The sequence below is a fragment of the Atractosteus spatula genome, chromosome 1 (assembly GCF_055471065.1).
Source record: "Atractosteus spatula isolate fAtrSpa1 chromosome 1, fAtrSpa1.hap1, whole genome shotgun sequence".
Classification (NCBI taxonomy): domain Eukaryota; kingdom Metazoa; phylum Chordata; class Actinopteri; order Semionotiformes; family Lepisosteidae; genus Atractosteus; species Atractosteus spatula.
The window spans coordinates 13995039-14119182 of record NC_142706.1 but is presented as its reverse complement, the minus strand read 5'-3'; the positions used below and the strand labels follow the sequence as shown (position 1 = coordinate 14119182).

Sequence of the window (124144 nt, the reverse complement as noted above, 5' to 3'; positions counted from 1 at the left end):
GTCCATCTCTCTTGGGAAATCTGCTTCGGTGGTTTTAACCTCCTCAGCTGAGTACATGAGTATGCATCACAAAAACTACCTGGAATTGGCTCCGCTCAGTTGCTTTTGTTTCTGGCTGTAATGCTTTAAGTTCTGTCATTTTAGTTTTTTTTTCTTTTGTAAGTTGAGAAGTAATTGATGCCCACCATTCTATATGTAAGAATAGCTAATATTTAGTCTATGGAAGGTTAAGGAAGGAATAAGGTTAAGAATTGAAAGAGTGTTCAAGCCTCTGTCATGCAGATATATGTTTTAAAAATAGCTGATTTGAGACCAGTGTGTTTCCAGACACTATGTCCTTGGTTTTATTTCACTTATATACAGTAGTTTAAACCCAGAAATGAATCAATTAAATTATACTGTATTTTACAGAAGACTGTGATACATTTTCAAACTGAGAGCCATTTCAAATTGCTTTGCATGAATCATTTTGTAATATAGCATTGTAATATTGTAAAAAAATACAGTACAAAGTTTAAAGTTACAAGGAGAGTAAAATTAAACAATCATCAAGTTTTATGTGTACTGTAAATCACAGGAAACAGACAAAGGCTAAGTGAATCAAAACTTCAACCCATCTCTCTAATCACAAATTGTGGAGCCAAAAAAATAGCTGTCTTTAGTAACAGTTTTGTGATGTGCACCTAGTGCATACAGTAGATTGAATTTAATTCACCCCAAATAAAGATCCACATATAGGACAGTTTCAAGTTCAGTTCTCTCCACAAAACTTTTAGGAATTATAAAACATCAACTGCCACAGCAAACTGAATATCTTTGCAATAATTACTTTTCTATTTCTCTTTCATATTATTTACTTTCCATGTTTGGTTTTGAATGTGCAAAGTGGGTGGTGTATATAATATATATAAATCTGATGACTGCAAGCTTTAAAACAACAAAATAGGGATAGAATGGTTTTGCAAGGCAGTTGTGACAGGCCCCAATCTATATTAAGAGGCTCAAATGGTCTGAGCACAGTAAAACTCAAAATGGACTTTAAAATCTCTACCATAATACACATAGCCTACTAATACAAACACCCAATCACTAACAACCCCCGTGAGACCCTTTATAAACCACACAGTCCTTTAATCACACACATGTGAGAATGTGCCCTCTAAATCCTCTACCAATTACCTAATTAGGTAACCAATATTCACCCTGTGTATCTATTTACATTGATAAGAGGCTTTGAATGGCCTCTAGTGGTACGTTGTCTTGTCATATCAGTCTTTCCTGACAGGAATTGCTGCATCACTCTCGGTTAAAGAAGTGAAGCTCCTGAGATACAGAAATAAAATGTGCAAAGGCGGGAATTCGTAAATAATACTTTGTTTCGACAACATTCCCTGGAGTCAAATTTGTGTTGCCACAATGTTGCAGTGTTCTGTTGTTACAATTAAAGTGTGGCATTGTTGCAATGTTACCTGCATTTTTTATTTGACTAGATGGGCTATCTCAATAAATCAGTCAATATAATGTTACTGGTCGACTTTAAATCGGTAGGTATCCCATTCTGCTCAGTAAAAAAAACTTTAAAATTCTAGTTGTCATCTGTATTTATATACAGTATTTAATTTATTATTATTAATAATAATAATTGCTTACACTTATACAGTATAGTGCTTTTCTGGACACTCCACTCAAAGCGCTTTACAGGTAATGGGGATCCCCTCCACCACTACCAATGTGCAGCCCCTCCTGGATGATGCTACGGTAGCCAGAACGATCACCACACATCAGCTATCAGTGGGGAGGAGTGCAGAGTAATGAAGCCAGTTCAGAGATGGGGATTATAAGGAGGACATGATTGGTAAGGGCCAATGGGAAATTTGGCCAGGACGCCGGGGTTACACCCCTACTGTTTTCGAGAAACGCCATGGGATTTTTAGTGACCACAGAGAGTCAGGACCTCTGTTTTACGTCTCATCCGAAGGACGAGACCTAATGGAAGGAAGGAAGGAATGGAAGGAATAGGGCAATGTTTGGGTTTTTAGGACGTTATGAGCAAGAATATTAAGATTAATTGCAATAGGAGTCCTGAGTGGCTTCACTAGAAAAGGTGTTTGCCTAAGTGCAGCCTGAGTTCGGTGATCTACTGTAGGTAGCCCAACTTCAAGCTTCTGCAATGCAACCTCCATGTGCCTCAGTCATACTGCCCAATACACTTGTTCTCTTGAGCATAAGGAACAGTACATGCTTTGGATCTTCAGTAAGGAATGATCAGGACTCTAATATGGTGCAGCTCAACAGCTGATGACCCCCCAAAGAGCTTGTAGTATTTATTAAAAGTTTCATGGTGTAAACAATACAATGGAACTGGATTGCTTTAACAAACCACAGCACTAATGTGTTGAGACTCATGCCAGTGTTCAGTCATAGGTCTTGCAGGAGATGTGTTCATATCAGCAGAGGAAAATGATCACCAAACGAAAGAGGCCAAAACAAGAAAACGCCAGGAATTAAAAAATACATCAATACTTTTGAGTGCTTCAAACACCATTTTCTCTATACCTGTTGCAAGGCAACTATTTGATATTTTTATATCAAGCAAACATTTTTAGAAATAGATGTGCAAAGAAAAGGCTGTAGATCCCAACAGGTAAACACTGTTAAGACATGATAGTACATTACAAACTAATGTCAATAGGAATGTACATTTTTAGGCAAATATGTGATTCATTTATTGTTATTTTATAGTATGATGTGTTTTGTGGCTTAGGGTTATTTTTGTTTTCCATCCATCCATTTTCTAACCACTTCTTCCAATTCAAGGTCGCAAGATTGTCAGTATGCCAGTAGCCTTCGGTTTAATAAAGGACACTACAGTGGAAAGTGGTGGATTAGCTTTTTGTGGATTCTTTTGTAGCTGTCCCCCAACTTGTGGAGGTCAATGAAAGCATTGAAGTCTTCAGAGATTTCTTGGTCCTTGATCATGCATGCTACTATTGAATATCTTCTAATAATCAGGAGCATGTTAGTGCATGACACTTTTGACTCTCCACTCATCGGGATGCTGACAATTCCCTCTGTGACTGCATTCTCTACAAAATGCTTTCTGTGTATGTAGGAGGGGGTTCTTCAATTAAAATAATTATTTTTGTATGGTGTTTGTCACCATTAAACCTTGGTCAAAATTAGTCAAAATTAAAACCTCCACTAATAATGAAAATGGCAAAAGAATTATATGAATTGTGTCTAGACTGTTTTCAGTTGAAACTGGACAAAGGCCATACAGTTACAGAGCCTTATAAAAGCTCTGAGATATTGTATCACACCTACAGTGTGATGTAGCATATGTTAACAAGGGCTGCGTTATTGAAAATGTACAAACCTATGAGGAAATTTTGATCAGATCTCTGGAGGTGTTTTTCATACATTTGAAGTTCTTCTTATCCTGACGTTTTTAAACAGACATGCAGTATGTTCTATCAACAGCAGTCTGCTCTGTATTGCAGCACTTTGCTCTGGCATGTATTGCACTAGTCTGGGAAGAACCATAATACAGTATATTAGTTGACTATGTCATCCAAATGAACTCAGTGTGGTTCGTGTTTTTTGGTTGGCAGTATGAGCTAAGAACACAATGACACAGACTAGCAGAAATCTAAGTAATAGTGTAGAAAGTGGGCATCTCTGGCAAGAGCCTCTAGAAGCAGCAAATTGGGAAGAACATGTATTACCTGTATAATTGTGGAAGGATTAGTGTATAACATTCTGACTACTGTATATTGTCAGTTAGAAAATACTTGGTACTGTACCTTTACAAGTGGTTTTCATTTTGCTCATCCTTTTCTTTGAAACTTAGCTTCTCTTTAAGATGGACCACATATCTCCCTCCTGTAGACATTGGAAAGCCATAGACCAGCTTGCAAGAACATGCTGTGAGTAGCAATGAATCTATACTGTGAACTACCACAGTTGTGTATTTATCCTTTCTTATTGCATCTAAGTAACACAAGTTCTTGTATTTAGGAGAAATAGATTTACCAAGTCAGACAACTAAGGCGTTACGCTTGGCGGGTTTATCACACGTATAAACTTGTTTTCTGTGAAAGCTGCAATTTATGGGGATCTTCTATTTTGCTGGCAGAAAAACAATGAAAATGGCAAAAGAGGATTTTGGAACCATTCTCGTGCAGGAAAACAGAGCCTCTACCTTCCTCTAACAGACTAATTTATGAGTGACTGGGGTATCTTATCTATACCAAAATCTCCTCTAAAACCTCTTCCCCTTGTTACCTCCTATGAGGGACATCTCTTTTTCAAACATTATCAGACAAACACATTACGAATCTTCCCCACCAGCAAGTCTTTTTGTGTTTTTGCAGAAGTACAGTATCATGAAGACAGGTGACCAACTCTCGTCCAGTGTTGTTGGAAGCAGGCATTAGGCTGTCCATTTCTTGCTTCCAGCTCACACATCGAGGCTGGTTTTGGCCTTTAATGTAAGTGGGTCAAATATAACTGCAGCTGAAATATACCATATAACAGTGAAATCTATTTACAAGTGTTTTCTTCCTTTTGGATGATGTCATGCATATGGTTGATGTATTAAATGAATATTTCACTCAAGTGTTTATCTAAGAAGGAACAGACAATATGCATCAGTCAGTGACTATCTCTCCTTCATAATAATTCTTATGTTCTTATAAGACAGTGTTATGTAAACATTCCAAAATGTCATCAGTTGTTAAGCAACACACCATAAAGCATCACCCCAGCTCAAGACCCTTATAAGTACAGGCAGAGATAACTTTCCAGAGGCTTAGATATGTAGTGAACACTATGGCTTCTATTGAGGAAATTATACATGACAATATTAATTAGCCTTCGGAAAGATCGCAGCTCATCTTTGGTTAAAATTTTATGAGTGTGTACTGTTCAATTCTGTTATTTTTTGTTTTAAACTCTTATGTAAATGGTTTGAATAAAATGTATTTCATTCTGCTACAAATATTAATAGATCTTACAATTGCTGCAAATTACTGATGTTATTTGTTGTCTGTACCATGACATCGTTTTCAATAAAACAGATCAAACTCATTTACAACATCGGTGAGTTCCACCAACAGGCTCTGCTTGCATTCTGTTTCAGTTGTGTATGAAATGTTAGTTATGAGACCATAGTTGTTCTATAAAATAAGGTGCAGGGAAGGTGATATGGTGACAGTCTCGATATGTTCATCAGCTACCACTCTGGACAAAGCTGTGTAGTTGTGTTGCACACTGACACTAAATAAGCAGAGCAGTACAACAAAGCAACTCATGCAATGTGCCATTCTGTCTGACATTGCTCATTGTGCATTAAAGAACAAATTGCAGAGCCTGCACAGTATACTGTATTTTCCCAATTTTATATTTGTATTTATAAAAATCGATTGTATAATGTCACCTACTCTACCATGAACTCTTTTTCCCAGCAAAAATCTCTATTTTGATGAGCTAATTTAAGGTGCCGATAGTGAACACCTATTTCTGCTACTCTGGTTTAAAGTCTTTGGAACTATTAAAATGAGCTGTGCCTTAAATTAATTAATTTACAAGAGAATGTAATTAGAAAATGTCAGATATTTTAACCTAAGTATAGTTTAATAGATGTTTATTAAATTTAATACATTGAAGAATAAAGTTGGACATGAAGGGTGCTACAGCTGGTGGATGGATGAAGGGAAAGTTAGGCAGGTAGATAATTCCAGTGGAAGGCTGACAGCAGTCACACGTTTTGGAATGGCTACCATTGAAACCATTGTTTCTTTTTTGGGGCAATTTTTGTTCTGTTTGTTCTTCAATACACACACAATCAGTTAAATCAAAATAAATGTCACAGTCTCTGCAATAACTTGGTTCTGACTTTTTTCTCTTTAAAGTATCTGATTTTACTGGAAGATGTATAAAATATTTTAATTTGCCCTGATATGCTTAAGCTTACAAATTTATTTAAAACAACACACAAAAAAGTAAAAAAAAAAACAATCCAAAAGAAGAAAACCACCAAGCCAAAGCTGAATTTATGTTTCCTTACATTTTTAATATTTAACTGTATATAAGCTGGAGAAACTGATTTAATACCAAAGAATGTTAATATGTCCTGCAAGATATTAGGAAAGAATTCTAAATGTTGTAACAGAGCAGTGGGTGAAAACAAGGCATGGATTTTGCCCCTTCTAAATTCCTCAGAAGCTCAATTCTGTGAGAAGGATTGTTCATGTCTCTGTTAAACCAGAGAACCAGCAATCTGCTGCCTAGAGAAGGTGACAGGTTCTCCATCAATATACAATTGGGGAAGACCAAGCTAAAGAACAACTTTGTGACCGATGATGGGTCAAGATTTGTTTTTGTAAAGGATTCAAGGATTCAGGCGTAGTACTGTATATGACTATATAGTACTGTATAGTACTGTAAAGTACGGGATTTTTTGAATTTTAAAGCAGGTAAGCAGCTTAGCTGCCTAGCTATATTTAGCCAGGAAATGACGAGTCAGTTAGAGCTCCATGGAGTGTTTTATGTTGTTTCCCTCCACAGTGTGAATAAAAAAAAATGCTGTTTCGGTGCAAAAAAACTGTCTTTGTGTGTTTATTTCATGAGGACCTGCCTACCTCAGAGACCTGACACCACTTCCCCCAAAATGGAGTTACAATCTGAAGTACCCTGGAAGGTGACAACAAGTGTCTGCCCAAGCAGGTGCAGGTTTGCCATCCATTAAGCTCAGTGTTTTCAAAAGAAAAACAAACCTATTTGTTTAATGAAACACAAAAATTCACAAAAACTCCACTTTGGCCTTTTTTGCTTGAAGGTTCTATTGCTCTTTACAACTACACCCTCATGGAAGTTATTGATAGTGTTTGCAAAAAGCTGTGCATTTGCTTATACTCTTTATTTCCCCTGGTACACAAATACCCTGTGTTCTATGAAGGCAGCAGGATGATGTCTTGTGGAAAGAGATCAGGGTAACTGCTCATCAACAGGCTTATAAACAACATCATCAGGCCTACAGGGATGCCCTTAACATGGCCATATTTGCTCTTGAAGGAGTCATTGTGGTTCTACAGTTCATTTCTCTACCAATTGATACAAATCTTCCAAACGAAAGACATACAGTATTGATAACTATTTAATGACTTTACCTCAACTGCAATCTTTCCTGTTTGTCATACATTTCACATGTGCTGTACCTGTGTCTTGGACCACATTCCAGTGTTCCTACTCACCACCAGTTTGTCTCCTATTGTTTGTTTGCTGCTAACCTCATAACCGAGTTCCTGAAATAATCTGGGCTCGCTCCTTCTAGACTGAAAGAATTCTGATCAATAAGACCCAAATACTTAACTGTTGCTGCCCACTTTCCAATTTACCTTTACTTGAAAAAATGCTGCAAAAAATACATTAGCTCTCGTCTTGCATCTAATGAGCTCTTTAATTCTTTTCAGTTTGGGTCTAGACACAAATACTAAAACTGCCTTTTTAGAGGTAGTTATGGGTTTACTGATGGCTTTTGACTCTGGGTCTTTTAATCTTCCTCTCTTTCTGGAATAAGTGCATCTTTTACAATAAACAATATGAAATATTAAATAGTCAATTATGGCATACATATAATCTTAATTACTAGTTATTCGTTTCATTGGGGTCACTCCTATTTTGTTACCAGCTGCTTATATAGAACTTTCTACCTGGGACCTTCACGTTCATATTTCCAATCTGAATCTCAGATCTCACTGCTATGCTCCTATCTAATGTTGTTGTAATTTTTGCACTTTACAAGTGAACTGTTAAGACTTTTGTTTTGCCTATTTGATGCTAAAACATATGCTTGATAGATGATGTAATAAATACTTTTACTTCATCCTAATTAGACAAATGCAATATCTTAATTACTGGGGTATCTTCGAAAGTATTAGATAAGTCAATTTTAGCCTGAAATCTGCAGCTTGTGAAAATAATGTGTCTGTTCTCTATTAAATGCACTGGGTGTTTGTAGAACGTAGATTGGATCATAAGGTTTTTCAGCTCATATACTGTATAAGATACTATATGGGCTAGCATCAGGTTATTTTAAGATGTTTTCCATGGGTGTAGAATTACACTCAATCTGAAATACAGTATACTGATTTAAGCTTCCCTACACTACTGAAGATCAGGCTCAACACTATAAGTGAAAAAGCAGCAACATATCTGGATAAACTGCTTAAAGGCTCTATGGCTGTAAAAAGTTTTAAAAGACAGAGCAAGCATTATATGGTACAAAGTGACACATCAGCAAAAAAAAATTTCCAACCAACATATGATGATAAACATCCTTCACTGGTTTCACGGTAAACATATTGTGACTTCCTGCCTTTAAATTGTGTCAGTTTAGAGCAAATATTAAAATTTTTGCCATTTCATATCTGTAAAGAGACCTCATGTATTAAATGTAGAAAGGAACAAATATGTTTTTAAACTTAGATGTTAAATTTAAACTTTTTAATTTTTTTAAAAGAATGACAAGCAAAAGGCAGATTGTTGCACAGCTCTGGAGCTTTAATTCACAATTATTATAGTCCCAGTGTTGATATTGTACTGTTCTAGAATTATACTGTACTATACTATGCTATATGTTTAGTGATACAGAACTATGCAGTATTTGTACTGATGTAGAACTACACTGTATTATGCTATATCTGCAATCTCTCGGCTTCGGTTTCAGAGAGTTACATTACAAAGACTCTGCGAAGACTCAGACAAAAATTCAGGTTCTTATTTCTTATTTCATCTTAGATTACAGATGACAAATCTCGAGCTCTTGTGAACTCATATTCTGTTGGCCATGTAGAGCCATAGAGCATTGCTCCTGTTTAATATGGACACTTCTACATCCATGGCCTTCTTACTGTTCGAGTAAATAAATGTGAATCATTGGATGACTCCAGCCATTTCGCTGCTAAATTATGGAATTATGTTCCCAAAGAGATACGAGATATTAGTTCTCTCGCTGGATTTATGGTACCGTTTTTTTTTTTCTGCATGTGTTGCTTAGTTTATTTATTCATCTCAGTTTAGCTTGATTTGATAACATTTTATTGCATTTCCACTTGCGATCGTTCCACCCATGCCAACTTTAACAATAATCCTTTATTTTACCAGATTAGTCAATTGAGAACAGAATCTGAATGTCTTTGCATTTTAATGCCTTGCATGTATTGTGAGCTGACAGCAAGACAACCAGATTAAATATTGTATGTTGTAGAATATGCTGAAGTGGCTGAATTGTTTTACACTCACTATACCTTGACATATATGGTTAGCCATTATTGGTAAAAAAAAGGAAATCCATCCCTTGATGAAGGGTAGCAGGATGCATACAGAAAGTGACAAGCCAGAATTAAATGCAGAATATATACAGTATATGAGAGGGGGAGAGGTTAGAGTGGGGAACTGACTCGGTGTGCGAGCTGTAAAGGAACAAGCAGTGGTTAATTCCGTGCTGAATAGTAACAAGAAAGAAGAGAAACAGAAGGCTCTGCATCTGAAATTATGTGCTTTTAATTTTTATTGATACTTTGCAGCATAGAATAAGCCTCTGTGCCTTGTACATTTATAACATACACACACACATATTGTATAAATTCAACGAGGCTGAGGAGGGATTCACAAAAATTGTGTGGTCGAAACTGTCAAATGCAGCCCTTCAGCCTAGAAAGGAAATTAGTATTGAAGGAGAGTCTGAATCAGAGCTCAGGAACGGGTCATTATCAGCTTTAACAAGGGCTGTCTAAGTGCTGTGAGTGGAGTAAAATGCAGATTTCTCATAAACACCATGAAAGACAAGAAGGGAAGTATGGCTGTCATGTTAGTACACTTTTTGTCTTGCAAACTGTGTTGCAATATTTTAGGACTCGTTGAAATCGTTAATTTATTCAAATACCATTTTTGTGGTGTGGGGAGAAAACAAATTATTCCTCCACGTATGTAGAAAGATCACAGAGCCCACCAAAACATGAAGAGATAAGTCCTCAGAGATTAAGTTCACTCAGAGTAAGAAGTGTTCATTTGGCTTTAATTTATTTATTAATAACATAATATTAAGGCTTTATAAAAAAAATGTTATAGAGGTTTGGAAAATGACATGTTCCAGCCTCCATATTAGTATTAGCAGTGTTAATATTCTTTTCACCTTGACCAGAAGAGACACTTGATCAGTTACTCAGACCTATCGATCAGCCCAGCAGGTGCAAACAGAAGACTCCAGGCCATCACTCTAATTCTATGTGCTATCGCTTGTCCATACTGACTGATAGCTGATAGACTTTTGTGACAGTTTCTACAGGTAAACTTACATGGTACTTTTTCCATTGCCCCATGCTTTTACCAAAATTTTTCAATTGCACCATGCCATCCTTTATTGTTTTTTTTTTGTCATAACTTCACTGTGTTTATTCTATAGTGGTACCAAGATTTGTTTTTATAAGCAATAGAGTACGTCCTCAGACTAAGGGTGTTGTTTAATGCCATTGTGCTACATTATAATTGTTAAAGAAACCCAGCATGATCAGAGAGAACTTTAAATATATCTGAAGGAATAACATTGGCATACCAGTGATCACTGGTGCCAGATTTAATTGCTTTTTCTTTTTTAGTTTTTACGTTGACATTAAATGAAGTCTGCCAATAACAAATGCAAACCATAAATAATATCATGCCTGTTGGCAGCTTACATCAACGTCTACTTCATTTTCGTCTTCGTAGACTCCTCATAAATCAGAACACTGACCTGGGCTAAAATAAAGTAATTACGTTTAGATTAGCTTTAGTTTGTGGTGTTTTGAATATTGAAGGTAACCTCAATCTATACACAGAAAATGTTATTTCATAAATGATACAATGTAGTACTTTCATTATAATAACTGTTGCAATCCAAACTAGAAGGACGATTAACATTTAGATTTTAGATGCCGTGCGTTGCGATCAGTTTTTAACTAATAACATTACGATGTTTTCATTCACATAATATTACAGATTAACTGATTGTGGGTGTTGTTGTGGATATATTAAAATTCGCTGTTTTTGCGGAACATTTTCCGTGCACGCAAACGAAGAAATCATATAGTATGCTTTGAAATTAGTGCGAGCTGTGGTTATAAACACCCTGCTCAACCATATGAGGAGTCATATGACTAATTAATACATTGAAAATACTGCCCTCTGCTGGTACACTTTCATATCGGAAATTATTAAGATTTCTCAAATTCGTGGACAGGGTAATTTCTATAAACATTTAACACATATTTATGTATAAAAATACAATTGGACTGATACTGGAGAGGTAAGCATTCATTTTCCCATTCATTCTTTCCCGCTTAAAAGAAGCAAAGCACCAAAGAAGAGGCCACCTGTTTGGCAGTTAATGTCTTTCTGAGGTGAGGAACTAAACCTCTGACAAAGCTGGTTTCATTTTAAATATTTCTTTCATTATTAATGATGTTGCTAGTGATTTGTGTGAAATGCATTTACTTACTTAACTTTGCAAAATTACTTACTTTACACCTGGCATATCAAGTGTGACAACTAAGTTGAGCCTGAGAGAGAGACTTCTGTGAAATCTGGGATGATACTGTACCTATTGGAAGAACGTGTAATGTGTTTATAAATCAGTGACAAAGGCAAGATGTTTTTTTCTTGTTTTTAGGAATATGCCTTTGTGAATAAGGGCTGCAAGGAAAAAACAGAATCCTAATATGACACCAAATGTATTTATCTGAAAAGCAGTAAGTGTAAGGCCCTACTTTTACAAAAACACATTTTAAAAAACATAAAAAACAAGATGTATGATCAGATCCAGAGGTCAGGAACATGTTTTCAAGTCACTGAAAACAGGCCCCAGGATACTCTAGAATATGTATAATTTATCATGAGTGTACACTGATTCTTTTTTGGTTTCTTATCATATCATCATCAGGACCTGAACAAAATAAAACGTGCAGTGAAGGACGTTTAGTAAAATCCATGTCTTAATTAAAAATATTTTTTTTGAATGTAGTAACTATCACACCAAAGTGTCTGCTCTTTAGACTGGATACTATTCTAAGGTTTTGATTGTGGTCTGCATTTTCAGAAAAAGCTATATTATATTTACTTTGGACTATAGAAGCAGCAAATAAGACTTATTGAGAGCATTCCAGTTCTGAATGTGCATGAGACACTTACAGTACATGCATTAATGGGTTCTTCAGGAGTAAATGCAATTTTTGTTCAAGAATCAACAGTGAGTTGCTATGCCCTCAAGGGGGAGTAATACCCTGTTTATTGCAGAACACAGCAATGCCAAGAGCAGGTAACACTACTTGCACACACTCAAATTACCCATTCACTTGCTGCCAACCTCCTCTGAATTAAAACCACCAGGTCTAGGCAGCTGGAAGCCACACTCTCACACTCATGGCAGGATTTCAAACACAGTTGAAAAGAACAAAACCGATGGCAAGTACAGAATCACAAAACAACAAACTTACAAGAATGACTAAAAAATGATTTAGCTGTCGGCTGTCCCATCAGCCTTCATTGTGAATGGCTGCATTAATTACAGTCTGCTCCGATAGTAGCAATCCAGAGACCTCCTCCTGTTAGCTTTAATGAAGAGGCTTGCAGTCAGTTGGGAGGACTTCAGATTCACTCTAGGTGAAACTGACTAGGAGGTGTCTCTGAGATCCTGGGAAGTCCATTCATCAAGATGCTTGGTTATGACATTGACATAGATGTGAGCTGCTGGGGGTGATTCCAACATCTCTGCTGGCTTTAGAGGGTCCCTGTGGCCTCACACACTTCCTGTAGGGAGCAAACCACTTACACTGCCACGGGTCCATAGCTCTTGAGTCACAACTCAAGAGGTTTGGTGACCTCTTAAGTGGCATGCCCCGCAGTCCGTTACATTCCCAAACCCACTGTTTCACGATCTCATTCCTACTGAACCCATCACATTCTCATATGCACCAGATTCCACAGATTCTCACTCCCAAACGAATTATCCAACCATGTCCCTCTCCCTTCAGTATTTAAGTTCCCTAACTCACCAACCGATGCTCACTATTGAGAGTCCTCCTTTAGACTTCTCTGGTGCGCGTCTTTTTGTCTCGTTGGATTTCCCGTTTTTTTGGACCTAACTTTTCCCTCTTCGATCTCATCTCTCGGATTACGCCTTTTGGATTGTCTTCTCAGTTTGTCTCGGATCTATCTGGTTACCTGATCTATAGCTTCTCCTATCGACCTTGCTTCTGGATTACAATTTTGGATTGAGTGCCTCTGCATCCCGCAGAATTCACAGCTACGCACAGGATCCTTGGAAACAACCTGCCGGTTCCTGACATGAAGTCAATAAAAGTCGATAATAGTCAATAATAGGACAATTTTGGGGAGATCTACTTCTTCCACTGGGAGAGGGAGGGAAACAGAGAAGGTAGAAGGAGGTACTAGCATGTCATCTTTGCAAACAACACACTCTACATATGGCACAGTAGTCAGTATTCCACTAACAGATTAAAGGTAGCCCAAACAGTCTGTTGTCTGGCCTTCAGGGCCATCTCATTCAACAGCTCTGTCTATGGGCACTAATGAAAATGAGTCTTGCATGAATTGCATTGCTTAATAGCAGTAGTCTACTCTCTTTCCGTCTGTCACGCCCTCTACATCTAGAGGGAGCTCCTTCTCTGTCCTGTCCCTGTGCTTTTCTTGTCCTTCCGGTGTGTCTTTGTGTGGGGTTATATATTTCCTGGTCTCCATTTACTCCTCGCTCAGCATTGAGGGTTTGGATGTCTTGAGACCTGCCTAGCACCAGGTCGTCTCTTCCGCGGCCCGACATCATCTGACCCCCTGAGCCCAGGCTAACCACCGTGTTGCCCCTTTTGCCGCTATGCGTAGGGTCTCTACTGCTCTCTTTGTCATTCCACGGCATGCCCCTTCCAACATCCGTGATACCATCCTTCTCCCAAATCAAGAATGTTTGGGGTATAGAAAATGTTGTCTGACAATTCAATCGTGCCAGCAGCCGCTGTACTCTGCGTTACCTCCAACAGCTCTGGATCTGGATAGGCTGGGAATTACCTGTCCCCCCCCACCCCACCCACAGTGGCACAAAAATGTCTGCATATTCGAGTGAAGGTGTCTGATTCAGCCCCACTTTGTCTTGCTTGTCCCCATGGCTATATTGAAGACCCATCATCTTTGTGGTTCAAGTTGTCTTGTGCAGGATTTGGCCATTTGCTGTCATCTTCTTCAGGTGAAAGAAACCTACAGTACATACGTACTGTCCTGCTGTGTGCAATAGAAGGAAAATCCGCAGTTTTGTCCAGGCTCAACAGAGCAGATCAATATCCAGTACTGTGTGATCAGTAATGTCTCATAGCCAGAAGAAATGATAAAAGATAAGGTTGCTGCTGAAAGAGGTGTAAGTGGAACCAATAAGAACCACTCACCCTGTGGTCTATGTGGGTCCTAATGCCCCAGTAGAATGAAGGGGGCACTATACTATAAAAAGGGCTGCATCCTTCAGATGGAAACTCAGGTCCTGACTCTCCATGTCATTGAAATCCCAGGGCATTTCTTGAAAAGAGTAGGGGTATTAACTCCGGTGTCCTGGCTAAATTTCCCTCTGGCTTTTACCAATAATGCCCCCTTAATAGTCTCCATCTATGAATTGGCTTCATCATTCTGTTCTCCTCCCCAATGATAGCTGGTGTGTAGTGAGTGTACATCATCTGGGTGGCTGTCACATGATCCAGGTGGATGCCACACATTGGTGGTGGTGGAGGGGAGTCCCCATTACCTGTAAAGTGCTTTGATTGGAGTGTCCAGAAAAGGGCTTTATAAGGTGTAAGAATTATTTTTATTATTTTTATTTTAATTACAAAATAAAACAGAACTATCAAACCATCAGCATGAAAATGGGTAAAGGAAGAATGTGAAAGTAAGATGGAAGTGAAAAGTTTTTTTTCCATACTTCCAATAGATTCCTGTAGGAAATACGTTTCAGCCAGCAAAGAAACAGAACATAATAAGTAAAATGCTCAGTTAATTTCCCTGCAACTGAAACAGCCTGGGATATTAAATGAATTTGAAGGAAAGATGGGAGGTTCAAGTCATCACCAAAATCAATAGACAATGCAAGGGACACGGACATTTCAAGGGCAGGGCTGCTAAAATCACCAGTGAGCTGTGACTGTGGAGGATCTGGTAAAATACAATTTATAAACATGTTTTACAGAATCTGAATTTCACAGAACGTTACCTTGTTAACAAGAATAACACATTTAATTCATGCTAAGAACAAAAGTGAGCAAGCTGTTACTTTTTACCTAGTTAAATCCTGCCCATAACTATTTGTTATTTACCATTCTGTTCACATTACTCATCCAGAGGAGACAAAACAAATGACAGCTCCTGAGATCCAGTAATTAAGCCAGGTGCTTCTTTGCAGTCTTTGAGATGGAACAATGAGTGTTGCAAATGACTACCTATTACACTACATATAAAAACAACATCAGATAAAAAAATCACACAATGTAGAAGTCAAGCAATGAAATTGCAAAGGAACAGTTGACATTAAACCTTAATTTATGGATAAGGCATGTACAGTATGGATGAATGATTTAGCTACATCAGTTATATCTTTATTGAAACTTTCTTTAGATAAAGTCCACATGTTGCCTTAAAATCTTTAATGTGACACTCCTGGAAATGTAGGAAATACAGTGCCTTCTAACACGTACAGTATTCCTTGATGAAAAAAGAACAATAAACATCAAATAACAGAAACATGTCATGTTTCTTGCTTAAAATAAATTCTAGTCTTGCATACAACAATTCTAAAAATGATACAGAACAACCTTCATAGCATTACACAAAACAAAGTGACATTTGTCATAAATAATTTACAGCAGGTCCGGTAAACATGGCGGTCACATGAGATTACACTGACGAGACACCTTTTATGCTGGTGCACTATGAGGTTGAGCCACTTCAGTACTGCTCTATGTTTTTCAGACCCTTTGGTTTCCATTAGTAAGTTGTCATCTTGAATTAGAATCACAAATGTTGATTGTGGTCCCGAGACTGAAATGGCCTGTCAAGAACAGTTATTCTGTGTACAGTTAACCACTCCTTTGTCAATTCGGATGCATGTTTTGGATTATTATCATGCTGGAATGTCCATATTCAGCCAAACTTGAGTTTGAACCAGGTACCTGGCCAAAATGCCCTGATACCTGTATTTGTTGGATTTTATGCTTCCTCTATCTTGACAAGAACTGCAGAACTTGAATAAATGTAAACCAACCCAAAAACCATAATACAACCCCAACAATATTTTACAATAGGCATGAGTGTTTACTCAACCTAAGCTTCATCTTTTTTCCACCAAAGTTGAGGCTGACGAAGTTGTCTAAAAAGCTCAAGTTTTGTTTAATCTGACAATAAAACATTGTTTCACCTGTCATTCTGGTGATAGATTTCAGGAGGAAAAGGGTCCAACCTACTCCTGTCTACATCCATGGGAGTGGGGTAGAGATAGTGGACTCATACAAGTAACTTGGAGTGCACATCGACAATAGACTGGAATGGTCTAAGAACACCAAGGCCATCTACATGAAGGGTCAGAGCCGACTTTACTTCTTGAGGAGGCTCAGGTCCTTCACTGTATGTAGCAAGATGCTACATATGTTCTATCAGTCAGTTGTGGAGAGTGCCATTTCCTACACGGTGGTATGCTGGGGCTCTGGGATTAGAGCTGGGGATTCTAACAGGCTGAACAAGCTCATCAGAAGAGCAAGCTCTGTCATTGGGTCTGGCCAGGACGCCCTGGAGGTAGTGGCTGAGAGGAGAATGGTGTCCAAACTAGAAGCCATCATGGACAGCGTCTCCCATCCCCTCTATGACATGCGTGTAGAAATGAAGAGCACGTTCAGCAATAGGCTGATCCATCCACGGTGTAACAAGGAGCGCTACAGGAGGTCATTCTTGCCTTCTGCCATAAGACTGTACAACGCATCCACTTTGTGTCTGGGCAGGGGCAACATTGACATTGACCTGTTTTTGGACTGAACAGTAAACTGTCTGCTACATCTGGCTTTCCCGTTTACAACCATTGTTGTGCAATATACAGTATGCCAGGGACTTGTACATTTATATTTATACTTATATCGTGCAATACGACTTTTTGTGTACTGTTCTGGTTTGTTCGTTGTATGTTTTCGACTGTGAGTAACTCTTCTTAGTGCACTTCTCACTGTACTGATTGTATTGTATGTATTGTATTATTATTATTGTATCATTCGTTACACTGTTTTGTGTTGACTGTGTTACACTGCTGTTGCACTGCAATTTCCCTCACGGGATCAATAAAGTATCTACCTATCTATTCAATCGTCAAGTTGGGGTTGTCCCTTTTCGTGATATACCCTCAGATGAGGCCTATTCCTTGCAACCCAGCTATGAAATGTCACATTCATGCAGGCGAATATGAATGGTAGTTTATGACTCTGTATTGTGGAAATACAAGTGTGTATTGAGGATGTCCACCTGTTGCTCTTTGTATTTATGGTTGCCTCTAGAGCCAACTGTCTTACAGCCCATGGTGTCAAGATACAGTAAACGTGTGTTATGTTCTTGGCAGGGTTGTCATTATTCCAATAGCTTTGAGTTATTTAATAATGGAAACAACAGTGGATAGTGATTGTTTTAGCTTTAGCTTTCTGTGCAGTCTTTTATAGCCATCCCTTAACTGGTGAAAGTCAATGACCATTTGCCTTCAGTATTCAAAGAGCTCTATGAGCTTAGCCTTGATGATGCATGCTACTACTAATGAATGTCTGGTGTATATACAGTATACCTTCTTTTATACTCCAGAAAAATAGGAAACCTTCAGAAGTTTCAAAACAGTTCCAGAGGCTTCCACTTCACTGCAAAAGAACACAAATTTACTATAGATTTGTTTTGCTGCATTTTTTTAAAGGAATAATTAGAGGTGTGAAAAGATGTAACCCTCTTGTTTTTTTTAATTTGGAATTTAAAAAATTTGACAAAAAATCACATTACTCTGAGAAAGGCTGTTTTGATAACAGTATGACATGACAGTAATCCCTTGCCAAACAAGTTTTCATTTAGTCGAAATGTAGTCACCCTACCTGTTTTTTCATTTATTGAGCAGATTTGCACTGACGAGCTGGGCTCTCGTAAAGCATTGCCAAAATTCTTCTTTTATCACACCCTTTTGGATAAGTAATTTTACTTTCATTGCATTTGAACTTTTTAAAAAAATAAAATAAATGAAGTCTTTTGCTTTTTTAAAATAAGGTTTTACGCATATGCTAATAACTGTGCAGTAACAAATGTAACTACTATACTGTACTGTAAATGTTTTTTTCTAGCTATTGTTTATACATAAATTGGTTATTTTAAGTGTGTTACTTGAACAGCTATCCAGCAATGTTATTATTTTTATACTTAGGTCCATTCTGTGCAGTATTAAGGTGTTTCAGGAAGCAATTTTTAATTCTGGAACAAATTGAGATTATAACATGGGACGTAATGGGAATTTAATTTCTATGAGTTTTTAAAGATCAAATTAAACTTGTAGAGCAAGGGATTACTGTATAACAATTTTTAAGTGTGACACGTTGTCCAGTCCATAACTCATTCTACTTTTGTTCCAATTTCATCCAGGTTTGTAAGTAAATGTGTAGATATTGCCATAGAGTTAATCCTGGAAATGCAATTATTTTATACTCCAGAAAAGCAGGAGACCTTCAGAAGCTTCAAAACAGTTCCTGAAGCTTTCACTGCACTTCCAAAGAGCACAATTTTATCCCAATCGACTTATCCATGCCTTATCCAAGTATGTTTACAACCTTTGATGTATGTAAAGATGCATTTCAATGTCAGAAACCAAATGTATACTTTTTGGATTTGATTGATTTATTATTTTACTGGGATACCCCTAGTAGCGCTGTGTATTACTGACAGGGTGAAGACCTCTTCGTTCAGCAGTCAAAATGCTGACATTACTTATACAAACAAAATACCTCAGAGCATGTTGTGTCACTCTAGGCCGAGCCTTAGAGGGTGATCTGATGATTTCATTTTATTAGCATCTTGCTAGGCTACTTGAGCAGCCGTTGGAAAATATGCAGTGGAACCTGCAGCTGTTCTCCAGGCTTGCTTCATCAACAGGTGTCTCTAATATGGGCTGCTGTCGCTGTTTGCTAAGAACACTCCTTTTGAATACCATAACTGTTCACTTATTTAAAATTGAATCATTTTGAATCATCTGGGACAGGTTGAAATTCACTTTGAGAGTCTGAACAGCTTAAATATTTGTTTACACTTGATCAAATAATCTGCATGAAGAGTACAAGAGGAAAGAATCCAATGAATTTATGCAGCACAAATGCTCCCAGAACAATCCAGAACATGTCCTTTTATCCTCTTAAATTGCCCAGAACAATTCTGAATTAGCTGGATTATATGCAAGTTTGGATACTCAGGGAGCTGTTGTGAAAAGATTCGGGGTAATTCCTTGCAGACATTGCCTGCCAGCTGTCATCTCAGCAGTTACACAGAAGGCCACGTGCGTAGCTCCATACATGTTTTGAATGCATAAGTAAACAAAGTACAAAAAATGTTTCACACCATTCCCGATGGCATTGGAAAGACACTTTCAAAGTTCTGTTAACAGCAAAGCATTCAGTAAACCCATACCTTAATGTAATCTGTAAAACCAGGCTCTTTTACTATAGTGATTATGATATTTAGAGGTATGACTTTTACTGTTTATGGATATAAATTATGTATTATATATATTAGTTGGTTCTTAATGGGGAACTGCAACTCTAATTTTATATTTCGGGGTTAGAACGAATTGGCATTGATGAGTGCATTTCAAACCACAAAGAAATTAAAATGTACTGTACACTGTAAAGTGTTAAACCTTGACGTTACTTCACAAAATAAATTAAATTTCCAGATATGTGCAGCGCCATATTCTGTGATTGAGAAACAAAGGCTACTGCTGAGGTGAAGCAGCCCTATGACGTTGTAAAGAAGCAGGCTTGTGAATACAACTCTTTTAATCCAATAGAAATAATTGCTCTTGACTTCAAGGTGGTTTTGCCGACAAATACTACATAGTAGTTAACTACATGCAGATCCCGTTGGGACATTTCTGCGGTGAAATGTCTGCTGACAAATCCAACTTGTACTTGACGCCTGACCTGCCACTGGACGTCGCAGCTCTCACCCACTACGAGACCAGTGGTTTGTGACAATACAGTACTTTCACAAAGTTCACGATTTTGTGCTGATTTCCGAATTTGTCAAATTCGGCGATACTGTCAATTAATTTTGTTATTGATATTTAATAACAGGTCTGGGAAATTGGGACTGCAGTTTTCTCTTCAATTGTGGAAGGAAGGACTAGCCGTTGCAGTGACACATGATGCTCCATTCCTACGTACTACTAATTTGCGGTCATTTTCTGTTAGAAGAAGGAATAAAAATCATTTGCTGACAGTGGTAAAATATGAACAACAGAAAACAAACAAGCAGGTGGCATCTATTTAATAATAGTTAAGTTATAGTATATAATATAGTAAATAATAGTTAAATCACAGGGGAATGACAGAATACTTTATAGAGGTTTGATCGGGGAGCTGCACCACCACATGAGCAGCAAAGCAGATGTTCGTTCATTATCCTGAAATAATGTGACTGCTCAGCTTTCTTCAGGATACACCTGAAAAAGGTACAAGTTCCAAAAAGTTGTGTTTTTCTTTTTCCCACACCATTCCTTTGAACTCCTTCTCAGCAGCCTTATTGTGGTGCTTTTAGAGTTGCCAAGATCCTGAAAGGGCTGTGAAATAATGCCTGTCAAAAAGAGCTCTTTTTCTGAATTGCCCCCTATAGAATAGGATCTGCCAGGGAGCTCACTGTTCACAAGCAGTTGTAAAGAGATCAAAGAAATGTGGCCTGACCGCAGAAACTGCCTATCCATTAAAATGTCCATCCTGAATATCAGAAGGTCTCCGCATAAAATTAGGTCCAAAGGTCACGCTCATTAGGCCTGTCCAAAATCTTACTCATATTGGAGAGATTAAAAAAAACAATACTCTGGTGCAAACCAGTAATAATAGCTAGGTAACCAAACAGGGGGCTAGTATAGAAATGTCTAACTCTGATAGCTGTACATATATGAAAATGCTTTCTGAAAAATAAAAACAGTATAACAAATAGTGGTTTGGCTGTTTATAAATTGAGCTATTCAGATGGCGACCTACTGCTGTCCCCCTTCTTTGCAGCCAGCTCCCCATCCCCATCCTGCTGCTCCTTTGCAATTAGGCCGGGAAAGGTATCCAGATACAGCTCTCCCCCCAGTGCCTAAGAGATAAGTTCTTGTTAGAAGGCAACTTGCGGTAACTGCTGCAACAGTAGCAAGGCTGAAACAGATCCTAATTAGGATTTGCTCTGTGTATCTCTACTGGCTTGTAGACATACAAGGTGTGGTGTTAAGTGAAGACTGACAGCTCTAGGGTTAACAGGTATGTGGAGTGTGCAAGCTGGCAAAGAAGGTAATCATGGTGCATTTTGAGACTTTTATCCTTATTGCTTGGGAAAGCTGTCTTCTTGAAATAATTAGTTAATTCAAAGCTAATCAGTTTGTAATATATCACTGCAGCTACCCTGTCATAATTCAAAAAAGGAGCATGGATTATTACCATTCAGCTACCTAATTTATATAATGGAAACCGGGAGAAAAGTTTCCTCATGTTTTGTTGATAATGAGAAAGAGCAGTAACTAATGATATTCAGTGTCACTCTATGTTAGCTCAGAGGCTGATAGACATGGCTAATGACTACTTTCTTGCTCAGTTTGTAGGAACACCTACTAGGGGGAAAGCATATTTTGATATAGCCATTTTAAACAATTAGGATACAGTGAGATAAACAGAGGTGAGAAAAACATTAGGGAAATATGATCATAATATGATATGCTTTGATTGAGAGACCTAAAGACAAGCAGAATACGAAAGGATGAATATGCAATCAGTGGCAAATGGCAGTAGTTTTAAAAAACACCTTTCAGCCTGATGCTTCAGGCTAAGCAAATAAAAATATCTGTATTAAAAAATATAAGAGTAGAAGAGACAGAAGTGATACAAGTACTAGATACAATAACAATAACTATACAGGGCACAATATTATTCAAACAATTGTACTTATTAATCATTCCTTAACACAATTCTTCGAGCAACCTCAATACCCTTTGATTGCAAAACATCTATCCAAAAGGTGACAAAATCTTATCAATAATTATGGACCAATAAATATTACATCTATTGCAAGTAACATTATGTAAACAGTAGTTAGAAATAAACTAGAGGATCATCTGTATGACAATAAGATAGTAATCATGGATTTAGAAATGTACAGTAGCTCTTGTCTTGCTTAACTATGTCATGGAGTTCTTTGAACAAGTATAAATTGTAACAGATACAAATGGAGTGTACGATATTGTATATTTAGATTTTCAGAAGGTTTCTCTTAAAAGACTAGTTCTAAAATTGCAGATAATATGCACTTAAGATAATGTGTGCACTTAGATGAATTGCTTGATGGACAGGGAACAAATAATATAGATATGGGGTGAATATTCACACTGGGGTAATAAGCAAAGTTCTACAGATATTTCTGTTAGGACCACTGCTCTTTCTAATTTATATCTTTGATCTAGATTACAATATAGTTAGCAAACTAGTAAAGGTCACAGATTATATCAAAACAGAATGATCAGCAAACACTATAGAAGCTGCAAATGACATACACAAAGACTTTGAACAAACTCAGGACAAGACAAACACCTGACAGATGATGTTTAATGTAAACAAGTCCACGATGTTGTATACAGGTAACAAAAACTAGGCTTACAGGTAATAAAAATTAGGCATAAAGGTAACAAAACTAAATGTATTGAGCAGGAAAAAAGAGATTTGAGGGTGACATGGTGGTGGAATGGTTAGCATTGCTGCCTCATAGCACTGGGAACCTGGGTCCTATTATGGAACAGGGGTACCGTCTGCATGGAGTCTGTATGTTCAAGTTGTATTCATATGAGTTTCATAAGGGTTCTCTGGTGTTCCTCCTATAGTTCAAAACACAGTGGTAGGTTAATTTCTTTTGGGAAGATTGGCCCTAGGTGTAAGTGTGTATGTGTTTGTGTTATGTGTTTGCAAAGCAATGGACTAGTGTACCATCCAGGGTGTACCCTGCCTTGTGCCTGTTGTTTGCTGGAATAGGTTCTGCCTCCCCTGCAAACCTAAATTGGATGAGGATGTTAGAAAATTGATGGGAGTTTGAAGAGGTTGCTTATGAGAAACGCTTAGGTGTTTGCTTAGACACATTATTTCCATTTCTTCTAGACACTAAGCAATATAATTCAAAAGTATTAAAAACCTTCAACACAGAATGGTAGGATATACAGTATAGTTAAAGTGTAGAATTTAAATTAAGGGATGTTTTGTTAAATTTACACAATGCACTTGTAAACCCTCATTTAAAATACTACAGTATGTACATTTTTGGTCTCCAAAATTGTTGCCCTGTAAAGAGTCTAGAAAACCTTAGCCACATACAGTACATTCCCTTCAAAGGAATGTCCCTACTGAAAGGCTAAAAGAAATTCCTTTTAGAGTCAAACAGAGACCTAATTAAAGTATTTAAAATCCTCAAAGGCATAGACAGTTGTTAAGATTCATCAGTAAATCACAAACTAAAGAAAACAGGTGGAAGCTAAGGGGAAATGCATTTAAAACAGAAAAATGCACCCTTTTACACAAAGAGTTATGAGAGTACTGTATGTAACAAGTTATCCAGCCATGTTGCGAAAGCTAATACTCTGGCATCTTTTAAGGAATGGCTGGGTGAGATTCTTGTTACAATGAGCTACTAAAAACTAAATGTATTTTTGTTTGCCGGCATTGTTATGTTCATATGTTCATATGACTATGTAAAAAAATAGTAACACCAAGGTAAAAATGTGTGGCTTTTAAAGTACTCTGAGTGTAAAGATGTAATAGAAGGAGAGAAAATATTTCCATATGATTATGTAATATGCACTTATATATTAACTTTATTTCATTTTGTCTTCAGAATTTCAAATTGGAAATAAACAGAAGTTATCATTATAAAGAGTAATGCAATTATCCATAATTTAAATACATTCATCTTATTTCCAGAGATATGGACAAATGGAATAGTAAATTATTATGACTATGAAGCTATAGAAATTTGTACTCTAATTGTTCACTCTACCTAATGAAAGGTATATTCAGCAAAGAGATTAGATTAGGTGTTTGGTTTTTTTTATGGGATATGTGCCAGTTGCAATTTGTAAGTTTTCAACACTAGTAATTATGTGTACGAAATGTTGTAATTATTTCTGTATTTGGTACTTTTGCTTTTCAAAATCAAAATAAACATGTGTCTATAGGATTTTTGGATAGAATAGAAATTCAGTGGTCAATTAGCATTACAACATGAGTGCAACATTTCCACTTCTCATTGGAACAGGGTGGTGTGTTTGTTTTGCGTCTATCAATGGATTTATTAACCATGTAGAGAAGCCGCAAAGCTCTTGTGGTGACCCCCTGAACTTTAGAAAACAGTAGCTTTAATCCCCCTAACACTTGCCAGTCAACTTGAGGTGTGACTTCTTTCAAGTGACAAGTGTGTCTGTGTCATGATTACCTTTGGCAGCAGGGTCACTTTCTCCATGAATGAGGTGAGAAGTTTCTACTCAGGAGGGAGGAGAAGATGAATCACAAATGATCTTCTCCCATTTAACGCACTTCTAACGTACTCTTTAGGTGTAATGAAGAAACGAAGCACACCAAAGGTTTGCTAAAATTAAGAGACACAGAATGAATGAAAGGGAAGTATATTTTAATGTGGCATACTTTCAAAACATCAGAAAATTAAGAAAATTGTTCAGTAGTGTTTAATAGAACACCATTTTATTATCTCTTTTAACATAAATCAAAAACAATTGAAGGTGGTAATAAATGGCAGCTTTATTCTTTTTTTATACGTGTGTATTAACTAGTGTGTTTCATACTGTAGCTTTTTGCAGATTTTCTTTTGCTTAAAATTTTATACCAGCGCAAACATCTTTCTGTTGTTACAGTGATGCCAATCAACTTCACACTTCAGCTGCAGTTTGATCCTCACATTTTATTTTTACTGTTAATGGGTGAAAGAAAGACTTACTACACTATATGAAAACCCAAACGCTTGTGAAGAAGGATCCCATAGGGCGGTGCGGTGGCTCTGTGGCTAAGGATCTGCGCCTGTGGCTGGAAGGTTGCCAGTTTGTATCCTGTGGCCGGCAGAAGAATCCTACTCCATTTGGCCCCTGAGCAAGGCCCTTAACCCCAACTGCACCAGGGGCACTGTGTAAATGGCTGACCCTGTACTCTAAGCTTCCTAAATAAAAGAAATTCCTAATAAAAGAAATTGTATATGGCCAATTAAGTGATCTTAGAGTGATTAAGGGGAATAAAATGAGTTAATCTTGGTGATTTATGCATTGTAATCCTCAAACCTTTACAGGTAGCTAAAGTGTATGGATCATAAAAATATATGTAAAAAACATATACAATATAATATTTTGATCATATTTTGATCCATAGTTCCGTAGAGATAAAAAATGAAATTCTATACTTTTTGAGAAAAAAACAGTTTCTCTTCAATCAGCATCTCTTTTTACCCAACTTCTATCTTTACAAAACTTTCTAAGTGTTTGCATTAAAACATCCAGATGCCACAGAAAGATTTCCAAAGTTGCTCAACTTAGATAAGTCAGCTGACTGCTTTACAAGATAAAAGATGTTCTGGATAATGATAAACAGGAAAGGAAGGACACACTGCATTTTGTGAAGTTTTGTTTTGCAAAACTCGTTGCCATCTGATCATCTTATCTTCTCATGCAGTTGATGCCTCAGGCTCTCATTTCCAAGCTTGTTCAGTTTCCTATCCTCCAATAACAACTGAGCAAACCCAGATTGTCTGTATGGAGAAACTTTGCCCTTATGGCACAAACAATGGGAAAAAACCAAGAAAATTGAAGACAGGGGACTAATGCAAAACAAAATAAGGGTTGTCACATATGCATGACAGGGTCATGTTTGTAATTAAAATGTGCAGTCTACTGAATTAAATTAAATTTGAATTGAATTAAAGCAGCAGTCTACTTACATGTACAGGTATCTGTTTATTTCCTGCCATTTATTTAAAGTTATACCATGTCCTACTATTTCTATTCTGTGTCCTGCATGTTTGTTTCTGATTTGCATAGTCATTTGCTTTATTGGCTCTCCATTCCAACAAAGGCAGCTATTTAAAAAGGCTGCAAAGGAACAAGTAATAGGTTTATTCCATGCTGAAAAAAAGAAGAAAGAGAACACAACATTTCGGCTGTGGAGCCTTCTTCAGCCTTTTTTTTTCAGCATGGAATAAACCTATTACTTGTTCCTTTGCAGCCTACGCATGCTGACGCAGCTACCCACCCATTTAAAAAGGCTTCCCACTAAAGAATGTGTGAGGTTAGGAAATATAGATTAGTTGAGTGGTGTACCAACTACATTAATAGCTTTCATAATATTGCGCAATGTTGATGTCCAAGGATAGTACACAACCTAACTTTCAACTCTGCAACCTCTTCATTCCCAGTTACTTCTGGTGGCTCTTGAGCATGGAAAACAGCCCTCCCTTAGCAGAAACAGCCATGGAAATAAATAAATAAAATAAAATAAAACCAGAGTCAGAGTTCTGACGCCAATCCTTATAATTATTATTTTTTTTGCTAATTTTGAAAGATAAGGTCAGAATTAATTTACAGCTTGCATTACTGTCTCAATGTGTTTTTCTAAAAATAGTGTAAGTAATTTAATTTTCTTTTCCTCCAGTGCCTGCTCATCCTTGTTACTATGCCTTAACACTCATTTGCAGCTTTCATCGTAATGGCAGTGTGTCAAAACAGAATGTTCTTACATCATTTAATGTACACAATTGTGTTTTTCTCCTTAATTTCAGTCATAAAACGTTGATGACTAACTCCAGCACAGACTTTGACCTTCTACTGCAGCTTTTTACCTTTTACAAAATTCCTGTTTATGACAATGCATTCTAGGTTACTCAGAGAAGGTCATACTCACAAAATCATATCATTTATGAATCCAAAATACATTATTTCAAAGACAGCACTGGAAAGCGCAAGACGAACACACTGTGGCTTCCTCTGTGTTTCATCAAAAACAATGGCATACTTTGTTAGCGAAAACATGATATTTGCCATTTGAAAATGTAATATTTATTCCCATCTATTCAGATTCATTAATATTGATATTTCAATAGATTATCAAGAGATATGGCAGGTTTCTAGTGCAAAATAATAATAATAATAATACTAAATGTCCTTTCTTTTGGGGTTGCATATTGCCACAATTATTTTATTATAGTTATTATTGCTACTTGTAGCCTGGTTCATATTAAGCTACAGTGTATTAATTTGTAATTATTCTCTATTTAAATCAATTTAATTTTGACATGTTAGTTTTTTCTCGCAGGAGAAAATCTTTCATTTAGTAAGTCCTGTAAGTAATATCCTGTTTTTTTTTGTTAAAAAGCGAACCTATACAATTAATTCTTTTGAATTAATATATGATCTTAAAAGAACAATTCACAATGCAGCATGTAAGATGCAAAGATGTCTTTAATTAAATATTTGCTTTTCTTAATTAAACACCTAAGATTTCTGTGATCAACATCAAAAATAATATTAAAACTAACATGACAGACAAATACCTACCAAGGCGTTCATACACAGATGCTCGAGATTGAATTAATGCTAGTAATGTTATTAATGCATACAGTAATCCACACTAACAGGTGTGTGACAAGGAACCTGAAAACCGGATCAATTCTTCTAATATTTCCAAACTTGCACCATTTAATTCAGCATGGAAAACAGCTAATCAGTAGCACAGTGTCAGTAGTACAGGTATACAGTAGCAGGCTCATTGCAGAGTTTAAGTGCATTTATGGTTGTTGATGATGCTGTTAAATCTACCAACACAATTTTATACTGCATCACATTCCTCAACTGCTTTTGTAATTTTTAAAGTTGCTTTTAAGTGCCTTAACTAACTCTTACTGTACATCTGTTGTTTTAGTAGAAATGAGGGGAGACCCTTTCTGAGAACTGGCTTATATATTCTTTCTTTAAAAAAAACCCAAAAGCATGATATTTTGCACAGACCTTTGTATAAAAGTCGCTAAAGAATGTGGTTAGAAGCTGACTTTCTAGCATGCAACAGACTGAAAGCAAGATCAGCTCTCTCTGTGAAGTGGTTGCCTCTCCTCCCCTCCTCCACACTATGTAAAAACAAATCCCCTTTTCTGATTCAAGCCTGAAACTAGTGAGTCAACAAATGTCACCACTGTTGAGCAGGGGATGATGGGAACAGGGAGGGGTCTCGGTAAAACAAAATGGGTTGATGCCAGAGGCAGATTATTTTCAGACAAGAACCACCTGTTATAACAGCCCTAGGCAGAAAAGAGAGCTCTGAACTAGCAGAAACGGGATGACGAGTTTCAGACCTTCAAAAACTGGTAGAGATCAAAATGCCTTGTTAGAAATGAGGGGAAACCAAGTTTCTATGTGTGACCCCCGTCTGTGTTAAAAAGCTTTCTTGCCCTGGTTCTCTTAATTCTCCACCCTACCCCTCTCTTGCCTATCTGTGTCTATCTCTTTCTCTTTGAGGTTAACTTAAAAACATGCGTGTGTTTTAAGTGGGGTATGGGCTTCTTTCATCTTTTTTTTCTTAGAATCTACTGATTCACTTCCTTCCCACCTACATCTTAGTTCCTTATCTATGAAGAGTCATGAAGTAACACATGTGTTTTCAAGTTTTCTTAATGTTATTTTAATGTTGTATTTAGCATTTTAGTGTATGTATTTATGTAAAGCATATATTAAGACTTAACTTTTTGTTAAAAACTAATTCCCTTATATATTTTTGTGACTGCCCTTCCATTATCAGAAAGCTTCTTATTCTTGGTGAAGGTCATAGAATCCTTGCATCTATCCTTGAAGTATAGAGCTTCAATAAAAACTATATCCTGGACTGGTCATTCCAGTCTACAGATATACAAGCACACAGTTAATTTAGAAAGACCAATTCAACTTAACTAGCATGTCTTTGGAAGTTAGAAGGAGACTAGAAAACCCAAAGCAAACAAGGGGAGAAGACACAAACTCTTCATGGATGAAGCCTCAGTCCAGAATCAAACTAACCACCATGCTAAAGGGGCAGGGTGTCTCTTGTTACTAGGGTTATGGAATTAGACATCTTCTACATTTATTAGGAAAGTGATCAAGTGTCTTGGTTAATGTCTACCTGGATATTCTGTCCATCCATTTTTTAACCTTTATATCCAATACAAGGTCGTGGGGGAGCTGGAGCCTATACTGACAAGCAGCGGACACAAGCAGAATACACCCTGGAAAGGACACCAGACTATTCAGGGCACAAACACACACACTCACAGCAGGCCTAACTTTCCCAGAAGCCAGTAAACATGCCAGTATGTCTTTGGACTGTGAGAGGAAACTGAAGCACCCCATGAACACAATGAGAACACAAATCCCATGCAGATAGCACCCCAGGAATTGAACCCAGGACCTCAACTCTACACTCACTGAGGCTTCGAGGTATAGATATGAGAAATGCTTTAGCACTATGTTGATCAGGATACCCAATAAGATGTTAGGTTGGGGAGCGTGTTCCACTCACAGAAAGGTGTTATTTTAAGCAAGGGTATAAAAATCTCACACACAATGAAATTAAAATAACATGTTCATTTCTGTGTGGATTAAAATATTCACTCAGTGAAATAACTATTTGGGCACTTGTTTTGTTTTATCACAGTTCATTCTTTACATGGCAGATGGGACTGGACTTTTTATTGTTATTTTTTATTCCTGTTTTTTAAAAAGGTGAAGCTGACAAAACAGAAAAAAAACTACTTCCCAACCTCTTGCCTTCTTTAACAATGCTGTGGTTGTGCAGCATTTTTCAGTTAAAACTGTTAGACTCGTCGGCAACAGAAATACCCAGCGATCAGTTGAATGTGAGATTTAAATACCTCTGGCACACGTGGCTTGTGTAAACAGGAGGTGGGCCTTGGCTCATCGAGACAGAGAAATATGCGGGCTCTTGCAGAGGGTTTCAAAGGCTAGGGTGTAGTTTTACTCTGGTACTAAAAGTATGCTGTCAACCAATGGGTGCCTAAATAAGAGCTAACTTTGGAAATGAAGGGAGGGCAGGTGTGTGGTTAGAGTTAAGCATAGTCTGGACAGTAGTAAGCCAAACATAAGAGGCTTCTCACAAAATTTCTCCTGAGTAATTAAAAAAACAACAGAAAATATCAAAAGTAAAGCAGAAGGTTGCTGACCCTTTTCTGTAGACATGTATTTCCTGTCTGAATGGGGGTGGGCTCCTGCGGAGGCAGATACTGTAAGGCACTTTGCTTTTACAAACAGCCAAGAGCAGCAGTGTGCGCCTGAATGAGGAGCTGGGCCATGTTTTGTGTAATCCATTCCTGTGCTTCGGGGCAGCCACACTAGCGCTCACTGTTGTGTGCCAAAGAAAAAAAAAACTTGTCTTTTGTGTGGGAAGGCCTCAGTAGGAAAGTGATTTGCGATTACAGGGGGCCAGCCAGCAAAGCAGGCTCTCTGACACACACGGCTCACCACTCTGCATGCTGCTGTGTCTGTGACTTGCATATGCAGCTCAAAGAGGCCAACAGCGACACCAGGCTTCTTCTTCTGGTGATTAGAACAGACGTCAGACATGAATATTGATGTGGAGGATAGTCTGCTTTCATAGACGAACAGAAGGAAGCAAGATGGCTGCCCTTTAGGATTTGTTAAAGAGGAGACCCAGACTGTTTGCTGGAATTCTCAAAGTGGAGGGACGCAAAAAGAGGTCAGAATCTGTTCTTTATTTTTTTAAAGACTTTCTTTCCCTCCTCTCCATCTTTCTTTTAGTTTTCTGTAAAAACAGGCCTTGGCATGCAAATGTCCCCTGTAAACCTAAAGCTACCATAATAAGGAGGGATATTAGATAAAGCTTTCCAACATGGCTGACATTTTTTTTTCTTTTTTGTAGTTTATAAAGAAAATACATCAAGCTTATTTATCTATCTCCTGGGTCCTCAGACTATTCTTTACTCTGTTTTAGAGCATGGAGTTTGTTGTTCAGCACTTTTCTGAAGTAATGAATACCAAATGCTGGAGATGGTGATGAAGTACACTAGCTTCTGGTTGCATATGTATTTGTATATACATTTCTTTCTTTTTTTAGCTGTCAGTTCTATGCCGTTAAAAACTGTTTAAAGGGCACATTCTCTAGGGAAAATATTTTCCTTTGTATTCGCCCTAACTCATAAAGGATCTGTGTATTTTTTCATATTACTATGTTCTTTCAGTCTTTCAGAATTCTTTGTAGACCTTTTTGATTCAAAGTTCTCTGACACGGCTTGCCCTTTTAGTCACTGGGTAACAAGTCAGGAGAGAGGCAAAAGACCTGGGGCTGAATTTGAAGTAAAAGTATATAGTTGTGTGGGGCAGCGTTACACTCTGTCTTGTCTGAAGGATATAACCCCCTGAGGAAGAGCAAAGTGAAAGATAGCGTCGCTTCTGCATCCCGAGAATCAGCATTCATTGCATTCGCCGGTGAATGACAAGCAGACACAAAGGCAAGCTGAGTCAAAGAAAAAAAAAAGATTGTGGTGGTTAAGCGCTACAAGGTCAGAGGCTTTAAAGGAAATGAAACCCAATCCTACAGCACCATTAGCGGGGGGAAAAGAGAGGGAAACTGGAATAGGTTCCATACCATCTGAAATAACCTAGAGAGATTTTCAGCCTTGGTTGTATGGATAAATGCTTCCCAATCTTTCCTGGACATGAAAAGTCTCATTATGGTGATTTCTTTTTCTTCTCTTTTGTTGCTTGAATTATCACTTAATGAAAAGAAAATAGACTACTATTACTACTGTGTACAAAAAGTCCCAAGTCACGCTTCTCTATCATTGCACTACTAATATCTTTTATGGTGTGCTTAAAGTTCATATCTCTTTATTTATTGTAAGGGGATCCATAAGGTGTGAAAGACGTATTTTCTATGTCCATGTTAAAACACTGCCAGAAAACAAAGCTGAAGATGACAAACTGTACTGGATAAATTTGCTCTCAAGAAAAGAAAGAGAAAGGTAGAAGTGATACTTTTTTTCAATTTATCTCCTTCTTTAGTGATAAATTGATAATTACCCTAAGATAATTTGCTCTACTGATTGATAATGTAAATGTTTGTTTGTAAATTTTTGGAACTGGTAAATGCCTTCAGTCTCATTGCAGTGGGATTAGTTGAAAAAGCTGATTAACATCATAAAGTGATAATGTAAAGACCCTTGGTAGATCAACCAATTAGTTATAAAGAACATTTTTTTTGCATTGCTGTTATTTTTTATTTTGTTTACTTCATAGGACACACACTGATTTTCAGATTCTATCAGTGAGTTTCTAATGCTCTTCTTATTAGGGGACTTAACTGTATCAGGCCTGACCTAGTAACAGCCCAAGGATATTGGCTACAGTGAATTGTTTTTATTGCCCATAAGGAGACCATTCTTCCACTGTTAACATATGAATTGTAAATGACCTCTGTTTTTTGTGATCCTGTGGAATATGCTAACAGTCACATTAGGATTAGCGTTATAATTGCCTCCTACAATATTACAGATAAAAGCCTTTGCTTGTTTGTGTATTTCACTTGTGTATTCTACTCCCTGCAACTATCATTGGCAGCTCACAATGGTAAAGTTTGTGTGAAATGCAAAATAAGGCATGTTTGTGAAAGGAGACACAAGAGGTTTCTAATGGGATGTTGTAAATAAACGTCTTAAAAAAGGTACAAATGAAAGTTCAAGGCGGAAAAAAGACCTCAATATGCCTCAAAAGGATAAATCACTTGTTAAAAATTTTGCTTGTTAAATTTTCTTCACTAAAAGCATACTTTGCAGCAAAATATAAGCTTTTTATGCTATTAACTTTTCATTCCGTTTCTGAGAATCATATAATTTTGTCACTTAATATTTCTATTGACCTCAGACTCTTTCTTACAATTAAAATCAAATTTGGCATGCTTTGCAGAACTGCTCAGGACTACTGTATAAACATATTTCTCTCTCTGTTTATTTTTTATGTTGAGTGTTTTTATTGAATTTTTGTTGTATTTTGTGATTTTTCTCAACATTTATCTTGTCACTAGGAAAGATATGGCAAAAGCTCAAAATAAAAATAGTTAAATATAGCATTTGCCGATGACTACACTCTGTGTAAACATGCTTGTTGTGAGAGACTCCACAAATTAATGGTTGTAGTGTTTTGGTCCTTGGCATTCAGCAAGTGCAGTAGTACTGTTTTGATATGGTGCACATGGTATCAACATTTTTCAGCAACCAGAGAAAGCATGATTGCTTGAGCTGCAGTGTTTTAAGTTTTACTAAGTTTTACACTACCAAAGAGCACTGGTCACAGAAACATGACCTGTTCTTGCTCTTCTCTTTGGTTCTTTTGGATATACACTGTAGTAAAATTAATGGCAGCTTCATTCTGTTTGTAATAAATTAGGAGAAAAGACTTAAATGTGTTTCATTTTCATCCGCATTTATTTTCTTTTTATTAATCATTTCCTGATAAAGGTGGCCTGCTCTAATTATACAGTGCAGCCCAGGCTGTGTGCATATAGTCTTACTTCCAATTTAATTTTACATGTAGTTTGTGTTCATGCTTCATGCTATCATACTTTTCAGCTTCAGACAATGCAACAGTACGCTGAAAATGTCTTACTATGCAAAGAGCTAGAAATTCTTTGTGATTTAAAGCACTTTGTCAGTGTTGAAAATTCACAATGTGGGTTAATCATTTGAAGCTGTGCCTTCCACTTGACATTATCAATGACAAGGATTCCTGGAATCTAGTTCAAAAGTCTTTCGATTGTCATTTCAGCAGCAACTGGAATGAATCTTTGGTTAATAGTATCCCTTGGACAAAAAAAAAAAACTTTTGATCCAGTTTTTCTAAGCAATGGTGTTACTTCAGTTTCTTTCACTTAATTTCACTTCATTCATTACTTGTGCATCATCACTCACTCAAAAAGTAACACAGGTTTCCTTGGTTATTCAGTTTTCAAGAGTATAGCCAATGATTGCTAAGAAATTCTCATAGTGGTTTTGTCTTCCTGCACTTTCTAAAAGAGTAAGATGTTTAGAGATAATATTTTCAATGTTTTCTTTTCGTGAGGCATGTGGTAGCAATTGGCATGAGTCCACCATTTTGTCTGTTTTTCTGCTTGTCGTTATTCCACGTTGTGGGATATATTTAAAAATGTTTGACATTATATTGATGAAACCTATTTCAAGGGTATAGATGAATACAATGCGTTTTTCTTTGTCATCATCAGCAATTTGAGCAGGGGTGTAGGGGTTATCAGCATTCTGACCGTAGATTCCAAAATAATTCTGCAATATCTTTGTTCTCCATCTACAATCAGCTGTCATCATACAGTTTGAACAGAAATATAAGTTCCCCCATTTAGGGTTCCAACATGACTGATGAAAAGCTAGCTCTAAGAATTTATAGTTAATACTGCTTACTCCAGCTGGTCTAGGACTATATCTGTCTTGATTGCAGTTGGTAGCCTTATAGAAGAGAATATTCATATCAGTAAAAGGTGTTCCTAATTTAATTAGCGTTATATCATTATGAAAAAAGTAATTATATTTGAATCGTAATATGGCTTCAAAACATACAAGAAAATATGCACTTTCTGCTATAGTATGAACAAAACAAAAATATGGAAGAATTAGTCTTGACTTTCTCAGGTTTTTTGCAACAGCAGAAATCTGTTTACAGGCAGTCTTATGAAACGTTATTGTTACTATCTCATGCTTTAAAAGAGAACCGTCCATTTTAGTAGTCCTTCATAATAAATGGAGTATAAATATATACTGTATATATATATATTTACTTTTTTCTATTATTGACTTTTTAGACATTAGTCCATTTAGAGCAAGAGTAGGTACATGTGGTCCTCTGAGTGCCTCTCTTCCTTCTGGTTGTTATCCTCAGAACTTAAGGACTAATTAAGTTGATAAGTCAAACCATTTGTACTTTCCAATTCCTGATCTGGTATTAGTCAAACATGCCTTTAAAACATGCAGGAACCTGGCAAACAAAACAAAGTGCACTAATAGGACGGACAATGCTTTGTTCCGTGCAATCAGTAAAAGCAGTCCTTCCTCTCATTATGCTCAATATGAAAGAATAAACCTGAAGTTTGTTTAAATAATGCTGATAGAGATGCTCTGTGGGGGCTACAACAGTAAAGAACTGTGGGATTCCCCTGTCAATCTCATCCTTCTTAGTTCATGTCAGTTATGGACAGTTTGACAGATGTTGAGATAGGAAGCCAGTATGTTCTCCACATTTGATGATAACTTTGATTACCCTGGATGACCACAACTGATCATCTCTTGCTTTTGGAAAGACAGTGAACCTGTTAATTAAGTCTACAGCATACTGTATATCTGTACTAAGAACTGGAGGAGCGCTTATGTTCTTGCACAAGGCTAACTAGGAAAAAAAAATGTATTACCCATTATGTGTGTATAAAAAATAACAGTTGCATGAGGCTGTGTAGTGAATATAGAGATTTAAACAAAGATCATTCCTGACTGGAAACCCATCCCCAGAGTGCAAGATAACTTTGGACCACATTGGTAGAAATACCTGGTTTGTACTGCAGTACCAGAGTAAAGCCCACCATCAAGGCTTCATTTAAAAAGAAAGCAAGGCTGAGACAGCACTCATCATGCGCAGGGGAATGTATGAATTGAACAGGAAACAATTTGGACTAATGAATGCAGCTGCAGCATTTCAATAAAACATTACTTGAAATGTTGAAAATGGTCACTGAGAAACAGAAATCGAGCTGGGATGAGTATCCCTGAACAAAATGCTTTACACTTACAACTCCACTTGCTTGGAATACTGTAAATGAATAGCATCTCCCCTTCGTTTGTCTTCTGTATGGGAGGTTACCAGGTCTATCAGAAAGTGCTAAATACAAGCTGATCTGGTATTTGGTTTGGATCAAAATCCAGGTACTGACAATCCTGGCAAGGGAAAGCATACAAGATTCTACACACTCAAAAGGCTGAGCAAAACGTAGGTATGAGGCTAGGTGAGAAGTTCAGGGTTACAGCCAGGTGACTGGATTCCAATTTGAAACCTGTCAAAGGGAAAACTTCACCCTTATTGCTGGAACAGGGAAGGAGAGGACCCAGTCTGTTGTACTTCTCACTTGTGTTCTTTTATCACCCTGTGACTGCTTACTGCAAAGCGTAAGAAAAAGGTGGTGAAGAGAAGACATACCCTGAATGAAGAGTCAGTGGAGCAACAAGAGTAAGGGACTACTGCCGATGAGGAACCCGGAGGAGGGATGGATACCGGAGGAGATGTTTATGACAATTCCCCAGCAACTGGGGAAAAGCAAAGTTGGTGGATTTACTTGTGGACAAGCCTAATTCAGTGTCCCCTCCACAAACAAGGAATCCTTATAATCACCTATTACCCCTGTCTGCTACAGCAAGGGACTTACAGTTAATTAATTGAGAGAAATGGGGTCCACAGGAAAAGGGAAAATGACTTGGACTGCTACTTGGAAAACCTTCCCTTGTCAGACCTGATTGATTCATTCTCTATATTGAAGGGAACTTAGAAAGTCATGAACTATTAAATGACCAGACCACATACAGTGTACTGACAGACTTGAAAGAATGAATTGATATGGAATTTTAATTGTAATAGAAAGGATACTTTGGAAATGGATACTATACTTTTCCATCTCCACCATATAAAATTCAAGAAGGATCTTAAGGGAGCAATCTCTTAAGTACAGTTCTAAATGTAACAGTGGTTTTGAAAGTTTCACATGTAGTAAGCTAATGTCAGAAGGCTAATGTGCTGAAAACAGGCTGCAGAGCAGGTTGACCGTTGTACATTATTTAATGCATAGCTGTGGTTTTAACATTTGATATCAAAGTGAATGGGAAACAAGTGCCATTTCCTTAGAATCAAGTAGTTCATTATTAATATTGATTTCAGTAGGCACAATTCCATTTGTAAAACAACAACTGTCACATAAAACATTCCAATTTGAAAAATTAAGCATTTACTATTAAGAGAGGCTCATTGCTCATAATTATATCTTGAGATTTATTAATAATTGAAAATGTTTTCGACAGGTGAAAATCCCAAGAAAACTAAAGGTTATTCACAAAAGTTTTTGGTTCAAAAGGTTTAGAAGCTGACATCTGTGTGTAAACAATGGTCACAGCTTGAGTGTATTTCTAGCATTTCAAAGGCCATAATTGTTGCTTGGTAACCAGTCAGCTGCAGTTGATCACCTTATCCACGAACAGACGTTTTTGATACTGAACCATCTTTTGAATTTAATACTGAACCTCAAGGCTTACTTCTTATTTGGATAATGGTGAATTTGAAGCTTAGTCCATCATACTGTACACAAGGAAATATGAGTGAGATACTACTGTAGTATTTTACTGTATTTCTGTTCTTTCTTTTTTTCTCCAACTGACTGTGTGTGTGGCATATTTCTCTGCTGTGTCTAACAGTGATAAAGGGCTCTAGTAAAAACATTTATTGATTGGGTATTTGTTTAACATGATAATAGTTTTTGTCATTGTTTAAAACTGTATATATTTATATGTAAGGCCGCAGACTACTTATATCACTTGAAAGGGGTATTTTCAATGGAAGAGACATCTAAGCTTATTTCACAATTAACAGTGGAGTTAGTACAGTTATATATCTTAAGTAAACACATATCTTTGTTTCTCTTTTTCTATGGGAAGTTGAGACCACAGAAGTTTCAAAAGACCAAGAAATAAAAAGAAAAAAAATCCATAAATGGTCTTGATTTAGTGTCACACTAAAATCTAAAATTTAAACCTCAGTGGTGCTGTGCACTGCCCACATTAGTTATAGTGTGAATTGCAGTTTTTTTTTTCCATTAAGCTCTTAGCTACAGAGCATTTATGTTGCTCGGAAAAGCAAATGTTACGTCATGAGCTAAAATCAAAACTTTTGAGCAGTTTGTCGTCATCGAGACCTTTTCTTATGAGTGCTACAGTATGTTAAGCGGAAAGGATCTTGGCCCATTGCACTCATATCAATGTCAGGGCCTACCCCTAGGGTAAGCTTCTGAGGTCAGCCTAATGTCTCACCACGTGAGTTCAGCGCACATGGCTACTGTTTACAAACACAATCCCAGCATTCAGGAGGGCTTTTATATAACAGCCCAAAAGAACACCATTCTTGAAACTTCTTGCTTGATGTAAATATTTGAACATTGAATATTATTGCCACCGCAGATACTAAAGGTAAAATATACACAGTCCCTGCCCATGGAGAAGAGATTAAGCCATGAATGAACTAGATAGGGGTTTCTTCTTCCTAAATAGTAATAATAATAATTGCTTACACTTATATAGCACTTTTCTGGACACTCCACTCAAAGCGCTTTACAGGTAATGGGGACTCCCCCCCACCGCCACCAACGTGCAGCATCCACCACCTAAAGTGGTGACGTCCTGTTTTTACAGTATGATAAGTTTCTTTTGAAAATAATGAAGGTCTAACAAACTGCAAAAGTCTTGCATCTCGCAAATAACACATACTTTGAGACTGTGTCCTCTTAGGGCTCTATTTTCCTGTTTAAGGAATAGCTTTTTCACATAATGAAATGCAATTTAATGGTGACAGGTTTTATCAATTAAACTCAATTTACTATCAGCGGTTCTGTGTGCCTTCTGAGACTTAAAATCACTAATTATGAAAAGGAGAATATGTTGCTTTTAGACTTTATAAACTTACATTTTATGCATATTCAATAAAGACAACCCTAAGTAAAACCTTAAAAGACAAAGGAAAAAATGTGATGTATATGAAAAAATGTTTAAAAACTTATAAATGTCCTCTTGCTATTTCATTCTTCCCTTGTCAATGGTGCATGAAAGTACATGCATATCGCTTTTCTGATATACTTCAACAGAATATGCTCTATGTTCCTAAAATAGGCAGTACCTATGTGTGGTAATTTCATTTTTGTAACAGATTTTCTGCTAACACTCCATCCAATGTGTTTTTTACTTCACTGACAGTAATAATAGGTAGATAATGGTTTATATTATGGAAAATATGACATATTAGTTCCAAAACCAAACATCAGGTTAGATGCATTGTATTTCCCACATGCAAACTTTTTACACTAAATCAGATTTTGTGTTTTGATTTTTTTTCATTTCCTAGCATCATTATCTTTGGTGACAGAGAATTTCTATGTAGAGGTGTTAATTCTTTGGTAAATGCGGTTTCAAGAAACTGTGGGGTTTACAGTAACCATCTGTTCAGCTTTAAAGGAATGTGGATTTTTTTTTTCTAATGAAAACCGAGGAGGAAATACCGACATCTGAATAGTGATAAAACTTTGCCTTTGTCACACTTGTAACAATTTCCTAAATGGCTTCTTGCTCTTTTGTTAATTTTTTAAAAGGTATCATTGTTAATTACTGTTTTATCAGCTAATTTGGAAAAAAATGACACAAACTGACATACTGTACATAGTACTAGATACTGTATCTCAACCTGTTTTCCACATTTTGATCAGAAAAAAAATAATTGAAATAAAGGAGCAGGATTTATTGCACAAGGCCATTATTTATAAAGCTGGACTACATAGTACATTCATTAACATGCCATTAGCAAGTCTGGTTTCCTGGTAGTGTAAATCCTATTTAATGTATTATATCATACAATGAAATTTATTTGCATGTTTCTGTAATGTGATACTGTCTGAAATTACATTTACAGCTAGCAGTATGTAATCAGCCCTAAAATGCACATTAAAAAACAGTTCCATAGCAGTACACAGAGCTATTTGTGTTGCCCTGGTGAAACATGTAAATACTGTATGTCTGGTGTTTATGTGGCAGACCAGACTGTTGTGTGGGATGATGTAAGGGTGTGTGCCTCAATGTTTACAAAAACAAATGCCAATAATCATCCTACAATACAAATACCATGAACAATGCTTCCAGAAAATGGGAGCTGATAAATCTAGAAATAAATTATTGGTCACTTGAAAACAAATATTTTTTGTCGAAAAATCAAATATGAATATCATCACTAAAACAATTTAGTGATCATTTACTTTATTTATCATAAATTTTCTTTATTTTTCATATCTTTTCATACAGGTCAGTGCACTGTGGAAATGAAAAGACAGTTTCAAGCATGTTGCAAAGAAGGTTGTGCCTCTGTATTGTGTTATCATAGCAGTGCAGCCTGTATAAAGAGAGACAGCTGCGTCTGAATGACATTCAGAGCCGTAACTCCATTAAAAGGTTTGAATGACATCATTAACTACTCCTGTGGCTTTCAAGTGATTTAAGCAGGGCTATAAGGTTTCATCCCAAGGATATGATCACAAACCAACTGGTGTCCTGGGTACTCTGTTAGTTAGGAAACCTTATTTTGTCAGGTCACACTTAATTAAATTAACTAAAATCCATTTTCAAATAGCTACCTCTAAGATAAGTCTTATAGTAAAGTCTTGTCAGTAAGATAGACACCTCCAGTACTCTCAGCCTGTTTTCCAACACACAAACTATCTGATCAACACTATTTTGTACAGTATATTGTATTTCTAACTGCGTTAAGTAAGATATTATCAACTTCTAGTTTTAAGAAAAGTAGAATTTGGGAATGAAAAGAACTGGATCACTATCTCTACGTACAGAAACATTACGTCTCACAGTTCATAACTTCGCCTAATGAAATGTTTTCATTAGTTGAGCATAAAGAATGAAGATCTGGAAAACCAGCTGATGGATCTGGTTTAAATACACTGGAAAAGCTCAGTTCAAAGCTTAATGAGAAACACCTCCAAATCTAACGTGCAGCCAGTCTATCAAAGACCGAAAGCAGGGCTAGATTGTTCTACACCATTGAATCACCCAAGACTTACTGTACACAGCACAGCTTTGACAAAACTGACGTCTGTCAAGTCATTTTACAGAAATGCTAGTATAGAAGCTTTTGCAATAGACAATTCAGTAACTGATGGCATGGAATCATCTCTTGATGTAAAGAAAAGGGAGATGTGATTGGAAAACATAAGGCAATGCAACAGAAATCCTAAAAATACACTTTTTAAAGAGTTTGTGTGACTTTTTTTATTTTGATAATTTTGTGCATGTAGGGTTCTGAGTACTATTGTCCTTCAAATTTCATTAGCTTGAAAAGCTTGAAGAAAATGGTAGGACTCTATAACCCAGTGTGAAAAATTGGCGACTGTACAGCAAAACATGAAATGTCACTTTGTTTGTATCCACTTAAAGCTTACTTCAAAGCAATGCCATGATTACCCATTTAGAAATCACCATCTCTGAGTTATCCACAGTGGTTCCAATGCTTACACTAAAAGGAATACACTACATTTAGAGATGAGGTTTAGAATGACATGATTGATCAAAACAGTTTACATATAATAATGGTTTCTTTTGATTATGGAAATAAAAATGAAGGATATAAAGTCAATTTACAGTTTTAATTTGATGGGTAATTCAAAATCTTATTATTATTAAAGCTTGTTTTGATGTTTGTTGTACTTTAACATGGGTGTGAACATGGGGTAACTTCATCCTTTACTTTGAGATGAACTGAGTATAGTATGCAATATTCGCTGCATATTATTTTAATTATTTAATTATAACTAAGTATGCTTAAGTGTTAAGTCACTTTAGTGTTTTCAAAACAATTTTGAACCTTAAGTAAAGTTTCCCTTTTTCTTAGCTCCATTGACATGAATATTAAATGTTAATACGTTAAGTTTGTTTACATTTAATACGTAAATGTTGTAATTGTAATACTGTACATAGGATATCTCAGTAGTCTGTGATGAGTATGCCTATTTTACAGTACTATTTGTCCTTTATCTCCAGTTCTCTGTACTTCAGTTACAAACACCATAAAACCATAACTCTTTACATTAAAAATTCAAATTGTAGACATGTATTCAGTTTAATTTGTAACTGCAAAGGAACAAGTAATAGGTTTATTCCATGCTGAAAAAAAGAAGAAAGAGAACACAACATTTCGGCCGTGGAGCCTTCTTCAGGTGTGAGAGAGACAGGGCAGTAGGCAAAGGTAAAGTAGCGGGAGAACAAAGGTTGAGAGGGAGGAGGAGTGAGAGGCGGGAGCAGGGGACAGAAAGAGAGGCCAATCAAGAGGTGTGAAGTCAGAATGGGTGCAGAGAGGTGTGAAATGAAACTTCCAATGAATGGAGAAAATTTAAAAGAACGGTAGTCTGTCGTTAAGGGAAGGGAGAATGTGTGATCCTAGCTGCAGAATAATTTTAGTTTCGGTGGACTTTCTGATGTATGAGTTCGGAAAACCGTCTTTGAGAACACAGACGGAGAGATTAGAGTGGTCGTGGCCGTCAGAGGTGAAATGAGAAACAATGGGCTTGGAGAGATCTTTAATCTTCACAGCCCTGACGTGTTCTCTGAAGCGGTCTCCGAGTCTCCTTCCTGTTTCTCCAATGTAGATGGCTGGGCATTTACTGCAAGAGATACAGTAAATAAGGTTGCTGGAGGTACAAGATGCTGTCTGGGTGATCCGGAATTGTCCTGAGGGGCCTTGAATGAGTGTGGTGGTGGATGTGTACTTGCAGGTGATACAGCGAGTTCTGTTGCAAGGGAAAGTGCCAGGTGTGGATGGTTGTTGAGGGCGGTCAAGGGAGCTGTGAACAAGGAGGTTACACAGATTAGGTGGTCGGCGATATGAGATGATAGGGCGATCAGAAAAGAGGGCCCCAATGGAGGGATCATCCTGTAGGATGGAAAAGTTGTGGTTAATGGTCCTGGGGATAGGAAGTGTGTTAGGGTGGTAAGGAAGCACCAAAGGAATGCGGTTGTTACGGCGGGAGTTCCTGATCTGGTTGATGGTCCGGGGGGTGTTTTTGGCTCGGGCAAGGGCCCTGTCAATCACTCTGCTGGGGTATCCTCTGTTGATGAAAAATGAGTACATTTCGAGGGCTTGGTTTTGAAGTCGATGTCGTCGCTGCATAATCGTCGTAACCTAAGGAACTGTGAAAAAGGAAGAGAGTTTTTAGTGTGGTTGGGGTGAAATGAGCTGTACAGGAGGTAGCTGTGTGAATCCGTGGGTTTGTAATAAACTGAAGTGGAGAGTCGGGGGTAGTTGATAGAGAGGTTGATGTCTAGAAACGGAAGAGTAGTGGAAGATATGTTAACCAGTTAATTTGTAACTGTCTACCACTAGTAATTCGTTACTTACTAAAACACTCCATGCAGTGGGAGATGTATAGGAAAGCATTCATAACAATTTGACAATCAAAATGATGGTGATTGCAGTTGTAGTAACAGTTGTAACAGTGGTGCTTTAACTCCTGGCCAGAACAATAACTACTCATCCACACTGAGATCCTGCAAGCAGCCAGTCCTGTCTCTAACTTGAACCCCAGGCAAATACACCTGTGTCATCACTGGCAGAACTTGTCCCCTAATTTGCCAGTCAATCGAACACATACATACTGTTCAAACAGATATGTGCAAATGCCACGATAGCACTCACTAAAATACCAATGATTAATATGTTTTCATTTACAAGCCATTGTGCAGTAACCAAGTACTATTCAGTTTGTGTCTTCACTACACTTCTGCATTGACCTTGAGGAATATGAGAAGCGTTCCCCTGCTCTGATCACCGGGGTTAGTTAGTTCCTTCTCGACCACCAAAGAGAACAGAAACAGTCTAGTTAAAGTGTCAAAAGGGGAAGAGATCTGTGACTTGCACATGACCACTGTAAATTCCCCAAGAGAGACAGCCAGTAGTACAGCCATTATTTGGCACAGCAGTCTCCAAGATTCAGGCCTCCTGCTGTACTCCAGAGAGTCACTTACTGCACCTTCCTCTACTTTAAAGTGTTTAGGTAAATATTTTGAAAAGCAAACAGCACAGCTGATAAATGGTGACATGGTAACTATAGAATATCCCTGTTTCCAGCTGTATGACCCTGTGTGCCATATTTGGTTATTTTATTAGATTAGTATTTGAAGTATAAAGATTTTACATTTTCCATTCACATTACCAGATTCTACATATTTTAAGATTTCATTCACTGATATAAAAACCTCGCAGTTATTACACTTGTATTACACTTGTATTAAGAGAAGCATCAACATAGGAGTAACTTGACCAATATGTTATTATAAAACATAATATTCTGGGTAAATATTACACCAGTCTTTAGATATTGAAATATATTTTATGTATAAAAGCATAGCCTGATCATTTAGGACTTTGAGTGTAAAAGAAAATGTGCTGCACTTAATGCATTACAGACACGCGTTTGTTAAAAGTTTATTCACGCCATAATTGAAAGTAATACATTGTCATTTCAAAACAGGAAACATGAGGTCTAGTTACAACAAATATACCTTTACATGGTTATTATTACTCTTCAAACTCTAAGCTTTTGAACTAATAACTGAAACAGTGACTTGGAGTTTTTAGTGTTGTGCTTTGATCCCACACAACCAGTGCTTGAAGCACATGTGGGACTGCTAAAGTATGCATTTTGTTCCTCCTAAGTTAATGTTTAAAACAGATGGGTTTCATACATGAATAAGGAGGTAACTATGGAAACTGTGTGATCTGAAAGAAATCAACTTTGCACTGCAGACACATTAACTAAGTTGATAATATTGACTGACACTCAAAGGGAGGGTCAGCATGAGATCTTGACAAAACAGAAAACATTGTTTTGTATGGTTTTCCGAGAGCCTTACAGGTCTTTACTGTAAGGTGATTTGGATGCAAAGCCAATGGTTTTGGTCTTCCATTAATGAAAGTCATTTCTTTCTACCATTGCTCCATGTATTCAACAGCATACAGTATGTACCGGTTTTTAGGTGATTTTTCTGGGTAGCTTTTGCTGTCACCATTCCTGTTAAACAGGTTTGGCAGGTATTGAGGAACAATGTTTCTTCCAAAACACAAAGCAGCCAGGCAGCTGTGCAGACATGAAGGAAAAGTACTAAGAATTAAGATCATTTTAATTGCAGGTATTTTCATAATTCAATACATTAATATTTTAGCAACGTAACATAGTCAAATAAAAAAGGGTGCAGTCCTGCCTTGTGTCCCATTTCTACGATAGGCTTTAGGTTGCCACATCTAGGAATAGGAACACCTACCAGGAACAAGTGAAACCGAACAAGTGACAATGAATGAATACAAATAAATATTTCCACTAACTAAGTTTTTTCTAATTTTAAATATGTGTTGATGGAGGTTGTGGAGTACTCTGTGAATAAACTATAAATAAATATTTCTCATACATATACACATATACACACCTGTATTCCTACTTGTACTCAGCATTATCATTCAGCTTGTTGGGCATTTAAACTGTTTCTGTTTGAAAAGCTAGCAGAGCTTCAGCATGATTAGTGTAGAGAAAGATTGAGATTAAATCTGTATGTCATCGTCTGAGATGATGCTGGGCCTCTCTTTGAAGTGGTACATTCAGAACCAAATTACAACCAGCAGTATTTAAGCAGGACATTTTTTTGTCATCTGTTTATTCGGTAGAAAACAAAGTTGAAAAGATTCTGCTGAACTAGTTGTTTTTACATGGGCGAAAATGTGCTGGAAAGGAAGTATGTTATCATCTGCTGTATTTGCTTTGCATTTAAGTTGCAGTCAAACTATTGAGGCAAATAAACTAGAATGCTAAAAGGTTACCTGAAAGCCTTTCCCATCATTCACAAGTTAGTATTGTGAGTTTGGTTCTTTTATCATGTGTTTCAGTAAAGGGTTCACACTGACAAAGAAAATGCCCTGCTCTTTTTGGCTGTGCAAAGAGAAGAAGGGTTAAACATGCAATTCAGATATCTGCTACTATACTGTACGTTACCAGGCCTGTGCAAAAGCAAGGAAATTGTGTAACTGCAATTAGGACTTTAAAACAGTTGATTTTCAGTTCTTGTTCCTCACCAATGTGAAGTCTTTGGGATTTTAGAGGCAATCCTGTGACACAATTGTCAGCCATTGAGCCACACTTTTATGTGTTATGTCACAATTTGGTGATTAGTTCTCACTCAGGAATATCCACAGGATACTGACAGATTTCAAGAGACTCGCGAGTGTGAATAGAGGTAAGCCAGGAGCAAGTTCTAAGCTGTGTGTAAAGCATAACTTCAAATTTGCATTGATCTCTGCCAGTTTTTGAAGACTGGGGAAAGATAGACAAATGTGATCTCTCGATGAGAAATTCATAAAGATGAAAAATGTTATATGTGTAAAATGTAGTTGAAATACGTTATAATATTATAACTATTATGTGCCTATGTTATGTGTACAAATTACTGTATGTTGTTTCCATTATTAGATTTTTATTGATTATACAGAAAGGCACCAGGAAAGCAACAAATACTATTGGTTCTAATACTCTTGTAGTACAATTTTAATACCTCAGTAAATATGAAGGTGCATTTATCAGTGGGCAATATTAAATAAATCTATTTGAAAATGTTGTAAGTAATGATTTCAGCTTATTCCAGAAGGAACTGAGCAATTTCCACTGTAGTAACTACAGGTATGTCATTGTAGAATATGTGGAATATTGTGTGACATCTACAATGTAACATTGGGAATAAATTGGATCTGTTTAATGATTCTTGTATGTGTGCAGGGTAGGGACAAAAGACAGTTTTTCTTTTAGAAACTTTTAATTGTTTAATTGTTATGTTTATTTAAATGTTTTTGTATGCCTGTACATTCAGTACAAAAACTGATCATAGCCACTCAAATATAATAGTGTGTTTAGGTAAAGAGTTTGTTTTATGGCAGAAACAGGAATTGGTTCCATTGTCCTTCACACTCGAACTTCTGCTGGCACTAACTGCAGATTGCTGATAATGTTACATCAGAAAAAGGAGAAACTCTAAAAAGCCAACAGTAATTATTTCATAACAAAACATATTGGCACACTGTAGTGGTCACTTTTGAGTTAACCACTATGTTGGGTTTTCTGAGGAACATCATGTGATCACACGGATGACTTCCACAACTGTTTGCAAATTGCTGCAACCAAAAATATTTTTTAATAAGGATTCATCCATCCATTGTCTAACCACTTTGACTAATAGAGTGTCACGATTGTCACCCCTCCTCTTAAGGGCGCTCCGACCCTTTTGTATTTTAGATTATTCCGTGCACCTGCCCCCTGTTTTGCCTGTTATTATTTAAGCCTGGCGCTCCCACTATGCCTGGCTCAGCATTGGAAAATGGACGCCACAAGGCTTGCCTATTCCCCAGGCTCGCAGGTTGCCCGAGGGCTGGTCTTATTCCCCGGCGTCCTGACCGTCTCATTTCGGGAGTCGGAGCGCTTGGCCTCGTTATCCTGTTTTTAACTCCCTGTTCCTGTTCCGGATCCTGTTCCAGATTTTAACCTTGTCTGTCTTGGATGGTTCTCAAAGCACCTGTGACATACAGGGCCTCAGGGGAGCCAGACCCAATCCTGGCAAGCAACAGACCCAAGGCAGGATATACTCGGGATGGTCCTGTACACCAGTGCATCACAGGGCACACAAAGACATAGAGACACTTAACATTTATACAATCACATGTATACTATCTCTATAAATTAAAGATTATTTTACAAGTATTATTGTTTTCTCATTGGTACCATTGAAAGCCTGAAACACATTTCCACTCAGTAGCTATGTATCCACCCCAACACACTGCAGTGGATGCAGTTTCCACTCACAAACATCCCACTCCATGCTTACAGACCATTTTGTTCCTTCTTTTATAAGATTTTTTCAATTCAATAATTCAACACTCCCATTTGCTTCACCCATTGATTTTTCAATAGTAATGAGTAAACTAAAAAGAAAAAAAGAAGGAATACCCGTTCATAAAATAAAGAAGACCATGCCTACAAAGGAGCCCTTTCAGCAGAAAAAAAAATGTTTTCAAATGTTTTGAAGTTTAAAAATATGATTTGGTTATGGGAGATCTGACTTTTGTTTTCACAATAAAACTATAATGGAATTCGCTCACTATTTTTCAGTACATTTAGTTTGGCTCTGTTATTTAAGAATGGGATTTAAAAAGACAACACCAACCTTAAGGAAACGTTAATCTAAATCTGTTCAAGGGCTGAGGCAGACAAGAGCAAACCCACAATGTACAAACTGTTCTTTCTTTAATCGTTTACATGATTTAGTAGCAGGAACATAGCACTAAAATACCCCGTTCTGGTCCTTTCATTCATGTCAGGAAATCGAACTGTAATTTTCTTTGAATTTGACATAATTACAGTTTTAAAAGGCTGGACTCGGAGGCAGCAATAAGAGAGAAAAAAAACTTAACATCAGTTTAATATTCTGCCACTTCAAAGTTAGGCATTCTTTAATTATACTTTGGTGGATGTCTTTGTAACTAGGATGGTATTTGTGCTTACAAAAAGGAGAACAGGAAACTTTGTAATCAATACAAAGCAAAGCAAAACAATTATTTTAAATGGAGAAATGATAATCAAAAGGACTGATTATACAACATATTTATCCATACTGTTGATTGTTTTACATAGAAAAGGGAAGAAAGTTATTCCTAACAGCTTTTTTAAGTCGCTTGTGGATTCATTAGAGCTGTATTTGGATCAATGCAATGAAATGCAATGAACATTGCCAATTTATATAAAATGTATAAAGAAAAAAACCTACTGATTAATTTAATAGGGCTTTACAACTGTGAAATTAAAACCATTAAACTGATCATTATTTTTATTTCTGAGCAATATGAACAATTTGAAATGTAAATAAAGCAAAAATCACTCAACACCCAATATTAGGAGATTCCTCCATAATGGTATTTCATAGAGAAAACTCATTAATTAATTAAAATATATCTTTGTTACCTGGCATAGCCAAGAGATGGAAAACAGAAGGTCTTAATACAGAAGGTGAGAAAGACAACCTGTCCCTAATCAAGAAGTGGACAATGAAATCTAATTTTGAATCTCACAACAAAAGCAGTTTATTATGATAGAAAATGGTAAGAGTGTTAAAATAAAATAAAACTAAATCAAATTTCTAATTTCCCATTGCTCCAGGGTAAGCATTGTAATAACATTGAATTGAATATGTTTCTATACAGCTACTGTATGACTGGATTTTAAAAGCTAGAAAAAAAATGCCTCAGAAAGAGTTAAATACAGGAATACTTTTTGGTATGTCAGGAGATCCTCAGTAAATTGTTACTAATGGGGTGGCCTTCTAGCTTTTTGTGTACTGTGTGCAATGTCTCATCAAATAAAATCATACTTTACAAGACAGAAGTACTGTAGGTGCTCCTTTTCTAAGCAGTTTGAAAAACAGCCTCCGAGAACTCTGGAGACATGTTTGGGCAACAAACATTGAAAAAGAAACTGGCTTTGATTTGCCAATTTGTTTCCTCACACTTTCTTATGTCTTCCTCTTCAAAAGTAAAAGTACTGCCATACTCATTTTCGTCTCATTCATACGTGAAAGTAGCAGAGTCCCTTCATTCGTTGAGCTCTCCTGGTTTGTCTTCAATCTCTTGATTCACTATGCCATCTTAGTTATCACTGGTTAACATAATGAATATAAAAATCTTAGAAGTGATACCAGTGAAGGAAAGTGCACCTATCTCTACGTAACACACTGCACAAACTGGCCTAATTCTATGACAGTATGCCATTACAGTGTTGTATTAGTATCCCACTGAATGTTTGTGTTTCCTGCGCAGTCCTGTGAAACTCTGCCACATGCACAGTCCATTCTTCCTTGTGTGTGTACCACATGGTTGCGTGAATCTAAACTGGTCTCAGACTACCACTCAGTATACTTGTTTTTTTAGTGTTTGAACCTAAAGCAACTGTATTTCTAGCAACAGACAGATGAATTTGACTGTTCCTAAAAAAAGTCATGTTTATACAGTAGCATGTGAGTCTGAATCCTGCCCACTTCTTTCCAAATAATGTAAAATCTGCACATGTCCTCAAAAGGTGGATAAACTTAAGGAAGTGTGAGAGGTTTAGCAAACAATTTTTTTTGTCTTTAAATATTCCAGGTTATTCCAAATTAGTAAAGGATTCTAGTAAACTCTCTGAATGTTGCTCAGAGTTTTAAGAAGTGTTGTTTACAATTTGTCTCATAACATGAAAGATTTTCATAAGAACAAAAGGCAAAATAAAAAGGACTAAAAAAGTACTAGTCTATTTGTTTAAATAGATAAGTCAAAACATTTTTGCATTAATGCCAACTGTATTGCACTTCCAATTCCTCTTATTCCAGTTCCTCTGAGCTCCACATGCTCTCAACAAGCATGCAGCTACTCAGAAACTTTTGCTGAGAATAAGAGAGGAATAAAGGACAAATATTTTTAGGACAAACATTTTAACAAATAATAATATATATAATAATAAATAAAACAAATATTATTTTGTGTAAATGCTATTCATACTGTTCCTGAAGAAACATTAATAGGTTGTTCTTGTAATAAGGTAATCTTGTAATTTGTGAAATCTCTGCTGGGTCAACACCTATCATGCTTTTGGGATTTTCTTTTTTGACCATTTCTGATGTCAGCAGTTGTACAGTACAGCTACAGCACTAAATTGAACTGTGAAGCTGGGCTGAAGCTTCAGCAGATTTACATGTAAGTAGCCATCATTTGCTAAAGCTTGATTTCGACACTCTTGACATGTGAGGTTTTCTTGTAAAGGGCCAAAGTGCTCACATACTGTATGTAAGAAGTTAGAATAGTATCAGTGCCTAATTTGTGTTATATGCTTACCTTTTCCTTTCTCTCTAGAATTACTTCCAATGGTTTATGAAACAATTGGGTCAGATAGAGTATGTCAGTATTTGTGTATTATTATTTGTTGCCTTTTGCTATTTGTGGTTTATCATAGTGTAAAATCATATTTAACAATGAGATATCACTCATTTATATGTATTAAATATTTATTGTGTGTTTTTTATATAACGTTAAAACCAATTAAGAAAATTCAAACTTATTTTTATGTGAAATATATAACAATACCTACTAAGCAGTCCATATCCCTAGACTTGTGCTGTACACTGATTGTAAAAGGCTGAGGCTGTTCACAGAAGAGTGCTGTTTGGAAGAGATAAGACCATGGAAGATGACTCTAACGTCTGAAAGTATCCAAATTCTTATTGTCTTTTATTGTAGTACAAAATTGTCATTTACACATTTCTGTAAAATTGAATAACTGGAAACCAGCTTACATAAACAGTGATGAATCATACTGAGGAAGGAGTCATATTTATATGAGTAATTTGAAATCTTTTCTTGTATGCCAGCTCTCTGTGACCTAATTTTAGGTTTAAAGAGGAAAGTTACTCAGCTTGAAATCTGATTAGTTTTAAAGTCACTAAGTTGAAATGGATGACTTGCCTCGTGTATCTGTTAACATTAATAACTTTGGTTTGGCAATGTCCTGTTTGTACCTTAAGTGTGTAGTGATGCTCCCAAGTTCTTGATGACCTCACTTTGTGACTAAATCAATTTGTTATTAATACTGTGTGGGTGAGCTAACACTTGTTAGATAATTGATATAACAGTTCAACATGAAAACATAAATAGTTCAGACTGATTTAAAGATCACAGTAGCTCATGTGGAAACCAGACTTTTACAAAGTGCTCCAAGTACAGTATATGATGTTAGTCATTATGACTTTAATACCTTTTATCTCTGTCAGTTCCATGTAGAGGAATTTGGAATAAACCACAGGCATATTTCTCAGCAAAGAATTAGTAGTGAAGTCTTGTGACTGTCTTTAGAAAGGCAGCTCATAGAAATACGTGTTTTTCCCCTTTCTCTTCTTCTCAGGGTTTTAAAGATGAAACAGAAGTAAAATAAAACTTTAAAAAAATAGATTAAGCATATTGAGTACATGATAAATATAAATGTGCCCATCGACACTCAATCGACACAGTATGATTTCTGTTCTTAACTTGAGGACCCACAATTATTACCTTGTATATCAGTAATTGTAGAACACACAGATGTCTAGAAGGTTCCAGTAATATGTTATTCTTACTGCAATTTGACAATTTATTGACTGTAAAATTGATTAATTCTGAACTCCAGAAATAATACCCTCCCCTCTTGCCCTTACCTCAAGAATAGCAATATAAAGACTATGAGGGGATACAGAAGGTACAGTATACTGTATCTTTAAGTCATACTGTATCAATACTTTACATTATAATAGGATTTCTTTCACATCGTTTAATGATAATTGTTGACATTATAACATGGTGATGTCACAGAGCATGCTGAACTCAGCATGCTGAGTATGATGAAAACTCTGAACCTGCAGAATCTGACATATTAAAAAGATTGTAGACTATACCAGCGACTTGAAAGGGTTGCTAGGCTAGACTACCCATTCAGTAGCTCTTTCAGCTTGAGCTTATGTTGCGATCCCATAAATTTAAAACCGAGGGAGTTTGTAGAAGGGAAGCAAGCACTCTTTGTGTGAATTTAAGACAGGAACAAATTAAGGGTGCTACTCAGTCCTGAAGGGAAATGACACTCACGATAATGAGCTATTTTTAGTCCTCAGCAGAAAGGTGCTGCCGCCCATCTGATTTACGAACTTTCCCACACTATTGTATATCTTGATATCAGTACAGCAGAATGGCTCAGGTTTATGTCAGAGTCCCAGTTTGAACTTGCGAAGCAGGATTTAGACTAGCTGTCATTACCAGTAGATGTCACTGACTGGCTGCCCCTTCCCAACAGATGAACCTTGTAGAAATACAACTGTCATTTTTTATTATGCCTTCTAGCTGCAGAACAACACCATCTTACTAGAGAAGATCATCAGGACATTCCTTTGCCAATTTTTCTACTGCAAGCACACGTTCACAGATAAGATCCTATATACTGTAAAAGTTTCACTCACCTTCATAAGCTGTCGATTTTTCAATTCTTGTTCTGAGTTTCCGAACTTAACCGTCAATGTTTAGTGGTGCAAGACTTGGAATGAACTTTTCGTCGTCTTTAAAGATGAGGCTTAGGAATGGATTTTATCTGGCGTTTGAAACTAAAGAGAGGAGCAATTTTGTAAGAGGGAAATGATTTGAAGAATTCACATTCTGATGAATTCACACTTTTTGCCATGTTTTCAAGACATTATTGCTGAATTTCCAGAAAACAGTTGACAATAAATTTTGCATTGAATGATGTCTCCAAACAGTCTGCAAACTGCAGAAAAAAAAATATTCTTCTGTATTAAGCAAAGAAATTCAGAGTTCACTTTTTCATTACTCTGCTCCTAATAGAAATGACTGTGGCTGATATTTGTTTTTTACTACAATGTTATTGTTTCCACAAGTGCTGTGAGATAATACTGAGAACTCCTCTGCAGGCTGTAAACCTCAACTGTTCTACTGCTTCAATGAATTTGACCATGGTGTAACAACTGTAAAGCAGCTTAACCTCATTTCAGTGTTAATTAATTTACAAGACATCTCTGAGCTTTTAAGTGCCTGTACAAACGATTTTTAAGCTTCAGCAAATTTTTCAAAAGCTGACATTAAATAGGAAAAAAGAAAACATTAATTTATCTTTTACATTCATGTGCTGTCTCTTTTTTAAAAATCCAGTTATTTTTAGCAAAATATATTTTTTTGTTGTTCTGAAGTGAAAAAGATTGCAAATCACCCGGTGAGTTTAAACTGCTGTACATCCATTTCACCTGGGGGTAAATTAGTTTAAAATCAAATGCAATTAATATTTTTATCTCATGATTAGACACTAAAAAATCCTAAAAACACAAAAAAGAGAACGATTTTCACCAAATTAAAACTGGGTGGATCAAAAGCAGGATATATCTTTCACTCCAGACCTAATTGGTGTCATAAAAGATAATAACAATGTTACCAAACTAGAAATGGGTCACATAACAATACCCAAGAACTTCAGAATTCCATAACTTTGAATTTATTTATCCCAACTTTTCAAAAACAGTTATTAATGGCTACAATGCTTTTCTTTACTGTATAACATTTTAGCATTTTCAATGTTTAACAAACTCCTGTAGAAAGAGGACATTGCCATTACAAGATAGAGATCAACTTTATATGATATTCCATCTTTTAACATTAAAGAAGCAGAAGCTGCACACTATTTAACTGTATTCCATGTGGAAGCAGGATTAACACTATTTTAACATTTATTTTTTTATATAGAAGAGTAAGGAAAAGGAGAATTGATTCACTCTTCGGTATGGAGAACATTGCCATGACTGTGCTATTGTGTCAAAGCGCAGTCAACGTTAAGCATGCGTGTGTGTGTGTGCAGTGCTCAGTTGGTATCTCTCGCTTTTTGTTATCTTAGGTTCTCAGGCCTTTTTTTCAAGTGTGGGTGTACCGAACTGTGACAAGCAGCAGAGTCTTTCGTAAACTCTGGTGTGTCCCTCAAGGCAAGATTGGAGCCATTTTCAGCTGAGCTCTTAGAAAGTTAATTTAAGCACACTGCAATCAGCTGACCATGCCTGCCTTGTTTTCAAGATGGTGGAAGGCAATATTACGCAACCACATTTTTGCTTGTTGTTGAGGTTAGGTTTAGTCAAGATAGCGTAGGAAGACAGTTTCCTAAGCATAGTGAGACATATTAGGATTCTTTTTCTGCTCAGAACTGGAAGCTCAGTTTCTTTTCAGCACAGAAGATCTGAGTAGAATGTGATCACTGGTTTTCATTAAGTAGCAGTACCTCAAAACTGATACATACAAAGAGGCATGTCCTTAATGCAGTTATATTGTGAAATTCTCCTGAATTCCTGTATGAATAAAAGCCTTATCATCATGGTATTGCTGAAAATAAGTCCTAATTGAATACTGTTGTAATACAAATGTTTGTAATGGAATTATACAGTACAGTCTTAAGAGCAGTACAATATGGTCTGGTTAATTCAAATATATATAATTAAAAAAAAGAAAATAAGTAAGACTTAAGCTGTGGAAACATTGTCTTGTGGTTTTAAAAAGCTACTTTTTATTATGTAGAATTCAGATGTACTGTATGGTTATACAATGACTATTATTTTTTCCTCCAGTTTTAGGAATTGCAGGGCACATCATTCGTAGTTCTCTAAAGAAAGACATTGTTCCTGAATTAAATTGCAGGATCAATGAAAAAAATAATAGACAATGAAACTCCATCTATATTCCCCATCTCATATTCTTTGAACCCAACAGACCCTTTCAGATCTGGCAGCCTTCACCAGATTTATTGTCTGTCATTCCTCTTGTGCTAGAGACAGGAGTTAAAATAGCCTCTTACATTACTTTTACTGTGCTCGTTAGCAGATGCCTTGGCAGCTTAACAGCAGGATTCTGAATTGCTAATGTTCTAAGGGGGTGACATCAGGGTAAGCTGCTGTGATGTCTAGTATTGGCCTCTACATTATATTTTTAGTCCTGCTTCAACACAGTCATGGGACGGGCAGACACATCAGAAAGTAAGAAACTCACTCCTGAGTAAAAAAAAAAACCTGTGATATGTACCAGTCTCAAAACAACAATCACAAGAAACTGCAACCTTTTCTCAAGAGTTATTAATAGATAAAATCCTATTAGTCCTAAGCTATTAATAGATAAATTGTGTAACACGTCTGCTGACATTTTATTGAACAGACCTGATTTAGGTGAATTCATTAAGCTTATAAGTATTTGTGATCAACAGAACTTATTAACAGGGGGTCTACAGTGAAAGATAAAGGCTAGTAGTGTGCACAACAAGCTCCCAACACTATATCTGTGATGCATGCTTACTCTTAGGTTGCAAATGCTGTCTTGTGAGATTTGGTATCATTTCTCTCATTGATGCTTGACAAGCACATGTTTGTTCACTGGTCTATGAGCCCTAAATGCTATGCATTGTCTGAGATCATCCCACGAATGCTCAATGAGGATAATTTCTGATCATCCTCAGCATAAGTCTCATATTCTCATCCAGTAAGAAAGCTATTGTTACATGAGCCATGTGACGAAGAGTGTTGTCCTTCTAGAATGCTGTTAAGTAAGGATGAGCCTGCAGGTATGCCAGCAACCATGTTCTCAGCTCTCGATCATTGTGGTGGCATGGAATCAGGTTGTCATCATTATGAAGTTCGATAGCGGATAAACACTCCTCACCAGAACATCCCACTTGGACCTCCTTAGTAATAGGTCAATTATCCACTACAATTAACGTGAACATCTGAACATCTGTCCACACTCATTGACACCCCTCTGACTCTCTGATGAAGAGGTCTTGGCACCACTGCTGGCAGGTCCACCTGAGACTCTGCTCTAACACACTCATGGCATAAAGACTATTCTCTTAATCTCTTATTCGTATTCTCTTGATGTGTGGGGAACACTGACTCTTGTGTTTTTTTTCTGATTTTTACCAGACTTGTCAATTAACAGCTTTATCACCCATAAAGTGCCCAATCTGCTTTCTCTCATTAACGGTTTTGATTCAGTACTGTGCATCATGGGAGTAAATAATGGGCAGGATGGTAGCTCCTTCAACAGAGTGCCCCCAGTTACCATATTGGACCAGAGGTAAGAATGCCACTTACTGAGCAAGCAACACTATTTACAAGAACAACCAAGTTTCCTATCCCAGTACTATCCTGGACCAAAGTTGTTTAGCTTCGAAGATCAAGCTTCAAGGTGATAATACTGCTGTTACAAGCACCAAGGAATCCTACAGTACTGTATATGTTCCTTAGAAGTGTTTTACTGTGGTATACCATGCTATCCAAATGGTCTAGAGTGGTAAAACACAGTGTAGGAATGATAAAACTGTAGGAAAGCATGGCAAAATAATGAAATAACCACTGTAAAACACTAGTCAGTTTTCAACTATATTCTAATGTCTCAAAACTTTTTTTTTTCTCTCAGAATGAACTGAGACCTCTTCTGTTGAGTATATATAATATATGCTGCCACGTTTTTGATGTTGTGGTCTGAATGTCCACCTTTATTCTGATGCCATTCACGTCTTCTCGCAAACCAAATTTGTATTGTTGTATTTAAATGCAAAAAAAAATTATAAGAGTGAGGCCACATTACTAGGTTCTCCGCATCAAAAATCAAATTGTCTAGAAAATCAAATTGTCATGGCTGTCAATGCTGGTCGAACTGGGCTTTGTGATAAAATTAAAATTTCATGTTCAACATGTCACATGTCATGTCTTGGACACATTCTTTTCATTCAACAGAATGTAGAATCCAGGATTGTACATGTAGAATCCAGGATTGAAAACTCTAATGCCCTACTTGCCAGGCTGTTAATGAATATCTCCTAAAAACTAGTGTATTCAAATCTCAGAAGCTTAAACTGTGACTATGTTGCATTCTAGCAAACATACAATTCCTGTCTTAAAAATCTCTGCTCTGGTTTACTATTGAATTCTGTATATATTCCAAATGCTTGCTTGTGGATTTTAAAGCCGTGAAAGGAAGCTCTCATGAGTGATAAGTTACACTCCTGCCCCCAATCTCCAGTTTTATGATGCTGGTCTCTTGTTTGTCCTCACAGCAAGACAATGGTTGACTTCCCCATGAGATCAGGAACTCCAGGTTTTCAAAGTTATCTTCAATCATACTTGTTGAAACCGGCATTCCTATAATATCCAAAACATAAGAAAGGTTACAAATGAGATGATGTTATTTGACTAGTATAGCTTGTCTGACTACTAATAGCCAACTGATCTTAGAATTTTTTCCCAGCAGTTTTTTAGAAGAAGCAAGGTATCAGTTTTGATCATATCGGTAGGTAGTATGTGCCTGACTCCCAGAAAAAGTGCTGATGTTCTTAGTTTTAAATGTAGTGTAGTTTTCCTTTTTTAACCTGAAGTCCATTCATATACAGTAAATAGACAATACACATCCTAACATAATTAAAGCTATAATATTGATTATTTTTTTGTAACAGGATTTAGGTAGAAGGTTACTGAGCAATCCCTCCACACTTCATTCTTGCACCTTTCCCTCCACTCCATTATCACCTTGGCAGCAGCTCCCTGGCTCATTCCACATGAAGAAAGGGGAGTCTTGTCAGTGTTGTCCTCACAGGCAGGAAGCAGTTCTCTCTGCATGGCAAGTTATGCTAAATGAACTTCATTCCTGCACCTTTCTCTGCTCCATCTTCACCTTGGCAGCAGCTCCCTGGCTCATTCCAGAACAGGCTTCTGTTCCCTCAGCCAGGCGAGTTACGCTAAATGAACTTGTAATGCATTGCATTAATTAGAATTTGACTCAGCTGAATTTGATTCTATATATATTGTGAATTTTAGTTTTTTCTTTGTTTTTATACAGAATAAGTAGTACTTTGTAAAGTTTTTTTTTTCAGCAGTGGAAATTAAAACGTATTGTACTGTACTAACGGGAAGTTACAAAAAAAAACAAGTCTTAAAGTTAGCACGTAATTTTTTGGTAATATTGTTTCTGTTTGTGTTGTTGGTACTGTATGTGTTGGTCAATTTTTGATCCCATTTATAAACATGACCACCTGGGGTGTATAAGGGGACACTCCATAAAATCCAGATCTGACAGCTTATTTATTTAGCAGGTGCTCTTTTCAAGTGCTCCTTTTGCAAATGTTTACAAGCTTTTTTCTTCCATTTTAAAAATATGGAAGGTATTGTATGTGTGTAAGTAGCTGTTACCTATTAGCGATGCCACCATGCTGCTCAGATTGTCTGTTTATATATATGCAATAAGATATATAGAACAGTCTTTCTCCTGCCCTGTTCTATGTATAGTAAACCAACATAAACCATACAGAAGTGTAAGACAGGTTAATAATTTCTGACAGGTTTCATAATTAATATATTTAGTTATTTTGGATAACATGCTACAGTATATGTGATTTCATCCATCCTAAATGGATGAATGATATAATAATGCCGGGCTTTTTTTTGCTTTTGCGTGGCAGTGATTCTAAAAATGTTTAAACCAAGGTTGAGGAAAACAGATGTAGCCTGAAGGTGACAGTTCTTCTTTTGTGTTCATAAGCAAGTGTAATGGACTCCAGATGTGATAATCAGTTTCAATGACAGAGAATTAATTTACTGAAAGAATCATATTGAACTCTGTGGCATAGAATTATTCCAGTTCCTAAAGAGAAGCATTCCATTCATAGATTGATGAAGAGCTCTTAAATCTGGTTCTACTTTATGTATCAAAGATTGAATCACTGTTTCTTCTTATCATGATGGCACATTAATGCTGTTACAGTGTTGTATATCCAATATCTTTTTTGTCTTCTAAAAATGACAGAAAGTTTAAGTGCTTCATTTACAAGGGGAAATTATATTAATCTGCTTACTCTTGCTTTCTAAGACAAGATCTAAATAACAATAAAAAAATATTATTTTAATTAACATAAAGAAGTGTTGAAGAAAGGGCAGTTAAACTGAGAAAATCAAAATGTGGCTGAACAATTTCTTATTTCCATATACTCTAACTGATATTTGTGAACTATGCGGATTGCTGTTTCAATATATGTTTTAAAGGCTAAATCAACGTTCTTTTTTATGGTAATGATACATTGTATTGTTGGCATTATATTGGACCCTGCCTGATGATGTTGGATCAGGATGATTTAGCCAAAGTAATCCCAAATGATTACTGGGACCCTATTTGGGAACTGATCCAAGTATTTAAAATCTTCAAAGGCATTAGCAAAGTCACCCTTGTTGACGTCCTGAGAATCAACAATGAAACACAAACCAGAACACAAAGAGGGCACTTTCTTACCCAAAATGGGGTTGTGGGAGTAAGGACCAAACCATGTTGTTGAATCCTTGGGTCAATTAACTATCATTCAGGCTAGATGGACTGAGTGGCCTCCTCTGGTGAACCATTCTTATGTTCACAGGGGATTAAGAAGATATTGGTTCATGATTCAACCCTTAAAGTAGGGGATCTTGACATAACACTGGCTGAACAAAGTTGATGTTTTTTTACGAAGTAAACAGTGATCTTTTTTGTTCTTTCCCCCTTCTTTTCAATTGGGATTTCTTATACAATCATAGACAGACAACCACAATTTGAATGCAATGGTTATTTCAACAAACTAGAATATCCCAAAACAACCAATTAATATCTTACAAATTATAAGACGAACGTAAGAAGTACAAGCAAAGTATTGTAGATCAAAAGTTAAAGATGACAAGCTCAAAAAAGGCTGTGTTGTGCTTGTGCACTTTACTTATAAAACAGCACTTATCAATTGCTAATTGATAATTAAAGAAAATACGTTCCTTCTTAAACTGATCCTGAAACAAAAAAATGGTACGTAATGTCGTGTTTAAATATTAAAGTTCAAAGACAGGCTGTCAGATTTTAAATGAACTCTGTTTTGTGAGATTATCCACAAATAGCAAAAACATATATCCAGGAGATTCTCCATAGGCAGATAGCATGTTAAAATTATACTGTTAGAAATGAGCAACTGTCATAATGACCATTTTGTGTTTTAATTATATAGATATATTTTTCACATACCTTATATTGTGAGCTATTAAATTGAGCTTATATGCAATGTTCTGTTTTCTTTTGACTGACACCAAACTGTTAATGGGGATGCCAGTTTGGACCAGATCAGCAGTTTTGCCACAGAGTGACTTCCTTATTTCACGGGGAATGAGGGCAACTGAAGATTCTGTGAAAACAGAATAATTTAATGAGTTTGTGAAAACTTGGCTTAACCCACTTGGCTTAAGACCAATCTCCCAGGCACAGAACAGGTAGGCTAGGATCCTCAATTCAGTGAAAGGGTGACCAAGGGGTAGCTACAAAGGTGGAGATGGGGAGAATAAGTGACAAAGAGGAGTGAGTGAAATGTGGTATATATGGGAATTTGAGAATTTAAGTCAGGATTAGTTGTGGGTTGCAGCAGCTGAGTTTAATTAGTCCGACTGCCCTCATCTCTCCTGAATGTTTGTTAGAACTCCATTAAAATTGAGTATAGGCTCAAACAACACTGCAAAATCTAACACATTAGCACTATGCTTACTTAGGACCAGTCTTCCTGCCTTTTTCACCCTCATGCTAAACCCAACAGGAATTAACATACAGTAAAATGAGCATCACATTTTTGTTTACAATTAATTATGGAAAACCATTAGAAAACCTGAAGAAAATAGTTTCACACACATGTGGTATTTGAATGGAAAATCCTGAGAATTAGATAAGATTTACAAATTTCTCAGGAGAAATGCATATATTTTACTATTACAATATACAGATATTCAGAGCTGGATACTAAAAGTCTTTTAGGCTGAAACATTAGTTGCTTCACAAGTCAACAACAGCCATCGTTTAGGGTGCCTCAGTTTTTTTCCTTGAAATCTGCTTTTTTTAAACCAGCCCCCCACAGCATCTGCAAAGAGGCAGGTCATAATTATGACGGATTAGACTGCGGTGTTTGGCCTGGCTGCAGTAATTGTTTCGCAGATGCTGCTGATGTGATGTGCATTAATAATTGTTGTGCAGCAGACAAAAATCAATGCTTCGAGTGCAATCAGTTCTAGTGAATGGCCAAGAGGTGCCGAACAGTTTTTTTGTTTGCATGTTTTATTTTATGACATTTGAAGCTCTTTTCATACTGTGTTTCTGTTACAAAAAAGAGGAAGGCATTGCTTCTGCATTTCATTTAAGAAAATAAATTTGATGTTAAATTAGTAAATATTAAGAAAGTCGAACTATGTACTGTATGTAGCCTGATTTGTTTTCATTCTAACTCTCTTTTTACATACTGTACACAGTACTTGATACAGGGTTTCTTATAACAATTTGGAATTATACAGTATTTACTAATTTGTGAATCATTGTTTCTAATCTCAAATTCTCTGCTTACTTGTCTTAAATTAACTAGAGTGAGCTGTTTCCAATCTAAAGTTGATGAATACAATAAAAAATACAATAATAGTCTGTTATAGAATATTGATCAGGAAAAAAAGGATTCAATGCCAAGTTTTGGGCTCCAAAGAGAGGATACACAGCTACTGTACCTAGACTTGCAATGTCGTTTGCTTTTCCTAAAATCTGTCATTTTTATAGGTCTATTTGCCTTTGATTATTATTAACATACTGTTACTGCAACCTATAGTGCATTAATATAAAACACAGTCCCAACACTCCAACTGTCTCTTAATTGTATGATAGAGGTTTTAGATTTCAACCCACAGTAAATACTAGCATCATAACAGTCTGTTCTTGTTTATTATGTGCTTTGAAACTTAACTGGTCTGTGTTACGTGAATGTTTTCACACTAGGTTTGCCATTTACCCAGGTGATACTTAAGTGAACACATGAACATGCCCATTTTCAGAAGGATGTAACCATTATATAGTTCACGGATGCTACAGTTAAAATCCATTTGAACAATACAAGATTTTAGCCGTCAATACTATTGTAAAGTATTAAGTTTTTTTTGGTAAAGAAAAAGTTTTAAGGTTTTGAATTAGAATTAAACTAAGGTGATTTTGGTTGCTCTCAAATTAGCCACTGTATTCAATGCAACTTTTCTAAACCTTAGAGAAGGCTGTGCCTTTTGTACTTGATTGTGGCATTGTCACAGCGATTGTGAACTACCCATATAATATGTGTGCATAATGACTAGAATAAGGCTATACAGCTAATGAGTGCCATGCACCCCACAGAGCAGACGAGACAGAATGTAAAGCAGAGAGAATAACAATAAACCAAGTAAAGTGAGGTACGTTCAAATGCTGACACTGAGCATACTTCAAGTTAGGATCAGGGCACACCATCTGTAGTATCGACCTCTTTATGATAAAGAGCTGCACAGGAATGAATGCCTAATTTGGGAAATTAAATAACAAGCATAGGGCCTCGCCTTTGATCTTCTGGAGAGTAATTTGTGTGACATCCCAATTCGAATAACTTCTTTTCCGTTCCCTCTAACTTACACACACTACTTCTGAAAATGTTTAAGAAATAATAAAGTTGTGTTACGCATCTCCATTTTTACAATATCTCACTTTCACTTTATGATCTGTAAATGTCAGATTGCCAAGAAAAATTGACTGTAACAAATTTCAAACTTCAGCTTCTCTAGATGGAAGACAAATACATATTGTAATATATATCACATATTTTGCATATGCAATAGTGTTTTCCTCTCACATGATCATGCTGCGAGGCTTGATAAGTACCATGCAAATTTAGAACAGTTATTTTGTAACATGCCACAGTCATGCTGCAACATTTGGTCACACAGATACACATCTGTGTCTTTGATTTTCACCTCGTGATAGTAGACAGATTGTCTGAGAGTCAATGTATTTGAGCTTTATGGGATTCAGATTCATAAATTGTGGATAGGAAGTTACAAACATTTTAATACTACAGTTAAATGCGTGGTTCATTGATAGCGTATGAGGCAGCACAGTAGCACGGTAGTTAGCATTGCCGTATCACTGTGCTGGGGCCCTGTGTTCAATTCCTGGGGTGCTGTCTGTGTGCAGTTTATTATGTTTTTCTCATCTTGGTTTGGGTTTCAGTTTCCTCCCACAATTCAAAAACATACTGCCCATTTATGAGTGTGTGTGTGTGTTGCGTGTCCGATGCTTGCATCAGTGGCCTGATTTTAATTACATTCAGGAGAGCAGTAGGAAATTAAGCTACTGCCACCAAGCATATGATTGGACCCATAAAAAGTTTTTTTTTCTGAAACTGAGTGGCAAAATGTTCGGAGACATTCCACTTATTCCTTTTTCTTTGAAGTGAATATAGTAAATACACCATACAGTAAAATGTTTTATAAAGCTATATGGGTCATTTATATCGTTCTCTATCTATTGTACTGTGCTGTTAATTATTTGGTTGTATGGCACTTAGCACTGCTGCCTCACAACTGAATGGTCCTGGGTTTGATTCCAGTCTTGATGATCTGTGTGGCATTTGCATGTTCTCAGTTTGTGGGTTATTGACAGATGCTCCAGGTGCCTACCACTTCCCAAAAAAGACTGGCTATTCCAAACACTTGCTGTCTCTGCTGCCGTGCAAAGGACTGGTGAATGCCTAGCATCTGTTTAAAGGGGTAGAACTATCATATGTGCTCAGTTCCATTTTGAACATTATGCTACCAGGATAGACTCAGGATTGCTACTGTCCTACCAGGATAAGTGGCTGCCTGAAAATGGATAAATGGATGCCTAACATCCTGTGGAATTTCCTGTCAGACTTTGATTTTCAAGGAATGTGGATTTAATATCTCAAGACAGCCTACAGTAAGTCATACATGCACATACGGTATAAATAGTTTCAGCATTCCACTTTTTGCTAAGTTATGATAAATTGATTATAAATTTAGAAGGAAACAACAAGAATTCTTCATGACATTAAGATTCTTGCTGCTCACAAAACATATACTGTAAATTATATAAACATTGAGTACCAAACCCACATCTGTAAATAATGGTGACTTGTAAGTGGGGATCATAATCCGTTCATTTTCTAACCATTTAATTTTGGGTTGTGAGGAAGCCAGAGCCTGTCCCAACAAGCAACAGGCACAAGGCAGGATGCCACTCCATTGAATGGCAGACAAACAGACACAAATACACGCTCACTCACACCTAGGGTTTTCTCAGAAACCATTTAACCTACCATTATGTTTTGGACTGTGGGAGGGAACTGGAACACGGGAAAAACATACAAATTCCACACACATACAGTAGCACCAAAGGTGTGGAATTGAGCCCCAGAACTGTGAGGTAGCAATGCTAGCCGCTGAGCCACAGTGCCACCCCTGAATTTCAGAGACATGACTCTCTGTAGGAACCTGAGCTGTGTACTTCTGGAATCCTGAAGTGGAAGCCTTGTTGTGGGATTCAATATTGGTGTTTATTGAATGAAACAGATATTCTAACATACAGTAATCTACAAAGACAAATGATTTAAAAATATTTTGGCAGATTTTGTCACTCTTCACCTTAGTCACAGCAGGAGTAGTAGTAAGCTCCGGAGAAGTAAGTCTTTGTTTAAAAGGCTGCCACCCCCCTTAAAGCAGAGCACAGTTGAAACAAAAGGGCTTGTGTCTGACTTGTTGCTTGTTGCTGGAGGTTGAAAAGAGGAAATCAAAAACTAGAGTAACAACATATTGCTCATCTAAATGAGGGGTGTTTTCACATTTTCATTTTCTCTTTGAAGGAATAAAGTATTCTCAATGATATTTAGCTAAAAACAATGCACAGTACCCTAGGCTGCCTTTCATGCATTAATATATAAACATATATTAAAAGCACACTCACATTAGTTCATTAAGGAATGACTTTAATTTATCCCAGTACACCATTTAATTAAAGCCAAATCTCTGTTCTGTTGAGCTTGTCCTCGTTAAAGAGTAAATAGAATCTTGTGCACTACATCATTTCCTTCTTTAGACTTTGGCAGCTGTGCTAAATGTGAATAAAATGAAATGATGTTCCCATTAGGGGGACTGATTCACCATCAGGTCAGGGTATACTGTAAGCTTTTTCAAGGAAGCTAAATTAATAGGATTAAGAATTCCTTTGATAGTACTATGTACAATAGTATATAGATTCCTCTGTTACATACTCGCTGCAGTTCTGAGCTGAGAAGGTTGCTGGTTTCTGAAGGGTTGTCTGTGCAGTATTAGAAATGCTGAGTGGGCAAAACATGTGCTTTAGCTTTTTAATGGGATGTTACTTCAGACTATTTAAAGCAAGTTTTTAATGCCTTCCTGAGTTACGGGGGTGTTGTACTTCCTGAATGTAGAGTAGTTTTTAAATAGCTTTTTTTTTATTTGCAGGAATATCTTTTTAATTTTCATGAGAAGTTATAAGCTTTTGCTGCATTTTGAAAGCAGAAAAACAGCATATTGCTTAATGCCATAAGTAATTAGTCAATTATAGTAGAGTATTCAATTATAGTATTTTATCTGTCCTCTGAATAGTCCTGCTTTAAAATTTTATATATCCTATTATATTGTCGATTTCACATCTTCGCTTTAATATTCTTGTGACATTTTGTTCAAAATGTTATGTACTGACTTATGGTTTTCAACATAAAGCTCTAATAAGACCTGAGAAAGCTTATCATTCATTCTCTGAAAGCAGATTATATGGTGAAAACATGAAAATGTTTGAAAATTATCATATTAATTCTGAAAGAAAGAACATTGAAACTATATCTTAAAGTCCCAAAATTGTCTGTGAAATACATTTTAAGTACTTTAAGTTTAAGATTTAAGGGCTGTTAAATAATTAAGATAATAATTACAATTTGTGTATTATAATTAAATAATTTTAGCATTGTCTTAAAACATTTTAAAAAATAGTGGATTAACCACCCGACACATTTGTTTTAATTTTTAAGAGGGTTACAAAAATATAACACTGGCCACACAACCCCAAATAATTTGAATAAGCAATGAAAGGTCGGCATTAACTGTGGTTGAACTTGTGGAAAGGAAATGTGTGATATTTGGTATCTTTGCTCTTTTATCTCTGTCATAACTGGACAAGAGAAAACAGAGAACAGGTAAACACCCCTTTGGAGTTCACAGTTAACATTAGCTTTATCTTTGCCAAATCATCTTGTATACAGGTACAAGTAGGGATCTGCATCAGCATGCATAGGCTACAAAGGAACAGGTGAAGGTTCATTCCATGCTGAAAGGTAACAAAAAGAAAGACTACATTTTGGCTTTGGTGTGTCACCTGAAAAACGTTTCTGAAATGTTTTTATACCTTTCACAATTTCATAGCATACATTTTACTGTAGATTGAAGATGAAAGTGTTAATAAGTTAAATATCTAAAAAAAACTACTGTATATACAGTATACTGTATGTTCTTTTCCAAACAACCGTCTCTTTGTTTTGTTTTTGTTTTGATGATCAACAGAATTTCAGAGGATGAAAAACATTACTTTTCTTGTCTTACAGGACGCACAGAGGGCAGCCTTGTGGATGGACCCAGAGCAGGCCAGATGGAAAAAGAAAGAGCCAGTCATGTGGCGGATGAAAGACTGATATTTACACAATCCAGTAATGTTCACCAGTCCGAAAACCTGATCACAAAATTGCATAATGGAAACCAACTACAGGAAGTTCCCCCACAGCAGACCAATGGGGATAGCAACTGGAACCATTTTAAACCTAACATGGGAATCAACCAAATGAAGATGTATCAAGAAAACTGTTCTAGTCCCCCTGTAAAGCAAGAGCTATTAGAACAATCCCAGCATATTAAGAATGGAGGAATAAAACATGCATTAAGTGAATCATCATTACTGGAGCTTTGTCAGTCCAAAAAACCCCGGATGGATGCGGAGATAAATGGACAAGGAAGTCAGATAGCGAAAAACAATGTGATCAGCTCATGGAGTAAAAATGAATCTGCAGAAATGGAAAGAAAGCTAGGCAGCTTCCCTGAGCCTTTGAAGCCTTCAGAGTGTAGTAATGTTCCACAGTGCCCCGACACACAGAAGGAGCTCAACCTGAATAAGGAAAACTGTAACTACTCCAACAGGGACATTTTCTCACTCTCCAGGGACAAGAAAGTGCCAATTTCAAATGGTGCTATGGTTACTTCTTCTTCCATGGAAGACATGCCTGACTACCTGTTGGAGCAAACACTGTCTCAGTATAACCCAGCCCGTGTTTCCATTACATCACAGAACAATGAATCTCAAGACAATGCCATCAAGAGCCCAGCTGAGAGCAACTTGGAAGAGGAAGTCAGAAACTCCCCATCACATGTCTCAGGTTTGCCCATTTCACCCGAGATACCTGTTTCTGTACAGTTGGATACAATATCACCAGAGATCCACACCAAAAGCATTTACAGCCCCAGGTTTGGCACAGATGGATACTCTGGTGCATTTCAAGGAAAGCACCAGAAGCAACCACAACAAGAGTCTTACTCTCTCCAAGATGTTCCAGGCAAAGATGAGCAAAACTTACAAAGTCAGGAGGGGCAGGTCCCCAGCATTGTCCTACCTGCAAGACCCGATGGCAGCTTACAAGATCAAACCCATGTGGAGTGCTTCTCAGACAACTTGAAGACCTCAGATACTTATGTTAAGTCTAACAAAGACTTCAGTCAGGAGCCTTACCTTTCTAGGATAGAACCTAAGTTCCCACTTGAGGAAGGTGAGACAGACAGATTGATTAGTTTCAATGATAAAGCTATGGAAAGAACATTGAAAAGCAAAGAATCAGAAACCAGGCAACAAGAGCTACTGTTTGAGAGTCAGCAGCACTTTGACCACCCTACTGCAGCTGGGACCAGCCAGTCTGCTGCTCCAGAGTTAATTAATAGTCACCATGTTTCAGCCAACAGTCCACAACCTCAGCCATCCTATAAACCTCAGCAGGATCAAAAGGCTCTTCGGCACCTTTTAGCCCACCAAGCACCAAGCAGTAATCTGGAGAACAAAAGAGGCTTTAAAGAGGAGGCAGGGGAAATGTTGCAGCAGACCAATTCCTATGCCGAGACGACGTGGATAGATCTGAACTCATCCCAGTCTCCACAACAAGGGGACCTATCACGGTTATGGAAGGATTTCAATTTACGGCAACAACAGCAAATGTCAAATCAGAGTCAAGAGAAAATACAGGATTCTGACAATATGCAGGGATTTCAAATCCAAGGATTCAGTCACTCTAGCATGCAGCAACAACAGAAGCAGTTGTCGGATGTGTATAAACCAAATGTAGAGCAAGATCAAGCTCAACGTACTGATACTGCTGAATGGCAACATGTGAATTCCAATACCCCTTCTGGTGTACAACAAGTAGAGCCTCAAATACAACCAAATAAGCTACAGCATCAATCTTCACAATGTAGCCTTACCCAGCAGCAGGTACAACATCCATTTCAGCCCAAAATGCTGCAGGAGGGCGAGTGCAACAGCATACAAGAAATAAAACAGATATACTCATCTAATTTTTTACAGCAACAGCAGCAACAGCCACACCAGGATCGCACAGAAGAACATCAGGTACTCAATACTCTTCAGCAGCATCCTTCCCAAGATACATCAAGTATAGGAACAGGTCAGCCAAAAGACTCCTGGAAGTTGGAAGAATTCATTAGGTTAGAAAAAGGGTTCAAATCCTCAGACTGTAAATCCCAGCCACCACAAGTGCAGCAGCAAACAGCAACACTTTCACCTAATACAAATACCCCTGGATTTTTAGATTCCTCATTGCCCAGTGCACAGCCTCAACAAAACGACTCATCGCACTTTACCTATGGAAAAACCAATAACACAGTAATGCACTGTAAATTCACTAATGCAACTGAAATCCAGCAATCCCAATACTGTCCCAATCCCGCTGCCCCGAAGCAATATGTAGAACAGCAAAGGATACGAGAACAGTCAAACCACAGAAATGTCTCTCAGCTACCACCCCCATCAACACAACGTCAACCTCAGCAAGGTGCTTTAAACCAACACATCCTGGGACACATGACTGCGCAGATGTATCCTAAAACTGAGTCACGGGACTCATGTGCACAAGCTCAGCAAGGGCAAAACCAGAACCACCCAGGAGATCTTCAAAAGCATGCCATATTGCGAATGCACCTGTTGCAGAAACAGGAAAAGCAAGCTTACCAGCAGAATCTGGAGGATTTCAAGCATCTGCTGCAGTCCATCAAAAAAGAGAACCATCCTATGTCTGAGCCACCTGTGCCTCAAACAGCCAGAGATCTAACGAACTCAGCTGTGAACAATATGATAAAGCAAGAATACTCACAGATGAACTGTGATCAGTCACGGCAGAAGAGCATCATTGCCACAATGGAGCACCAGCTGAAGCAGTATCATCCCTCCCCCTTATTTGAAAGGAAATCAATAGTCATAAAGTCCCCTAAGCAGGTGAAGGTTGAGACCTCAGGTCCTGTAACAATATTGTCAACAAATGCTGACCTAGGAAATGGAGACATTGGAGCTGCCTCCCTGAAAAAAAAAGATTATACGCCAACGAAGAAAACAGAGCCCAATCTCAACAGCTTCATAGAGTCCCCAATGAAACTGTTGGACACTCCCATCAAAAACTTGTTGGACACCCCTTTTAAAACTCAGTATGAGTTTCCATCATGCCACTGTGTTGGTAAGGCAAGACAAGTATTCTAATAATGGGTGTTAAATTTCATAAACGTCAAACCAAAGAAAAATATAATATCCTAACAAGAATCGTTAATGATTGGTTCAGACTTTCCTAGAATACCTCCAAGAATTAAAAACCATCCGAGATTTTAAAATGATCTAGTGTGCAGTAAATACACATGTAAAACGGTAAAAAAAGATAAAGGATAGGATAGTATGTTACCCCACATTAAAAGTATTGTGTTGCTGGCAGTAAACTTTAAAACCAGCAATGACAGGACTCATTCTAATAAGATCTTATTACATAAAAGACACATTGGTAAAATGGTTTGGTAACTTTTTGGTAATTTTTGGTGTTAAATTAAAAAAGGCAGATAAAAAGATAAATTTAAAGATAAAAAATGCTTTGAGTAAAAACATCTGTACCTAAGTCCATGTATAAATTTGAGTGTGGACACTCCTGGGGTAGAAGCTATTCACAAGGATGAGGCTGTGTCTGCCATTGTTAATCCCCTTTACATATCTAAATAGCTTAATCATATCTCCCTGAAGACTTCTTTCCTCCAGGCCAAATAGCTTCACTTCTTTTAAAACTGCACTCTTTAATTGTGTATTAAAGCACATGCAAGAATTGTAAATCACAAAAATGGGATGAATTAAATCCTGCACAGTAACTGTACATTAAAAGTGCTTCTGACTCATGTTATAAGGGACTTATTTTCAGCACATATATCCAGATAGAGTTTTACATTGAACTCACAGCAATATACACTATGCTATATCCATTACTTCAATGTTCACATGTGTTATTTTAAAAGTATTGTTATGAAGGTCTGGTATTCAGACTTTTTAAATAAACTCATCTCACAGATGTGTTAAAACTGTTTAAACGTAAGTGAAAGGTGATTTTTCTTTGCTTTTAATTTAATTGCAATCAAGTAATTTCTAATTAATAAAAAAATATTCAGATTTTCTAACAATCTGAATCAGATAACTTTCATGTTTAGTTTGTGTGGACTAATTCCTTTGTTGACCATGACTACAACCTGAAATTGATCAAAATGTGTGCTTTACAATGCAGGAGATTAAAAAAATTATATCCTTTTTGCTCCAAAAGAGTTTTAAATTAAATAACTCTGATGAACTACTGCATGCACTTCAGATATAAATATAATATATATAAATTTATATTCAATATAAATTTAAAACTATAAGCTATTCAAATCAATCTCCTTTGATATATACATATATATCCTTAGTTTATTCAATGTGAGCATAGACGAAGTGCATTTTTGGGACTTCTCTTTCAGTTCTTGAGTTCTGTTTACCTGGCCTCTTATATGAGCTGGGTTATCCTAGACAGCAAGATGAAACCCAGAAGCACATTTCTTTCATTTTCAGACAGGTCAATGAGGCAGTTAAGCCCATTATATACAGTCAGATGTGATCAGTTAAGATACGATTTTCTAGTCACCTCAGGCAGTTTATGATGCATTGAGGTGCAACTTTATGGGACTGGAAGTCCTATACATGTTTAATATCTTATGACCTGATTACCTTACATAATGTACTTGTTTGACACATATTCACAAGACTGAATTCTGAATGTACAGTATAAAGGCTTTTCAGAGAGATACCAGCTTGGTTTGGGAATTATGTACAAACAGGCAGAAAGGTAGAAAAATAATTCTTATGCCTTTTCAAATATTCTGTAGTTTTATATGAAAAATTAATAGTGATAACCTTTATTTTATATGCTGTAGCACCTTTCAGCTCAACATGCTTTTAAATAACAAAATGAAACAAAAAGACAGGCATAGTTATTTTCTTCATAGATAAATCATCTTCTTGCACAAAAAAACAGATGTTCATATGATCAGCAATGCCATCAACTAATTGAATTTAGTACTTATAAAAGAAGAATCAATTTGACCAAAATGTAATTTTTAGATCTTTTGCTATTTGAAATTACTTTCATGGGGGGTATATTCGTTTAAATAAAAATGGGTAATCCATTTATTGCCAATGCTGATGATCTTGATCTCCAAATATTACCACAAACGTATTAAAACTGCAACAAAAAAACAAAAACAAAAAGAAAATACAGACTAGGTTGTGAATTCTGTTGTAGAACTATTTCTAACAAAACAGAAAAAATACACAATAGCATGCACTTGAGCACCTTTGATGTCAGGCCACAATTAAATTGTTTTTTACAATTCTTAACACTCCAAATTGAAACCCCTTGCCATTCACTGAAGTACTATAGAGAGATGATTAGACATTCTACCAGTTCTGTGTGTTCTGATGATAGTTTATTTAAAACAATGCCACGTAGAGGCAGAACTAAATATATCTCCACAGATTCCTCACTTTCTTTGATCTAATTTTGCATTGCTTCGTCCTGTAATGGTTAGTGCCCAAGCAACATGTAAGAAATGTCTAATTTAAATGTGTATTATGTGTTTTTTTCTGTATGGTAATACTGTATATTATTACATTATTCTACAGTGATATAAATCACTATAAATCGTTAATTACAATTTTTTGTCTCCTACTAGAACAACTCTGCGAGAAAGATGAAGGCCCTTACTATACTCACCTGGGGGCAGCTCCAAATGTAGCGGGAATCAGAGAAATCATGGAAAAAAGGTAAAATGTGAAATTAGCATATTATCTAAATAGATAAAAAGTGATTTATTCGTTAAACAGCTGCTGTGCGGCGATCTGACAAAAGAGCGCAATAACAAAAATGTACACATATTATGAATTTGTAAATAAAAGAACTAACCAAACCAGATCACGACTTCATGAAAATATAGAGTAATATAATTTGGGTAGAATTCAATATAATGAACAACATTCAATTTTACCTATAAAAATGTCAATTGGAAGTTATATATTAATTAAAACAATAACCATAACCATTGTGACATGAAAATGATCATATACAAACTGACATCCAGCATGGGCATGGAATTCAGCCCTCTTGTGATCCCTAAACCAGCAGTTGCTGACAGTCTGGGCCAGTCCAAAATACAGGATGAGTCACTCAGAAGAGGACATATTACAACAGTATTTCACGTGGCTATGAGCATGTGTCCTAGCGAGATTTCTACATGTCACAGACTTGAAGGTAATATTCAAAAACACTGATTTTTATATGTGCTTCATATTTTTTGAAAGGTTTGGCCAAACAGGCAAAGCCATCAGGATTGAAAAAGTGGTGTACACTGGCAAAGAGGGTAAAAGCACACAGGGATGTCCCATTGCCAAATGGGTAAGGCAGTTTTATGTATCATTTTTTCCCACACCAGCACTTAGCTGTGCTTTATTGAAGTATACAGTACATTGGCTAAATATTATGCTGTCCAGGAAATATTTAGAAATTAAGTTGAGTGCTGAGACACTGCTGTTCAACCTTAATTGCTCCAGTAAAATACTCAGCAGTATAAATGGGTACAAATGTGTCACTTTGAAAAGAAGTGTCAGCTTTATAAAAAAAATAATTTCTTTAAACAATTAAAAAAATCGCCATTTAGACTAGTGAAAACAGGGAGTATTGTCTTGACATTACTCTGCACTTTTGACAGAAACTGGGAAAAACAATGTTTCATCTACTCAGAGTGACCCTATCTGAGCAAACATCATAACCCAAATTTAAATCCACCTTTGAATCAGTAGCTTCGCAAAGTCCAAAGATGAGCCATATCTTGTAAAAGTAGAGTCTGACTTAAAAAGCACTTTCAATCAAAGGCTTGCACAGATTATAAAGACAAGTTAAACCAGTAGTTTTTAAGATAATAATGAAAATAATCTCAAAACTAAAGTGGCAAAAGGAATTTGTAAGATAAAAGGATGAAAATAATTCTTTCAGAAAAGAGTGCTCAACAGGTGGCAAATTAATTTGTAACTTTCAAAAAGCAAAATCACAAGAGAGAGTATGTCTCTTGTAAGTTTTGTTTCAACTCTTGTAGGCACAACATACTGTATAAGTAGTTCTTGGGGGGGGGTGAGCGCTTTAAGAGCTCTTTGAGGGCTTTGTTGCCTACCATTAAGGTTTAATTCACATATTTATGAGCCACTAAAAAAAAAAACAGGAGCCATCTGAAAGCCTTCCACAGGCCAAAACAAAAATGAGAAAATTTCAGAGGCGTGCAAGTGGATTTTTGAATGGTTTCTGAACTAAGACTGCTCTGTACAATACACCCAAATTAAGTATTGAAGATAAGACCCCTTTATTAGCCATATACAATTTCTTGCACATACCCCAACTTGCTCTCAATGAGACACACAGGCACAGAAATAGGGAGAGAGAAGCTTGGGGTCAAAGCACACAGTTAGCCATTTACTATATACTGTGCCCCTGGAGCAGCTGGGGTTAAGGGCCTTGCGCAGGGGCTCTGCCAAGTAGGATTCCTCTGCCAGCTGCAGGATTTGAACCAGCAACCTTCCAGTCACAGGCACAGATCCTTAGTCACAGTGCCACCCACAGATTTAAGGATCACCTGGAGTTTTCTCCTGAACAGGGTTCCCAGAATACCTCCTTACACTGAGCACCAGCTTCGGCCTTCCTCTTGCAGGTCATACGTCGGAGCGGGGTGGAGGAGAAGCTGCTGGTGCTGGTGAGGGAGCGTGCCGGGCACAGCTGCAGCACGGCAACCATCGTGGTGCTCATCCTCATCTGGGAGGGCATCTCCCCCACTCTGGCTGACAGGCTCTACTCCGAGCTAAGCCAAACCTTGAAGAAGCACGGGGCTCTCACAAACCGGAGATGCGCACTGAACGAAGAGTAAGGGGCACTTTTCTTCATCTTTCTCCAGCCTGTCTGCCAACAGAATCTCTTCTCCCATTTTATTTTCTCCCATTTTTGGTGATTTAAATACTCATCGATGTTTCTGTAGAAGAACCGAAAAGATCTATCGCAAGACAGCGCAGCTTTGTTTGTGTCATTCATGACAGTTCTGATTTAAAAAGCATGCCTGGCTTGGCTTGGTGTTAAGCCTTTTATCAGGCATCTCATGGGCTGAAAAAAACTAAAATCATCTTCATAAAAAATCGAACTTCACAAAAAATATTAAAAGGCAACTAAAAATGCTCACTCTACTCCAAACTTTTCTATGAGAAAGAATTTGATTTTTCTCAATAAATTATAACTGAAGCACAATAAAGTATTAACTGTAGACCTTTTTAAGTAGTGCCTTTATAAGCAATCGTTACAATACATAAAAATCTCATATTTCAATAACATTATAAATTTACTAAGTAGACACTTTTATCCAGGACGATTTTCAAAATAGACAATAATTTATTAATTAAAAACAAAGCACTCAAATTCAAACACAGTACAAAAATAAGTCAAAATAAAATAAAAAATTACTGAGAAACGTGACTCAGGGACATAGACAAATAATGCCTCTGCAGTGCAAAGTGAAAATATTGTGTTTGTGAATATCCATCAAAATTGTGTCAAAATTCATGTCTTCAAGGTTTTAGTATTGGTTTTATATAACTGAAGGTAAGGACCCAATAAAATAGTCTAAGTCTTAACACGTTGAAGATATTGCTGTCATCCAATTTTTTTATATACAGTAAGTACAATCAGAGAATAGTAAATCAGCTACCTCAGTATTAGGTTTAGTGGGTTTACAGGTCAGAAGTGACAATTCATACCATGTAAGTTTAGTATGTGACTGAGAGGAAATATGCAGATATTAGGTAGCAGAGGGCCTATTATAGAGTCGTACATCTCCAAAGACAGAGATGTTCCAGCAAGAGAGAGAATGTCAGTGCTTTAAGGGCAGTTTCAGAGATGACAAACCCTGTAGCCAATTAAATAGAATATCATGATTTACAGTATCAAGTATAGCACTGAGGTCTAAGAAAATTAAGATATAGTTCCCAAATCATCTGTCATCATCATGAACAACAAAGCTGTGTAATTGTTTAAATCCAAACCTAAAGAGTTCCAAATGCTCTGAGACAGATGGAGCAGCTGTTGTATTCACGTCATGCCATTTGGTTGTTCTTAATTTAAATAGTTTCATCACCTTATTAAGTACTGGTAGAGTTCCAGGCTTTTGTCTAATTGAGCATCACTGGATGAACCTGAATATATTAGTGATTACAGTGGATTCTTCATTGAACAGATCTTTAAAAGATGTTGCTTGCAATGACATTTGACTGCCTCCTTTTCCTTGGTCAGTCCTGTCCCTTCCTTTTTGATCTAAAGAGACTGGTTCATGGATATTTGTGCCATAAATTGTTCTTGAGGCAGTAAAAAAACTACAGATAAAATTTTTGTCTGCAAAATATTGAATTACCTGTTCCTCATGTCAGAGGTTCTCCTTTGATTCTGTGTCTCTGCTTTTGGTGATCCATCTTCTTCTGCTTGGATGTTGGGTCACTGTCATTCACAGAAAGACTCGCACTTATGATCAGTAAGATCATTGATCATTGATCTTCTGGTCACTTTTGGCATCTTTTGTGGCATTAAATCCCATTGCTTCTTCGCAGGTATTTGTGAAATGTGTCTAAAAGTGTCAGTGGTTTGACAATCGATTTTGCCAGGATGTTTTGGGTATGTTTGTGTTTTTTCTGCAAATTCAGGAAGCTACTCAACATATTTGTTAATGAGAAGAATACCATTAGAGTGGACATTTCCATCTCCTTCTGTATTAGTCATACCGTCTCTTCCAACTTCAACTTGTTGGCCAAAGGATTTGTATAGTGTGTCTATGAAGGAATACATGGCATCTTTTACTATGAAGAAACAGTTTCAGTCCAACTTATATATCTTGGCAGAATGCGATCTTGACCCAATGGCATGAAGATTGAGGCTTTTGGTGGTTTCATGCTGCTGTAGTCTGTCTGCCAGAATAGATGTTTCAGCTAGTAAATCTTCTGCTTCTTCTGCCTTTAAGCCTCTCCCTGAGTATGCAGGATGCATGAATTCTAACATGCCTTCCTGGTTACTGATGCAGCACTGGAATTGAAGGAGTCCTTCCTTACTTTACCCTTTTGATGCTGACTCTACGTTACCCATTGTTTCACAGGGAGGGTCATGGTGTGGACTTTAAAACCAGGCACATTCTAATATTTTTGCAAGGATACAAATACTGGATTTGTGCCAACAACAATAGACATTATTCACATTATCCAAAGCCATATAAGGTATTCAAGCATGGACATAACTGAAGCAGTTTAAAAGCTCCAGGCACCATGCCAGAGCTCAGTTATGTATTATGTTGAGCACCAAGGGGCAAAGGTCAGATAAACAAGTCAAGATAAACCAAACGGAATAGGGTCCAACAAACAGAGATTAATTCAATAACACACACAGGTGTAAATTGTGCAAATTGCAAAACAGGAGAACCAGCAAGATGTGGTATTTTAGAAGCATGAGAAGAGGTTAGAATGTGGTGCTGGATGTAATTGAGCTTATTTGTGAAAGATTTTAAAGAGGTTTTTAGAAATTAGATGAAGCAAGTAATGTGACAGGACAGTAAGGTGTTATTAATTGGCTCCTGGGAATTGGCCCAGGTGTGAGTGTGCGTGTTTGTGTTTTTAAGTGCCCTGTGAAGGACACACATCCCATATCCTGCCTTGTGCCCATTTCTTGTTGGGACAGGCTTCAGCTCCCCCATGAACCTAAAATGGATGGATGGAAATCCCATAACATAAAGCACAGGCTGTCTCTTAAATGTCATTTTTGGCTTCTGAAAATTGGGTAAGAGTATCTTGTGTTAGAAATACTGTAGTAGAGCAAATGTTAAATATAAATAAAAAGTTGTAATATACTTCAAATTTCACCATACAGATGCAGCCATTCAAAATGCGTGAGGTATTTCGCGGCATACCCCGGTGGGCGTGTCACAGTATCACGCGGTATGACGCAGTTAACGTGGTGTCACGTGGTTAACTATCCGGCGTCGCCTTGTAAAACCGCCAGGGGGAGCTAAACCTCTCATGTACAGCATTTGAGCCTTTAATTTTGAACTGTGTATTACAGCATGTTAATCATCAGTCATTAAAATGTTGGTATATTTTATGAAAGCAAGATTGCTCAGTTGGACAAAAGTACACAACCTACCTTTATCAGAAATATCAAAGCCTTTACTGAAGATATTACTAATAGTATTAATAATGGATGACTTTGGACAAGCTGTATACTCAAAGTATAATTTCTTTAGCACATTTGTACAAGCACTTGGAATCTGTCCAAGCCATACTTTGCCAGGCATTTTGTTTTACTTCAACGGGCATAAAAACTTCCTTGCTTTTAACAGGGCGTTTCATAATTTCTAGCTACGAAAATGATTTAAAATGCGACACCTATCATTCAACTAGAGCTTAAAATATCACAAGGAAAAATACACACCGGTATTCCATTTCTCCCTAAACATTGTAAGCTTCGAAGTCTTTAACTAACGTGATACCGGAGTCAACAAGCATACTTTTAGAATTTGATTAAAAGGGAATATAATATGGAATCACGTATCTCAAGAAATTAATAACGGTATGATTATATCCGTGTACTGCGGCAGGGCTGTGTAGGGCTGTTTCGCCTGCTTGTTCATGCGAGCTGTCTTGTAGCCTACTGGTCTAGGTGAGTGACTACCAACTGGCAGGTTGTGTGTACAAATCCAGCTGGTGCTGTACCTTCCAGTTTTATTTATTTATTTTTTAATCACGTAACATAAACATATTACCGTATGCAAACTGTACTGTATACAATATGTATATGTATATTTAATGTCTTAACTGTGCCCGTTTAAGTATTGAATATTCATATCTAATTTTACCACTGAAGGGAAATCTTAACATAAACATACAGTATATGGCTGGTCTTGGTACTTTAAAGAAAAAAATACACACCAGTATTCCATTTCTCCCTAAACATTGTAAGCTTCGAAGTCTTTAACTAACGTGATACCGGAGTCAACAAGCATACTTTTAGAATTTGATTAAAAGGGAATATAATATGGAATCGCGTATCTCAAGAAATTAATAACGATATAATTATATTCATGTTGCAAAAGAACTGCAACGGACATAAAAACTCCCTTGCTTTTAACAGAGCGTTCCATAATTTCTAACTACGAAAATGCCAGGTGAAAGGATTTGTAAACATATTTTGTTAAAGCAAGTCAGTTTTTTCTGCAACACATAAAATACATTTTTCCAAGAAAGTTTAGCCTTTGTCACTAATGAAACCACTAAATAAAGACATAAATATAGAAATCTTAAGATTTGTTTTATTTAATGTTGGTAGCAGGATGAACTGTCAGAGTGTATATTTTGTCGCAAAGTTGCTGCAAGATGTTAACAGTGAAAAAGGTATTTAGAAATGAGTTATTTCAAGATGAAAAAGAAAACATACACGAAACATGGTTTCATTACGACCAGAATCGGTCTTGAGATATTTTTAACTTGATTTACAGTATTTGAGAGGTATGTCTTAACACCGATACTACAGTGCTTAAGTACTGCTCACGTATATGTTTCTAGGTTTATATTATGCATTTCATACGGTCAAATTACTTTTGAGCAACTAATAAGAAGCGCGAAACGGTATGCGTTTTACTTTCGTTTTGTGCTGGGAGCCATGGATTGATTAGAGATATCAAGTACATACAAGTCATTTTTTAAATGTTGTAGTTCGTCTTGAAAAAATGTTACGAGTACATCATCTATCAACAATCACACAGGTTCTGTTTCCATATTGCGGATTTTGGTTAGGTATTATCAAATCCAGTGGCGCTGTTAGTTTACTGAGTCCCATGTCACATGGTCTGTGATTGAAACCGGAAAAACTGGTTTAATTCGTCACAGCCAGCACTCTTCAGGTGTGAGGGTCTTCTGCTCAGAATGAAATGCTAAAATGTTTGTGTATATTCTAATGGTAGTGGGGGCAGGGTGTGTGGGAACAGGTTTGGTTGAAATTGCATTGGAGATCTATGTTCTTCACACCTGAAACATTTTCTCTGAAAGCATTTTCTTCGCAGTTTAACCGATCTTGTTACAGCATGTTACAGTTTACTTTTATTAACCATATTAATTTTAAGTGCTTAATGTAAAATCTTGTAAAAATATATTTTCATTGTTCAAATATACATTAAGTCTGACTATCATATAATAAGTTAAATACAAAACTAAAGAAAAAATAGGGTTAAATATAATTCAAAATATTTTGCTAACAATGTTAACTGTTTATGAATAATAAAATGTATTAACTAAGGAGTAGGATGGCACAGTTGTTAGTATGTTTTTTGTTTTGTTTCTTTTTCATAAATACAACAGTAGTACCTGATGTCTCAGTGGCTTTCAAAATTAAATTATTTCTCCCTAAACATTTTAAGCATCGAAGTCTTTAACTAACGCGATACCGGAGTCAACAAGCATACTTTTAGAATTTGATTAAAAGGGAATATAATATGGAATCGCGTATCTCCAGAATTTAAAGACCAGACAATCGCAAACTCGTTTTCAATAAAATTATTTTATTCATTCAGCAGTTTGTGAGAGGGACATCCAGCAGGGAGAGACACACACACCGGTTTTCATTGACAACATTGTTTTTTTTTCAATTCCTCTTGTCTAACAGGAATGTTTTGTTTGTGGACAGACTGTTAGACAAGAGGAAATTTGTCTAACAAATTAAAAAACTCCATCCCGGCCTCTCAGTTCACCACCGCGCAGGACTCTGTTGATGCTGTCCCCGCCGGCTATCTCCCCCCAGGAAGCACAGCGGAATTCACAGATGCCAGTGGGACGAATAATTCTCCCAGATGTCCAACTGCTACCCATCACCCAGGAGATGGAGGGGGGGTTGTACTTGCAGTGCATCGGCATAGATGGGAAAGCAAGAGCCGACCGCTACGCCGCCCTCGTGTTTCGAAATCTTGTGACTTTTGAAATTTACTGGGGGTGGACCACGTCTGTAAATTTCGATGGGTCCAGAGGCAAAAGTGCCTTGCCTTGCAATCTCCGGGAAACCATTAGTACGATGGTGAATCGGAGATTCTCAACCCTTGCTGCGTACGACTGGAAAAGAATTCGTGATCGGATCAACGAAATGCTTCGTAGGAGGAGGCGGTCTTTTCCTCTTGTCTAACAGTCTGTCCACAAACAAAACATTCCTGTTAGACAAGAGGAATTGAAAAAAAAACAATGTTGTCAATGAAAACCGGTGTGTGTGTCTCTCCCTGCTGGATGTCCCTCTCACAAACTGCTGAATGAATAAAATAATTTTATTGAAAACGAGTTTGCGATTGTCTGGTCTTTAAATTCTGGAGATACGCGATTCCATATTATATTCCCTTTTAATCAAATTCTAAAAGTATGCTTGTTGACTCCGGTATCGCGTTAGTTAAAGACTTCGATGCTTAAAATGTTTAGGGAGAAATGGAATACTGGTGTGTATGTTTTCTTTAAAGTACCGAGACCAGCCATATACTGTATGTTTAAGTTCCAAAATTAATATCGTTTATGGGCTTCACACGCGTTGCAGTATGCTCAGGCACTAAGTAAAAGGAGATGCTTCGTATTGCTTGACTAATTTTAAAAACTAAGTTATAAATGCAGGCGCTGCTCTGGTGCGTCGGCTCCTACACAGTGCCTGTCTGCTGTAAGCGTTACAATATACATACCCAACACTGCTTGTACCCATCTGTCATGCAAATAAAACACCTTGAATTGAATTGAATTGAGGGGAGAAGGGGGGGGGTACTAAAGCCAGTACTGGCTCAATGGGCTTTGACGTGCTAATGCGTTGGTTTAACAGTCCGGGTGTGGCAGGCTTCCAATGTCAACTCGACTCGATTGGAAGACAATGAACGTATTTTAGCCCTAAATGAATTAATAGCAAACATGGTTTACATAAAATACATTTTTCCAAGAAAGTTTATAATAATACGATCTATAGTTGAAATCTGAGCCTACTTTAAAAATAAAGGAAAAGCATTTTCAGAGAGCAATCACGCTGTGTTTATGTAGAAAAAGCGATTAGGTTTATGAGCAATCTAATTACCTAATCGCTTAAAACGCTATATAAAATAAAGTTTATTTAGAGATGAATGATCAGTGTGGTAGTTTAAATAATGTGAGTCAGGAAACTAACACAGCGCCACCGGATTTAATAACGCAATAAAAACGCTATAAAATAATGTGACACAGTACAGCACAGTACAATAATACTGACCATGACTTTAGAAGCATAAATTACCTTACACTCAATTTAAACACAAGCTGTCTTTCTGTATGAACCTCTAAGCTGGTTCATACAGAAAATGTAGAAATGCATTAGCCTGATTATGATTAAAAACACATAATTAAACACACGTTTGCGATTTAAATCAGAACACGATTTAAATCAATATAAATGTTTATATTGTAACGCATACTGTCCAGCCTCCATTTCTCTATAAAAATTTACTGTTGCACACACACACACAATAGAAGCGGGAACCGCTGTCAGAAGGGAAGATATGTTCAAAATATCGCAAATATCGATCATGTTGCGATATTTTGAAATATAAAAGTCAACTGATTGTCCATAATATCGCTTACCTATTTTTTCGAAGAAATGTTTGTTAAAATAAAAGTCCAGCACCAGCTGGATTCAAACACACAACCTACCAGTTGGTAGTCACGCACCTAGACCAGTAGGCTACAAGAGAGCTCGCATGATCAGGCAGGCGAAACAGCCCTACACAGCCCTGCCGCAGTACACGGATATAATCATACCGTTATTAAATTCTTGAGATACGCGATTCCATATTATATTCCCTTTTAATCAAATTCTAAAAGTATGCTTGTTGACTCCGGTATCACGTTAGTTAAAGACTTCGAAGCTTACAATGTTTAGGGAGAAATGGAATACCGGTGTGTATTTTTTTCTTTAAAGTACCAAGACCAGCTATATACTGTATGTTTACGTTCCAAAATTAATATCGTTTATGGCCTTCACACGCGTTACAGTATGCTCCTATTCTTTTTATGCTCAGCTACTAAGATTTCCCTTCAGTGGTAAAATTCAATATCTACAACGGGCACAGTAAAGACGTTTACAGTAAGTCTTTCTACGACAGACCAACGGACCACGAGTGCCCCTGTCAGTCAACCAATCACGCACCGCGGTATCCCGTGTCATCATACCTGCGGTATCTGTACCGCGGTGTCTGTACCGCGCACTTTGAATGGCTGCATCTGTATGTGTCAAGCAATAAAAATGGTATGCCAACTTAACAGACATTCATCTGCAGAACAGCACATGATATAGTTTATTGAAATTTGAAACATTTTTGTAAAAGGTCTTCTATTAACGAAAGTAGGCCAGTAAAGCTGTCTCAGAATCACATGCATGTAAAATAAGATGACATTCCCAGTGCATTAGGTCAATGAGAGTTCTACATGAAAGGCGTAGTTGTCTTCAAAATGTTAATGAAGCCTTTCATGCCCTTTGTCTGCAGTCTCTCGGGGCTTAATTTTCTTTAAATTCTCCAGGAATTTATTACCAAGAAATGAATAATTAATAAGAAATCTTACTGAAAGTATTGGGGTGGTGGTTAGAGGGTATAATTGTCCCATGCTATCCCATAGTTCTTTTTAGAAAGAATAATTGAAATACTGTTTAGAGTCGTGTACTATACTAGAGGACCACCAACAGTCCTGGATTTCGACCTTAACTCTTCCTGATCCACATTCCCTCTATAATATTTTCTGTCATGCATATTTTGAAATCTAGCAGATCCAGAAAGTTAGTGAGATTTTAAAATTACACTTTAAAATTAAGTGCTGATTGACTCTATTGTTGATCATAACCAAAAGACCAAGAAGTGAATCAACAGAATGAATATATAGACTTTAACTCATAATGTTTAAGTCACAGTTACGTTCAGTTACAGGACTGAAACTGATAAAAATTATGTAAATATCTGTGAGGACTACATCACGCTTATCTGTGAAGCCCACATATACATGGTGTGGGCAGTACCTACATTTTCAAATTATTTCCCTTATTTTACCATTGAACAGGAATGTGACAAAATGTTCAGTTCATCTGATTATTAATTAAAACAAACCTGACTTCCCATGTTGATCAATCCCTCTGGAAGCTGCAGAGACAAGGCATACTATTGAGTCTGGCAGAATAAACAAATAGTGGATCACTCAAAAGTCACCTAATTAATGCCCCTGCCAGTGAAAAAAGACCATATAAAACGTTGGGTCAAAAGTCAAATTAGTTCCAAACCAAAAACGATTTAGTTTTGTGCCTCAACTCCATTCCTAGTGTGCAGCCGACAACATAGATATGATTTAGCAAATGCAACATACTCTTGGTAACTACAGAACCTCAGCACGCTGTGAGCTTTATTTACAGAGCCACTTAGAGCTCATAAACTAGAAAAAACTATATGTAACCCACCCCATACCGAATGATAGATAGATACTTTATTGATCCCGTGAGGGAAATTGCTGAATGCAAAAGGCTTCAAACGAAAGAAAGACTTTTAGAGATGCTATTTACAATATGCCGTTGATTCACTTTCTAGGAGGACATGTGCTTGTCAAGGATGGGATTCAGAAACTTGCGGAGCCTCCTTTTCCTTTGGGTGCTCATGGAGCATGTACTACAATGGCTGTAAATTTGCCAGGAGCAAAGTTCCAAGGAAATTCAAACTTCTTGGAGATGACCCTAAAGAGGTGGGTAGGATACTAGAATATTTTTTTTTAATGGCTCTTAGCTACACAATGTAATACTAAACAATGACAGCCATAAGTTCAAGTCCATCTCATGACAAAAACCTGATTTTCATTCATTAACTTGCCTCTTTACTTTTTAGTTAGTCTGCATCTGTAATTGTAATATAAATATAAACAAAAAGAAAGTAAAATTAAAGCCTGGACCTGCTTTGCTCTTTTGAACTATGTGATTCTGTTTTGGCTTCTAGAGTGGAAAACAACTGCTAACATTTACAAATATTAACATCAAGGTTTTATGTTTTAAGCATGTACTGCTTACAGCCATAGCTAAATTTTCAGTGTTAAAAGTTTGGTTTTACACAGGAAGAAAGGCTGGAGCAAAATCTACAGAATTTGGCAACATTAATGGCACCTGCTTACAAAAAGATGGCACCCGAGGCTTATGGAAACCAGGTATGAAACAGTGGTTTCAATGTCAGTTTTAATTGTTCCTTATATAGATTTCCTTATATAGATTTACCTTCTAATTTATTTATTTCCGTGGTGCATACCACACCTATATGGCCTAGCTACATGAAAAAGTTGAATAAGAGGTTAATTGAGTTAACACTAAATGAAAGGAAATACATTTTAATTAACAATACATGCTGAACCAAAAATTCCCTGTCTACACATTTCCCCATTGCTGCATGATCTAACAGGAGTCCCCAATACCCCGGTGCTGATTTTGATTCATTTGAATATTTACCTAATTGAATCAACCTAATTGATTGGGATGTTTGCATGTTTGGTTTTCCTGGTGTGAGATGTGATTTTACTTTGTGGCATCCTTAAGAATTAAAAACGGTCCAACGGTTCAATCAAATTAAGGCAATTAAGAGTTCAAGTGTGTAACGGAGTGTTGGATGGATCAGATCAGTTAGTTGCCTCTGTAGGATATGCTTTCCAAAGTTGTCTAGATTGCCTTTTTATTTTTCAGGTTGAATATGAACACAGAGCGTTAGATTGTCGCCTGGGGCTGAAAGAGGGGCGTCCGTTCTCAGGTGTGACTGCCTGTTTGGACTTCTGCGCTCACGCTCACAGGGATCTGCACAACATGCAGAGTGGCAGTACGCTGGTGAGTACGTTGTGAACAAAGAGTGTTCCTACACCAAGGGGCTCCCAAACATCAGAGCAATAATGTCAAAACAATGAAAATAAAATCTGTTAATTCTTGAATGATTAAGATATTTCCTTTCGAGATCAGGAGACAGTTTACAAGATGTCTATGACTCTCTATTCATAGTTGCATGGAGCCATTCAGTGAGATCTGTATACAAATTAAAGATTTACAATTCCACCAGAGATCACCTTGTCACTACATGTTATGTTAGAGACAAAAATATGGAACCTTATCCCCAGAATAAAAATGTATCCATTTCTTCATGCATACACAATACTATTTCAATGCTATGTTCTTGAGACACTATTTTTACTCTGTTACGGTGTCTTTCCACATATTTTTTTCATAAAAAATAATCCTTTACCTGGATAAATCAATATGAGATTCTTCCAATAAATCCATTAAACATCTGATCATGTTTCATGTTTATTCCTAGAAATGACTGCAACACTGAAACACGAAGAGTATACATGCAGTGTCTTTAGGGCCTGAAATTGAAATAATGCTTAATAGGAATCTTTCAGGATCTCCAATCAAAACATAGGGATGATATTTTTCACGTCATTATTGACAATTTGGCATTTTATCTGGTACAAGTTAGCTTCCCCTATGTATGTCCTCTTTATGGCGTTAACCATAAAGTATATTAAGAAAAGTGAAAAGAAAATAAAGTCAATATCATACAGTATGTGAGTTTTCGTAATATTGTATGAACATTTTATAACTTATTTTGTTATGTTCTATAGGCTAATTAAAGTCAAATTTTAGTCTTTATTTTTCCTATTGGAAGTTCGATTTTCACATAGCATTTTTGTAGATTGCACATTTTCCAAAACATACACCTCACTACGGCTGAGGTTTTGCTACATTGGGTTTATATGAAAGGCCTCAATAAATTTAGACAACTGATATTTTAACTGGTATGTCTTTTTCCAGACCCAGTGGTTTGATTTCAGATGTGCAACAAATGAAAATGATAGAAGTAGAGTCATTTGTTAAACAGATACGTGGTCTGTTAGACCAACAAATCATATTTTAAGAAAATGACATTAGTAAAGAATCAACTTAATAACATGTCTTGTAACCTGCACTATTTAATTCAGTATAGCTGTTCAACTATCCTTGCTGTGAGAAAGTTCGTTAAACATTTAAGATCTAAAAATAGTTTGAAAACAATTTTATTTATTATGCCACCCAGTGGCAAACCCCTGTTTTGGATACATGATGCCAACTCTTGTCCCTGCGTCTTTCCGCTATGCATTCAGCTAAGGAATTACAGGGCTGACCTCTTAAAAAGTTCAAAAGTAAAACTTCCATTTGTACCCCATGCAGGTATGTACTCTAACTAAAGAAGACAATCGAGAGATTGGAAAGATACCAGAAGACGAACAGCTCCATGTACTGCCCTTGTATAAAATCTCCTCAACTGACGAGTTTGGCAGCGAAGAAGCGCAGCGGGAGAAAATGAAGACGTGTGCCATCCAGGTCCTAAGTTCATTCCGCCGGCAAGTGCGCATGCTTGCCGAACCAGCCAAGACGTGTCGCCAGAAGAAGATGGAGGCCAAGAGAGCAGCAGCAAATAAGCCTTCAAACCCAGAGACACCCAACTCCAAGACAGAGAGAAATTTGCAAGCAAGAATGAAGCAAAGCACTTTCGAAAGCAGTGGCCAAACCATGTCCATGTCAGGTGTGTCTTCTTCTCTGACGTATCAGGGTGAGATATTTAGCGCTGTTACAACACGGTCAGGGGCAAGAAACTGGCATTCCTGTGGGGAACACTTAAGACCCACTGAGCAGAAAAATCTGAAGCGGTTAAAATGTTTCAAAGTTTATGGGGTTTTTTTCTATTGGGAAGAATTTTCACTCCACATCTCAAAATTACAAAAAACAGGAACAATCTTTATTTAAGAAACACAATATGGCACTACCTACCATAGTATTCCATGTGTTAATTGAATTTGCTCTGCATTTCTGTGAATGCCATCTAAAACAACATTTCTTACCTTTAGAACCAATATATCAAAGATTCACTACTCTCATTTAAGTTACTCTCCAGTCTAAGAAGTAAAAATAAGTCAAGACTCCTTACTCAATAGTTGTTTTCTTGTCACTCTGTTTACAGGTTCTCATCCAGGTCAAAGTCACATAGGGTCCTCTCACCTTGGCCCTCAGCAGAACTCCCTCAGCAGTCATCAACAGAAGAATAATCTAAATAATCATCCCAATTCACTTCACCCATCCGGCTTTCAAAGATTTCCTAACCCCACAGATCAGTTTCCAAGCACTTCCCAGCCAGCAAACCTTTACCAAGAGTCCACCACGCCCACAAACCCTTACCCGACCTCCCTGCGTGCAGCAGACTCCTATTTAAATGCATCAACTCCTATGAACTCTTACCCTGCTTCTTTAAATCCCAGCAACCTTCACACAGCATATCAATGCAATGGAAGCATGCCAGTCGACAACTGCAACCCCTACTTTGCCTCAGATCCAAAGCATATTGACTTATACAGACATCAAACTCCAGAAACCATGAGCAAAATTGGTTTGTCACAGCTTTACTCTCAACAGCAGTACAACCCCCATCAGCACTATGGACTTAACTATTCACCTCAGTATGGTGATCACAACATACAAGTCAATGGTTACGGTAATTGTAACATGAGACCCAATGTTCATTCTATGGGTCCCTACCCCTCCTTTGGTCCCAACGCTGGAACTGAGGCTCAGTTTTATGAGGCCATTTCCCGACCTCCTTCCACTCGCCCAAATCTGGACTACGCAGCAGTTAACAAGGGCAACCAGTACAATCGATATCCCAACCCGTATTTAGTCCAGAATTCCTCAGTGTTCAGTTCAGTCCATGACAGTTTTCATATGCAACATAAAACAGAGGTGAATTTGCACGGCCCAAATGGAATAGCACGGGTGCTTCCAACACTTGGAAACGAATGTCCAAATCTCTCGCAACTGGGATATGGGTTAACGAATGGGAATTTTCAGGGGAATCTCAGTGAACCAGCGCCCGGCGCACAGAATCCCAAGGAGTCGAATGAGGATGTGTGGTCAGACAGTGAGCACAACTTCCTCGATCCCGACATTGGGGGTGTGGCAGTGGCACCCAGCCACGGCTCCATTCTCATCGAGTGCGCCAAGAGGGAGCTCCACGCGACTACCCCGCTGAAGAACCCTGACAGGAATCACCCCACTCGCATCTCGCTGGTGTTCTACCAGCACAAGAGCATGAACGAAGCAAAGCACGGGTGGGCGCTTTGGGAAGCCAAGATGGCCGAAAAGGCCAGGGAGAAGGAAGAGGAATCTGAGAAGCAAGGTTCTGATAACGGGCCTAACAAGAGCGGCAGTAAGAAAATCAAGCGAGAACATTCCGAGGTGCTAGACCAATCAGAACCTCCCTACAAACGCTTCATCCAAACCCTAACACAACGAACTGTTTCCTGTACCACCAACTCCATTGTCAATACATCTCCCTATGCCTTTACAAAGGTAACAGGGCCTTACAACCGGTATATTTAGCTTTGTATTCAGGTTTACTGTATCAGAAAACAGATTAATTTTACAACTACAGGCGCTATAGTAGGTTAAAACCTCATCGCACAAGTAGCCACATGTTGCGTAAAGCTCATTCTAAAAGTGTGGTTGCCTGAAAATAATGTTTGATTATTCTATGCAATGGCTTAGGTTCCACATTCAAAGAAATAATACAAATGAATTGGAAGACATGCACATTACTCAGTCACAACTTTTGCTACATGAGCTTTACTAAATCTGGGGTGACATTATAGCAGTATTTTTCTTTTGACTTTTGCAAGATACATACTGTACTAAACCTCTGGTGCTTCATGTCCTCTACACCAGGACTTATGATACTGGAAACAAATTTAAATTGTGGTGGGTTTTATTTTATCATTGTTATGAAATAGATTTACTGTAGATTTATCATACACATAGAAAATGTAATCTTGGCATAAAACACTGACTTCTTGGGTTATTTAATTCATGGTGCTAAAAAAAGAGTGTCTTTAATATACATTTTCCATTTAAATGCCTTCAAATTCAGTGAAAATGTCTGTACGTTTTAAGGCTAAACTCAACAAGCAATCTAATTGTTTTTGAATGATGTTTTCTGCATTTAAAATGTAGAAATTTGAAATTAATGGTCTTTAACGATGAAATGTTGGATTATTAGTGCTTTTAAAGCAGTTTGTATGATTAAGGTGAAACTTTTTGAAGGATTAAATCATACCTTTAAATTAAAAGATTCACCTTTGAACTGTAAGATGCCAGAGAAGCATCAACGTTTATTTAGTACTTTAACCTTATGTGACAGGCTACATATACAATTTTAATACAATAATATACAAGGTTTTACAGAAACACTTAACATGGTGCTTATTTTTTTAAGTCACATTGAAAAAAAAATACAGATCTTTGTAGTTCGGATACATTACTGAGCCATTCAAATGGTGCATTTTTGAGTAATATTATCAAACGAAACTGAAGACCAGCATGTTTAAATATTTTTCTGTAATGGTTAGCCCACTGTCTATGATGGGTATCAGAAAAGAATTCACAGCAGGTCCTTTTGAAAAATTAAAGACTTATGTATAGTTACATAACTTGGCAACATAAATATGTTCTACGCTCACAAACGTAAGAGGTGAGGAATGCCTGGGCAAAGAACATAAAACAGGGTTAGCTATAAGTAGTTGTAACAGATTCAAAGGCAGCTGGCTTGCTGTGGAGTCTTTAAATCATTGTAATTTAGGTGTAAAATAATAGTAATTGAAAAAGAGTAAAATTTGTACAGTAAATTAAATTGCAAACATTTCTGAATTTACGCTTTAGAGTTTAGTACTGTAAAATATTATTTCTTTGGGTTTGAGCTGATTTTATTTCAAAATGGTGCTATTTGACCTGCTATCTACATGTATAATGTGAGACTCTTACTGTGTGGTGAGAAGGCTTATGAATGATGTTTCCTACTTGTCATATACCTCAGAACTAGTTTGGCAATAGGATTATGATATTAAAGCATTGTTTGTACAGTTTTATACACCATCTCTTTCACACAAACATCAAAAAACAACAACAAAACCTAAAGATTATAGAGAGGAAAAAAATATATGACATTACTTTTTCATACTTGATCTCTTAGCAAGTATAACTTGAAATTCAAGATTTGATTTTAAAACAAAATCAGGGATATTTCAGCTCATGTTCCATGTATGCCAACATTGCCTGTGTTAATGTTTATCCTTTTTATTTTATATTTTTATTTCCTTCAGGGATTTGGCTTCTCAATTCTTAATCCCTTTCTTTTCAAGTACGGTATATTATTAAAAGCTAAACCTATCTTTGTCAGTGAAAGGGTGGCAATTGTTTTAATATACTTACTGTTTTGTACATTGTGTTTACCTTTAAAGAAGTAATTTGAACAAACAGTATGCACTGAGCTGATAAAAGGGAAAAATATTACCTTGTAAACAATAATGTATTTGCTCTGTAATCAAGACAAAAGACTACGGCAGTAAATGCACATCCTTCTATCTGTGTAAAATAAGGCAAATATATTTATAACCACTAAACAATAATATTGTGCTTAATCCCCACCCCCTTATTTACAATCAAAATGATGCTGAGTAATTGTACACACGTTGAGTGGGTGTGTGCAACATGACACTCTTATCCTTTCTTTTATAGTAATCTCTGCTGAAAGCACTTCTTTATAAAAAAAATGACAATTTAAAATTGGAGAAAAAAATCAAAATGTATAAAAGTAAAACTGTTTTAAATTATACCACACTGTAAATACAACACTGTTTTGTTTGTATGTTTTTAAATCCTTTTTTATAGGTACACATTTTGTCATCTTTTTTTTAACCGCGACCCATCTTTTTTTAGGAGAAAACATCAGATCATTATTGTTTTGTTTTCTACCTGCCCAAATGAACCTGAATTTGCTTTGAATATCTGGAAGAATGTTAGAAAAGGAAAACGTTTTGGCTTCTGCAACTGGCATACAGTGCTGTATATTACATTACTGCTATATCACACAGAAGAATTTGTAAAGAACTCTGGATCTGTAAAATAAAGTGTAACTTAAGGTGTACAGGACCCAGCTTTAGTAGCAGGCTGTGATTGAGAAAGAATCAAAGTACAAACTACTTCGGGTTATCAACATAGCCATACTTGAAGTGTTACGAGTGGTGTCAACAATACTTGAATGACTTTCTGAGCTTGGTTGACCCACAGTAGTGCACAGCTCTCTTGTTAAGCTACCAGTTTATGTACACATGTTGGCATTTAGCAGTTAGACACTAAAGTTTTAAGTTTCCTTGTGTTATTTTACTGCTTTTGTCCTTTTTTTACACTTCCCTTGTTTCCAAGATGTTTGGTATGTTTAAAAAAAACTAAGGATGGTTATAAATACTGTAAGTAATGTAATGTACTGAATGCAGTTTATTTGAAAGCTGTTTATTATATCATTCCTGATATTGCTGAGATGTGGGTGTTTTTAATAAAATTTATATTTATTTAAAGCACTATCTTGGTGTTGCAGAACATCACCTTTGCAAGGTTACATATATAATGCAGAACATTAAGCATGAAAAATTCTGCATTGCCTTGATACTATATTTTACTATATTAGTTCACCATTCTCATTTCCTATGGGATTGGAATTTGCACCCTTAAATTCTCATTGATTCTCACATACTTTTATTACAGCAAAAATAACACTTAAAATACTGCAGGCTTGTGGCAGGCCAGGCCAATAACAACTGGCCTGTCACAACAGATCACTGATTAGGGTTTTGCAGATTTGTAAAAAAGCTCACTTTGATGTAACACAGGTGGTATAACTGGTTCACTACAAAACACATTTAGTTAGTGGTCTGGTGTGTTTAAGAGCATATCAGTGAATGGGAGCCCGTCACAGAGTGACACAGAATTTGTTGACACGAACACAAGTGTTTAGTTGCTATTAAAATGTATGCATACAAAACTGTATATACAGTACTACGTTGTTTAAACATTTGTACATAATGCAACTTCTATGATCCAAAATAGTTTTTTACCCCACTTTCAGTGAAGGTAAGAAATGCTCTCTAGTCCGGACTGACTGAGCTCTTACAGAACTGTACATACATCTGTAGGATTTGGTTATGTTTTATATTATGCTATAATTTATATGGTAATTATCAGTGGTGCAGTTAATTTTATTTTCTAATTACTGTGAGAATTTCTGTTTATGTATTGACAATTAAATTGGTAACTTGCACGATATCTGTAAGTATATGACTGACAAGCAACCAAATATTGCACATCATAAAAAACAATTTCTCACACAACAGGCCTGTTATTAGGAAACTAAGCATTATACTGAGTCTTCAGCATCGGGTCCAATGTCAAGAGGTAGGACCACAGTGACATTCATTTAAAGAATTCCTTACCAATCTTTTGGGGGGATTTTATATCACTTCCGTCTCAGTTTCTTCCAAGAACAAAGAAACCACCATGACAGAAAGACACTGAACTTTAAAGAAAACATCCCACGTTTTTTAATTACACTGGATTCCTGTAATTCCTGTATTAAATGACAAATCTTATGCTTCAGTAATGTTCTTTAATTAAGCCCACATTTGATGATAAATGGTCCCACAGCTGTGGAAAAAACAATCACTATTTTCCTGCCTAGGTGGTTTTTTATTGAGTCAGAATCGTCAGGTTCTGAATGCCATCTCATTCTGCACTGTAATCGGCTATCCAGCGACGAAGAGAACAGAGTGGAACCCATTACTGTGTCATCACAGCTAATCTTTTCTAACGGCAGTTGATAGCATCACGCATTAATAGGAAAAAAACAAAGGAAAAAATTAACAACAAATTGCAAATGAAGTTGTTCCAAAGTTAGCTTTTATACAAACAGTACACAAACAGGCTAGTTTGTCCATCATCATATCCCTTTATTTACCAGAATAATAATCACGAACACTGAAATTGCGACTGTAGATTATAAAATACACTATTCTGTAGCAATGTTCTTTTTTTTTTAAATGAAATCATTGAATTTTTTTCTGTAAAAGACAGAAGAAGTCAGCTTTTTGTGACTTGCAAACAAAATTTCACTGCATTTTAACGCTGTTTTACAATTTAACATAACCCAATATGTCCTGAATATTACATTTACTAATAATTCACTAGGTTTCAAGAGCATGTCTTAAAACATATAACACTAAGGAAATCCTAGCCTTTTCTTTTTTCATTTATTGATCAAGTGCTTAAAAGTATTTATTTCAGTGATAAAAACACTTCTTACACTGAATAGAACCATTCATTCTCTATACATTAAAAAATATACTTAAATGTAAGTGATTTGTTGACTTGAGATTACACCATTTCCTAAACTAAGAGTGATTTTATTATGAACTTCAACTTGCAGAGGAACAAAATAGTGTGCAAAGATGTTTATAGAATACTACAAAAACCACGAAAGAAATTTCAATATGTTTCAAACACTCAGTTCCAGGTCTTTATTCTGTTAAACATGGCAGTCTTTTGTGCATTAGATGCTCATACTTGTGTTTTTCACAGAACTCTTTGGCTTCAATCAACAGGTATTGGAAAAGGCTCGAACATTTGGGTTCGTGAGTCATTTTGCGAGAAAATGCCATTTGTTCACTGAAACAGAAAACAATTTTTAATTAGGTTTCACAACAGCACAGAGACTGATGCCTTTTAACAATATATCACAACAATTTTTATCAGGCTGATCTGTCCACAAATATAAAAACAACTTATAATTGCCATCCATAAAATTATTTCTTTTAAAGCTCAGAACTCTTAAAGAATTATTTGAATTAACTTGAAAACTCATTATACGCATACAAAATGCATTAGATTAAATGAATAGCTAGCGTACCTACAGTGTGCAAATGGAGAATCAACAATTTGCACTCAATAACCAGCAAAACCAGCAACTTGCATCTTAATGCTGATTAGGATCACATTTTGAAAATAAATCATTTGCAAATCCCACTTTTTTTACACAGTTTTCAAGCACTTTAATATTTTTTTTTTACCAAATACAAGGATTTCTGTTGGAATATCATCTATATTATTCATCTGACTTCCTTTTAGCCAGTGCAGAAGATGTTGCAATATCGAAATTATAGCTCTTAACAAACCCATACCACTGAATTTCCATCACCTTTCTGGTGTATTTTCACAGCGTCATGTTTAAGAATGAGTAACCGGCACACAATGATAAAGCAGTTCATACAACTATAGATTGTATACCCAAACAGTAAAACTAAACAAAAAGGAAAATGACACCTACCTTCAGGAGGCAGTGGTTCTGCTTTTCCAAATTCTGGGGCCTAAAAGATAGAAAATTAAAAGGTCAAAAATAAAAAAGACTTGAAAAATATTAGAACAGAACTATTTGCGCATGTGCTTAGAACCTTCGGTACAAGAGAGGCCAAAAATAACATCATACAGATAAGTATTGGATGTAATTTGTGATTAAGTCACACATCTCCTACTCGAATATAAACTGCTATGTAGGAAGTCAGTGAGCCACTGATTTAACACAGTGGAAAAGTACCCCATAAACCAGGTGACAGGATTATTTAGATTGCATCTTAACTCTCTACCTTGCAACCTGTAAACTCTTACCACCAGCTCTGCATTACTCTCAACATAAAAGACCATATCAGAGGCTGTTTTTGTCACACTCTTAGTTCTTTTGAGTAGCTGCTATTTACTGTGTTGCAATACTACACCTTATCTGAGGGGGTTGCTCACACTTTTTCTTGCACTGTATATTTGCTTCTGTGTTACAAAGTTGTATCGTGTCAGAGCTCTCTGTTTAGTCTTGCCACATTTAAATGTTGTTTACACTTACCTTTCAGGCTTTAAACTCAAATATGTATTTGGTAATGTAATCAATAACTGCATAATAATCTTATTGAATAGTGCTAACGGGGGGCTAAATTATTTTGTACGTTTGTTTTAATGTTATTATTATTTTGTAAGAAACAGCAACCCTGTGCAAAAAACAGATTGTTATATTTTAGCAATGTTAATTTGCAGATAATGCATCTGAGCAGTGTTAGGTGTTCGTGCAGTTTCAAGGTAGAGGTGTAGACATGTACAGCTATTTTGAATAGTTCTATGAGTACATAAGTTAATAAACAGAACATATTAAATATAACAGAAACTGTAATTTATTTGTGCAAAACCCTTTATTTTCTGTGTGGCAGGATTGGAACACAGGGCATTTGGTGATTACTAAAAAAAGAACATACCCATTTGACCAAATACATTCTACAACTCAGAAAATGGATTACCAAGATACTTGGAATGCTTCATTCGTGTGCAATCAATTTCATATGGACATCATTTTCTTTCATGTCAGCAAAGTAAGAATACTTGCTCACAAGACATAAAAACATTAGAATATAAGAGAGGCTCCAAACAAAAGGGGTCCACTAGTTTATCTTGTTTGCTTGCTTATGTAAACTGATTTAACCTGGTGAGCTAAATTAATCTAAAATTGTTCTTTGCACTTTGCTTTCGAACTTCTGTTCCCAGTTCACTACTTGTAAGTACCGCTTCATTCCTTCATGGTCTGCTTTACCAAAACAGAAATCCTAATTTTAAACCTTAAGCTTTAGAAATGTAAAATGGTTGATCAAAGGTTGTCATATTATTCATGTGATTTTCAAGTGGGTATGTGCTATTTATTATATCTTGATTGTTTGTAAAGACTAGGTTAATAAGAGAATCTTCAGTAGTAGGTACCTTTATAAACTGGGAAGCAATCATTAACAATTTCAACCATATAAATTTCAGTTTCTGTGTTCATCACATAATTTCTCAATCCGTTGGAAAAAAAGCCCATCTCTCAAATTTTCCAAAAGGTGATGTGGTTATAGAAAGCCAGATGTTAGCAATCACCTCAGACATCCTTGTCTGGTTTGATATTTTAAAAAATTAAAGACATTACAAACAGCATCTGGATAGTTTTACTTTGTTTCAGAAAAAAAAATCTTCTCACCGAATGAACTATTTTGCTAGCTTCATCTCCGCTGCATTTAAAAGGGCTGTCACACACCAACACATTTTTACTGGAAAAAGAAAATTAAGAAATTAATATGTGAAGGAAAACGGTCTTTGAAATTCCATAGACATTAAACTATTTCATATTTTGCAACATTTTTATACAACTTAATCAATTATTTCCTAAATGTTGTAATGCCACTTGGGGCAGATCACAACAAGGTGATCATTTTAGGAGGGTCCCCACCCAACAGGCACACTCCAACATGAGCTGGAAGGTTCAAATTGTGCTCTTTATTTACACCTGAGTACAACAATCACCATGAAACAAAATAATAAACAAAAGGAAAACCTAGGCTTATCTTCGAATTCATGACTAACTACTGTTGTCAGGCAGCTAGACTACAGTACATGCCAGCAGAGATATCCTTCAATAATTTTGGTGGTCACTCACTCTTAGCCTTATCTATGAGTGCCATCTCACCCCGCATCTAGTGTCTCGCATACACATTCCCACACTGTCTTGCAAGCTCCATATGCACCGTGTTCCAGAAGCAGAGTCTTCAAAGAACTCACAGATACAGCCTCACAGTGTCTCACAAGCGGTGTCTTCACAGAGCTGGACATCCCTTGTACCAGCTTCACACTCAGTCTGCACTTTACATAACTCTCTAAGCCTTCTATCGAAGGCTCTGTCTCTCTCTCTCCGGTCAACCTCCCTGCCAGCTCCGGCTGATCCACCGGCCACATACACAATCACCCTGATCTGTCAGGTTGGTGATCTATTTATCTAGACTGGAGCAGTAATCGTCAGCAGCTTTCGTTGCCATATTGGGCAGTGGAAATCAGACGCTTCTGGGACATACCGCACCTTGAGGGCTCTGCCCTCACGATATCACAATACATTAAATGACATTAGACTGTAGAATCTAAAATACACAAATCAAGAGCTTTCAAAAATATATATATATATATTTTGTACTAATTTTCTTTAGTATTTAGAATATAAAACTCTATTAGACTAATAATAAATACAATTTTATCGCATGTTTTTGAGAAATTTACAGTATGTAATATATCGAAGAATGTTTTATGTTACAAGGGTACTGAGTTTGATATAAAATGAAAAGTATTTGGACTTCCAAGACCAGCATCTTGGGAACATTTTTGTTAGAGAGGGGCACTGCTGTACCCTGTATGACTGAAAACTATTGTTATGCATATTGGTTCAGCCACTTTGAGTGAAGTCTAGACTGCTCAGAGAGAAGAACAAATGTGTCTAACAATCCCGCAGACTGAATTGTCTTACTCTTTAAGACTCTTCGTCTGTGTGTCTAAAACTATTGAGCTATTACTCAATAGTGTTGATGATGATGGAGACTGCTCTCTACTATTTACTAAAACCAGCTAGAGTGAACTTCTTGATGACAACATAGAACAACAAGCAGAAATTCTTACTACAACTAGCAAAAAGCAAAGCAAATACTGGGAGAACAGCATGATTGTGTGATATTAATGCTACATTTGATTATTTCTGGCAAGACCTTCCCAGGAATTTAACTTTCTGTATGAGAATTTGTCTGCAAAACAAAATAAAATGTACTTATTCAAACAGGGGAAAAGGAAAACTAAACCAGAGAAGCTTATAAAAGATAGTTATCTTCAGATATAAATCATAATTCAATGTGTTATAAATGAGAATCTTCACAAAAATCCATAAAAAACGGGCCCTCACACTTGCACACAAAGAAATGACTGCAATGACCTAAGAGAAATGAAAACTTTTAAGTGTTCCCAAACAGGCTGTACAATTTATTGAATAATCAGTGATAAAACAATGATGCTTCTCTAAATCTATCTGCTTCTACAGGCAGGAAGCATCATTGCTGAACAGCTTTATTCAGATAATGTTAGCGGTTCCAAGCATAGTTCAGTTTTGTTTTCAAATTTTTAACTGAGACATTACAGAGAATTTTAGATTTAAGTCTGATATATAGCTCTGCAGTTGTCCCTTTTATTTTCATGGGGTAAAAAGTGAAATACTGTTCAAGATAAGTACAACACACAACAGCAGGGAAGAATAAAACAATAATAGGAGCCCAAGAGACCCATGCAACATTACACGAACTGTGTGTTTCTTCAGTCCATAGATCTTAAGAGCACCCTTGTGGAAGATTTCCCACTGACTCACCAATTTATCGCTCCTCCATTAGCCTGTTTCTGCACCAGTGCCCTCCAGTGCTTGTGAGTGGACTTAATTATCTCTATTGCAAAGTCCTGCCAGAACAAAGAGACTACATTCAGCAGCAAGGCACTGTCCTGATTTCCTCTAAAGGTTAATAGGTTAATATTTTCAGTATTGCACCCAGTGAGATGTAACTCTAGCTTGTTGACTGAGCACCGACTTGCACTAAAAAATATTTGACCCCTTTTCGGAAAAAACATCGACAAATAATGCCACACATATTTCTAGATTATTTTCGCAGGCTTAAACTTCGAAATGGACAAATGTACTAACTGCTTTTTGAGTGCAAAACATTCCATTGTGGTTACAATGGGATTCCACTAACTAAACTTAATGTAAAGCAAAACAATCACTAACCAGCCTGCACCACATCATCTTAATGTAAATAAATAAGACCTACTGTAGTAAATGATTTTGAGATTAACAGGACTAATGCAGTATGAAAGAAGAAACCCCGGAAAGAAAAAACTTCAATCTTTTAAATGAGCCTGATAAGCGTACCTTGTTTTTGAACTGTCCATTAAAAGCAAACTGATTTTCTGGCTTCCCATCTGGCACCTTGTACCTTCTGAACCAGTCTACTGTTGCTTCCAAATGACCAGGTCTCTGTTTACGGACATCTTCAATGCCTTTCCAAAACAAAAAGTTGTGCATCATAGAAAGGAACAACAAAAATACATACAATAAAATAGAGGTGTAATTTGTAGAAGGACATAGGGATTTATTATTTTTTAAAAGCTATGGCTTTCTCTTGGCCCATTATAAGCTTTTTTACAATAATTCCAAAACATTAGTCATTTTTGTACCAAATGCTTACTGTTTAAGGCTGGAGCATCTGGGTCCTCAGCATTTATAGCAATTATCTTCCAATCTGTCTCACCTTCATCAATCATAGCTAGAATGCCCAATATCTTCACCTGAATCACCTCTCCTGGTGAGCATACCTGCGCATAGTATGACAAGTTAACTTCAAGATCAAAAGACACCAGGGCAACACTACACAAATTAAAATTATGAATAACATTCTTATGATGATGCAATATTGTTATTCAAGATGGTGTCCACCTATCTTCCCATTTACCTCATGTTTGCCTTTTTCAATATTCATCACATTAACATCTAAAGCAAAATATAGCATTATACTATAATAACATTAGAAAATGTAATGATTTACTTTATCCCGAAAATATACTGAACAAATTACTAACACCTGAGCATTATTTTGCTTGTCTGTGATCATTCCGGAAAGCATCTGTATGGCTCCATATTATGTACCATTTCAGAAAGTCTTTGAAAAAAGATGTTGTGAAAGTGGTATCTTTTTAGCTTTATGTGCGTGCTCACTATAAAGCTTTGCTTTACAACTGTCCCCTGCAGGAGACAAAATCAGAGATTTGCAGATCTTATGCACTTATGAAATTTTGCAATTTAGAGAATTACCATTATAAGGCTTTTCACACCACTTTTACTTTGCCTAAACTCATGTTACAGTGTGAACATCTCCTCTGGCATTTAAAGTGGTATTTCAAAGTATTTTTTAGATTGCATGCTTTATCGCTATGTGCTTTTCTAATGATGATGGTTTCATATCATCACTGAAAAAGTTCTTCAATAAAAAAACACATTAGGACATAGCTTTATATTTGTGACCTACATCTGTAAATCTGAAGTGCAAGTTGGCTCTGCTGTATTAAACTTTCTGACTTTGAATTTTCTTTCAGCTCCTTTCTTTTTCTTTTCTCCTCATTTTGAAAGTTGCAAATATCAACTTTTATGTTATCAGCCTGGATGAATGGAAAGGCACACAAACCCCTTAATGTTAAAAAAGTAGTACTGTACTACATTAAAGTAGACAGTAAGAGCAAAAACAGTGCTGTACAGAGAAGAGATTACATAATACATCAGAAAATAATTTATATGAATTTCAGTTGGACCAAAAGGTTGTGTCATGCATTCACAATCACTTATGTATGGTCACTATTGTTTCCTAATCGGTTTGTACACCAGCCTGTGAAAAGTTGGTTGGTTGGGATTCCCAAGTACACAAATGGTCTAGTCTCTACAAAAGGTAGGCAGAGTGCCATGCAAAAGTACTCAGACTCTTGCACAGAAATTAATATTCATCATATACACAACTTACTCTACATATTCAAAGCAAGAAAAAGACTTATTTCAATAGGTAAAATCTATTTTATAAAATAAATAGTAAACAGATACTGTAATATGAAAGTAATGATATGAAAGAAATTTTTTTAAAAAAGATTGCGTAAGTATTCCAACCCTTTGCTGTGGCAAACCAAAATTAATTTACATACACACAATTAGCTACATGATCACTTGTCTATATGCAAGATTAGTGGTCCTCATGATTTCAGACACAAAAAAACACCTCTCTCTTTGAGGTTCATTGGACAAGTACTGAATTTCATATACAAATTCAGCCATTAAGACAAAGGATCTTTCAATGCAAGTCAAGTATATACTAAGCAGTATCTAAGCACAGATCAGGAGTAGGGTACATAAACATCAGAGCCTCTGAATATCCCTGTGAGGGCACACTACCCAATCATCAAGAACAGGAAGGTGCACTTTACTACCCTGACACTGCCTAGATTATGCCACCCCTCCAAACGTAGAAGCCATGGAAACAGGTTAGGGATGCCAACATGAGACCAGCGACAATTCTGAAATAACTACAGAGTTCAATGGCTGAGATGGGCGAATATGTCCCAAGTCGACAGTATCACATGCACTCCACAAAACTCATCTATATGGCAAAAACCTGCACAGAGTTGGCAACAAATCATTTAAGCGAAACTGCAAACATGTTGCAAAAGGTTTTATGTTCAGATTGGCCATACCTTTCTTGTATAAAAGCAAACCATTATGCCTGGAGCAAACTCAACACACTGCATCACCATCTTTACTGTCAAGCATGGGGGTGGCCGTATTATGTTAGTTGGCTGCTCTCATCACCAAGAACTCAAGATTGAGGTAATAATAATTATATAGCGCTTTTCTGGACACTCCACTCAAAGCGCATTACAGGTAATGGGGACTCCCCTCCACCACCACAAAATTACAGCCCCACCTGGATGATGCGACGGCAGCCATAGTGCTCCAGAATGCTCACCACACACCAGCTATCAGTGGAGAGCAGAGTAATGTAGCCAATTCATAGACGGGGATTATTAGGAGGCCATGATTGGTAAGGGCCAATGGGAAATTTGGCCAGGACGTCAGGGTTACACCCCTACTCTTTTTGAGAAACGCCCTGGGATTGTTAATGACCACAGAGAGTCAGGACCTCGGTTTTACGTCTCATCCGAAGGACAGCGCCTGTTTACAGTATAGTGACCCCGTCCCTATACTGGGGGAATTGGGAGCTACTCAGACCGCAGAGTGAGCGCCCCCTGCTGGCCTCACTAACACCTCTTCCAGCAGCAATCTTAGTTTTTCCCAGGAGGTCTCCCATCCAGGTACTGACCAGGCTCACACCTGCTTAGCTTCAGTAGGTTGCCAGTTGTGAGTTGCAGGGTGATATGCTGGCTATTGTGCTGGCAGGTAAATTGATAGAGGCAATACAGTCTTAACAGAAAACTGTCTTAATCTGCTATACATAACTTTATACAAAGACATAACTGGGGCAAATGTTCATGTTTCTGCACGACAATCACTCAAAGCACAGTGTCACAGCAACACTGGAGTGGCTTAAGGATGAGAGAATGAATGTGCTTGAGAGGCTCATTCAAAGTCTTGACTTGAATCCTACAAATAATCTGTGGAACGATTTGCAGAAGAAATCCCCAAACAACTGGAGTGTGCTTCAGCAAATCTGCCAAAAAGAGTGGACAAAAAAGTTGGTGCAGACCTACACAAAATGACCTTTACTCTACCCTAAAAGCTGAATACTTTCACTAGGTTCCATCTGTGAAGATTTTTTTACACCTTTGCTTAGTTAGAGGCATGCAGCAGGCTGCCCATTTTCTAAAAATCCACAGTCAGATACTGTTGGAAAAAAAGTTTATCTACTGCACTGCATATAGAGAATACGGGAAATTTAAATTGTTACTCAATCAAACTGAACATCTGCACAATAACAAAGAATCAGGCCAGAATTAAAACAACTGTAGAGTCCGCAATGTGATGTGCTGTCAGGGCAGTTGCATCTTTTCACACAGTGAGCCCACATTGAGACTGATACATCTTCCGAGATGACTGGAGAAGTGACATTTCCACGTCACCACTTAAACACAGAAAGCCCCAAATGTCCCCTTGAAGACCTTTTCTTCGTACCAAAAAAGATCTAAATTTGTCCTGAGTGTTAAACTCAAAACATACCTTTGAACCAATGTCACAGACATCGATTGGGTCGTTGTCACCACAGCACTTTGTGTCTTTGTCCGTGTGACTTGGGTCTTCCCACGTCTGTTAAAAAAAAAAGTGTTATTCAATCAAACTGAACACCTGCACTATAACCAACAATCATGCAAGAATTAAGACAACTGTAGAGTACATTTAACATAAGTATTTTACATTTGGATCCAGATTTATATAAACTTTAGGAGCACTGCACTTGCAAAGGTTCAAGGCAGCCTAGAATCTGTCTTTTCCTAAATTAATAAAATACTGTACTTTTAACTTAAAACCATTGTAAGAAATTTGTTTTATATTATGTTTGCTTTCAATCTGGTAAGCATAAGTTATATTCATTTAAACAGTGAAAAGAATTTTAAGATGTAAATTTCTGTACATTAGGATGTTTTAAAACATTGGTGTCAAACTGTCCTTGGTTCGCTCAATAATTGAACATTGAACATAAGTATTTTATCCCTAACATGAGATTTTTCATAAGGTCTTTTGCAGTTGATTTTACAAAATGTTCACTTAATTTTGGATGTGGATCTCCATTGTAGTCAGGGTTTGTTGTGTTCTAATTTTCGATTGATGAAGAAAATAAAAATGTTTACATAATTAAAGGTACAGCTACCTGTAAAACATAACACAACACAACACAACAACAGCCTGCTTAGGAGTATTGTTGTTATCCAGTTATAATTAAATAATGAGACCAACTTTGTAACTGAATACTCAAGTGGAACAAAAACTAAGCCCTTTCAGGGATTGCAAGGAGTCTAATACCCATTTTCAAGAAACAGAAGAAATTTTTTTATAAACAAATACATTTAGAAACTGTAATGCATAGCATCTTACTGTACATAATATAAAACCTTCAATGTCCAATCTTCCCAAATGCCAATCTATCCAATTTTCATGTTATGTACTGTGTGCATGTTATATGAAATACAGGACTTAATGAGCTTATTAACATAATTTTGAAAATGTATGGTTTTAGTTCAGAGAGGGCTGTTTTTCACACAAGGTGAAGTTCAGGTCTTACCTGGGGAAGGGCACCATAATTCCAAATATATCCTTTATGGGGAAATATATTAGCAACAAATCGAAGTTTTCCTTTCTTTACGTCCTGTTTAATTGGGTTCAGCGGGTCTTTTGTTGCAATCTACAGAAAAGACAAAACAATCATTTATGCCATGAGACATACTGTATATCCACCCAGATAGACCCCCTGTTGTGAATTTCAGGTAACAGCAATTTGTCACACCCATCATTCCAGAAAGAACTATGTGGCACGAAAAAGGAATCGTTTTGTTTAATTTAGTAAAAAATACTCTTAAGAACTCCAAAGCACTTACTCAAAAAACTCCCTTCTTAAATGGCGGCATAAATTAGACAAGTGAATACAGAGCTTTAAGTTCTGGAGAATGTTTTTAAGCACGAATAAAAACAGATCCAAAATCTGGAGTTCCAAGTGGGGCAATGGATTTGGAAGGCAAATGATCAAACACAACGCTCAGGCACTGATAATTTTGTTCATTAGTGATTTTATTCATTCATTTTTCATAACTGGCTTATCTCAAAACTAGAACAACCTTTGCAGTGACTTTGATGTTGGGAGTTCTCTAGTTTACAACCTACAGTGTGCCTAGAGTGTTCAAATATCATTAAACTTCGACTGCAGAGGCTGCAGAAACATTAAAAATTGAGTGCATAGAGTTATTTTTAGGACATTTTTGGTTCCAACTTTCCACCCTCACATTTTTCAAGACCTAATCTGAAATTATATGACAATGTTGCATTTTATGGAAAACAAAAAAAAATGTTTTTTTTGTTTTCCCACAGAAAATGGTGGGAAAAAGATAGAAGGACATTCAAGATTTGTCTTTTTGACTATATTGAAAATAAAAGAAAGGGCTGAAGTAAACTGCTAAAAGCATGTGTTTGCTTCAGTGGACTGCAAAATTGCTCTTTAATACTGTTACAGCATATGAATCAATGATTTCCTATCTTCCTTCAAACTATCATCTAAAACGGAGGTTGTCAAAATGTATAGATCGTGCCTTTTATCAGTAATGTGGTATCCTTCCAACAGGTGGCAGTAAAAGGGAGGGATTAGTATTTTTTTTTGTTTTTTCTAAACGAGCAGTTTCCAACACTGGTCCTGTTGACACATACACCAGTTGGTTTTCAATTGAATATTTGCATTTTGTTTCAAGTCACAAAGTTTGGGAATTTATTTCACTTACAAAATACACGGTTAATGCGCCAACATGTTTAAGAGCTGGGAACAACCTGTTCAAATTAATCTTATTATCTATAATTATTAAGTCAATGAAGGATTTGATTGTATATCTGAGGGTGTGGCTGGAACAAAAAACAACAGGTGTTTGGGTCACCAGGCCCAGAATTGAGAACCACTGCTCAAAACCATGCACACAATATTGGATAATATAAAATTTTGTTCCTTAAGTGGTCAATTTAGTGCTAAATTCACAGAATACACACAGATTGCAAATTAACATTGTAGCCACTACTCTTATAAATTTAAAGATAACTGATAGCTTCAGCTTGAAGTACTTCAATGTAAACCACGAATAGACCATGAATAGAACTAAAGACACTACAAGTAATAGGTTCTCAAACGCTGAACATAATTATCTCTGTAATTTTCTGAAATCTCAGATTATCAAATGTTTTATTATGCGTAATTAAGTGCAATAACCATGACTAGTGACAAAGCACTTGCCTGAAGATGACGTGCTGCTTTTGTCAGCATTGTACAGAACTCCAATACAGTTTAAGAAATGTTATTTATTTCAAAATGACACCTTTTCCCTTGTTTGTTGCTGGAAGTACTTGGTAATCACACATAAATTCGTGAAACTGCTTAGAATTAAGAGCCAGTCCAAACACTCAGATTTATTGAATCTGTAACGTCACAGCATCCTGATTTGTGACTGAGTTGGTCAAGTACACAGGAGAAATTCCAAACAGGAATTTCCTGTATAACACCACCACAACTTCACTGTACATTTTTTGTTCAAAACACACCACTACATTCTTTACTTTTGGGTATGTACATATGTATTGTTTGTTTGGGGGTTTTCTTTATATTGTCTGCTGCTCTAAAACAAATTGCCCCTTGGAAATAATGCTCTCTTTCTACGTGGTTTGATAGAATATGTTTTGTACCTTGATAAGTATCATCATTAATATTAGTAACAAACTCTGATGTTGCCAAAACATTTTACTGAAGGTCGCAATTATCGCAAAATTGAAATGTGATGATTCATGAAAGATGGGTTTTAGTCCCACGTAAACTGAGATATATGATCTGAATACTCAAACCACAAAATAAATTATTAGATCTCATAATGCCACCACAAATGTCTTTAGTGGCAAGCTACCTTTACAATTTTTCAAATGTGCAGCACCAACTACAGATCATTTCTCAGTGAATTCCACTGCATTTAAGCTATTCAGCGCTGTGGAATGGCTGTAGCGTTTTTGGTTTAAAAAGCACTGTAAAAGCTTTGCATTTGCTAGTCTGTTTGGTCATTAAACAGTATGTTTAGTATGTTTGGGTGCCAAACTGTGGGGCGACAGTCACCAATCTAAAACCATAGTTAAGCCTTTAACCTATTTTGTAGGATTGAGATGAACTTAAAGTTACTTACTTAGCTAATAAGTAAATACAGGAATATACAGCATAAGCACTCCTAGAGGTGTTCATATATATTTATTCTACCCCATACGCTGCATATCACAATATAAAAGTAAAGTTTGGTCATGTATTGAGAAAAACCTTGACTTCACATGTATTAATGGTGCTGAAATCCAGTAAGGACTTCACTCAATGTTCCTAATGTTCCCTGCAGTACACTACACTAACAGCTACTGTGTACATCCACTTGGAAAGAAGATATGAGAGATTCTATTGTATCAGCTTTCAAAAAACACAGCACATGATTCAGAATGTTAATGCTTTTATAGTCCACATATATTTAAATATGTTGCCTAATAGCAGAAACATGTATGAAAAAATAAACAAGTACTTGCCTCCATTTTGGCATTTGTCCAGCGTGGCACCTCCACGACCATATTAAACAAGGTCTAGAAAACAAGAATCAATGTTTTATTTGTTTAAACAGGTCATTTTCAGTTTTACATTTTAAAGACAAGTTCACATTTAAATTACAGTTCTATTTCAAAATGGTTTCTCTGTCTTTTTTATCTTTTGGGTTTTTCATTAATATGAATATTTCAAATTTCTTAAGATACTCTCTTAAGAATGTTTATGAGCAGGGTAATCTTCTGTAATTAGTCAGAATATTTAGTGTGATGTAAACACTTCATTCAAAATACATTTAAACCCCAAGTTTAAAGTAAAGTATTGAGCTAACACAGATTATTCTTAGAATACAGGCTTATGTCAACAAATTACTCTGAATAGTGCCTTCATCTAGTCTTGCTTATACACCGACACAGAAAATCCTGATGTTTACTTTCCTCAATGGTAAAAAAAATCAACAAGAATGTATATGTTTATATGTTCTTTGTATGTACTGTATGTGGTCACTACATTTTAATGTCAAACTTGATCCTGAATCCATTTTGAATTATTCAGTCAAGCACATTTTAAAATTACATTACTAATCTCCAATTCTCCTTTATCTCACACTTCATTTTTGTGAGTGTGAGTGAAATTCAGTCTGAAATGGGTCAGGCTTATCATTATTTTCACCACGTTTAACCGGAGATGTCCTGACAAGTTTTCATTTGTTCAAAGTAACCATTTCTATCTGAAGGTGAGCTCCACTTTGCACTTGCTTCAAAATAAAACCGTGATTAATGCTGTGATTTCAAAAAAAGCACAGCACTTTCTGAAATCTGTTATCAGGCAAAACAAAAGAAAGCCCTACTATCATATCCCTCACTAAAGAACTGCAAGTAGTTTATTGCAAAATCAGAAAAATCAGGTTTTGCATCAGTAATCCATAATCAAGTCCCACAATCAGGTGTCAAGAAACGGTGTAAAAGCACCTTGACAGACTAGCAAAAAAATACAACAGCTATTAGTAGAGACTGTGAGCCTGAGAAATGTTATTCTTCACAGGAATAACCCCATAGTAAAACACAAAGTTGTGCAAAAAATGTTTCTGCCAAACATGCAAGTACTATATTTATGATCCATCTTTTGTCAATGACTTTATAAATCTTTAGCATAATAACTACTTCTGATCTGAATGTTTACATTCTTCTGTCTTCGCCACAGAAATGTGAAAAGTCTGGAAAAGCAGGGTATGTTCATCTCAGGAAACAGGCTGACAAACCAGAAATACCTCATTTTCATTTTTCTTAACCCTCTTGGAAGGGACATCATTTTCCTGTGGGGGAAAAAAATGTATATGCATATTACTTAGTTAACAAAAATATTTCACATATCAAGTGTTATCAACATATTTTAGTCATTTGATAGTCATAAAGTTGGAGTAAAATAGTAAAAAGTGCCGATACAGCCAAGGCCTGATATGTTCAGTAATGTATTGCTCCTGACTCCAAATACAACACAGCACCCAACATCTTTACATGAGGTGAATGTGTCATGCCTTAATGCCATTCTTTCCACAGCACAAGACACTGAACAATGGGACTGTTCTTTTGCTCCAGGACTACGGAATAACCTTCGAGCCCATCAAGTCTGTCATGAGTCTTAAATCCTGTCCTTAACATTGTTTTTATATTTCAGAATTTACTTGTTTCATTTCCTTTTTTTTTTAACCTGTACACAAATCTCATTTGTTTTGTTATTCAGTGCCTAGAAATCATATACCATGAAAGGCACTGTACAAAATAAAGGTTATCATTATTCAAAAATAACAGTAGCATGGATTGCATGAGCTTTATGGTGGCATTTTTAAAATGGGAGTTACAGCACCTTAGTACTGTTTACTGGGGGTTTCACCCTTCATGATTCCTTAATGTGTGTTTAGATACGTTAAGCTTGCCAGGAGTCCTACAGTATTGAGACCCAGAACAAATAAAGAGAGCACACTACTGAATACTTGTCTTGAGTTCTTAAAAAAAAAAACTGACCACACTTAGAAAATGTAAAAAAACAAGAAGAACATGGTCACACAAAGTCAACATCAAAGACTTTATTTCAAACCTTCTTCCATGTAATGTCTTCAGTATAGATTTCAAACAATGCTGCTGAGAGTGAGGGACACAACACCATAGAGTGTCACACCCCACTAAGACAAAAGCAAATATTCTGGGTCTTCATACAGTAAACGATCTCCACCTGAGCTCTTGAGGGACTGAGGTAAGGTTCAACTGGCCAAAGTGACCTCTGCTCTTCAGTTCATAGGCTGCTGATGTAAAGAGACTCAGGAAATCTCAGAAAATGGGATTTGGATCATCCACCAGGTTATGGAGACACAGGGCTTTGTGCTAAGGATGTAAATGCTGACTGATTCATTTGTTGCAATGGCTGACACCAGTGTGACTGTAAAAGCATTTGAAGCGTTTCTAGGTTTTTAAAAACTTCTATCTAACCTCTTTCAAACTCTGAAAATACGTATGTTCTTTCAAGTTTTAATTTTAGAAAACAGTAAATTCAGTTGCAAAGTTCATCCAATGCTCAAAGTTTCCGTTGGTCATAAAATCCACAGAGAAATTTCTTCAGAAATACAGTTCAAAATGTGTTATTTTAGCAAAAACTGTCAATGTAGGATACGTAAAGCTTTTTAGAGCTTTTTTTCCCCTCAGGCAGATTTTTACATTGCATAACATACACATACAGGCCTATATAGTAGCAAATGATTGCATCACACCTCTGGCTTCCTTAATTAACACATTATCTACAGTTAATGACTACTAATTTATCAGGTACATGACAAAGCAAGTTCAGTCCACTCTCCAGGATCTTCTCATCGTTAGTTCCATATTAGCTTCTTGTATCTGTTTTCAGTTCAAATTAATTCCTCTCTGCAAAGCATGTTAATAGGAGCTGCTCCTTTTCCGGAATACAATTTGCTGCATTCTGGAAAGGAACAGTTGGAAATCTATGTAGGACACATTAGTATTGACAAGACCTCTGCAAAAACACTTAACCTTTCACACTATTCAATTAACATTTTTTTCCTTGTCGGATTGAATTATGCTTTTCAAAAGGCTTTCTGTCTTCATGGTTGGAGGCTCAGAAATCAATGCAGAAATCTGTGGCTTATATATTCATACTTGGTGTGTGGACTGCTGCATGAAAATTACTAGTTAAAGAACAGCTTGCAGGCACTTTGAAGTATTCTATGCCAGTACAATACATTTAACAATCAATCCTGTGCTGTTTTCTTGGTTTACAGTGTCGGCATCAACAACAAAAGAAAAAAAAGACTACCAGAAAATACCTGTTTTTAACTAGGTTTCCAGAGATAAAACACCATTCCTAACATCTAAAATGAATCCCATATTTTTTTTCTGCAGTGCAAGATCTCGCGTCTTTAAGCTCAGCAAATGAACCATTAGATGATCTGTATGCCTAATGCAAACACCATACCACTACTGGATTCTGATGACTCTGTTAAAGTGACCTTTTTCCTTTTACACTGAACATTGAGCCTTTCCTAAAAAAAAAACATACCACAAACATACAAAGGTAAGGCTGATTTACCTATAAGTGATTCAGTCTGAGCAGAGTAACTGTTGTACACCAAATGAAATCAAAACCCTGCGACATATGTATATAATATAAATGTTTGGGCTAATCCTTAAAAAATTAAACTGCAACTACTGTAAATGAGACCAAAATCATGCATGGAAAGCCGCATGACCTTTCAGATGAGTCTAATAATGCTTTATTATTCCACCAGGAGTGTAGTATTCATTATGTTTGAAAGGGATAACAAAAAAAGGAAATTATCTGGCATTTGGATTTTATTTATCTTATGAACATTTAGTTTATAAATCCTGAGATGTAAAAAAGATCCAGAATGGAACGTCTGTTCAGTAACTGAAGTAAAAGAAACCTGAAAATGGAAACCACTCGTTATTAAGTTTTTGACGTTTCAGCTGAGCCTCTTTACAAGCCTTTACATTTAATAACAAAATATTAATATGGTAGTCAAACACAAGAAAGCACAGAAAATGTAAGAATGCCATACATCCTCACGAACTCATTTGGTTATTAGCCAAGTGAACCAAGGTTGTCATCCAGCCATCCCTTGAATGAAGCCAAGGTATCAACGTCAACACAATCACAGAGGATTAGGTTGATAATTAAATCTGAAATAATGGACCTGATATTGTTTGCTGGAGTAAGTTCAGGTCAGCAAAACCAGGATATAAAGAGCTGTGATGGAACAACCATTACACCTTGCACGAGCAAAGGCAGTGAATCGCCAGTCTCAGCTGCAGTGCAGTCTCGCACGACCCCTGCAAAGGAAGTCAACTTCTTCATCCATCAGGAAACCAGCACAAAGACAATATCATCTGGCCTGACGCCATGACAGATGACATACGGACAGCATCTCATTTTTCAAGTGCACAATAGCTAGCAGCAGTATGTAACAGTAAAATTCTCCACATCTTGCAAAGCACTTAGTCACTTACACGGATACCAATGTCTTACATAGATTATCCTTAAGGGAATATCTTGGCCATACCCCTGAGGAAATGTATGAAAACAAATCAAACAACTGAGGAAACTCTATAGAGGATATACATAACTCACCTGCTCCTAATAATTTTACAGTATACTCCATTTGCACTGATACAGGAAGGCTAAAATAGTGCAAGAGGAACTGTGCATATTGAATCCCCAAAGCACCACCCCTATAATTTTTATGGAAAAAGCCATGTGTACTGCAGTGATGGGTTACATCTAAGGAATATGGATAGCAGACAGCTTGGGGCAAGGATCAATAAAGAAATTCCAGCATGTTTAAACTAGAATGGAAGAAAGAAAAAGCCAAAGAAGATCTGCAAGGGAGATACAGCCAAAAAGACAATCCCAGAAGAAATGAAACGTCAAAGGACCATGTCATTAAGTACTCATACCTAAATAATAGGAGTATCAGGAGACAAAGATGCAAATTGGAAGCTACTGAATCTGCAGGAAATCGTGATATGGAATTGCTGAAATCTGGCTCATGGACAGTGACAAGGAAAAACACAAAAATAATGTTTACACAGCCTTCCAGAGACAGAAAGAAGATAAGTAAGAGGGAACTAGCATTATGAGTAATAAGAAACCAAAGGGTCTTACTTTTATTACATTTAAGGATATGAAAATGATCATTAGAGCTAAACTAGAGGACAATCCATATAGAGACAGGATTCTAAGACTGATTTAGGAAAATGTAGGCATTAGCTTATTTTGAACATGCAACAGAGGTAATGGAAACGGATTATCATTAATTTTCATTAGGATTTTCAAAAAGCTTTTGATAAAGTTCCTTGTAAAAGTTTGCTTTTCAAATTGTAGGCAGTGGACATTCAATGTAACGTGTGTATTTGGATGAAGAAATAACTTGATGGATACTAAACAGAATACAGATAAAGGGCAAACGTTCAAACTGGGTTAATGAAATCAGTGGTGTACCGCAGGGACCAGTATTAGAACCACTACAATACCTAATTTATATTAATGATCTGGATTGTAGTATAGTCGATATCTGAGTTAATAAAATGCACCAAAATAGCAGGGTTAGCAAAAATTGTACAAGTGACAGGATATTGAAAAAGGCTTGGACATAATTCAAGCTAATACCTGGCAGGTGTCATTTAATACAGACAAGTGCAAAAAATGATTGAAGGAGAATGCACAGATCTACTAGCTACTAGCAATCAAACAATATAATGGATTGGATGGTATTCTCTCATTTGTAACCTTTCTTATTTTCAGTACAATCAGCGGTAATTCTCTATGGTAATACCGTCATGCTATCTCTTTAAAGAGGTGAAGAAGCATAGCAAGCTATATTCATACCTAATTGGCACATTAAAAATCTCCCATTTACCTGCTCATCTCCTACGAAAAGTGGAATATCATGGAAAGGCGAGATATATTTTCCCTCTGAGGATTCTGCAAAAACACAAATAAAGAAATAAAACAATAATATCAAGAATACTTTCAGGAGGCCAAAAGGAGCCGGTTTTGCATAATTGCATTATATGCATATATATCTGAGCACCTCCTTTTGTTTTCCTATCACAGTATTTCTAAGAATGTTTCACACCCCAGGGCTAAGCTGTATCACTTTCCAGTCCTGGAATTAATAGCAGTAAGATAATTGTAAATAGTCTCCTGGCTTTTAGCTTCAACCATTCTATGCATGTATTCTATGTTCCTGATGTATAAAAGGAATGGCTTGAAAATGATTGGCTCTTCTTACAGTATGTCCCTTTCTAATGTGTATTAACTGCAAGAACACCCCACAACCCTGTCAACAACTTCGGTTTTGTCAAACTCATCCGACAGCCACATATTGCACATTACTAAATCACTGAGAAACTGAGAAAATCAAGAAACTTAAAAAATTTCAAAGTTTGGAAACTACACACACAGCCAGCAAGCATTCCAAATTTCACATTCCTGTTTGAAGTGGGCGTGCTAAACTGTGTTGCATTTGTTTCAGCGGTTGACAAAGGTTAGAAAATGAACTACAAGACAGTTACATTGCTTTCTAGGAAATGGTCATCTCTTGGGAATTTCGGACATTCTTGTAATCATACTTTCAAGCTAAAGACAGCAATATAAAGTTGAGCTTTGCTGCAGTACTACAAAACAGGTGTAAGTACACTGCAGCAAAATAAATGGGGAAAAACAGAAATTCCAGAAATAATCAATTTTGTATTTTTCTCACCGAGAATGATTTAACATACTATTATTAGTAATATGTAAAATAGGCTAATGAAAATATCTAATAGTTTTTCTTTGTGAACCCTGAATGTTGTATGAGTTACAAACATCAGTTTTTCATGGCTGCAAAGATGCTGAGAATTATCTTACGAGACATGAAATTCTCCCTTCAGTGAGCACGGAACTAGGATTATACTTTAAATAAGAACAAGATTTACAAACAATGTTAAGCCTCTCCAGCTATCTCTCTCTAATCCATGAGAATGTGTTCCTCTCTTTTCCTGACTTTACGTCACCAAGACGATCAAGAGGAGCCATTGTGCTCTTAAGACCACTAATCACAGAGAAAGTTAAAATGCTAAAGAAGACAGCTTGGAGGTAACTTTTACTTAAAAACAATAATAATCACATTGTTTTCCTATTCAAACATCTCTCATCAGAAAATGTTACAAAAAAAACGAATTTCCTTTTGAGGACACACACTGTCACAGGTGTTGTTTCAATTCTAAAGCTAACCAGCACACCCTACAGTATGTGTACAGTACATATTAGTATCCGAGTAGACATGGGATTATTAATATATGCACAATAAAATATATAAAAAATGTTCTAGCTTTATTATTTCAATCTTCCAACATCAATTCATGTTATAAGAAAGAATCAAAGGACTTGCTTGACTCAGCTCTGTCAGACACGTGTTAAAAGACTTTTTCCCAGCTATTGAACAGTCAGACCTGCTGTATGACTTGATTTTAGCCAGTCAAGAGACCATTCATTAAAAGGTCCTTTGATGTACTTGCACTATTCAGTTCCTGGCTTATGGTAATGGAAAAAAAATGTTCACACATTCATAATCATGTACTGCTCCTGGTTGCCATGACTATTTTGAAAATTGAAACATATTAAAAAAAAAAACACTCTAGACTGACATGAGTTTATTTCTGAAAGAATTTAAACTAAAATCAGGTTTTGGATTTAAATCTGCCTTTCAAAATCTTCAAATGCGCGCGCGCGCACACACACACACACACACACACACACACACATATATATATATTTCCTACACATGAAGAAACAAATGCAATTGTCTCGGGTAATATAACTTACTCATCCACAACTGTACTAAATTCAGTGCACAAGGAGGGTCAATTACTACTAATTGCACACATCAAGCCAAAGGGAGCATAATGATGCGATAAAACTCTCCTTCAGCATTTTTTATCCTTGTAATCCACCAGACGTATTACCTTTGCGCCACAGTTAACATCTTTCAGTGATGGTGATTTATGGATGAACAGAGATCTCACACAAACAGCTTTACAGGCCTATCACCTGTCCACTTAGAACAAATGCCTTTAATTGGTGACATATGAAAAACATCTTTATTGCATGCCACCAAAGTGTATTCATCCTTCACATTACATTACACTGCCTGAAGTTTTAACTCAAAATGTCAGCCAACAAAGCCTTCCATGGCAGCTTTTTTATTCCAGAGGTATTTGGCTTCTGTTCAATGGAAACCCATTAAATACTGAGCCTTACTTTGCTAATATAAATTTAAGTTTTACTCATCGGCACTGTGTACTTGGAGTGCCTTTCTTGTCACTCCAAATGATAATCGCCTCTTTCCTCAATGACCATGTTATAGTTTCCTAAATGAATAGCAGACTGGGTAGGGTATTGAGGCCGGATGTTTTTTTAATAACCACATATTCAATCTTTGGCTTGTAAAATATCAATGATCGTATCCCTTGGTTTTCTAAAGATCAACAAAAAGAGAAAAGCTCTCATTATTACACACTACTTGAACATAATCCAGAATTTAATACGGTTTAAAAAAAATTGCTGTCTTATCACCATTAAGATTATTGTGCTTTAAAATTGCTTTCTCTGTGGGGCCTCCTCATCTCGTAAGCTACAGATATTGGTATTCTTCAGTGTAAACACAGTTTGCTTTATTAAAAATTCTAAGCCTAATTGATTTATCATGTTGCTTTTCATAGCTAGGTCTCAGCAGTAAATATTTAACTTCCCTGGTAAAATAGGGGTTAAAATAAATACTTACATCTTTCCCTGTAAGTTGATGACGGGCTGTTCAAGTGATAAGTGAGGGACATCTACAGAAACAGGCACTATACTGTGCCTAAACTACCATATTCTACCCCTTAAAACCAAGCACAGAGATCCATCATATTATAGTGTTGGGTACAGCCCTGACATTTCACCACTTCATCACGCATCAGGCAACAGAAATCAATGCACATAAACAAAATGTTGGATTTCTCAGAATAAACAGCTATAATAAAACAACCTATATCATTGCAAAAAGGACAGGATTTATGTGATCAGAATATCAGTGAACCCTTGACCATCCAGACTTTCCTGAACCGTAAGGTCTAGAAAAAGACTTACAGTTTATGTGCTAACAGAACATGCAGCACTGTGTGACATACAATCTCATTTTTATTTATGTTGCATTTCATGATCGTTTTATCGTGCAAGAAACAAAAGCCAATGCAAAGTATTATAACCCACACAACGCACAAAAACAACTGGCAGCACAAAGTAATGCTGTCAGACTGGGGGAGAAGTGGTGTGTCTGTGAGGGGTAAACAGAGATCTTAAATGAAAAATGGGGGGGATTTATTCCAAAATGTTGCAGCCAAGGGAATCTCCCCACCCCTCCCCTCCTAGATGAGGATGAAAGTGACTCACCACGGTGGGGATTTTTAAAAAAATTGCTAACAAATGTGTAACAACTACATTGTGCACTTGGGATGTTGTAAAATCTTTCCTTAAGGCATGAGAGGAAAAAATAAATTAATCTGAGTGGAACTCCTGTCTTTCCCTCTCTACCAACAGTACAGGATGGAAACAGACACTTTAGGAGGGAATAGATCCATACTGTAGAAATAAATTCAGTAAAACAACAGGTACTTCTTGCAAGGCAGATTGCGAGTGCCAGGGTACACTGTGTGTGTGTGTGTGTGTGTGTGTGTGCGTGTGTTATAAAATGCTGTGTAGTCTGTGTGAGGATTTGAACCCAGATCCTCACCAGCCCCCAACCAGCTCTGTACAAGACGAGCCACAGCGCCGCGTGTGTGGCAGGATACTGCAAGCAATGAGTTATAACAATACTGTCTGAAGATCACTAAGATGTATTTACAGGCCCAACACTGTCAACCATATATATGCACATAGTGACACCATTACCGACACCTAAGAAAAGGGGTGGGAGAGCATGTGAAGGGACAAAACAAAAGTCTAAACCACTGGTTCCCTACCCTGGTCCTGTTCAAAAACTGTCTCTGAGCTAAGAAAATAAATTGCTTAACAAAAGGCTCATTGATTTTGGTTTTCTATTAGGGCATCTTGGTACATTTGCTTACAGCTCTTAAAGGGTCAAATGTGATGTATACTTGGTATCAACTCTGCACCAATTTCTGAGTTTGAGAACTGCCCTCATTCAGGTGTGCCGTCAGAAATGTATCCAACTGGACCTCTGAAGAAGGAGAAACGCTCATTGCGGGCTTCTCTCATACAGTGTCTGTTCATCACTCATTGACCAACTCGTAAGGGTTGTTTACTCAGAAATAATGGCAAGCAAGTCAAGACCCGTGTAAAGGTCTGTACGTCTAAACAAGCAAGCATGTCAATTACAGTATGTCACCAATTAGCACTGGAACCTCACAGCACAGCTGGAATGATGACCAGGAGAGTGTGTTACTCTAGGACCAAGGCTGGACACCACTGATCTCAACAGCCGTAAGGAGACTTGGAGCACCCAGTTTATAAATTATACAGTAGGTACGTTATCTACAAACTGTTTTAATAATAGAAATGAATCTCAACATCTCTTTACCTACAAACACATTTTGTATTGCTTCTAATTCACATGGAGAACGACGTTTGGGCTGTTATTATTAGAATATCGATGACTCCTTTATATAATAAATCCATTCGTTACAAACACATCCATTTTTAATTATCCACGGGATTGATGGTCACAACATAAAACTGCTACCAAGCAAGAGGCATTACTTCTATGCCGCTAAAAACAAACCCTAAACTGTAGCCAATAAACGCTGCGAAACCATTTGCCTTTTATGTTTTAAAAAGTCATCTTACAAATGAATAGGTCAGATGTAAATAAGATGTTTCATTCGTTAATGATAACTGTGGCAATGGGCGCTGAAATAATAATGCGGAGTTTCACAATAATGTAATCTGCTGCGTCTGTGCTCTTTCAGAAATAAAATGCATGCTAAAAGAACAGGGCTTTCCATATTTAAATATTCACATCACCGAATATTAATATATAATGCAAAGTAGCCTGACCGGAAATGTCAAGTTCGGTCGATGCCGTGTTATCCGGAAACAGGTCAAATCCGCAGCTAAATGAATGAGGTTATGTTACACGTGAAAGGCATTTGGAAAAATCCGCATACAATTCGGATTTCTCGGGGCGAGACATAACTTACTAAAATAGATCCTGTAGTCAAGAGTATTCGGGCGTCCTCTTTCCTCCGTTTGATAATGCAACATTTTTCTTAGGTACGGGGTGACTGCTTGCAAACCGAACCCGTTTCTGAAACCAGACCTTGAGCCCAGCAATACCGGTGAAAGCCTACAACAGGGGCTAAGGAACACACGCATTCTTCAGCTTCCTGCTTCTGTCCACAGCGCCTATCATCATGTGCCTATTTCCTCTCCTCAGATCAGCAGTTTCCTCTTTGAACTCCCTGTCCCATACTGCCATCTAACTGCAGAACCAGAAACGTGCTTCCTTTTGAACAACATGGAAGACATCGACCTTTTGCCAAGAGAAAATGGCTGACATTTGTCGGACCTGAAGGCGAAAAAACTATTCTAAGTGTACTTTAACGAGATGTCAGCTGTCACACGTTGTTCAAATATGTGGATAAACTCTTCGTTGAGTGCATATAACAACAGTTTTTAATTCATTAAACCTTTTTAGAGATGCCAGAGCATATGTATTAAAATTAAACAATATTCTTAGTTGAAGATAAAGCAAAATAGTTTAGCTTAACCCTGAACAGTACTACAGAAGTTATATATTTTGATTAAAAGAATTACATCCTATCCTACAAAGCTATTTTTTAGAATTATATCCTATCATATCCATATCCTTGACAGTATTTTGTGACCCATAAAACTATGTTGTTTGCTATCTTAAATCTGGTATTCTCTAAGGTTAAGTGGAGTGCTTGATCATTACGTTTCTTTATTTCTGCAAGAAATGTTGAGGGTTTTTTGTGGCTAAGTAAAAACGAAACTATTTTGTAAAACCTTTGAAGACACAAGTAATTAAGAACCCATAAGGTTCACAAAAATAACCTATAGATAACATAAAGGTTTCTAGAGAAATGTCCTAATTCTCTGTAGAATCCTATACAGTAGGTCAATTTCAAAAGGGTAATCCCCACAAATGGCTTCACAGTGAATCCTCTAATGTTTTATTTCTTGTTCAATATAGTTTTACCAATGTTTTTTTCCATATATATTACACCAAGGTCAAAGAACAATATGGTTTCATGGAAATCATATCATTCCACTATGTTATTCCTGGAGTGAAGTATACAGTACTGTACATTATTAGACCTATGTACTGTATTGGAGTATGTATATGTATTGGGGGAGGAAAGCTGAGTCTTTTGACATGCCATTAAATTTAACTGGGTCTGTACAGTACAGGCAACTATGATTTCAAACAATATTCAAATTTACAGCTTTAGCAAAGCATGATACCTGTTATATTTTGCTAACAAAGTTCTTAAGTTTTGAAATGAAAACTTACTTTTTTAATTCAAAGAAATTTACAGCTATGCAACCTGAATTTTAAGGGCGGTAGGTCAGTCCACAGAAACTCCTAGTCGAGTTTATGCATGGTTTACCTTTCGTCTGAGGAACATGTCTCCTGTCAGCGATTATTTGTCTCTGGGAGAGAATTAAAATTTTTATAAGTGCATTTTGAGTTCATAGTAAATCTGAACTCTGAGCATTTTATTATTTCACGCCTTCTACTGTATTCAAATTGTAGAATTTTCTGTAGTTTATTCTTTCTTCATAAATGAATATAAGAATGTTTAGGTTTTCAAACTTACTGGACATCCCTAGTGATTGTAACAATTTTTAATTTCCTGATATCTATTTCAAACGTATGAGTAAAAAATAAAGAGAAGAGTAAGATCTTTCGTCTCAAGGTGCAAAGATCCGAAACTTGTTTCAATTTCACAAAGTTTTATCTCTGACATTTTTGTGTTCTGAGCTGCAGAACGATTTGAATAGTACTGGTACGTTTTTACATTTTTGCTGGTTTCAAAATACTGTAATAAAACACTGATCTTTTGAAGTAAATAATTTAGTTGAAGTTGATGTGTCTGGTCTGCCCAGTACTTGGGTAATTTCTCCAGTTCAGATGAAAACTGGTAATTAATTAGCTTTGCATTTTCCATGTGTATGTGTGCATTCCTCACCTAAATAAAAGATTCCTCAAGTCTGTTAATTTAGGCACAGCAGGAGAGATGCATCTGTTTGGCCTTTGAATTAATGGCAGGAGGGGCTGCAACATTACATTTTCAAACTTAAATCCTTAAATTAATGTACCATAGCTCTGTATTTAGCTTTAAAAGGTGAAGAAGATACCTTAAATTGCTAAGCACTCTCATTTCTGGATTGTTAGAACCTTAAAATAAACTAACACAGCACATTTAGATTCCAAGGCTGGTGGTTTATTGTATTTATGTGCAGCAAGTGTATACATTGATAAATCTAAATAAATTCTACTCACATTGTTTGATCTTCTGTGTCTAGTTTTCTTATGATTTAGCTCTTGGCACTCTGAACTACGTGTGACAACATGAATTATAACACATTTCAAGGCAGCTTCTCTATTTGTAGAAATTGTGTATATTCAAACATTGGTATATATTGTGTCTCTGGTTTCATGTTTTTCCACAAAGAGCTAATATTTAATATCAATTGCTGATTAATTGCTAACGTGTAATACTACAAGATATTATTGTGTAGTTTTTTACTGTGAATTTCTTTTGTGCTTTAGTGGCCCCTGTGATCAGCATCTGTAATGCCTGTCGTGATTATCAAAGTCACCCCGTACTGCTTGAATTTGCTCTGTGTCTGGAGTTGTTGTTGTGTCAGTTTATATACAGTTTAAGGCTTAAAGGGTGAAACTGCCTGCCTCTAACACAGTCTTGTGTCCTGTTTGAGTATGTACTTTGTACGTAACTTCACAACTCACTCCTGGTGCTTGCTAATTGACATGAGACAAAAATATTGTTGCTGTGTTAATTAAGATTGTGGCCCTAGGCATATTTTTTAAAGTAACACATAACAGCAATATGCACACATAACAGCAATATGGAAAAACCTTGGTATATACTATCCACAGGCAAACTATTGTAAAGTGATATTCTTGAATAAACCAAGATTGAGGCTTCCATATTATTCCACATCATTCTCCACATTATTCCAAAATCCCAACCTACTGTACCTTGCCTAGGTGGTAAAATCCAAAGTTTAAGGGAATCATCTAGGCACAGTTGGATTCACATTTTCGGAATGTGTGTTCCTGCATAAAAAACAAATGCAAAATTATAAATGTTACATAAATGTCAGATTTCTGCTGCTACAAAAACTTATTTAGGCAGTGTACTCCAAACTTAGGTAGGTATAATCATGAAAGTTAAGCAATTTACATATGTGAAGTAATATATCTATATTTTTAACTTCACTGATTTCTTAGGGATAACCTATAGTGATGGTGATTACTGTTTACTGTCTGACTCTTGCTGCCCTCTTCTGGTTACTGAATTGAAACAGTGACCCTTTTAGACAGATACCTGTTTGTTCACACACTTATAACTATTATAGGTTCAGCAACATTTTGATGATTATTTTTTTTTAAATCTGACTATTATTAGAGTAATTAAGACATTACCTCCATAATTATACACAAGAACAATACTGCAGTTTATTTTAATAAAGGTTCCTTCTGTCTTCTTGGCTATAAGAAGAATGATGTTTCTCACTAAATTACAAACATAACTGTACCTTTCAAAGTAATTTCAGTTTGAAATCTGAAGCCAATTTTATATGTGTATGAGTAATGACAATACTGAAGATATGAATAAACGTTCTTCATGACTCATACTTATATGACTACCATATTCTACAGTATTTAATAACGGTCTTGTTCTTGTTTGTGCAGAAAGGGAAGGTGTGAAATGTTTGGCTACAGGGTTTTCTCACCTTAAGCTATGGATAGAGACAGGACTGCCAGTGTGACTTTTCCCAGGGATTACAAAACCGGCAGTGCTGCTACTCAGACCCCTGTCTTCAATGTCACCGCTATAGTTTAAACAAAAAAGGCTCTGTTTGTGATAAAAACAGGATCAGCACACTATGTAGCTGGATAAACAAGAAACATGATTGTTCTGCATGGGTAAAAAAGCAGTTATCAGTGAAGGCATGATAAGCACCTGTGATCTTATATTTTCCCTCACTCTACTGCATAATGAGGGCATTGGTGCGGAGAAGTTGCTCCCTGACTGATTTATGAGTGTGCATGAAATACCTAACATGTGATCAAAGTGGGTTCTGCAGGTGTAAGTGCATGTTGTAGTGCATATCCTGTTCACAGAGGCAACAGAGATGATAAATATGCAGTAAAGCCTTACTTACCACAGCAATTTGTCAAATCTCTGCTTGGCCTCTGTTCTTTTTTTTGCGATTCAAAATCTAACACAGCCGCTGAAAACAAATTTCTGTGTAAAACAGTTTTGCTTTGTTCTACTCTTTTCAGTCAGTGGGTTTGCTCCTTTAGGCAAAACACAATTCTGAAGAGATCCCTGGCTTAAATATTAGCCACTTTGCTTCAAGATGACGGTGAAATTCTCACTCTTAACAAATCCATCCATACGTTTTCTAACCTTGTTATCCAATTTAGGGTTGTCCTGGAGCCGGTACCTATCCCAGCAAGAAATGGCTGCAAGGTGGTATATACCCTGGACAGGACACCAGTCCATTTCAGGACACACTCAGACACATATACAGTATAATAATAATAATAATTGCTTACACTTATATAGCGCTTTTCTGGACACTCCACTCAAAGCGGATTACAGGTAATGGGGACTCCCCTCCACCACCACCAAAGTGTAGCAT

The 124144-nt window shown here is 36.6% G+C and overlaps 2 protein-coding genes across 4 annotated transcripts; one reads left to right on the top strand and one right to left on the bottom strand.

The window, feature by feature from the left end:
- Window positions 1-30885: 30885 nt before the first annotated feature.
- tet2 (tet methylcytosine dioxygenase 2) lies at window positions 30886-92959 on the top strand. Of its 3 annotated transcripts, none has more exons than XM_088908423.1 (10): window positions 30886-31103; window positions 67353-70529; window positions 73087-73177; window positions 73712-73805; window positions 75109-75317; window positions 85081-85231; window positions 85595-85684; window positions 86211-86348; window positions 87726-88080; window positions 88516-92959. In XM_088908423.1, exons 2-10 carry the CDS (start codon window positions 67397-67399, stop codon window positions 89925-89927), a joined length of 5673 nt encoding a protein of 1890 aa, XP_088764549.1. In that variant the 5' UTR covers window positions 30886-31103; window positions 67353-67396; the 3' UTR covers window positions 89928-92959. The 3 variants fall into 3 exon arrangements, with proteins under 3 accessions (XP_088764549.1, XP_088764476.1, XP_088764541.1); XM_088908350.1 differs by having other exon boundaries at window positions 85580-85684; XM_088908415.1 differs by lacking the exon at window positions 30886-31103 and adding an exon at window positions 46462-46503 and having other exon boundaries at window positions 85580-85684.
- A 1398-nt stretch (window positions 92960-94357) lies between these two features.
- ppa2 (inorganic pyrophosphatase 2) lies at window positions 94358-119642 on the bottom strand. Its single transcript, XM_088922161.1, has 12 exons — window positions 119422-119642; window positions 114099-114163; window positions 109422-109466; window positions 108139-108192; window positions 105122-105241; window positions 104062-104148; window positions 100538-100664; window positions 100222-100349; window positions 99667-99752; window positions 97474-97543; window positions 95752-95791; window positions 94358-95093 (listed from the first exon to the last, which is right to left on the bottom strand). The coding sequence occupies exons 1-12, from the start codon at window positions 119594-119596 to the stop codon at window positions 95065-95067; spliced, it is 1026 nt and encodes a 341-aa protein (XP_088778287.1). The 5' UTR covers window positions 119597-119642; the 3' UTR covers window positions 94358-95064.
- Between the last annotated feature and the right edge of the window lie 4502 nt (window positions 119643-124144).

Coding starts and splice junctions, on each gene's coding strand:
- tet2 (XM_088908350.1), top strand. CDS start 67,397: ATGGAAAAAGAAAGAGCCAGTCATGTGGCGGATGAAAGACTGATATTT. Junction 73,178..73,711: donor AGAGAAATCATGGAAAAAAG/GTAAAATGTGAA, acceptor ATTTTTTGAAAG/GTTTGGCCAAACAGGCAAAG. Junction 86,349..87,725: donor TGCAGAGTGGCAGTACGCTG/GTGAGTACGTTG, acceptor TACCCCATGCAG/GTATGTACTCTAACTAAAGA.
- ppa2 (XM_088922161.1), bottom strand. CDS start 119,596: ATGCGTGTGTTCCTTAGCCCCTGTTGTAGGCTTTCACCGGTATTGCTG. Junction 109,467..114,098: donor TTTTCGTAGGAGATGAGCAG/GTAAATGGGAGA, acceptor TTTCCCCCACAG/GAAAATGATGTCCCTTCCAA. Junction 100,350..100,537: donor AGATGCTCCAGCCTTAAACA/GTAAGCATTTGG, acceptor TGTTTTGGAAAG/GCATTGAAGATGTCCGTAAA.